This window comes from Trichoplusia ni, chromosome 15 (genome assembly GCF_003590095.1).
Source record: "Trichoplusia ni isolate ovarian cell line Hi5 chromosome 15, tn1, whole genome shotgun sequence".
NCBI lineage: Eukaryota > Metazoa > Arthropoda > Insecta > Lepidoptera > Noctuidae > Trichoplusia > Trichoplusia ni.
The window spans coordinates 1,599,578-1,732,205 of NC_039492.1; the positions used below are offsets into that span (position 1 = coordinate 1,599,578).

Sequence of the window (132,628 nt, forward strand, 5' to 3'; positions counted from 1 at the left end):
TGTTCCTAACGCACGGCGCACGGCGCGCGGCGCTCGGGGTTCAATACTCCGCCGTACATTAGCGGTAACCGCGCTAATACTATTTACTGACGGTGTATTGATTACCAACTAGTTATGTGATATGTTCGGAGATAAACGTACAGTGAACGATTTGTTGTTTGAAAAAAATATAGATATTTGCCGGAATAGTTGCCATAATCTAAAAAAATCAAAAGGTATTTTTATTCGACTCCCGCGCTATGTAATTTAGTATGTACATCAATTGCGGAGGATCTCACTAACATTGAAATGACATGCACGATGACACCCAGACTCAGACCCAGCATTTATGGATTACACAAATGTTCTAATCGGAGATCAAATCCGCCACACGTCCTGATCAGGGTTGGGCTACACCACTCGCCTCGCGGTCCTGTTAAAAATGATACATCGTTTATGTTTTTAACTCAACCATTTAAGTGGTAACTTTTAAATTAAGACTTCAATTATTCATGCTGTTAAGTCCTGTACAGTCAACGGAATTCATAATGATTGTATTATTTTATAAATAATCGGTTGAAATCAGCACCAAACCGCACAGCTATGTGCATTAATGTCAACGCATTTAGTGAGTTCCAAAAAGTCAGAGTTTAAATATTTAATACGATACGCATCCGTAAACAAATAACAAATTAACTATTCTGTTCGAACGCAGTCGTCTGTCACACGACATTATTTGATTCGCTATTATTGAGTGTGACAATTGAACAAAAATTATCGAAACCAATTGAGGGTTTTAATTGTGAGCCTAGCATGAGCATGTGGGTGGCGAATCGAACTACTGGCATTCTCACTCGTTAAAGGAGTTCTCACTTCTCTCTCAAGATAAAGGCGCTGCATCCGCAACTAAATGATTGATCCCAAATACATACGCGTGAGTAAACCATTAATAATTAAATAGTTGTGAATCCGCTTCATGAAGCTTTTAAATAATGTTAGAGAAAGTTGTATACTAACTACGAACGTAGAGACATGCTCGTACTAATTCCAAAATTTATTTTGCAAGCTATTTGCCAAACAATATAAGTCCCAGTACAATATAAGTCGGATATTTTTTAAATGTGTTCTTTATTACATTTGTACTCAAAAGCGGTAAGCCTACAAGTATTTTATTTATTAAAGTGAGCTTTAGCATAACTATCCTATTAGATATATTGCTAGTATTCGTTTAAACCGCTTACATAATACAAGGGAGAATGTTGAAGTTTCCACAAATTTGCCACTATTTCACTACTTGCAAATTGTGTGACGCCGAGAGTCTTTGTATCAGCTGATCGCTTCTCTGAGACTGTTCAACACGAGGTGATCCGAATGCGAGACACAAAGGAAACATGTTATCCTATTGTATACTGACGTAGAGAACCTGTGTAAGGGAAAGTGTGTCGTATTGTGACGAGAAAAAGTCCAGTTTTGTTTACTAAGGATTACTGTTTAAGAGTGTAGAAGAAGTTTGTTATTTGTGATATATATTTGCAATGCATCATAAAAATCATAATGACATTACAAAATTGTTAATTATAAATGGCAATATCGTCTCATAATATTTATCGAACCAATAAATTTACAATAACTATGTACTTACTCAATACTCTTACCAGGACACATGCCCAGCGACACATCATCAGCGCTACAAATCATCCACGACAGCCATAATCCTCTGTGAATTGTGCACACATTTAGACCAAATGACTTTGATGATCTCATTCCGGGAGGACAGCCGCTTGATTGATGATCCTCCTTCACTATTCAAGGCGCGATCATAAATTAAGTGCACTCTCATTTGGCGCACAATAAAACGCTCCCGGGTTCAATGGCAATTGTTCTGGAGGCGGCTTGAGGAGCCGGAGGCGGAGGCTGGAGGCGCGTCGAGGCTTTTTGTTTGCAAATTTAATAAACCTAGCCATTTGTTCGAGCTGTAGCGCGATTCAAAGTTTTAACGTTTTTCACGTGTTTTGTTTCGGTGAGTTTAGAGGGAATTATACAGCGTTTTGAATGCAAACATGGGTTTTTAATTAGGGGTTCGTATAGTTAGGTCTAGGTATATTAGTGGAGTAGTGTAGCTTTATAGACTAGTTAGTAAAGCGTCCTACTTCATAGGATGATGAAATGTATGAGTAACTTTATATCGTAAGTCTAATCACAGTCACAAAATTAGACTTAGAAATGCAAATGACATACTCATCACGCACTAACTATGGCAAAAAGAATGTTAGGTACGAAGGTGCTGCTTTGTATAATAAACTAGTTGTTGCCCGCGACTTCGTCCTCATGGGTAGAAGATATAACTTATGATTTATACCTGCCCTGTTTTAAAAAATAAAATAAAATATTAAAAAAACGATTAAAATTACATATCTTTTATAAAACGAGCGCACCTTAATACATGCCATTTCCAGTTGTTAGTACTCCATGTATGTTTCCGTTTTTCACTATAAAAGTATTTATACCCTACACTTTTGAATATTTCTTTTATATTTGTAATTTTTAAAACTGTTCCTGTACGTCATCAATAACGTTTGTAAGTTAGTTTTATTACTACTCATGTAAGTGAATTGTAATTCTTATGGGAAACAAAGATATCTCAAACCTTAAACCTCTAATATTGTATAATTTGTCATCAGATTTATATGCATGCATGTTCACTTAAACAGTGAAATCCAAAAATATTCTCTTAATTTTTAGGATTTACTTAAGGTGTGGTATCCGCCATTACTCATCCGTAAACTGCGTATCAAATCCTAAAAAAAATCAATTTTGGTCGTCAATCAAAACACGATTTAACATAAATCAAATTATCGAAACAAATGTAACGAAAGCTTTTTAAAATTCACGATAAGTAGAAAATAAATACACCGTGAATAAAACGAGACTCAAAAGAAAACGTGTTGAGGAAAAATTATTCAAAAGGTTCAAGGCTCTATAGATTAGGTAATTTAAAAAACGGAGGACTCGCAAACTTTATCTCTGGCGAGATACATATCTTTATTCTGAGCTTCTGAAAGTCCCGCGTCAGGCTGCCACTTGGCTAACTTTGACGCACAACTTGTATTTTCGTCGTCCGCAGATGATTGTTACTCTCCAACTCGTACTTCATTATTTTCCTTCGGATTTCTTTGCACTTTAATAACGAGTTCGCCATTTGCGTGATGCGAGTTTATTTTTCAATTGGACTTGAACTTTCCCCCGAGTCCGGCGAGTTATGTGCTTTATTGTTTTCAAGATTTGTTTCGTAACAATGAAAGGAGACCACAAAGGTCTCCTTTCATTGCAAATGGCGTCATGATTGGTCATTAAGGAGTAACGATTTTATTTACATACACTTGCGTAAAAACCAACAAAACATGTTGATCCTAAACCTTATAATCTCCATCGTAATAAAGTCTAGTTCACTTCGGCCCGCACAGCCAACATATTTCCTCAGCTTGAAATCCTAACATTAAAATTTCACAAGTTTCCCAACAAGCCTCGTAATTCTCGGCCGAATTTTATCGCAAAATGTTAGACGTTTTATCAAAATCTAAAGGATGTTTTATCCACGAAAACTTTGCGACCCGATAATAAAGCAGGGAAAAAGGTGGAGTGCCCTAAAAACACTGTACAATAAAGATCAACATAATTTTGTTGATGGCGGGGGTTCGAACCTGTTCGTGTCATTTTTTAAGTTGCTGCGAGGCATTAAAACTTTGCGGCTTCCCATGGTTTGTGCGCAGTCACCTCTGCGACGATGCCCTGATAACACTCCCCTTTGAAATTAATTAACTTTTGAATTATCGCGGCCATCTTCCGCGTGTAAAGGATTTTATTGTTTTAAATTGCTTTTCATAACATTTTAGCTTATCTTATATCTGTAATCTATTCTTTGTAATTAACTAGTAGCTCCAAAAAGTATTCAAAATAGTATCAATAAAGGCTGTATAAAATCTGAATAGCGGTAATCCAGTAAAATTTCTCGCTATTGCTTAATATGCCAAAGGAAACTCGAATAAATTTATAAAGAATATCTAAAGAAGGATAATTATTCATCAATGAAATTTGTTTTGAATTTTATCTGTATCCCACAATTTCTCTGTCCTCCAATATCCAAATTTCTAAGTAGTGTCCAGTAGATCCAGTAGATGTCAGAGTGAACTATCGCCTCTACTGGGAACTATTATCATTTGTCAGCGGCAGCTACTGAGCATTATGCTAATCTAAACAAGAAACCAGACACAATAGCAGTTAATGTAGAAACATTAACAAGGCTTGGTGCTATTGACTAAGAAGCTTTGACCTTATATTTGTGCCTACAAGTATTTATGTCACCATAAAATGTGAACGTATTTGCTCAGAGCAAGCAATTGGGTTTAAAAAGAAGAACAAGGTTTTCAGGAAAAAATGGTCTTTATTAAAACCTCTTTTCAAAGATGATGTCATCATCAGAGTTCACAGATATTCACGACAATCTAATATGTACATTGGTATATAATTAGAAACTATTAGTAGTTATATACAGAGTTACCCATACGGCTTAGCTTCCACAAATTGATTCCGAGATATATTATATATATTTCTATATACATACGTCATACATAAGTAACAAGTCTTTACAAAGAAATCTAAAAGTTCAGAGTTCACAACTCAACACCGCCTCCATTACACATCCACTATCACATAATATAGAAACAGTTCTTGATAACAGAGGACTAGACACTGAAGTAGACTATATAAATACAAGATAAACAATAACAGAGATAACACAAATACACGTTTCACTAACCGATTAAATTGGTCAGGAGGTAGATACAGGATAACGGAATACATAAACCTTATCGATAGCGTGGTACGCAGGGGTCGCAGGATCGCAAATCGATTGCGCGCTCTCGTCGAAATCAGATTGCAAGGAAACTGTTTATACCGGCAGTGTACCTCGGCATTAAAATGGGATCCTTTGAGTCGCGTACGTACAGCTGCAGCGGTGAGGCGTGGTAGGGGGGCGGCCGGCCACTGGAGCGCAGCACCCACTCAGCCGTCTCGCTCTCGCCCGGCTCGCTGGAGCAATCTTATTTCACAATAAACACTCGCTATCATAGACTTATGACTCGTTCACAGAAAGTCGATCACACTTTATTTATTTAATACATTTTGTGCGCAGCAAAGTTTGCTAGTCACTTTATATCGAAACATTTCACACTCTAAATAGGTTTGTCATTTTATCACATTTATTTCACACCGAGAGCAACTATCTGCCTCGTCTATTTGCTCATAAATATTTAAACTTTGCTGTAATCTTATCCACGCCACTGATTTATTTCTTTAATCAAAGTTTCATGTTTTTGTTCTTCGTTATCAATTCATAACGTCGTGTCTGCTACAGTAAAAGAGTTCTATCATCCTGTGACTTTATCAAGATTATCCCTGGTAACGGCTTCGGTAGTTTTTCACATAGCAACAGTTTAATTATTCGTGTTAATAACTCGGTGAAGGTCACTAGCTCAGAAGTTGTCTATACTGATATCTCTTGTATCTGGACGCGTTTTTTTGCGGGCGCGGCGCCGGCGGTGCTCGGCCTCTCTTTCAGCTCTGACTCGCTGCTGCGCTGTGGAAACCGAACGATATGTTAATTGACGCCTAACTACGACACTTCTACTCCGAACACATCTGAACAGTTTGATTTAGAACTCCAATTATTCTAGCAGTTTCCGTGTTCTACATACTCTAGAATTAGTAAGTTTCATGAATGTTTAATTTAGTCATCAAATTATCTCAGCATTACCATATTTACCAGGTACTCTAGTTTGCAATTATAATTTAACATAGCTGCTGAACAACAAGCCGTTAGCATCACGTAACCGACGTCCGTTATCCGGACATATTGTTGTTTTTGGTCTATCAGAGCAAATGTTTTCGTCTAAGTTTCTAGACCAACAATGAGCATTAACATTCTGAAATCGTAGGAAGGTCGGTAACAACTTGAGTTGCCTCAACTATTCCGATTTGCCGAGTAAAAACCAATTGGAGAAGAAACAAGTGAGGTTGCGTAATTAAATTAGATTGTACGCAATTGGGTTTCGATGTTCAAATGGGAACGTTTTCTATAAGTACGTACATATACAAGTACGGACTTCGGTACAAATAAAAGTAGAAAGTAGGACTTTTAGGAGATTGTGCTGATTAACCATATGCTGTCCATACTGACTCCAGTGCTACGGTAGGGAAGGGTTTCTTTATGTGATCTTAACGATGCTGTTACCTTGAGGGTGCTCTTCCGCGGCGAGGTGATGGAGGCGGGCTCGTTGCTGAGCGAGCCGCCGCCGCGGCTGCTGCTGCTACCTACGATACAAACTTGCTTGTTATTCTACGCATTTCGCTACTTTTATTATTTTATAACTACCTATATTTAACGTACGATAAATGAGTTAAAATAAAGTTCCATATGGTAACGTAAAATCATCTGAAAGGTTTTTAAACAAACAATACTGAACACAGCTCTACTGTAAAAATCCGAATAGCGCACGAGACAAAAGACAACATGAATAAACTATGAAAAGATATTTTTCTTTTCAAAATGCAGAATTTTAATATCAGGATTGCACAGAATGTTCGAATCTCCAGTGGCTTTTGAATCGGGAAGTGCATTCAAACGACACATGAATGTAGCCTCACATCGTGTGCTTCAAATAAATCGCTTCACTTGTCTATTATAAATGTTATAGCGTCGCCATCTCGACCGAGCACACATCTGCTAAGTAGGCTATATGTATAAGAATATGAAAAAAGTAAAGTATTGGTAAAATCATTCAAAAAATCTATGTATTTGAGTTAGGCGTGTACTCAGCGTAATCATTTGTTTTATTAAAACTATGTACTTAGATTGAATTACGACATTTAAATAGCCATGAATTAATAGCGTTATGTGAATGCGACAAAAACCATTTTGACATTTTCTAATGTAAATCTAGTGCTAGCTGAGCAGGACATTTCTTATCAGCAGCCTCCTGGCAACAGTTCAAATACCCAATGAGTTATCTCCGAAGCCCACCATGAATAACAAAGTCGTTCCCCTCACGCGAACATTACTCGTGATATTTATAAGGCGGCCCGCGGCTGGCAACTCTTGTGCTTTATAGTACGGTCCCGGCTCCAAGTGACCGTCCCTAATAATGGCTTTCAGATATGACATCTTTTTTCTACTGTTTGGGTATGGAAAATGTTGACTTTGCTCCCTTCGATGATTCAGGGTTTCAATATTACAAGTAAGTAAATAGGACGAGTATAAAGTATTACACATTTATTGGAAAAATCGTTTACAATGATCTCGGCAAGAGCCCGCTTCCTGCGGTTGACGTGTTTCATTGGGTTTGAAAGATAAGATGTTGACTCATCGTCATATCCTTTTTACGTTTCAAGAAAATTGTGGCTTCCCTGCCCGAAGTACGTTATGTTTTGAATCATGGACAAAAATGTATTTATTGGATTTTGAAAGACGTTCTTTCTGGGGATTTTCGCTGAAATTTAGCATTACGTATTTCTGTTACTATAAATATAGCACAGAAACTAATTCTTTAACTTACCTTCTCTTCTGGGACGGCGATGGGCTGTTCTTCTCCGACCTCTCTGGAGGTAGATTCCTGCGAAGACGAGTACGTTGAGCGCCAGGAGGAAGCAGCCGGCGCCCACCGTCACGCCCAGCGCCACCGTGTAACTACACGAACACAAATTGCCGTCTATACCATCACTTGAATTTACCATTACGTTAATGTTGAGTTAAGATACTTCAGAAATATAATTATTATTTGTTTTTTCCGCAAAAAAGGAAGCTAAAATATTGATAATTCGAAATTATCCTTAAGGATCTCAAGGGTGATGCATAAATTTGGTTACATCACCCTCAATGTCAACTTGGCCACAAAAATATGAATATCTTGCCGCATCTGTTTGAAATATTACTATCATTATTTCCGGAGCGACACCAAGTCCAGTTAATTCAGTCCGAAGTTCGGCGCCATCCATTACCATTATCAGCAGTATCCAGTAGTCTGGGGGAAAAAACGCTCCCCTTGAGAAATGGGTCGGCATTAAGACGTTATGTGCGAGACAAAAGGGACAGAACTCAGGAAGGTAAACAGGTAAGTAAACACATTAGCAAGATTACCAGTCCCGCTACAAACGCTCCGATCAATCTTGTTTAGAGTCTGCTCGAGAAGGTTCAGGTGTCACGCCGGCTTCCGGCTGCCGCCATCGGCTCGCCAATTTACATGTTATGAAAATTTAACAACATCGAGAAACACTTTGTGTATTTTTATCGTTATCCTGTTCGGTTTTGTTGCGCTCTGTTTATCAAATTGAGTGGAGCTTATCGACAACGTTACAGGTGATAAACAGTGTTCATGTATATAAGGAAATGTGGTTTTATGATGTTGATTTTTGATACATTTTACAAAAAAAGAGGTCGTCTATACTTGTACTGTTTTTAAAATAGTATTTTCGAAGTAAATCAAATCATTTTGCAAAATATGCAATTTTATGTACAGAACACTAATAAGTTCGGACAGTAGGGCAAACTTTTGAAAAACATCCGATGGAAATGGCCACTGTTTCCCAACTAACTTCTGCGTTGGTAAAACATGTACACGAAAAGCAAAACGTCTCTGAGAAACTTTTGGAAGTTTGAGTGTTGTTTGAAGTTTGGAGACTAAAAAACTCATGAGAGTAGAACTAGGGAAGAGGGCTTTAGTGATGGATCAACATCTTAATGACAGCGAGCACTCAAGCATCGACACTATCGCGCTGAGGAAGGACATTTGTGTGAATGTGGCCGTGGGGAGCGGCGCTGGTGTCGTGTCGCTCCCTCTGGGATCAACGCTCACGAATTCCTTTTTTCGTCACTTATTTATCTTATTATGGCAAACGTCGTTACGTACGTTTTTTTGTGCAGCTTTTAGAATTCCCTCAATGTCGTTGCTTTCATTTTTTCCATAAAAGCTTCACAGGAATACTGAATGTTGTCCCCTAATTGGACGCGAATTTTGCGTTCTGTTGCCATTATACCATTATGGCGATGCCCTGCGGCGTGCCGAGCTCAACTTGTTTCTAGCTTCAGAAATATCAGTAATTTTTCGATACAAGCTGCATTCATGATAGTTAAACTCGAAACTGGCTTTTATTCTTCAAATAAATACATGAAAAAATCAATATTAAAGCCATGATTTGATGGAGTGGTTTGTTTCCTTACCTATAGTACTGCGAGTCCAGGTTTGTGAGCGAGTCCTCCTTGGGCGAGGGCTGCGGCGCCGGCAGCGCGGAGAGCGCAGGGCGCGGGGAGGGGGAGGGCTCGCACTCCTCTGCCTCCGCTGCCTCCTCTTCCGCTTCCGTGCTGTCCTCTTCATCATCCAGTGACGCTGTCGTTGTGTAGAGCTCAGGAAATATTTCACCTGGTGGTAACAAACACTTTCACTAAAATTTTACCAAAAGAAACAGTTTCACCTCGCAATTATCATAATTGTGCGTTTTTTTGAATGTTAAAGTACCTACATAAAATTATTTTTTGAAGTCACAGTTCGCTACTAAATAAAGCTAATTAGCCAGTTCACAAACATTTTAAATAAGGTTAAATAATGAAATTATATGTGACAGTTTGAGAGCTGCGCCTCAGAAATTTAGATTCAATAAATATAGCATTAATTAAGCAAAGTACTCTTAGCGCTCAAACTTCGCGAGGAATTTTAATAAGCTCATATTGCTCAATAAGCCTTTAGACTCACTTCTGTTTCAAGAATGTTTCTCTGAACATTTTTGTTTTGGATTCCAAAATTGGGCTAGCTTTATTAAGTTTTAAGATTTACAGACTCTATCAATTATTTAAATTGAATTTAAGATGGGTGTTAAGTTTCTCTTGAGATTATCAAACGAATAACAGATATCAATATAATGTGTGTAACAATGGCTGCACACGAGACAATAGCTAATAGACGTGACAGACATCTACCCACATCGGTTGGATCTATTGAATGGGTTCTCAGTACAGTGCACGCGCTCAATGGCAGAGTAAACACCTCGGCTATACTACCCTCGGAAGATATCTCCGCAAGAAAGCGATCTGAAGTTATCAAAGGCTGGTAATGAATGGTCGCGGACACAAAGCCCAGGGCCGGGCTCGGGCGGCACAACTTGCGCCTACCCCACAAAGAGCGATTATTGACGCCGCTCGCCATTGTGCCGCCCAGCTACGAAGGAAGGTGTTGCCTAGGTAACAGTTTAGATTTCACTACTTTATGAGACTAAACTAACTGTTAACTGGCACTTAGCTGTTGTAGATAGTAGAATTCAGTTTCAGAGTGTTTCAATCTCGATTTAGTCGGTGAAAGGGAATGTAATACATTAAAAATTAAAAATACCCAATTATATTAAGAAAGCTGTTGCGGCCGTGGCTCGCGAGTCGAACTGCTTGATGCTTGGTGTTATTAACTTAATAATTTTCATAACATATTATTATTGTTTATCAAGAAAACATCGTTTTACAAGCTTCCGATTATGTCATTATATTTATTTATTTAATAAAAGACTTCCTTTAATTTGGTTTCGTTTTATTCGCCGCGACATCGTCGGAAAGCACCGGAAACAATTGTTATCACACTTCCAATGACTTAATTAATGTTTTATCAGTAAACTCGTGAAGCAGGTGTAATGGTTGTTCAACAGTTGTTTGCTGTTGTTCCTCTTTTTGATCTACGTTTAATTATTTCCTTCTCCAAAATAATTATTGACACTTACTCTTCGGGAAATCTTTTTCATTTCACCAATTATAAGTGTTTGCTGTCGAAACATTTTATGTTCATACTTCAGTAAGCTTTTCTATCGTATTTTATAAAAGTATTTTTTTTTAATAAAAATAACTTAATAACTTTATGTATTTCTTTCGCTGAATTCAATTTCCATTATCACTGTTTCTCTCGTTTCTTGTGATACTGTTCCCCCGCACAATGCATTTCTTCAATTTTATTTTCTTTTTATTATCCTTTCTACTCGTTCTTTGTATTTAAATAATGTTTGCATGAAACTAATTAATTATACTGCGTCTCTAAGTGACGTGGCTCGTTACAGTTTCTTATTCCATTACTATGAAATGAAATGTTTTTTTTTTCTATTTGCTGAGTTGCTACGCTTGCTGCTTAGTTATTATAACTTTTAATTGGACTGCTTTAACTAGAACGTGTGGTTTACCTAACCTAGTTAACTTTATTTAAACAGCGGTGCTTGTGTTGATGAATTTTAAAGGTCATTATCATAAATCATGGAAGCTCACGCTTAGAAATAACAAATAACAAAGAGACCGCAAAAAGTCTGACGGAGCCTTTGATGATGGTTAAGTTAAAGGGTGTTTTTGAATTTCACTTTAATTTCTTTAAAAAAAATCTAAAACAAAACACAAAGACGTTTATGTGTTGATAATAAAAAAATCACAACAGCTGAAAGCACAAAAGCTGAAGCGAAGTACATACAACAGCGACGTTTTAATGTTTTACATGAATAAGTTAAGAATACTAAAATCATTCGATTCGATCCAAAAACGTCTAAATGGCTTTCAAACTTAAAAAACACCCTGAAATCGGTAAAGCAAAATTGCAGCCTACGTTTACGTATTTCCACACAATAGTGGACGATCTCGGACGCGGCGGTAATTTGCGAGCGATTGCTTCAAAACAAAAGGTGATCGCTGGCGAGCCGCAATTACGGCGGTGAGCGGGCGGCGCGCGGGCGGCGCGCGGGCGGCGCGCGGGCGGCGCGCGGGCGGCGCGCGGGCGGTGAGCGGGCGGTGAGCGGGCGGTGAGCGGGCCGCAATACCCGCTCTATTAGCCCAGGCAGGCCCGGACACCACGCACCGCGGAAATTGTACTGAACAAAAATGTTAGCCATTGTGCGCTAATGATGGAGCATTACTTATAGCAATCGTCTTACATCCACAACAACAGCGGCAGCCTGAGATTTAATTTCTTAAGAAAGCAAAAGATTTTTGCATTAAGAACATTATTACGTCAGCGCAATTTCGACACTATTTTAGCTGTAAGTCAAATGGAGTAAAAACTAACATATTTATAGTACGGGCTTGTAGATGCGAGCTCATAAAATTGCGGAAATTCTGATGCCTTCTAGTAAAAACCCAAAAAATCCATAAATAGAGTTGTATAGGTATGATATGGTTGTACCAGTCATAAAGTTATACCGTACACAACGACGGCACATAAAAACTGTTTGAAAGACATAATATCTACGAAATGTGCGTGTTAAGATATCTCAGAGTAAACGTAAATAGGGCCCACACATGGGCTCATATAAAAATCTCTCAAGCCAAAGTGGTCGTAAATATCATTCAGAAAACAATTTGGGGCACGCTAACATTCAAGAGTACATCTCACACGCAACAATATACGGATCTCGTGATTGTATGCGTGTGAGCGCCGAGTGCGGGCGCGGGTCGCGGGCAGGCTCGCGGGCAGGCGGCAGGCAGTGAACTTGCCCGTGACAAAGGGCGCGCATTGTTCGCCGCCAGACCGCGCCATTCTTCCCATACCGCTCATTATGGAGGTATTCCAGCCATTCGCGGGACAATTAATAACAGCTCCGGCCTCCCGAAACAGTCCCTGATCGATTTATTTTCACTCCTGACACCTTTTGCCATTAATCACTTCGCCGCCCAATATTTTGGCGACAATTTTTATTTTATATAAAGTCTAGATTGGGGACCTCATCCAGCTAATGGTTCCTTCGGCTAAGCATCGATTATACTGATTAACTTTGGCAGAATGTGATACAAAAAAGACAGCGTGCCTCGCAGATAGTTGCGTGTGTCTCCACACTCGCTCCGCCAGACTCGAGCATAATTTCTCTTTGAGTTCGAGTCAGTTATTTAGTATTCAAAGCGTGCGGAGCTCCAAACTTGAATCCTTTCAGTGACGTATCCGTGCCAATTATTATAATCTCACGCGTGTTATTAAGTTCGGCTCGTCGTGGATGCCGCTCACGTGCGCTAGTGTTGCTGCGTTATAATGGCGCGAGGGGAAGCGGTTAATGAGGGCGTTCCGTTTACGCGCCGCGCCAGGAAATGGCACTAATGGCCCTGGATAATAAGGCATGCTCAATTTAAGCAGCGGTAGACGTTACCAATTTGCTTTCCATTAAAGCTGCGCCCACGTTGGACGGTGATTGGCCAAATTTAGCTATTCACTACGAATTAGAGAGAGATTTAAGTCAGCCAACGTTTGCCGCAAATTTGTAAAGCGTAGTAATATTAATTAAATTTTGTAACGTTCCGTTCAAAACTTGTCATTTAATAATTGTTTGAAAATTAATATCAGCAACAAAATCATTCGACAAATTTAAACCGATTTTAGTTAACAGTTTTCCGGACATGATTTATTCATAATAATATCGGTTTAGTTCACTATACCCAACATAACCTAGTTTACGTAACGCGGTCCACGACATGTATTTCCAACGACAAGCCGGTGCGAGTATGACAAGACACAGTGAACACAGAGCTGGAACTGAATAGGTAATAAGGATAATGGGAGGTCCGTGAGTTCAAGCCCCGCCCGTTACATTTGCATTTCACATATTTTTACGCTAACATATTGTCCGATTTACTTCCTCTTGACATATGACACATGACTTCTCTGACCATAGCAGTGAAATGCAAATTTATCCAAGAAGATTAACTACTGTTGACCTGAAAAAATAAAGGAAAAATACAGAGTAGAAGAGGGATTTGGAGTAGGGAATGAGGAGATTTATTTATCTTACATTTAAACCTGTGTACCTGTTAAGTTTGTTAATCGTCATCTGTACTGACCTGCAAACATGTCAGGGTGTATGGACCTGAACTGGTGGTGGCGCGGCGCGGCTCCCGGCCGGTGCAGCTGCGGGATCAGGTGGAGCCACAGCGCCATCTTGTGGCCGCGGTAGTGACTCTTCACGCGGAGCTTACTCCCTGCCAGGGTGATAGACGACATTAATAATCCGACAAAAAACCTACGCGTGATATTTGCATAACAAAGTTTTCATGTTATATAAATAATCATAAGATCAAACGTATTCGTGTGCCGAAAGTGAAACCATTTGCAAGCGATAAGAGAGCGAAAGCGCCATGCTAGCCTTATCCTACGTCCCGTTTATATTCACTTAGATCAAGTAACAAGAGTTATTTATATTACTCTTTGAGACAAGATATTTTCTTATTTCTTTTGCATACGTAACACAATATAAATGCTGCGCATAACTAGTCGTAACAATGTGAATACTAAAACTTTAGACGGCGGAGTTCTGTGAAAGTATTTCGTGTACTTCTCGCTAAGTTCTAAGCATTTTCAGCAGTTACTAAATTATTCAAGTTTCTTTCTATGTATATTATCTCCGAATCGTTTAAGAAGGACATCAAACTTGTGAATGTTCTATTCAGATAACAGATCTTCTAAACAAAGTGGTTTAAGAGCATTTTATTTGTTTGTGTTTCTTTTTCAGATTCCTCCGACACATGTTATGAATAGTTTAGTACATCTATTCAATTTCTCCCATTCTGTAACCTTTCCGAGACGTATTTCACAAATAATAGAAAAACCTCTTGACAAAGAGTGAGCCTCTCGTAAAAACATTTTATTTAATAACATACAAGAATGCTGAAACAATCCTCACGTCACAACCAAAACAACCGCACGGAGCGAAAGGATTAAAAAAAGTTGTAAACCCTCTCTGTAAGGAGCGGGCGGAGGAAAACACGCACATTCGTTGCCGGAGCTGATCGTAAAAATAACGAGTTTCGACACAATACGGCCGGCGAAACTTTGAATAGGGCTTTATCTGATTAACTTTGTCCCGTGCGAGATTTTACTTTCAGATCAATTTGGATGAAAAATTCCTCTGTTATTCTGCCCTGACTTGTTATGCCCACATGAGTTTGGGACTCATTTGATAAATTTGATTCACCTCTACGGCAAAGCTGTGTTTTCGTATGATAAACGGGTTCTACTCTCATATTTTTGTTATTTCGTAATTAAAATGTGTGAGGTGTGAAATCTGATTAATTTCGAAAACAATTTGCGCATCTGAACAAGTAAATAAACAATATTTGCTTTAAATAAACGACAAATCTCGATGACGCTTTATTGTTGTTACAGCTGTAAGTGGGAGGGGTCTCATAGTGTGTTCCGGTCACATAATCCTTACCTATACTTAGATACTGCTGTGTGTTCATCTCGTATCGCGGCCAGCTGGCGGCGCCGTCGTGCTGGCGCTCGTCGGCGCGCGGCGTGGGGTCGCCGGTCTTGGCGAAGGCGGCCAGCAGCGACACCGCCGTCTCGGCCACCGCCACGTCGCTGCGCGAGTAGTTCCGCGGCGAGTACTGCATGCCACCCACCAGCGGCAGACCCAGGAAGTACGGCAGAGTCTCGCTCGACACGCTGCCCAGTCGCTGGTACACAAACATCGACTCTTGTTAAGCCATTTCTGGATATTCTCTCCTATTTCTACCGTTTTTATTCATAATTAATGCCAACCAAGTCACTGACTAAACCTTGTACGTAATTATCATCACCCACGACAATTAATTGACCTTTGTGTAGACTCCACACAAAGTATGAACGACCAAGTTATTCATTTTACAAAGACTTTAGTCTTTGAATATTATCATAAAACAATTTGCCGAATTCATCGGGGGAAGTTTTGACAAATTTCTAAGTCATGTAGATTGCGATAAAATTAATGACCTCACGCCTCCCTCATTCATGCCACAGTTTATACACGGTATAATTAATATAATGCCGCGGGTTGATTATGTTTTTGTCACCTACACGTATATTATGACTTACAATTAAAATAATCTACGAAATATTTTATGATTACCATCTAGACGTTTAGATTGATGCTTTTCAGTCTTAGTCCACATAAATAAATCACACATTGACACATTCTCGAAGCTGGCAATCATGTGAAACTTGTGATATAATTCAACATAAGTAGTAAGTACAGTCTATTTATAGTTAAGTGAAAACCAATAAATCATATTCGGATTTCTCAACTTCACAAAATAATATAGAACCCCCACAAAATTCCAGGTCAATAAGTTCTGAAGTGATTCCGAGAATTAAGTCCACGTTACTTGATTGATTTTCTTTACACAAATCTAACTCACGTCTGGTAGCTGTTGAAAAGAAATCTTTCCAACAGAACATTTTACCTTTTTTAGGCAGTTTATTACATTATAGAACTTTTAAATATAAGAAATTGGAAAAAGTGGAGTCAACGACTATCGAGCAAAAAATGTATTTTCCAATCTAATTTGACGCGCGATAAGGCAATGTGGGCCAATTTACATTACATGCGAAAGTTTAAAAGAAGTTTTTTTCGATTTCTTACCTGAGGATAATCAGCGTCCTTGCTCTGATGGGCGAAGTGCGCGAAGTACGTGCGCGCCCCCCTCCGCGCGTGCAGCTGCGCCACCCGCAGCGCCGGCGCGGCCACGGCGGCGTCGCTCAGGGACTCCAGCGTGGCGTCGCGGATGTTGATGGGGTGCTGGATCGGCTTCTCCCAGTCCGTGTACTCGTTGCGAATGGCCGCGAAGATCTCGTTGCGATGGTATCGGTACACGTTGCGCACGTACGTGCGGAGGATGCGATTCCTGGTAGAAAAAGTAAGTAGACAGCCAAACATTTTAAGAAAAAATTGTAAATTGGAACTAGTTTTTTTTATAACTTACCTATGCTCTTCTTCAAATCCATGCCGTATGTCTTCTTCATTAAAAAACTGGTAGCTTTCAGTCGTAGCCACAACTACAGCAAGTGCGCAATCCAGGAATGCTTCGCTCGCGTGCAGCGCCCTAGTGGGGGCTTGGCCTTGGGAGGGCGCGTCACGGGAGACCGGTACTGACGGGGCCCAGCCCGCCAAGAAGCGGGCGCGGGGCGCTTCTACTGCCAGCAGGGCTGCCAGGGGACGGGCGCGAATACACTCCACGAACCTACGCACATACAAATATAATCATACCCCGATACAATAGCCTTTGAAGATTTTGAAAAGCTAAACCGACTTAATTTTAGCATTAAATAAAGCAGCTGTCAATAAGTACTTAAAAGCAACCAATTGAGTAATAAATGCCTTAGAATAATAAAACCATAAAAATTTACAACCTCGTTAAAATTTCCTACATTAAATGTATCCAATTGCTTTGAGTAGAACGATAAATAAAAAGACATTATTGTTGTCTTCAAGTTGTTTTATTTATTGTTTGTAATAATATTTAAAGGCTCGTTTTGTTTGATTGCCTTGGCGAAGGGAATGTTGAATTACAAAAGGCAGTGGTATGTTGTTACCAGTTTTCATCGTTGCTAGTCTCTGGCGTGCAGCGCAGGGCTTGCGCGGTGTGCTCCCGCGCGAGCGCCGCGTCCGGCACCAGCGCCGTGGGGCTGAGCGCTGAGCCGCTGAGCAGGAGGACGCGAGACACCAGACCTGATGGGAATAGAGACAGTTTTGATTTCTAGAATACCATTTGAATTTGAACTAAACCCTTCACTTCACAAAAACCCGAACACAAATTAAGCTATTTATTAATGAAAATATCTGAATATTTATAGTGGTTGTCACATACGTCGATCTTGAATACAACCGCCAGTAACGGTTACGTTTCTAGGTATACATGATGTAACCATAAAAGTATAAACTACATAAATAAAGCTTGTAAGTGAAACAAATTGACGTTACGCCAGTTCAACTGACAGTTTATTGTGACGTACTGAGACTTTTCTTCGCATTACGTAAATATATTTTCGGGAGTCTTCATTAGAGAGCGACTAAAAACCATGGAATTTGTATTTTGTTGACGGTAAGTTAAATTATTTTAATGTCAGGACGCAATAAAGTATCTACCTCTTTGAGTATAATTTAAACAAACATTGTTTTAAACATCGTACGTTACATAATGTTATGTTCAAGCTATCTGAGCGCTGTGGCCGCAGTACGGTACAGTAGTTCTTTTCTGGGAATAAACTTGTTGTTTCTTCCGTTATTTGTATCCAAGTAGCTGTCATACAAAATTCCGAACGTTCCGTGAAACACGACGGACAGACATTTTTAATGGTTCACTGCAGTTTTGTTGGAAAAGTATTTTCTGCTCTCCTGGACTAGACAGACAGTTTCATATTCCTAACGTAAATAATTAAGTATTATAAGAAGAACTATTCAAAATGGTTGCTCGTTATGAATTTTAAAGAACTTCATTAATAGTGGAACAAAAAATTATTAACTATAATCTAAATTGGAAATATGTTATTTTCTTTTCTTTATGTAGGTATATAACTTTATCTCTGACTACTCCATTTCCAGTACAGAAATCTTTTAACTCTCCTACTATCTCTAACCTTTCAATATCATTTCAATATTTTTTTTAAAGAGTCAGATCATCGTACTATTTTCGCCGGGATTGAATATTTTCTGTTGCTATTTAGGGGATGCATTGTTTTGGACCATCAATCGGGTTTTAGAGTCTAGTAAGTAGACCTGATATTTCGCCACAAGCCACCACGTCACTATATACCTTTACTGTCAGGCATCATGAGCATGGCGTTGACGAGCGCGGCGCCTGCGGCGTGGCCCGCCAGCGTGACGCGGCGCGGGTCCCCGCCGAACGCGGCCACGTTGCGGCGCACCCAGGCCAGCGCCGCTGCCACATCCAGCACGGCCGCGCCGCCCGCCGCCTGCACCGGGGCTGACCGCACGCCGGGGGTTAAATAACCTGGTTTTGTGGGAAATAAGATATTTTTTTGCTTTTACATACATTAAAAATTTTATTAATTGCGAAGAGGGGATTTACATGTTTTTTTTTCAAAATCTATATCTAGTAAGTAGTTTTAAAGAGGAAAGGAGTTAGATTTTAGTCAAAACCCAGATGGAACTAGAAACTTCGTGAGAAACACTTACTTAATTTAAAAAAATACACAAAAGTTTACCTAATAAACCTAGTCTATAGTTGATGGTGACGACGAGCAGGTGTGCTCGAGCCGCCAGCACGGCGCCGTCGAGTGCGTTCGCCGTGCCCCACGCGTGGGACGGCCCGCCGGCCCACACCACCACCGCGTACGGCGCTTCCACGCCGCGCGCACCTACGCACGAACACATACGAGGAAATGATAGCTTTATCTCCTAAGTAGCTAGAAAATTTTGCTTAGAGAAGTTGATGATGGAAGACAGAAGCTTACTATAGTAAGGACTCACCGCTACCGGGTACATAGATGTTGAGGTAGAGACAGTCTTCGCTCTGGTTGGCGAGCAGAGGGACCGTCGCCCTCAGCTCGTTGTACATGCCCAGGGGCATCTTCGTCAGGGCTGCACTCCTAAGATAAAAGAGGCTTGAGCTACTTTCAACGTAGGCTGCAATTTTCGCTTTTCTTGCTTTCGGGATTTTATCAGGTATGAATTATTGCAAAAAAACATTTTCTGTAAGGTGCTAGCAGGAGGAAGCTAAACGCTTCCAATTGCTTTTGGTCAGAAAATGGAAAACCTTTCGTCGTCTCATCTTTTAGTTTACCGAATTTTTATTTTTAACATCAACCCTAGGCTGAAAAAAATCAAGGTAATGAAAACATGAAAGTCCATACTTGTTGGATATGTCGGGGTAGCGCTGCGGGCAGACGGGCGCGAAGGCGTCTGCGAGGCGCGTGCCCGGCCAGTCGCGCGCGGGCGGCGGCGGCGCCAGGCGGGCCGGGGCGCCGGCGTACGGCACGCCCAGGAACACCTCCACCGGCTCCAGCCGCCGCGACGCCGGCTCTACTATGATGCCGCGGATTGCACCTAACAGACCAACACATGTGTTGAGGTCATACCATTGATAACCGCGATGAAGTAACATAATCTCTCAAACCTTCTGTTTTTAAACTTTCCGAAGCTCTTTCGTCGCTATTTATGTAAGTCATATTAAATTTAGTGGCGGAAAACTGTAGTTATTATTATAGACAGACTTAACAGAGCATTTCCTTATTATCTGTTGTGACAAACTCCGTATTATTATGTTGTTTCTATTCACCCTTCGTTTTCCTCGAATACTATTCCCTCTGGCGGCCTCATATCGTCTTACACACAATGTATTCGACCACCATTGTTATCTACCACAACTGTTCGACCCTTATTAATATTAACTATCATCGAATATTCATGTAATACACATTGGCAATATCAAATTTTGACGTGAATCAAACGAATCAATTTATAATGAATCAAATTGGTAGCTATCATTATTCTTTGGCGATATCAAAGGTACATGAATATTTAATAAACGTCTAATTCTGCAAAATCGTAAATCAATTCATGAGGTGCTAATTTAATTTAATTATTTTCAAAATTTCATAATTCAATAATTTTCTTCTAGTTTCTGTAACATTGTATTTTAGACGTTCAAAGTTCAAAGTTAAATAACGATGTAAGTTTCTAGATTTTCAATTAGTTTTCCCGTGGAAAGACTCGCTCAGTTTCATATAAGCTATATGCATTAGTATCTGACTGTTTTTATTTTGAAACCTTCTTTCATCACAAAAATGGCATCAAAGAGTTTGTGAAAGTTTAACAAGAAATACATATAAATCAAAGAAAGGAAATCTTCGCTTTGTTTTAACAAGAAAACATAAACTGTGTCTAACCCCAACACAGTCAGTTTCATAAATTATTTTAATTTTCTTTGTGAAATGTAATTAATTAAAAAACTTTATACTTTAAACTTTTCAATTTTGCGAAACTCGAGTTGAATGAAAAGTTTCAGCTTTCAGAAGTTCGCGCCTTTTAATATCGCACTAGTTTCTTAAATATTGCCTTTCACAGCAGCCCTGCTGATCTTACGAACAAATTAGCTCTTGTATATGCTAATAATATATTTTCTTTACACGAAGAACATTCTGCGCAATAACTAATATTCCTTTTTGATCTAAAAGCATATCTCTTTTTTGTTCTCCACATATATTTATCACTTGGTATTTAACACGCTATAAGACAGCTTAAAGTTCTTAAGTATGAGGAGAGCATATTTAATTTAAGTGAAAATAAAAGCAAGCCCTAAATTATAAGTAACTCCATATATGTATGTGCCTGGCAACAAAATTTGGGAGCTTAACTATTGAATCAGTCGCTCGTCAATGCCAAATACTCAGCTAATATACTCGTACATACAGCAGAATCGGAACGACATAATAAATAAATTGGTTGGATCAGCCGCTCTGCGTATCGGAAAACCCGCCATTTATCCCATTTGCTGGCACGCCCTCAATCGGCTTCAAACAATAATTAATTTGAGCCCGCATTCCTGCGTCGCTGTGCAGGCCGAGCCGCGCGCTGAGCCTAGCGCGGCCCCGACCCCGCGCCCACGGCGTGATTGAATCGTCCCGGATTCATAGAATTAAACCCAGGACTCGTCGCGCTCAGGTACCGGCCGGAGTCCCCAACACAGACCTTGGATTACTTCACGTAGTAATCTGGTATTTGTACTGTTTACGCATAGTATTGTGATTTCGTAATACTCGTATTATATTGAGTTTCCTCGGAATGTTTGTTTTGTTACACGAATGAGATTAGATTTCTAACTTTATTACACAAGTACGAAGGTTGGAAATTACTGTAACAAGTTTTCTGATTGTTTCTTAGTTAAACCTTCGGCGTTGTCTCGTGGTTCCACGTCGCTCTCCTCGGAATTAAGATGCCAGTTCTGGTATCCAAACGACTTAAAGTCTTAATCATTGTATTATTAGATTATAGCCTGAGGTTTCAGATGAATTACTCCACAACATTGGGAGGCGTTTCCTAATCCATTAACATTATGTAATTATAGCGATGGATTAGATTACTGGTAGGATCAACTAATAATACTTTTGCGGTAATGAGATGAGAAAGTTTAAGTACATTTAGTTTAACTTGGACCATGTAAATATAGCATCAAGTTGATGTTAGACCAGTAGTGTGTGTACGTACCTGCGTGTGTGTGCACGATGCGCGAGCTGTACCGCGGGCCGGCGGCGGCCAGCGTCGCGAGCAGCAGCGCCGCGCACCAGCACCACGCCGTCTGCAAGCACTCCATGCGCCATCACGCGACAGTTGGCTGCCGACAAACATCAACACATTAATATCGCACTTATTGTTCAAGAAACATGGTCTAAAACTAAACAACATTACGATCTATGCTTCGCCATAAGGTTGACTGGTGCAGGCCTCAGGTATTTAGACCACCCTTGTAAATTTTTCATGACTTAAAAGATTATTTTTTTCTACACTTAATCTCTGACTTTGATATACTTAATTATGTTAGATCCGGAATATTGTTTAAAAAACATTTTCACAAATGCATACCCTGAAAACAAACTCGGAAATATTTGTACTTTTCTCGTAATTCCCAGAATATGAAGTATTTCAGTGTTCGGTAAAGTTGGGATGAAACAGCGATAAACATCACGGGTCGGTCGTAGTTCAGTCGGGCGTCGTATTGTTACTTAATTAAGTATAGATGTTGACATTCACGGCGAGCGCCGCCGAGGCTCGGGGGCTCGGACCAAACGTAACGGAAGTAATGTTGTGTAAGCCAGGAGGGCGGAGCGCGCGGCCAGTTAGCGGGGACTACGACTAGCTGTGCGTAGGATTGCTGCCGCTGCTAACAAGGGTATAAAGTAAAGAATGATTCTTCATTTTTCGTTTTGTGATTAAGTAAGTTGTTCTATATTTGTTTTTCCTTAACTTTGCCACAAACATTTCTTGCCGAAAAATCAACGAAATGTGAAAATAAAACAAGATCCTATTTAATCCGAAATTACATTTCTTGTTCAGCGAGATCCTGAAACATTTACCGACGTAACAAATCTGAAAATATCCGCAAACTTAGTTTAATCTTAAATATGAGACAAAGAACCGTTCAGAAACAGGAAAACGCAACGGAATGATCAGAAGTCGCGATCCACTCCCGCGTTGATTAACTTTTCTTTGTAGCGACACGAATGGAAATTCTAAAGGGGCTTACATCAAAAGCCGATCACACAATAAGGAAGTGAGGAAACAATCATCGAACACAAACAACAATAACGCGACGCACGCACGTCACAGCTCCAAGTTACCCAATTAATTTGGTTCCGTATCTCGGCGGGGCCAGCCCTCGTCCAACTCTTTAGGAACGTTCACGTCTGCAAATGGTTACTTCTTCACAAAAGTTAAGTTTGGGGAAAAAGTGGTTTAGTTTTTGCCGGCGGCGTGCGGGCGCTCGCAAGACAAATAGTCTCGTGACGTCACCACCAGACGAGCCTGAGTGGGCTCGAGCGGGTCGCCCACAATATGCTCCGCGTCGTGTTATGTGGAAGCTTTTAGTGAAACATTATACGTAGCATTGTTCGCGATCTTTGACTCCGCTTCGCACGCACGTGATTTAGAATTCGATTAGAAGAATCCTTAAGAAATCGTTTATGATATTTTCGTTCATACAATTTCCCAATGTAATGTATCGTAGGCAGGATATTGAAAGCGCGCTCCTGTCGCTGCCCGGGCGGAGCCGCGCGGCCTGCATACTAAACGCGGAAAGGTTAAGAAGTTCGGTGACACGTGTCGTAAACGTATTGCTCGATACAACTAAACACTTTTACATTTGCATTCAGTTACCTTTGTAGTGTAAATGAAATACAAACGACACGATGACCGCCGAGTTTTGGGCGTCGTAATGTGACATTCAGCTAATCACCTCGTTTAAAACGGAAACTCTTCCGGTGTTATTTTACGTAATCGAACCAAAAACTACTTGTAAGTTATTCTGAGTAAGGAAGTAATAAAATGAGAATTGGTCTTAAGAATCTATATAATTAAACAAGCGGTTGGATCTCGGTAAACTTGGGCGACCGTTGGATCCTTTTATCTCAGTTTTAATCAACGAGTTCGGCATTCACTTGATGGAAGGTATCACCATCAAACTATTTAAAAGTTCTCCGGCCGCAGGACCGCCGCCGCCGACTCACAACTAACTCAGACATCTAGCTATGTAATTACGATCGTTTTTGTTCTTTGAGGGCTCACCCTTACAATAATATTAGCGAATTTCTTGGAGTTTTCTACCAAAAATGTTTGAATCGAAATTGAGTAATGAATACAAATGGCTAGTTACCGTCAAAGAAAATATCTATTCCCTTCAGTTCTTAGTAATAAGTTGTGCGAGACGTAGCATGAGAACATGTTATTGTTACACTGAAATCTGAGGGAACGAGAAAATATAACACTGGAACTGTTAGCAATGTCGGTTTGTTCTCATTAATCATTTACATCTCGAGAGCATCAAAAAAGGGCAAGAATCGTAAAACGGATCTACGACATACTGACGAAATAGTCCCGGAGTGCGAGTGCGAGCTGCGAAACGGATCCAAATCTAAAACGAACCTTGTTTACGAAACGTCTTCCATCCTTAGGTTTTATTCCGCGGGTTCACATATAACGGGAGTGTAGGCCGCATTCCGGGACATTTGCATTCCCCTGGAGGAGATATAGGCTTGGTATCGGGCCCCAGGTACATCGGGACCCGCATCATTAGGGGCGAGGGACCAGCGATACGTCGGCGGGCCCGCCCGTCATCTGCATACGAATGTTCCACTCGAAGAGTCTCGGCCGGAGTGAGACGTCCAGTATCAGCTCCGATAGGATCCACGTAACTAGAGGTCATGACATTAATGTTCACACTTTGTAAATGTTTTATTTGATACAGTTTCAAGGAATACATTCTCTCGGTGTTTTGTTTCGGGATTCGATTTACACTTTACGAATATTCATTTACACTAAAGAGATTCTCTCGCTTGTTTGTGGGAGAAACTAATTTTGATTCGGATTTTACGTTTAATATGTATGTGCTCGCGAATAAATCAGTGTCGCTGAATTATAAATGCGGATTGTCTAAACTTGTCTGCCAACACTCATATCTGTATTATAGAATTTGTTTTAATTACAACAAGATCATTATTTAGCCAGTTTTATGGTTTTCAATTTCGTAAACCTGAAATTTTATTAAATGGCGGTGGAATGGAGTTAATAAAATTGTTACAAAAAAGTCGAGTCCCCTGCGATGATTAAGGAAGACAACAGTACACGGAATGTGAAAAGGAGGCAATGCTAGACACTAGATACCGGTATCTCGTTTACACACTACATCAATTCTGGTCTAAGAACTATTATTAAGGGCACATTCGCTTAGCTCTGCATCAACCGTGCGATGAGAAGGAATTAGGCTCACACAAACAACAGCCTGCAAACTAGCGACGCTCACCGCGACGCGCGGTAACCTGCCTCGTATTATGAGAGGATCCAGTTTGGTGCACGTTGTTGTCTAATATGTTGTTGTGCGGCAACTAGTTAGGCTAAACTGTCTTAAGTCGGGGGCGCAGGGGGCCGGGGTGCGCGGCGGGGGGGGGGGGCTCAGGCGACTGCCGATGTAATTAGTGCGCGGGTGCTTACTTATTAATAGAACAAGTAATTACTTACCTGAAGCGGTTCAATGTGATACTGCTCAGTAAAATTAGATGTAAAACTGCACATTTTCTAAATAAAAAGTGAAATCTTATCATCGCGAAAACAAATAATATCATTTAAACTATAACCATTTTGAAACCAAAATTCCAAGTCTTTTCTTGCATTGAATACCGTAATAAACATTAAGGTATAAGGCGTCTACAGTAGGTACAGTAAAACAGTACAGTAGTGATGTTTACAGTTTAGCAGTCTAACACAAGGATAAAAACTAGTTACTGCTCCACAAAGTTTAACTCTAAAGTTATTTTTTAAAAACATTTCAGATACTCGTAAACCGTTTTAGCTTTTACCTCAGTAAGTAGCATTTGACTTTAGCGAAAAACTATAAAAAAGAAACCGTAAAGCCGGTGAGTGAACTAGGTCGGAAACTAGCCCAAAGGCATTAGCAGCGGGATTGGATGGAGAGCAATAAGATATCGGTTGATCGAAGGGCGCTCGGTGCGGACCTCACACAAATTGCTTTGAAATGAAACGCGTAAGCAACAGCCGCCGCCGTCATAACCTATTGACATTACTTTGTGATGACAGCTAAAAGTAATTGTTGATGCGTGCTTGTTTGTTGTTGGGGATCCGTTTGAGTCTAGAACATAGTTAAATATGTTAGTCCTATACTTAATATACAGTGTGGATCAGTCAGATTCCCAACATGAAATTTTAAAACGAAGGTTGTCCGTTGATCCACAGAACAAGCTTAAGCCTGTATTAAAGTTTCAAATAGTTACAATATACAAATAAATAAATAAATGCGGACGACATCACATACATTGTTCTGAACCTAAAGTAAATTGCTAAAGCACACACTTATGGAATTCAGATACAACGAAGTAGCCACAAACACCAAGACCCGAGACAATGTAGAAATGTGCATTTTTACATTAATCCGACCGGGGATCGAACCCGGGACCTCAGAGATAGCGACTCCTTGAAACCGGTGCGTACGCCACTCGAACACGGAGGTCGTTAAATATATAGTTTATGAAGTCTTGATAAATTAAAAACCTTAATGATAAGTCATAAAATAATTATATTTGACTTAGTAAAGCGAGGCAGCCAGATTATTTATAAACTTAGCTTTCACTAGTTTTTACTGGAGTTATTTAATATTCCATTTACTATGTTACCTCGTACCAAGAGGAGCTAACGCGGTAGATGGAATATTAAATAAGATAAAAATAGAAACTGCTGAGTTGAGTTCGCCTGCGGTTATGATATTTAAACACTCAACGTTTCTAATAACTTACTCTTAACTGTTCAAATTAGTTCTTGCTTTGATTTAGTGGAACGAAGTGCAGAAAAGGAGCAAAGCTGACTCGCTGGCCTTGTAGTTATGAAACCATATTTATTCATTATTTAAGTTTATATTAAAATATGCAAAAATAAAAAATATGCTAGTGACATTATATTTCCCAAAGGTCAAACAATAATGTATTTTTTTAAGTTATGTTAGACATACGTTTTCAACCTCTGTTAATTCTCGCTACGATCAGAATATTTTGTAACAGTCTTTCGTTTACCATCGATAGTGCCACAAATATGGCGCCGACACATAAACCTCACTCACATTATTTGGGATAACAAAGGGAATCCATTTATATAACTTTCACAATTCGCTTTTGATGTCAACTTGATATTCATAGCCGAATCAGCGAGCGTACACTTAAAATATGGAAATAATAGGGGCTTCTCAAATTTATTAAATATTCGGGTCCCTAAATAAAAATGCCAAGTGATGTGAGAGCTGCGCGCTCGAGCCTCCGCGGTGACTGCTTAGTATTACATCGGCACACAATATACGTGTATTACGTGTTCTATTTTATGCTTTTCTGAAAGTCAGTCTTATTAAAGGACTGCGTTTCTCAGGTGAAAAGGTAAGGGATGGTTGTTGATACGTGTAATATTCGGTATTTAACTGAAAACTATAAAATAAATAACTTAGGCAAAAGTTTTAATGTACTGTACTGTTTCCCTAAGCTGACACAGTAAGTGCATTCTAATATTCTATTCTAAATATTTCACTCCACAACAAGACATTAGACTCGACTGGCGCGGGATATGTTCACTTGGCAGCGTTTCCGGCAACATGTAAATTTAGGGTAATGTACTGGATAAATATAATGCACAATAAGGGTTCTATTTTCGCTAGTTCGGAACGGAACCCTAAAACAACATTTGATTGGACAGACGTGTCCTGGCGGCGCGAGTCCGGGGCCGGTCCGGGACTCCGGGCTCTGCTGTCCCCCGGTTATCATTAATTCAACAGCGTTACCTCCCTTTGTACCGAGGATTATAATAATTGCCCGCTCTGTGCCGGCTTTGTTCTCAGACTCAGTATTAGATACTAAAAATTATTTATTCATAGATTTTTATGAAAACAAAGCGAAAAAATGTTCGCCGATATCTTGTTCAGTATTCAGCAACATCGTTGTGTCGGAGCCGCTCGTGATCAACGGTAACACGCAAATTGGTCTTCTTTTGATAAGAAGTTAATTCATTTTCTGTTGTTTGCTAAGTTTTTAATGGTCTGTTTGTGTATAATTTCTTAATGGCGAAGATAATGAGTTTTATAAGTATGCTTCGAGAATACCTTTTTTATGATTTTCTTTACCTTCACTTTGGGGAACGAGGAAAAGTTTTGCGCAATCGGTGGCGAAAATCGTAAAAAGATTCTGATTATTTATTGAGGAGGAAACTTGGAAAAGAAAATGGTTCGAGCGAAAAATCGAAAAGACAAAAGCTATTTTGGGATTAACAATACGCTATTTAACTTAATCGAACATAATGTTGGAAATAAAACTTGCTAGTGAATGTAGCTTAAACGGTGAACACAAATGACGTAAGATATTCAGTCACGTCAGAAGTATTCATTTCCTAATGTTTCTGCATTTGTCCACTCTCTAAACCTTTCAAAGTTTCTTATATTAAAGGTGATCTTATTTCCAAGTGACATATAAACACAAAGAGTTTATTAGTACTCAACGCTCACCTTACTTTACTCAGCGCCGCTTTCATATTTCATTCTGAGACTGAAAATACACCTTAACAAAGTTAACTGAGAATAAAAAGGTAAACAATGTTATTGTCAGCAATATTTCCGCACAATATCGTGGTCTGCCAGACCGGGGCGCGGGGGCGCGGGGCGCGCTGTTATCTCGCCACCACTCGCCACTCAGACGCGCTTACTTCACTTGTCCAAACACGACGCTGAGCCAACGAGCCACTTCCAGAGCTCTTTTTATTTTTTAAATACTTTTTAACAACCTTCTATTACTGTGTTTTGGTTTATTTGTTTAACCCTCCAACAGATCGATCGTCCAGAGAAAGGGTTTGATAGAAATAAACGGTCGCTGTGACCCGGGTCTTGAGTCTCCGCTAAGTGGAACAATTGTTTGTTCATTTCATTGTGGGTTTATGTTTGTTGACTGCTCAGATTAAATACGTTTTCTGTAATATAAAATGCTTTCTGGTGTTTAACTGCGCGTGTATTTTAAGTGGAAAACTCTATGTTATTTCGTTTGTTATACTGTTGTGCTTGACTTTTTTAATAATTGTGATCTTTTTGTCATAAGCATATAGAATAATGAGAAAAAAATGATTATATTAACATATTTTAAACAACCACAATTTTTAACGTTATAATTGAATGATAATACTTACTACCGAAGTCGATATCATTATCAAACATATCCAATTAGCACAAGTAGTGCACACCCTGTACGCGGCCGGCGCGGGCGGGGCTATCCGATTGTATTATAATCGTTTGAACGCATCTCCTTTGATGTCGACTGTCCGACAATGACTAATAGCCCCGCACTGATTGCAATGCGATTGTTAAGTTAGACACAAACCACCTGTATCCGACGCTAGCAATAATATATCGATATCGATACATATCTGCCCCTTGCGGTTGTTTGGTATAAGCTACAAGATTATACGCAGTAAAGTGAAGTATTTTGCTGAAAGCAAAACCAAAGTAAGTGTGGCCTACAAATATAAAACATTATTTATATTTGTGTAACCATAAAGTATTACGTATATCATTATTTCAATGCCAGTTTCACCGTAACGCAGAACAATTAAAAGATTAAAAAGTAAGTAAGTACAAAAATCATTAAGCAACTGGCGCCGGGAACATTTTACATAACAACACAACAAAGAGGCCATTCCATCCTCTCAGCAAATATGCCTTCATGAATAATACTTAATTATTCTAAAGTAATTATATTTAGAGCGTGATGCCGCCGTTACACCACTCATTTAACAACCTTTATGGGATTTATAAACAAAGCGATGGGATGGCAGGGGACAGCCATCGGTCATGTCTGGCGGAGCGACAAATGGAATAAATGATGGCGCGGACGAGAGCCGGATCCTGCGAGCGAGAGCGGAGCGAGAGCGGAGCGGGAGCGGGGCGGGAGCGGAGCGTGAGCGGCGCGGGGGAAAAATGTGAGGCTGTGGAGCGAGTGATGTGAATATGCACACATCCCGAATATGAAATATTATTTACAGAGTAAATTTAACGTCAGGAAGGTTTTTGTTTAGGCGGACTTCAAATTGATAACATCATGTCGACACTTGAAGTGTTGAGTTGAATTTGATACCTTTTAATAAATCTATTGAGTAATACAAAGTTAGTCTCATGTTGTCAATTAAAGTAATCAATCTAAATCAAATGTAAAAAAAAACCAGAAAATTCTTCAAGAATTAAATTAAAAAGCTAAAAATGGTCTCCATTACTTTCAGTGACACAAAAAAAAGATCAATTAATTAAATTATAGAGTGAGTCCCTACTTAACATAAGTGAGTACGACGTACCTGCTCATTACGAATAATTACGAAGATTACATAACAATTTACTCAATTAATATCTTCGAATAATTAAACGTTCTGTAATATACTTATAATAATGTAAGAGTCATATCATTGATACCATACACTCTCTTCTCTATTTTTTTATAATTATATATTCAACCTGGTGTCAGAGTTAAAATCCCCTGCTCGCCTCCGACATCGACTTTTGATGTGATGATTTTGGCAAGTGATTATTAATTTGAAGATAATAAATTAATGACTGGCCTGTTGGTCTAGTGGTTAGTGGCCCTGACTGCTATACTAGAGGTCATGGGTTCGATTCCCACCTAGGACATTTTTTTTTATTATTTTCGTAAAAAAATCATATTACAAGCTTTGCTTAGTTTGAGACTAGACGGCGTTGTGTGAAAGTTGAGAATTATTAAAAAAAAGCAACACACATATAATTAATTCTGGGATACGAATGATGATTTTTGACTTTGCAGTCCAACAAACAAACAACTGTTTTGTCACTGCTATTAAAATGAAAATGAAAAGTAAAAAATAAATCGTTAATTATTTTAAGCGAAATATTTTCAGAACGAGTTCATTCGCTCGTTATTTCTGGAAGTTAATACATGTGACCTGAATTTCAATCCTAATTCATTCAGTCGTATTACATTGTTGTGCCGAACTTACTATTATGTCAAGCAAAACAAACCTAATTACTTTTTGATAAGATTTGCTATATATATTTTTTTATATGTGTATGAATACCAATCAAGTATTTTCTTGAGACAACCTAAACATCCCATTTTCCTGTTGTTTATTGAAAATATCAAGCTAATTGTGATTACTTCAACTGGATATTAATGTCATCCTTCGTTACCTACATAAGATCCATCTTACACGCGATAGATCTCGCAGCAGTATCATTGGTGTCGTGTCGCGTCTCCGGGGAAATTATCACTCATATCGCGAGAATTTGATCGCTTGTGGAGTGTGAGTGATAAATGTACGAGTGACGTCACGTCCGCTTCGGGCGAGCAGTATGCGGTGAGACTAGAGTATTGGATGATCTGAGGCATATGTTAGTATAGAGACTAAAAATTACTCATCTAATACCGTCATTTAGTTTGTAAAGGAAAATTTAATGAACATATAAAATAAAGTTTAAATTAATTATGATTCAAAACAATCTTCAATAATTAAATTTCATAATAATATTAATGATTTTCCATTTTCCATTACTGTAACGTGTACTATACAAACAACGGTTGACCGCAAATATTCGGCGCCCACATGATATGTTGCTATACGTGCAGTGTTCATAGCTCACCACAATCATGTGGTCGGCTAGTTCGGGCCATTTGTCTTGGGTCGCGGATGTGACCTACACGACATAGCGCCGGTCGCGGCCTCCCTAAAGGTAAACACTTTGGCCCACTGTAAAGAATGTTATTGTTGTCCGGGGGATTTGTATCGGCTGCGGCCTGGGACAGGGCTGAGCTTGTCCTATCTCTGTGTTTTGTAACAATCATAAAACGAATAGAAAAGGGGTAGATACACTTTGTTCTTTTTGTTATGTATAATGTAAGTTTCGCGGTGAACCTCGAAATTACTGCAATGTTTTTGAAACGTAGTCATTGGGTCCCATATCGGCAATGCAATAAGATAGTCGCAAACACTACTTAGAAGCTTAATAGTGGAGTACAAAATATCGTCTTCCAATCCACAACATAGTAAGTGTCTCTTTTCATAAGAGATTAAAAAATCGGTCAGGAACAAGCCGCTCTCGACAAAAGAAACATCATCTGTGAAAATTTTAACTGTCTAGCCATCACATTCGTGATATACAACCTGGTGACAGGCGGACGGATAGACGGACAAACAGCCAGACGGACAGCCTTAATAACACTAAACAGACGTAGAAGACAAACAAAACCTCAAGAATAAATGTTTTTCCATTGTAGAAAGCATGATATTCCCACAATGTGGCCCACTTCCCTTAGCGATGTTGTCCGGCAGTAAAGAGTTACAACCAGATATTACTTTTATTATACAAAATAACATGTTAAGTGTTACTGGGCAGTGCTTAATATAATAGTGACTCCATACATAACAGTTTTATGCCCCATAACTGTGAATGCTGTAAAGCTAGGCTTACTGTTTAATGACCAGTCCAATCTAACCCAGTTTTATGTTCGTTTTTAAAACCATTTTCCCCGTATGTTCGTGATTTAGATTGTGCACTCCAGTGCGTGAGTGTTTTCTATGCCTTTTCATTGTTTTCTATGCTTTTAGCAGTCTACTGTGATATCAACACTAGCGTTTACCTGACGACTTTGTATTATTATCATTCGTTTGTTAATACACATGCATACTAAAATGAGAAATCACCAAACTGTAAAACTATTTTATGACGATGCGGTATTTTATCTTTATTCAGTAATAGGATAAGTTACAATCCTTAGAACCTAACAGTTGTGTTAAACTTGTAACAACAATATAGTTTAACATATTTTCAAATTGCGATATGCGAACGCAATTCGGAAACTTGTGAAGTATTTGCGTATTGTACTGAGTCTGTATTCCCGAAAAATCTATGTTCTTTTATTTATACTCTACTCCCATATAGATTTATCCTTATTAAAACAAGAAAAAAAAGAACAAGCATTAAAAAAATAGTTTCAGGTTTTTGAAGCAAGCACGAGTATATTGAGTTTGAATAATTCATTGTTAAGATGTGAACAATACAATAATTTATTTTCTGGCGCTAATGTTTGTTCACAGACTCTCTCAGCTAGCAGCCAAGTAATTAGCCGCGGGGTACTTCCACAAATACTCATTATTTCTGGTAATTATAGACTGAAGGTTCAAGAGCTATAAAAAGAAATGTACGATAATGTAGAGTCAGCAACAGAAGTCGGTTAACATAAATACATTTTACAAACAACTATACATAAATAAATTATGTTGACTTTTCTTGAACGTTTATGAAGCTATGGAATATGCTTGGTATATAATTAGTTCCATTTATTAATTCATCAACAACTTAAATCTTCAATACATTAACATTATTTTTCGCTTGTTCCTGTATTTACGTAACGCTAAATACAAATGACACATCTACTTATAGCAGGTAAATAAGTTTTTTTGGCAGAAGTCGCAGTTAAATTAACGACTCAATTAATAAAGTTTATATGGGTAAAGTTTTAGTAATAACGAGTCACATTTAGTGTGTGTTGTCCGTATTTTATGTGTATCTGCGAGTAATACTCATTAACAACAAACTGAAATAGTTCAATGGAAGTTTTTTTGAATATTTTCATCATGACATCAAGACACAGATAAATCCGCAGCTCTCCAATGTGTACAGAGCCAGCTAAAAGGTAATTTTATATTCCAACATAAAAGAGTTATGGGCGTTATAATTGCGTGTCATAAAACTGATCGATGTTCTTGTGCCAGAGTAATGTGTACTTCTTGTGCCGCCACTAAAAGTGCCTCGTAAAGCAGGTCTGGTCGCCGGCCTTGTGCTGAACGTCGCAGGATTGATTCCCGGACGTGTGAGGTCGTAAACCCGGGGTCCGGCGCTCGTTGCTTTGTATCTGTCGCGAGAGTGAGCGTTATTGCTTGCTTCTGTCCAGAGTTAGTGGTCTCCGTGTCGGCGGTTTTATTTGAAACTTTGTCGGATTGATTGTGTCCATTTCCAATCAGATTAAACGTCAGATACGTGTTAAAGTTGTTAGTGGAGATAGCACATAGCAACTTGTGTACGTATAAACCGTCTTGATCTATTGCGGTGTAAGCGAGGCAGGCCTATGTTACGTGTGACTGTGTACAAGTACAGGCTGATGGATTAGACCCGATCCTCTGTTTGTTGTAGAATGTAGCCCCTAATACAGATTGGGAATTGAATGTGCTTACTAATAAACGACAAACATGTTGGTATATGTAATACAAGGTATATTGCATGAAGAAAATAAATAGGCGCTCTTAAAACATCGGTATAAATTTTAATAGGTTATTCATGATATAAATACGTCAGTGAGTATAAAAAGAGGCTGAAATTTTTATGAACGACGGTATTTTTGGGAGGGAGCTTCGTTTTACCAAATGGAGGCGGCGTAAAACAAAGTATCACATTTAAAATTCTACTTTCAAAGTTAAGGATATTTTACAAACAATAATAGACATTATGTTTTCTTTCTTGTAATCATTTCGGTATATTATTTTCTTTTGGGTTTATGTAATTACTATATTTCCAACTGTTTTAGTAGTATCTAGTTACCTATTACAGTATTTATATGAATAATACTTTTATCCTGTCAATACTGTGAGAAAAGAAAGGCCAAATATGCTACGCGCTACGCCGTAGGCGATCTTGTGGCTACGTTGACTTTGCTTACGCTGACGTAGTACAAGTCAGTTTGATAGCATACTTAACTATTTCTCTGTCTTGTGAGTCATATATAAACATTGCTTTTGCTTAACTACTGCGTCTAACGGAGTGATAACGAAGTTGTTGAATTCAAAATGCGAATAAATATCGTTAACTGGCCAAGTTTCATACGATTCATTCTTCACCTTTCCACAGTCTTCTATAAGAATGTTTGTTCAACATAATTTTACTCCATTACTTTTAAATAATGTGACGTTAACTATAGATTTATTTATTTACGAGTCTTAAAACCCACTTATACTTCAACCCTAAATAGTTACCCAAATTGAATACAGAACTCGAAGTAAACCCGCCATATCCCTCACGATACAGCTCCATAAGTTTCCGAGTTCCCAACGAAGTGGAAATGTATTCCAAACCCTATCGATAACGAATGTGTTTACAAAACTTTTTCACGCTGTTTTTATAAAAAAAACATTGTTGACAAGATTTCAGGCACCTAAAGTGATGATATGAATGTATTATATCGACACTCGCGCCGGAGTTGTGACTCTGAAGGGAAAGGGGTGAGCTGCGGAGCGCCCGAACTTTACCACTTCATGCATTATGAATCGGCAAACGTTTGTAGAGGTGCGGGACGGGAGGGGGGGGGGCTGCGGGGTACGGGCCTCACGGGGAGGGGGGGGTATGGAACACATACGGTGGAAGTTTAATGTCAATTTACACGCATGTCGGAGTTCAAGTGACTTGGGTTAAGTCTTCCGAGATTGTTATAATTTAATATCACGACAATACACTCGACGTTAATAATTTCCGAGGCGACGTTCATGATTCTCCCATTATGTAAATGTGAGGTCGTGGATAAAATGAAAAATCCCACATTACCATTCAGGTATATTCGGCGCTGCCTTAACTTTAACGTGTCGGAAATTAAATAACTATCTTCCATAGAGCGTGAGCACGGGCGAGAAATAAATTAGCGCCAACTTTGGGTGAGTTTGACACAAATTGGCCGCAGCCCCCGCTCCGGGCCGCGTTCACGGTGTGGGCCGCACCGCGCTGTGCTGCAGTCACGCTTGCCCGTTTTGTGAAAAACCTACTACGCTTGTAGAGCACCCTTTATCAAAGTTTGACAGGCATCGCGACTTCACGAGTTGTGAATAATGTGTAGTGCGGCGACGCGACCGATACGACCGACACAGGCTGCGGGCTCACCAGATCTTTTCAAAATGTTTATCATGAAACCAGATTTAATTACGGTCACTATCCGGGGCAGCAAATAAAAATATGATCAAGCTAAATAACAAGCACTAGGTATCGATTTTTTTTAAATTTAACTCTCCTTTTTTATTTTGTACACGAGTATTCGAGAGTGTACTATGATATTATGGTGCTCACAATAAATGCTATTTTATTCACAAGAGGAAATATTTTTGAATTGCCGTTACAAAAAGCGCTTCCCATTCCATTACATGTAAGTGTGGCAGTACGTCGTCAACATTTTAATTAACACTGGATCTTGTACCCTTTACATAATAACCGTATTTTTGTGAATGCAAATGTATGCTCATTATGAATACAATTTTGTCACAGTCCACAGATTGTAATTAACAACATTTTTAGTAAGCAGCCTTTAATATCCAAGGTTTTATCTAGTTCTACATGAAGCTAATTAGTGAATTTGAAACTGCTTTATGTGTGCTTGTGTATGTGCTGACGGTACTCCTTTGCCCACAAACGAGGCATCATGTTCTCAAAGTGAAGCCGCGCAGTAACGTGAGTTGCGCGCGTCGCCCTCACATCAGCGGAAATATGAAAAATAACCAGTTTTACGAACTCATTACACGATCCGATTTTGCGAGTTTACTGAAGATAATTGGTAAAAAGGTCCACAAATTTGTTACTACTCTAACTGCGGACAAGGTTCGAATGTAACCGTTACGTTTGTATCCTTTGAAGATATGGAAAAATGTTTTCTGATTTAGGAAGACACGATGTAACGATTTGAGTTGCAAAATATCCTGAACGTAGAATCAGGGCTCAACTCAGGAATAGTAAACGTTTTGTTTTGGTTACACGTAGTTTTGCTCACGTATATTAGAGTTTCTTTATAATGTGTATGTAGGTAGTATTCACATCCTCTTTTATTAGTCTCCTCTATTACCCGGTCCTCCCATTAAAATACCGCCACGCAAAACAGAAGAACCATTACAGAACGAGTGTAATTCATCTCATAAAACATCTGAAATTACGCCATTCAAATTCCGGAGTAGAAAGCAGTGCGGTGGTAACGCGGCCATTACAGGCGCTCGTCAAATGCGATTGGTCCATATTTCGCGGGAATTAACCGCGCTCATCTCGCACGGCTCGGGCTGTAGCGATACACACGGGGTTAATGCACAACTAGTGAATGTATATTGAATTGTAATTGTTTACGAAATTATATTTAAAACTGAACATCAACAATGATATTACCATTAATTTCTAAATACCTAATTAAGAGTAATTGAATTTCGATTCGAGTCTTAAGTGCCAAAAGTTTCTTTTTATTTAATATTCAGTATGGTGAGTGTAAAGCGAATTCTACTATAAAACAATTAACTGTAAGATACCATTTTCTGTCAAGCAGATACTCTGTGAACCTGCACGTGAAACACAAACGTGAACTCGAAACACAAAGAGTGAAGTTCAACCTCTTTAGAGACAGTAACAAAACTTTACTGAATAGCCGTAACTACTACATCTTACGTCTAATGCAAGCAAGTTAGTCGGCAAGCAGGAAGCTCCCCCCCACCTCCTACCTCGACCTCATCAAAATTAATTACAACGGCTGCAGGTTCCATAGGAAGAGTATTAGTTGATAAATAAGGGCGCGACAGTCAGGCTGCTGTCAGCGCGAGTTTGACAGGCGGCGCAGCGCGGGCGCGGCGCTGACAAGTGGCCGGCGTAATGGATGTCGAGGTGTCATTAGGGACGAGCAGCGCGAACAAGCTCAGTTTATATTTAACATCTATTAAAGTTGGATCTGTTACCTTCATTTATATCAGAGAACCGTTCCCTCGTGATACAATTCCAGTTCGTCAATAAGTCGCCGATATTTTTATTTAATTGGTGCTTGAACGCTCCATTGACACTTGTTAACTATAAAATTCAGATCAAAATCGAATCGGACACTAAATGAAAAACAGAATAAATGTTCATCTTTATTCTGTTTGTCGTTTTTTGTTTCAGTGCTATTCGATTACAATTGTTAAATAAAATACCTTATTGAGGAAATGTGGGCGTGGGGGGGGGCAGGGGCACTCCTCACTCCGACAGTCGAAGGAGAACATTTACGAAGCAACTCACAAGCAATCAAGGTCTTTCGTATTTTAACGATCCGCAGTTAATTGGGACGACATCGGCCGCGGACAAGACACCCTTAATAGCTACAAGGCGATATTCCCCGACACCGAAATATGGATCGACCATTACGCAAATTAAGGGCAACATTTAACAGAACAATTTGCGTGGAATCCGCCGCAGATTGCTAAATATGATTCCACTCGTCAATTAGAAGAGGTTGCGGTACAAATAAAAAGCTCGTTATAACTTTCCATTTGCGCCGGAATTAATTCGATCTCGAACAAGGGTCACGTCGACAATGTTTACTATGTTGTTATAATTTATGGTTTACCTACGTCATCAGAGGAATATTACATATTATTTGTAGGATGTTCTATGTTAGTCTAATCATATGATTAGACTAACATAGATTATGATGGTTTATTTCGTTTTGTGTTTCTGGAAGAAGAAGTACTATGAAAAGATAAATGATCCTTGGGTTACAAAAACTCTTGATTCCTGTCTAAGGATGGCGTGAATACTTCATTAACAAAAAATAATTTACACGAGCTAGGAATGATCTAAACTGCAAAACATAACAAAGCTGCGTTAATATAAAATTATACATCATCGTTGGCAAAATTATATCGCCTCGTGTAAATGAACTTTTAGTTCGCCAAGTTCAATTGTATTCCAAAATTAGCGCATAGTCCATACCTAGTCATCATAACTTTCCCTGTCTCCTGACAATTAAGAGGTTTACAACAAAGGTCACGCAGCCAGCACCAGACAGGCACATTATACGGGCGTTACACAAGTTAACATACGCGGCTAGTACTTATAATTAATTTCTTCGCCGACAGGAGCGCCTCGGGCTTAAATAATTACTTAATTGGAAACAAAGAGATGAGTTCGGTCAAAGGATACTCTGAATTGTAATAAATGTTTAGTGTGTAGACACATGGCGGGAAGTACAGTAGGACCACTTCGAGAAATTCGTATATTCACAGCAAACATGAACATTTTCTGTTTGAGGGATGACCCAAAGACTGAACAAAATTTTCGTGCTTTAAATGAGGTGACTTACACAGGCGGTACTTTAATTACGGTTATCTCGTAATCACATAATTATGTGATAAAGGCGACCCTTTTCTCAGAAAGTTAGTGTACTTTAATAATATTCGGAGGTTTACACCATTATGTCACAACACGTGTCAGAAATCGCGAATCATATTGTGTAGGTCTTCTGATTATTACGCCGTCACACTTTGTTAGGTGTTCGACGCCGCGGAACGTGGGTAGTTGTAAATAATGGGGCAACTGCGAATTATTCAGGCCTCGTTATGGCCTCTCGAACTTAATAATAGGCGAGAAACGATCACACGCACACACACTAACACACGGACTCTTACACACATCCATCAACTACGACATAATATAATACATCTTTATCACACATCTCTGTGAATGCGGTGACTTAAAAAGGGCTTTATAGGTCCATCAGAGAGCGGCCTAGGTACTCAACATAAGCTCTAACTTAGACCTAATCCTAGAAGTCGATTCCTTTGTGTGTCAGTGACGAGCTCCGACTATCTGACATCACCTAATGTACCGCGCTATTGTCCCGAGATTTTATAAGGTCTTCAAGACGAACGCCATCTCAGTCTGCCCGTGACCATGATACCTGCAAAGGTTTCGAAACGTCGGGAACTAAAATCTAAAATTAAACCGCGATAAAATCCGTAAAAGTAGTTTCATTTCAAGGTTTTATAACTTCAGAAAAGTTTTCACTATAAGTACTGGGTGTTTAAAACACTTTTTTCCCCAGTAATTATGCTGAGTTATCAGTGTAAGAGTAGCCAAATAGAACAATAGTTGTGGAGGTATCGTCGGAAACCTCATTACAGCTACAAGAGCACTCCTGATAAAAACGACGGTGTATTTGTTTTTCTTCCTTTGAAGTATAAATACATGTTCTTGTATTTGCGGAGACTTGCTTTAGCGGAGAAATTGTGTTTCTTATACAATGGTAACAACTGTTCAACAGAAATATGGTTTCTTTGAGGTAAGAGTAAAGTAGAGCTAACCGGTAAGTGCCCAAATAACAAGTTCGCGTCGTGTAGCGAATGTTTCTCAGAACTGTGTGCTAATGACATCATTATCTTAATTACATAAATTCAGACATGTTTTTGTGTCATGAACATGTCGTTTGTCCTTCGGCCATTTTGCTTCATAGATAACACTGCAGTTTAAAGAGCACGTTCTCCCATTTGCGGACAATACTAGCGCTCCAAAGTCCACATAGCCGTTGTTAATACAAATTGCAAAAGCCATCCAAAATGGAGTCGTTTAAAAGAAAATCTAATCACCGTGTAATGTCATAACGACAGGTAAATCACCAATTTGTGGATCAGTCCGACCGAAATAGCTCCGTTTGAAGATCGGATCAGATCATAAAACGGCCACTTAATAGATTAAAAGCTTCCACAATGTTCTAGAAGAGAACAAAGTGCTTTATTTTATCGCTAATGCTCCGGAGGGCGCCCTCTACCGCCTCACTTACTGCGACATACGATTGCATATAAGTGGCATTTCTTTGTTCACTTGATGTCGCTGCGGCTGTGTTTTCCGCCTATATAAAATATTTATTACACGCAAGTACTCAGATACGGAACAAACCTAAACATTGTGTGTACGAGTGAGTGAGTTATATATAGTTAATTGTATAATATGTCAGTATTATATTGTTTTTATTGTAATGTATGTTTTAGAATATTCAATGTTTAATTAAAAGTTATACAAGTCAATTTATATTGCACATGTCTTTGCTTCGTTAACTTGAGTTTCTAGGGTTGAAGCCTGTAATTGAATCCAATGTAATCTTGAGTTTCAGCAACACATTCTAATCAGAGAATACTTGCTATTCAAAAATTACTCTGTACTTACCCCATCGGGGAGCTTAAGCGTGATGCGGTGCATGTCTGCATTTATCTGTAACAGAGAAGAGTATGTTAATTTTTCATTTAAAACTAATAACAATAAATATAGATGTCTCTACTCAACATTAAAATAGTTTCATTCACACCAGGAAACAACAAAACAAGATGTGAAACTACGAATAAGTATCACTCCTCTGTTTTATAGAAGAGTGGAGTTTAATTAATAAACTTACTTATTATAATGTTGGGGAAACAAGAGGCACGTGTATCTTTTGTTTTCGTTCGATGTGAGCCGACGCTGCGGACGCAACCTCAACACACTCAGGAAATGTTCAGTCACAAACATAATAATTAAAAACGCGCTATATTGTCGGCTGGGTACCACGCGACTGCTAATTATATAATTTGAAAAGTTTTCATTACGACAATGTTGGTAAGAATGTTATTTGATGAATGTCTGAATGAATCACGTCTTTCTGGAAGAGAGATAAGTAGATTCATTATAATTCATTTGAAATGGGAAAATAATATCTCTTTAATTCTGGAATATTCGGACTTTATACAGTGTGAGGACACTTGCTTTGCGTTATTTATGAATTTAAGATGATTATACGTACTTCCAAATGCTTTTATCCGTCCGACATAAGACACCATTAACATCTATATTCGAAGCACATTAACACGACATCCAGCTCTTGCGTCCCCTTCACAAGTGTCAAAAGCCCTTAAAATGATAATTGAAGACGCGCACTGTATGAGAGGCATTGACGTCGTCAATAGGCCGGATGTAGTGGACCAGACCCTCGTCAATAGCTGACAGGCTGACAGCGACATGACTTGCAGAGCGCCTGCTTACAACTTGTCACCGGGCGGCGAACAGCGCGCGTGTGGCGCCGCACCACGCTGACGAGGGGCAGGTACGACCAGAACCTATCGTTTAAATAAAACGAGGAAGTTGAATAGTAAACAGTGTCCTACACGAACAATTTCCTATTGACGGTTAACTGTACATTTATGTGTAGTATATAATATATATACTAAAGGTTATTTAAATTGTGATACTTGATATTCGTTCGTTAGTTACAACAAGTTTCAGTGTATATTCATTAAGTACACACTATTGCTAACCCTAATCAATTGAAGGGTTTAACTCGGGAATCTAGTCCCACTTACAATATTAGTGTTTGCGTCCAACACAGACTACATGGAAATGAATCAACATTGAACAAGGCTATAATTAAATTCGAGGTTGTCGGGGTTGCCCGGGTAGCCTGGTTGTTCGGGTTGGCCCGGGAACCCCGACACGAGCGCTAATTGCTTCTCTGGAAGAAACGGAATCACAGCGATAGAATTCAGAGTAGGATCCAACTAGACCTAGACTGCGGTCTAAACTTAACAGGGTACATATCCGAAACGATTCATGAATAAATTATGATCTTTAATGAAATTTGTTGAAGTTTAGTGTACAGCAGCTTCTGTTCCTTCTTTTCTTTATTATTTCTTCTTTGTAGTAAAATAAGAAATATTACAAAGACACAAATACATCGTGCAATCAAATAGATCGCACAATCAACGTGATAGCATCGAGCGCAACACAATACATTACTCGTGCCGGCGACCGCTCTCTCTCTACTGTAGTAATCGCGAATAATATTACACATCCCATATTCTATGGTGAATGTATTTTTATTGCTCTTTTTGTAATGATACCGGTCCATAGACTGCTAGGAATGAGTTCCCGGCAACAATGAGTCCTGCGGCCGGCGGACACAATGCTCTCGCCGGGGCTTGTGCTCGAATAACTAAATAAATATTTCTATTTTATAAGGCAGATTACAATGGAACCTATAAATTACGATCCATAATAAATTTTGTTTTGTTTCGAAATCGTAATGAATTTTATATCAGAACTGACCGTCGAGTAATTTCCTACCACGAATTGAAAGTCACACAACAGTTAAAAATATTCCCCGGATTTAGGAAGCCTTTGATATATTCCTAACGATTTTCAAAAAGTTTTAAAAATGTCGAAACTAATTGCCCGTGGGAAGCAAACTCCAAGAGTCCTCTAGTTCTCTATAAATTGGTAATCCCTTCGGGATTTGCCCCACACAAGTGAAGTGAACGTGTTTGGTGATCCATTACCAATATCTGTGAAAACACGAGTCATATATCGTTTGTAGGAGCTCCGACTATTATGTATGTAGATTTGTTTTGTGCCAATAAAATGGTAGAGTGGCTGTGTGCCGCCGCGGCTACTGTAAAAACGTTTGATGGATGGACTGCGGCGATTAATGGCCGCTCGTGTGTTGCCACTGCTCAAATCCAATATTTCCGAATGCTTTTTGAATTATATCCATAGTCGATGCATAGCTATCGCTCTTTAATGTTCGTCGAGTTATTTGGTGTTGATTTTAGTGTACAACTATTTTAGTGGATAACGATTTCACTGGCACTAGAGTAATTTCATACTAACAATTAAATATTTAACAACACAGGAGCGCTTTTATCTAGCTATTGAAAAATCGCGGTTTTATTAAGACTTTTAGATCCATGTCCACAACTGAATCATGACAGTTATAAAATATCACCATAAGCATCTGTCGAATACGTGCTTGTATTAATTAGAGCTCTTTCTATAACTATATCTCGCATAAGTAGTACTATTAGTTATAGGTTTTCAAGCAAAACGCCTTTGCGCACCAACATTTTCCACATCATAATAAACATAGCAGTTTCCTACCATCTTCTATTTATATAATGCCCTTTGATAAAGCAAGCGTGGTGATCTCGTGTAAGTTTGTCGTAAGTTGTGAGTACGTGATGTTTGCACGGGACTGGGGACCTGCCGTCACCTCTTAAAGTGACATCGTAGTAATGGTGGGAGAGAGATGCCGCTCTATAAAGTGTAGTGCGCTATCACTCTTCCACAGCGGAGACAGGAACATGTAAGAGCTGGTGGTTGGTGTCATATAATCGTGTAGTGACTCGCCTCACCTCCCGCTAAATAATTAAACAGGATTTTTTGGATAAAAGCCTCCGCCATGTAAGCTATAACAAAAGACGTGATAAGGAGAATTAAAAACTCGAATTAGAGGCAACAGTGTTTCACATTTTTTTTATACATTATTAATTTACTAATAAGTGACGTAATTCTTCAGTCTAGATTTTCCTAGATGTTAATGAAGTTATAAAATAGAGAACTTGAACATCGAGTCACATCTGTAAGAACTTATTTTCATTGCTGAATCTAAATTAAGCCAATTATATATCGTTAATTTATACAAATACTCCGAGAAAACTAGTTTTAGACCATTCAAAATGCATTATTTTAACAATGGCATTCGTTGAAAACAGAAAGGGAATAAAACTTTTTCATAATGTAACTCCTGCAGGCAATATGCTAGAATTAGACTCGCAGAAGTCTAGACTAATCCGCCGAAGTCTAGACAAGAATTCGTGTTACTTACTTATTTAGACTGAGTCTGAAACAAGTGATTGTTAACCTGATAACAATATTAATGGGTTATAATATAACAACAATAATACAGACATTATTATCGAACATCAAACAAACATAGGATTATAAATGTTTTATGATCGAGATTAATTGTTGCAACTTTCCTTATGTTACGTTATATGTGACAGTCGATACAGGTAGTCAGAAGCTTGAAAGTCTGATAAACAGTTTCACTAAGGTATGTCGTATTGCCCGGGTAACTAGGTTGAGGAGGTCAGTCGCTCCTAAATCCGGTTACACTTCAAGCCGACCTAAACATAGTTGGGAAAAGGCTAGGCCGATGATGATTATTCGTTGCAAACATAATTTGAAATGAGAGCTGATTAATCAAGTCTCTAGTCCACCTTCCAAACTGCGACCAGAGGATGGCCTAATTTCTATAATGGCTGTATCAAATGCGCTACTTTAACGAGACATCAAAATATATTATAATAACTCATAACAAACAATGGTACTTGTATATTTGAACCATCACGCCAATGTTTATTGAATCCCGGAGTTAAAGTGGTGTTTTATTGACTCCATTATATTTTTATTTCGATTGGGAGGTGAATGATGTTTCGCATAAATTGGATAATACTCCTATAAAGTGCAGCACACGATATTTTATTACTATGCCGACAGTTATAGTGTAATATATGTCGGTATTAAAAATAACTTCAAAAGTGCTGCTTTTAAAGAAAATAAGAATTCTAACTAGAGTTCGTCAAAGTTGTATTGATATAATGTTAGGTTTTAAGTTCATAGAGTAAAATTCTGTTCAGATTCGGTTATCGTTGAACTCAATGCATTAATTAACTTGCCTTTCGTAGTATTGTAGCTTACAACGGATATACAATTCTATAGTGTGAATACAAACAAGGTAATATCATAAAGATGGCAGTGTGTGTAGGTATGTGGTGGCTGGCCTTACAAGATAATAATAATAACTCAACCGTAAAAATGGCTTCTTTACCTTTCTCAAAGTTAAATAAAAGCAATCGTGCCTCCCGGCCGCCGCGGCTCCATGTTTGCATAACTATCCGCCGAGGTAATCTCCGCTAATATTAGTTTGTCAAAATATTCCCCGACGTATCATTGAAAAGGGAAAGGGTCCGACAGGGCCGGAGCGGGCAGCACCCGGCGCGGGCGGCGGGCAGCCGGCGCGGCGGCAGGTACGCGCCCCGTGCGCCCGTGCGAGCCTCTCCAATACTTTACTATTCGATATGAGATCCGAGATTTTCCTTCACCGTCAGATACCTTTTTCCAAGAGATTAGAGCTTGATTAAGATTTGGGAATATTCTCGGCGCTGCGTTATTCAGGCGCGGCTCCCCAAACTATTATATTATGTTTGTCAGCCGAGCTCGGATTAAAATGTTGATTCAATGTTGACTTGGTTACGATATCTTTCGTACTTTTCTTTGGTATATTAATAGCTTTTGGGGTCGTGAGCTTATTCATTGAGTGATGGTTATACCTACAGACCTCTTTACAAACGTTGGGGTTTATTGGAACGATGTTTTTTGTGAGATTTGTATTTTTAAAATCTCATTTACCAAATGTAACTAAGTGAGTAGATAGATACAGATTTTTAATATTTTTATTTCTATAAACTTGAGACTTCCTAAAAATAATATCAGTGTGATACGTACATATCGCTTCACATGTTCTTATTAACTATCTCATATCTTACTCCATATTCACAGAAAAATCCGAAAATAGGTATGAAATTGTACCATTCATTTTAGTGAAATTCTTTTTGACAGAATATCTAATAATGTTGGATCGCAATTCAATATTTTACAATAGCTAGAGGGACAGGTTTATCGGAAAAATACGGTAATGTTTTTATAAGGGCGGCGTAATGATGTTATCTCATGATATATTAACATTAATATGCCTTTATGTAATATTCTTATGATCGCGCACTCTTATATGGTTTTTTGACACTTGTTGGTACCTGCTAAGGTAACAAACACTGTGATCGTTTTTTAAATATACGCTTACTACAAAATTATAGCATCTCAAGTTCAACAAAAACGCAAAATACGAGGTCTACACTAAAAACTGTTACCAAGCTTGTGAATCCGGCTTCACGCAAGTTCAATGAAAGCTATTTGAAACGGCGCTATCGATCAAGCCTAAAAAAGCGGTCGCCTTCATCCGGACAAATAGCAGCAACTTATCTCGGCGGCGCACGCGAGCCGCGCTCTCACTACACTAACAAATGAGACGCCGCCGCTCGTCAAGTGCCACCAATAAAGACAAACAGGACAAAAACGCCAATTTGTAGCGGCCACGTAACGAGGCTGGCATTAGGGATTCAGGCCGCAAGCCCAGGCCAGGCCGGACCCGGCGAGGCCAGGCGCGGTGCGGCCAGGCCAGGCTCAATGCGCGCTGATTGCGCTAACTCGATATTGATAATGTCTGTCACAATTATTGTGTCCGCGTGCAGTCGTGACGCCGGCCAGCGCGCAGCTCCGGGCGCCGCTCGCGGTGCATTATGTAATTACACTTGGTTTGCATATTATTTTGAAACGTGTCGAAAATTTGCACTGCTGATGTTTATTCTGTAATGTATTTTCAACTACGTGTTGTGTAATCAACGTGAAATGTGTTTGCTGAACTTTGTTCTAGTATTATTAACGAATGTTCAAATAGCGCTCGAGCAAGCAGAAGTAACAAACAGTATTCGCTGAAGTTATATGACATAGTAGTTCCATCGCTATTACTAATAAAAGTGGACGAGCTCATAAACCCGGCCTTATTTACGATGACAAGCATACAGAAACAATACGGTTATTAATATCGAGAGAATTAATCGCTGTCCCTTCACAAATCAACCAGCCACCACTCAACAACGACCACCAGAAGTTCCACTCTGTACTTGTATAATCTCTTACAAGAATAATGTAAGCCAAAGCTTTCCTCAAACAACAGCATGTATGATTCAGACCGTGAACTTGATTTATTCGTAAATCATTTCAATAATAACCTCCTTGTGCGACCCAGTTACGAATGCTTCCAGTGCGAGTCGCTCCCGAGACAAAAAGCGCATGTTTGAATGTAGAAGTAACGTATTAGTATAATGATATGATAATACAACGAGACGAGCGACGAGCGCGAGCCGCGCGCTACTTGTATTACGAATAATAAGTATTAAAATGTATAAGTATCTCGGTTATTAAAATTACCGTATCTTAGTATAACTAGTGGCAGCATTAGAAGGACAACAGAATGAAATCTCTAACAACTTCACTTTATATGATTTTTTTCGCTATTTTCTATTGTAGATAGACACAACAGAATGTTCGCTCCGAGTTAGAGTCTGGACGAATAAACCCGAGGAATAAGTTTAATTAATAGAATTAATTTCGGAAACATTGACATATTTGTACTTACCTTGCCGAAGTTCACAGAAGTGGCGCAAATATATATAGAAAACCATATTTTTAAGAAATGTTATGTTTTTACTATTTCATGTATATATTATTATGTTAATGTCTATTCTTTAGTTTATCTTGTAATTGCTCTTATATTAATATTATTTTATAACATCGCTTTGGTGTTAATGGTGTTATAATAAACAAATAAATAAAATAGAGTGGACCTTCTTATTAATCATCTAAGTGTCTCCATAAACAACGCTAGGCATGACATGTGTTTTCCCGTGGCTTCGCTCGACGAGTCGTGAAATTGTGATCAGTTTATCTCACAGACAAGAATGAGGATACGATGTATTAGGTTTGTGAGTGTTTTGCAAGAACGTGGGCTTCCTGACACGCAAAATTATACTATAAGTAAATTAGTACAAGATGCAATATTCAAAGGGCTCTTAATATTTACTTATTCCTTTTTTCCTTTGATTAGTATATCATACCTACCTACCCCGACCTACTTACTTCATCATACCATCCTGAAAAACGAATATTTTACAACATATAAGTTATATTACATCAGTTCATAAACTCCGAAATTTATTCAATTTGTACTTAAATAGCAGCCACTACCCAAAAGTTTTGACCCAAAAACACGCGCCGTACATCAGCAGGCAGTCGTGCTCGCGATCGAATCATAAGGGCTCGCATTAAATTAACACGCCTTCGTTACCCGACACACTCCGACGGCGATATGTTTACAATTAATTCCCCAAATAGTTCCTCTTTGTGGGCAAGGCTGGGTTACGAATAGATAGAGAACCAGCGATGGGCAACTTTTGCGTATAAGGTTTGGTTTTAACTTCCTAAAAATCTCAGTTGTTTGAAATACTGAATGAAGTATTAACAAAAATATTACTTCATGTATCTCCAATAGTCCTTCTCATCATCTAAATATAACTATATTCAACAGAATTATACAGGCTCATGTAAAGGGTACACATATCACGGGCACATAACAATATGATAATACTCTCCTTTGAGGCTCGCACTAGCTGCTCGTGTGTTAGAGATAATGTAACTGTCAGATTACACGTAATCACATTACGTCACATTCGGGTGGATATTAAGAAGTGTACATGACAAGTGGTCACATGTCCACGAGATATCCGCCGAGCTTGGGAGATACGAGTGGCGCCCTCTGGTGGGGCCGGCGGAGCGCGACGGCTTCGGCGGAAGGCAGAGGGGCCGCTATATATCATATATATCAAATTATTGTATCTCAAAGTTAAAGTACCCGCCTGAAAAGGCGCGTACGATTTTAATGAAATTTTATAAGTATTCAGTAAGTCTGAGAATCGGCAATATCTATTTTTCTCACTCTCATATTAGCTTCTAGACCTGAGGTTATTGTGTTGATGTTTTATTAAGCACACAACAAAAAAAAGATTTACAATTTTATCTCATTCACAGTTAAGTTCTTATTTCGTTGGAAGTTATAAATAAAACACTGAGGTCCTACAAAAATAAGTCTAAACATGTGTAACTAAACGATAAAATAAAACATTAAGTGTTTGCAACGCCCTCAGCACTCAAATCAGTCCTCGCTCCGCTAATGTCACATCTGGGACGGAAAACGTCACAAAACTCCGGCAACACGTTAAATATATTTATAAAACAAGTTTGAACGAATAAAACTACTTATTGAATTGATGCTAACTCGTAAACAGAGTCGCGAGGGACGGCGAGAGGTAACTTTAGCGGCTTGTGTGGGACGATACCTAACCTACCACCAACTATTAAACATATATTACTGCGGTCGTGAAAGAGAGAAAGCGCGTTAAACAGCGCAGAAGGGCCTCTCGCTCTTTTCGCGTGGCTTAGAAGTGAAGAACTCTCTAAGCCTCCCGATTATTTATTTAAACTTTTACGTACAAATGTGGTACATAAGGCGGACTTATCTAATTATCTACCAGTCATCCTTTGGATATAATAGAACATGTCATAATGCCGTCGTCTATGTTAATGTTCAAGTTAATTGTGCCGTTATAAGCTGTTTTGTTCATGTCAAGAGATTGTTTCAACTATAGTATAGCACATTATTGTGTCCATCAGAAGATATTGTTGCCCATTTGGTACTTTCTAAAAATATATTGAAACATCGTATTCAACACAACTTCAAAATATGAAACTTTATTAGAAATCAAAACAATCACTTACTTTTAAACAACCGTACGGTTTTTTAATGTAAATCCTGAACCAGAATCATTAAATCAGTTTTCAGCTGGTGACTATCTTCGTATAACATAACATTACCTAATTTCAAGGCTGGCTGCTCCACGCGGGCGCCTCACAACACGAGAAACGATTCCCAAATTATAACTTCTTATCAACATATATTTAACGTAAACAAACGCTTTAAAACTTCTGAAGTAAACTAAAAAGCCTTGCTCACATGACACAGTAGGAAGTGGTCTTGTATGGAGTGGTGAGGCTGGCGGCGCTCGATACAGAGATAAGGCGCGAGAGGCTGCTGAAGTGGCTCTCTGCGGAATCATATTATGAATTTCTTTCCTGAATTTTCACATGATGATCGGGCGACATTAGAGAAAATTAATTTGTGTTTAGTTGATAATTTTTACATTCATTCAATTTTATTTTCATTTTTCAATTTACATTAACGAAAAACATATTTTTTGATTATTTTCTATCCCAAAAACAAACTGAATAAAAAGAATATCCATAACATGATTGTGCAAAAGCACTTCTGTATATCCCTTCAACTGAAAAGCGCTGAGTTCTTCCTGATCACAGTAAAGTAGAGCGGAGTAAAATATTCCGAAGCTTTCTACTCAATTGAGGAGCTTCGGTCAGAACTTTACTAGTTTTGAGCGGACAAATAAATGTGAGGGCCGAGCCCGGACACGGCAGGAAATGTTTCTTTCACTTTCCATCAAGTATTTCATGTTTGAGTATTGATGGCTGCTATTACTTAGGTGTTTATTTATTTAAGCTTAGACTGTTTTGTTGTGTTATATTTATGTACGTATGTTTCCAACACAAACTATTGTCAGTTTACGAAAGCATTTACTTACAGACTATGAACAGAGTTGTGCTATAAAAACTGAACTCAGTAGAAATTCTATCTGTCATTATTAGCCTACGTGCTACGCGGTTACGCCGTAGACAACAAGCGTAGCATACAGAAATGCGCTACGCAGCGTAGTCAACGCTACGAGTCGCCGCAATACGAGTATTAGGGCCAATTACTATGCATTGTGGATGCAAAAGTAGCATTTTCCTTTAACGGTCGGTAAGATAGAGCTGGTAATTAATGGAGCTGCGGCTGGCTTCATTTGGCGTCGTGTAGCGCTACGATATTCCTCAAATGAATTCTTTTTAAACCCTTTGAACGTTGGAATTTAATTAATGGTCGCGACAACATGTCCGGCTGACGTGATGCGGAACATACTTAGTAAGTTTCAAGCCATTATTTATAATTATGTATATACAGTGAGTTAATTACTGTTGACATACCTGAAGAGGTAAGGATTTTTTTTGTATATTAAATATAAACACAATATGTGCTGTAAATATTAAATCCCAAAGTGATATATATTGTAAAACGAACATTTAGCGTAGTAATATCTACTCCTTTGTAATATAATATATTATTATTTGAGGTACTTAATGTTGATCTTAGACACCTACACCTCCTCTAGCTTGGGTTAGTTACAAACATACCTAAGGTTTCCACCCAGCCTAATAACTATTTAGCAGTAGAGCCTTCAAATAACAACGTGTAGCTTAATACGACTAATGTGGTAATGTGTCGAGACATTACTCATAGTTAGCCTCAAATTGAATCTGTAGGCTTTCACGGCAAACTTGCATAGAATATGAACACGTGATTACCGTACTATTATTATTATATGAACCCGCTTCAATGTTAACCATTTAGTGTAATAAAAAAATCTTACAAAGCTCGGGCAATCATAATATTGAAAACTCTTGTATTTAGTAGTATCTGGGAAAACTACTGGGAATTAAGCGGGCGAATTGTAATACGTTACGCTTTGCAAAGTGGCAATTTGGTTAGTATCACCAAATAAATAAAAACACCTGGTCTTCACAAAAAACAAGGCATTTACAAAGAGGCTTTAGGTTTAATATAGTTATTCTTTAAGCGTTGAGTTTATCTTCTACGATTTTCATGATTCCGAACACAAAGAAAACAATGTTTATGCGTGTCCATAAAATGTAATAATTATGTAAAAACTCTGTATTTCGGTTGTTTTTAAATCGCATTTCTGCGTCCCTGAAGGGCACTTTATCACAATAATTGTCACTTAGCCAGGCCGGCGACTTCCTCGTGTACATCCAGATATTCAAATTAAACTCACGCAAGCGGCAAACAAAGGCAGTGTAAAAATGTTTCCTTTGTTAATCCATTAAGTAAATTTTAACAAAAAAGAGAATGTTTCGAAACACAATGAATAGGAACGAAACTTGAACGCTCTGGATCGCTTTCAAATCCCTGCGAGTGAAACTTTGAGCGAGCGATAGATTAATATGCAAATAAGGCGAGTGCGGGTCGCGGCGACCGCGCGCCCATTAGCCCACATTTTATTAATTCCATTAAGAACGGATATCCCATTGACGAGAACTGCTCCCAGTTAAATATTTAAACCGGCTGCTGATGAATGCTGCACTGGTTCTGTTTATGTTATAACTAATGGCCGCTCAAACTTCAGCGGCTCCCTCATAATTACCGACTTCATGAATAATGGAGTGTTATTTAAAAGTTCACTTGTGTTTAAATGTGAACGTTTCTTAACTTTCAACTGTTAGTGTTTTGTTTAATTGAAATTTCGCCCGCGGCCATATTACTGTCGGCAGAAGGAACTCGGAAGACTTGTAAAGCCGCTTATCGCGCCGCGGGAGATTACACCAGGCGTCGATCCACTCCGATTGTTTTTAGTAACTTATTTAATACTTTGTACATTTTTTTTGTGAGTATTTTAAAACATCGTTTCCCAAAAGTCTAGATAAAATGAAAGTTTTGTAAGAATATTGTACCGAAAAATCACAAAGAAAGCCCCGCTTCCACAGTCAATTGCATGCATAATAATGAGGCCAGATTTAAATTTAAATTTGGCCTTACTTGTATCTGGAGTCTCCACTTATATCTACTCATACGATTTCCATTTCCACTACAATCCCGGCGCACCACACTTCGGTTCACAAGTAGTCCCCCCCCCCGCCGCTCCCCGCACGACTCTGCCCCTCCCCTTGCTCGCCCCGGAAGGCATACCCGGCTCGAACTCTGCCAAGCAATGAATAAGTGTTCTCGTAATCTCGCCCGAGACTGCGACTGGTTTTTGTTTACAATTCTCGTGTTCACTAATTTATGGTTTGTGGCCACCGTTCGGTAAATACCGGCCATATTGTAAAAGTTAAAAATGTAATGTACGAGGTCTGTCGGCGGCACGGGCAATATATTGGAGAGACTGTATTTTCGACGCTGGTGAGCAAACAAGAGTTACAGTTTATACAATACAGATGAATGTATAGCCTTAAACACAATATCTATTGTCATGTTGAGAATTTTTTGATAACTAAATCGAAGTCTCCCTACAAGGTATCAAAAATTCAACAAGACATAGTAACCTAGATGGTCACGTATATTATAATTACTATGTACTACTATGTGTATTAAGTGTATTGAAAACCACTTCACACACACATGTATAATATAATACATATATCGGCTTCGGCGGACAAACTGCCGCCGGCTATTAATTAAACCGAACACGGCCGGCATTCAATTAACTAATGAACTACTTTTACCATCTCAATAGATTTAGGATTACTAGCATTACAGGTCGATGTTTCAGATTTTATAATAAACTAGCTGTTGCCCGCGCCTTCGTCCATGTGATATTTAGGTGGGTAAGTTAGACTAAAATTCTGCAAGAAAATAATATATCTACTATCAATTGAACTGAAAGGTACCCTATCCAAAGGTATCTTTCAATTTGGATACAGCTATAGACGATGTGCAAATTTGATTGATATCGGGATAGTAGTTTAGGAGTCCATCGCGGAGAAACAACGTGTAACGTAGTACATATATAATAAATATTTTAAGATACATTTCTGACTTCCTATGCAATGCCATACGACACTACGACGGTGTATCAAACATTATTTATGGAACTTAACTTGATTATTTGTTTACAAAAATGCGTAACTAAAGAGATTACGAAGTGGACACATATAACCTATTCACTCGTAACTAACACAAAAATCTTGGAACACATCAAATTATTCAGGCGGCTGACGGCGCAAACCTTTGACACTGTCTATCAAAGGCTCGGAGGTAAATAATCAAAGCCCAATAGACATCTCTTTGATCATGAAAATGTTTCATTTCATCCATAAAGTACTAGCTATCTATTACGATCCGCCGTCAATAAGCGAGGCGGGAGGACGCCGAGAAAATTGTTCAATTGTATCTCGTCCGCAGCATCCAGGAGCTCTCCACGGTTACTGCTCTCTTCGCAATCCCGACGTTTCTCAGACTTTCAGTTCCAATCTCGGATACCTTTACTTTTATTTCTGTAATACCGTCTTTTCTGACATTTTATTAGAAACTTGCTGTGTGTCGTTCTTGTGGATAAAGGATTTTAAAATGTTAGCCGATGTGCTCGTTTAGCTATTTGTACGCTGGTAAATAGGTTTGTGTGACTTTGTGAAGATATAGGTAAGATGTATCATGAAGCTGAAAGTCAGAAACAAATTATGCTTGGTCCTCCCTTTTTCATTAACGTTGTAAGTTACAGAAATTGCAACTGGATGCACGCCCCACTCGTGTGTCTAATTGTGACGGCAAAACGTACAAAACATTGGCAGCCGACCGGATTGGATCTACATATCGGCCATATAAAAACCCAAATGCACTTTGCATTTGGGTTTTTTATGTGTGATAAATCTCAGGATATATCCGCAGTTGGAGCCGTGCCCGATAACTGTCGGTGGGTTCACAGCCTCTCACGAGAACCAATACTGTTGGTGAGAGGGGAACCTCTCACACCCATCTTATGGTGTACAGCTGTCAGTACTGGTTGGATGGAAATATAAAACGGTAAACATTGCGCTAAGTTTACGTAATAACGATGGTAAGTTGCCTGAACGAGAACTAGTTGAAAACGTGAGATAGCAAATTTCAAAATCGCTATCCTACGCTGACGGAGCTGACGGAGAGCAGCGTGTGGCGGTCTAATTTCCTTATTCAATAATTTTTCTACTATTTTAGGTCTTCTTTTAGATCGTCGACCCACAAACGACCCGCATGTCCGTTTGTTTGCTTATAATAGCAATATTATGCTCCATTCGAAACAAGAATGAAACTGAAACTTCAAAAGGACTACCATTTAAAGAAATTGAAAACAAATGATATTATTTTCTTGTATAAGTCTGAAAATTTGGAGCAATTACGTTAACGTTAACAAATTAAACATGATAAAAATTTCGGTCGAATCTTTAATAAAAATCCATAGAAAAAAATCTTTTGGTATGCAGGTAAACGTTCTCGCGATTGTTTTTCCGATACTGTATGACGCTGTGACTCCCGACACGCGCTCGACGCGACACAACATAATCTGGTGCGGCGCGCGCACTGAATGTAAATCACGCGGCGTCCTCGCGCCTCCGGAAAAAACCTCGGCGAGCCTCTCCCGCACATTTGTCATTCTGATATGCCGATTTTCAGAAACAGAAGTGAGTGCGATTAAAACTGAGCACTCTCTAAGTTAACGAGGCTTACTTTGATAGATGGTCACTCGGGGCGGCCCCACTCCACCCTTGAGTGCATATCCTAACGATCGTCCGGATTAAAGTGAAGCTGTACAGCTCGTTTGGCATTGTAGCCAATTCCAGCGTTAACAAGAGGACAGCGACAGATTTGTAGATAATTGGAAACTCCTTTGAGGATCCGCAATCCCGTATTGTCGGGAACAGTTTGTGCAGCGGCAGTTACTCATACTATAAACATTTTAAAAGGCACGTTAACAAGTGACGATGATAAATGGTCCGACGCATGGCTCTGAGATAAGGTCGCGGCAATCGATTTCGTCGAACATTGCAAACGACGTTGAGACGCACAATTTAACATACAAATCAAGCGTCCTGTGAATAAGCTGTTGAGGAGCCGGCGACAAGCGAGCGGCCTTTGATGTAAAAGGGAAACGTTTCTCTGTAAAATACGAATTATTATTGGCTGTAATCGTTTTGCTGCCTTTGAACTTTCCATCTTGTGTGTGACAGTTTTATTACATATTGCGTGGCGCGCGTCTGTCGCGGGAACAGCGGACGACGGCTGCAAATGTTAAATCAACTGTTTATTTTGAAAATTTACACTTCCGACATTTTGTGTATGCTGCTGTTTATAGCGATATATGATATTAGTTTATGTCATAGTTTTCTTTGTTTTCAAGTTTTCGATAAGATTGCGGACAAAACCTTTTGTTACCGCGCCGTATAAATAAGCCTGGTGAGGTGTAGTTACACCGCGAGCAGTATTATCTTGCAGATGACCTTGCTGGATACAGGTCGACTGAGATGCAGGTACCCCTTTGAGCTGTAAATTGTAAAGAATTAAAGCACCCGACCACCCTGTACTGCAATCAGGAGTTTACGTCGCAACAAAATATAAGAAATGTCGTATTCGCGTTGATATCATCTCTCACGACTTTACCCCAGGTTCGCCCTAAAATGAAATAACAATAGAAAATTTAGCGTGACGTCTGTACCATTAGAGGTTGTAGCAATTACTCCATTTGGCTAGAAAACGTAACGGTCAAAGTGAGTGTGGTGGAGTCCCGCGAATAAACATAAATGTCTGCCCTCCATTACATGTAATTCATTGGACCAAATTGGGTTCAAAAAGAAAACCTTCGCAAAAATACTAATGGTCCTTTCAAATCTCGGACAGTCGTGAGCCTCTATTATTGCAAACTTTAATCCAAATCTCGTCGACCGTCTTTCCTTCTGCTCGTCTGCTCACCGAAAGTCTGTTTATTTTGGCTTTGGATTTGACCAATATCGGGTAGCTTTATCTTGCCAAGTTTAACGACTGTGTCTGCTCGTTTCCGAACAATATCATACGTTACTTCCTCTCCATAAAAACAATGTCGTCTAATGATAAGGCTCGCTATTATGATATTTTCGTATTTCGGTTTGGGAGGGAAACCGACTTTGGATGCTAGCAATTTCTTCTTATATACTTTCTTGTAATAAAATAGGAAAACAAAGTCGATATGAAAACAATGTTGTTGGGTGTTCCGCGAGAAAAGCTATCGAGGTTTATTGTACGGTTACTCTCCGAAGACGTTACGGTTCATTTGGCGCCGAGTCCGCCAGTGTCGGAGTGTCGGAGTGTCGGCGAGTGTCGGCGGCGCGGCATCTCGCGATCATCCATCATCCGCGGTCGGTGCTGGATTTTATCCACCATTGCCGGAACATGAATTTATTTTTAGCTGTAATCATTTGCGTGTTGTTCACCATGACGGCTTTGAATGGATGAATTCGCAGTATGATAAATAGCCTCAGATAACATTCAATTTATTTGAATTTGAAATAAAGTAAAAATCAGTTTGAGGTATATAGGTATACCGGGACGTCTATAAACAGGACGATTTTCATAATAAGTTTGAGGCGGGGGACGAAATAAAAGCCTATCACGATGGAAGTATTGAAGAAGCGTCAGCGGATTCGGCGAGCCATAAAACAGTCCCTCTCGTAAAACGAATTTAATTCTTCGTTTCCACATTAAGGGCCGGAAGGGACTGATGATGATTTAGGAAAATGATGACGTCACATTCACCCTGCTAACGCTCGTTTTATGTATTGCAATATACGCTTAGAGTTCACGCTCTTGTCTAATGAGCAGCCAGAGGTCGAGACTCGGCCTGACAAGAAACAGATAACAGGAAAACAGAGCGACAGCTTATTTATTATAATCGTTTGCTTTGATGGCAATTTCCAACAATAAGGATCCCATTTTGTTATTTAAATAATAATTCGCCGTCCTGATTTTCTATATTAAAATTGTTCATTCAAATTGACATGATCAGTCAATCAGTCAAGGGTATTATAAAATACAGACATTGAAATTCCTCTCTTGGAAAGTTTAACAAGTGTTAAAATTAAATAATCCTCCAAAGATAATTGGTAGGACATAATGAAATCCTCAACTTCTGAGAACTCTGACAAGTTGGACGTTTGACAGACAACGACTCGTTATTGTATCAAGATATCGTATTCGTAAATGTCAAAGTAAAGACGACTCATAAAAACTGAGCCCTCATTTCCATAAAGGATTTTAATACACCCCAAACAGTTCCGCAGAAATTACCTTTCTTTGTGAATGGGATTTGTGACAGAAAATCAGAGGATGCCATCAAAGGGACTCGGGAACATTGCCGTGTTTTTGATAAACGATGACGAAAAATATTTGGAACTGCGCCCCCCCCCTCGCACCCCACGTCCCGCACCTCCCGCTACGATATTGGTTTTTGATAACGTCACTTTCCTTCTTTAAAACGTGATGTTGAGATAAATTCCCATCAGTTTTAATACAAAGCAACAAACGTAATCTAGGGCGCGCCATTCACTTGATACCCGCTCGGATCCAATGAGATCTGATAAAAAAATACCGTTTAGGAAATCAAACCGTAGGGAATGTTGGCAAATATTAATAATTATTGTTTACCTTTGCTCTTTCCGTTCCAGATGTACTCGTACTTACCTACTTGTACTCGTGAACTGACATTTACCGCTCTCCTACCAGCTCAGTGACATTTGTTCGTAAAAACCAGCATATTAAGTTTAGTGGCTTTTTCTGATCGAACTCATACCTATTGATATGAAATTTCTTAAATCAATAAAATGGTAATTTACCTGTCGAGGATCAGAAATGATTGCGTTTCATTTCTTAATCGATTTTGCGAAAGTATCCGCAGACTAAGAAAAGAATTTGGATTTCAAATTTATTAATGAACTTCAAAAAACATTAATAGGTTATTTCCATACTGTTTCGGAAATGAATACCTTGAAAGTATTCGATGGTGTATTATTTGTGGAGCATTAAAAGTTATCGCGAAATTTGAATTCGTTGAAATGCATGTTCGTGTTTATGAGTGTAGACTGGACTTATTCGTGCACTATTGCAACCTGACACGTCATGTTACACAGGTTTCTGAACAAAAGCCATGCATATCTAATACCGGGCTCCGTTTACATGGCAAACAAATGACCCGACACACACACACACACATACACACACGCGCGCAGCTCGCGCGTCGTTGGCCACAATTTCCGAGGTAACATATTTACCTACATGTTCAATACAAAGCTTCGCTCACGTCACTCATGTTCAATCATTCCGTTTGTTTCGCAGGGAATCTATATTAAATTTCATGGCTGTGTGAATTTATTTGATTCGCATTACGTGCCCCTTACGCGGCGGAATTCCTTTTAATATCATTCGTCGGGTGTCATTCTTCTCTTAGCGTCATCAATCATTCTCAGTAACTTTCTGTGGATTTTTCATCTTTATTTGAACTCTTTTTCATTCGGATGTTCATCATCAGGGCTCGGTTTACTTTTGGATGATTAATTAATTCTTTTGAAGGTTGTTCTCAAATATTCACCTTCGTGGAACCATTTCGCACGAAGCTTTAAGATATGTTATTGTGCTGATCCTGCCTGGGTGTGAATGCCTGTTGCTACTTGCTAACATTACAATAACATTAAATCTGGCGGAGTGCGCCGGCGAGTGTCGGTCGGGATCTGTTTCCTCACGACTCTCTTATTGCTGCACATTAAACTCCGGGAACTTTGCCCGCTGCTCTCTGTACACACTCTACCCTGCACTGTGACTCGGCAAGATTCTATTAAATTGCTTCATTTTGTGTTGCTTAAGGAACATAATTGTTGTTCTCCCACTGGTATTACTTTGTTCCAACTTGGTAATAAAGCGACACTTTGTGTTATGCACCACAATATATTTGAAACAAGAACCCGGATTAAAACAACCTCATATTTATACTTTTGTGTTGTTAAAATATTTCATTTAAGCCCTTATTCGACGGACAAATCAGATATCTGTATAAATAATACTTAAGTGAATGAATTGTTTTTTTTTACATATTCAAAGCTGGATTGACCGTGGGTTATTCAGATCCAAACTTTACATACCCTCTACTGTTACTGCAGCAATTAATGCATGTACGGTGCAACCGTACATTGCGATTATTGCACTCTCATCAGAATTGTAATGTATTAATTTCCAGTCAATTTTATGTTATAATTCAGTTCACTTTCGGATCGCGTCATAGCAACACCTATCATTTATCATCCATTAGTTAAGAAGTGGACTCAATATACGTATCAAGTGAATAATCTATAGTTTCATTCAATATCAGTCATTATCTATCAATCATTATCTATCAATCAGTAAAAGACGTACGGAATACACTGTACATCTTTTTGGTCCTTCGAGCCGGATCTGCAATCAGTGACTATTTGGTGAAAATCAGTGACTATCAATAACATTATCAGTGACTATCAGTGACTATATTTGACTCTAAACTGTGCAGTGCTACTAGCAAGAAAGGAGCACTAACCAGGGAGTTGCAGTATATACAAGTAAGATCGTTTTAATTTATCGCTAAGTAAAAAACTTACTTCATCATGGAAGATATTCACGCAAACCAGGCTGAAATTTTCGAGGCTATGACCAAGCTATCCGCCAACATCAAGAAGGATAGCTTTAGTCGTAAGGTTGGCGATTATTTTAAACGGCGTTTAGAAACTTTAGAATCTTATTGGGCTGAATTTCAATATAATCATGATCGTCTTTGTACGGAGGAAAGCAGGTCTCACCCGTATTTTTTGAACAACGAATATGAGCGGGCAGCAGAGTTGTACAGGTCTGTTAAAGCGTTAATCAATCAGCAGCAAGGATTGACAAAAGCAGGGCAATCTGTTGTCTCGGATCAGGAGGAGAAGCTTCAACAGCGAGAAGGTCAACCATCAGGTACGTCTTTAACAAGTATGCGAGATGAACAAGCATCAAGACGTTCGTCTCCAGAACGGTCATCAAGAGGATCATCTAGCAAGACGGATGATATGCTCAAAAAGCAATCTAGCAACATCAAAGCATTTCAGCGAACCGTAGCAAGTTTTAATTTGGACGAAATTTCCGAGAAATGGGAAATGGAAGATGCTCTGAAGACTCTACAATCAAGATGGTCTGTAATTGATACTTTGCACTGGGAATTGGACGGAGAATTGGAAGAAATGGATGAACAGTATGAACAAGCATACGCTAAGCAAGAAAAAATATATAACGACTTAAAAAAGGCCATAAATAGCAAGTTATGGTCTGTTGCCCATAAAGTACGTTCAACCCCAAAATTGGACATACCTATTTTTAACGGATCTTATCAGCAATGGACGTCTTTTAAGGACTTATTTACAGAAACAATCCACAATAACTATTCTCTGTCAAACGCTCAGAAAATGCAGCACCTCAAGAGCAAGTTGAGAGGCGAACCTGAAAAACTAATTCAGCATCTACCTATATCGTCTGACAATTATAACGTTAGTTGGGATATTCTAAATCATCGTTATAATAATCTCAAATTAATTTGTAGTTCTCATTTAGACACGTTATTAAACATCACGGCTGTGCAACATGCTACTATCAATCATATCAAGCGTCTGCATGACACCACAGTCGAGAGTTTGAATGCTATCAAGAACTTGGGAGTGGACATTAGTTCCTGGGACCCTTTACTTGTACATATTTTGTCTCCAAAATTAGATTCTGAGACTTATGACGACTACGCTGCATCTATAAAGGATCCTAGGGCCTTACCTAAACTACAAGATTTTTTATCATTTTTAGAAGGTAAATTCACTACCATGGAGTCATCACGCAGGAAGCAAGAAAATCATTCAAACAAATTAAATAACGCAGGAAACTTCAAGCAATCATCGTTTGGGACAAAACATTCAAGAAAAAATTTTAATTTGCAACAATCATTTACTGCACATGGTGAAGTTATTTCGCAACCGACAAACAACAAAAATGCCAATTCGAAGAAATATTATATGTGCCCTATTTGCAAGACAAATGAACACGGCATTTATTATTGTCAACAATTTCTAGAAATGTCACCACAAATTAGACGCAAAACTTTGTCGAAATTAGATTTATGCCAAAACTGCCTTTATTGTCATTATGGTAATGCTTGCATTTCAAGTAAACGATGTCGTGAATGTAATGGAAATCACAACACATTAATACATGCAGCATTTACGCAATCAAGCCACACTTCCGTTGCAAGCACAGCAAAAGCGACCGAAAACACGACACACGCTACGAAAACCGAAACGCCGCAGCTAGCGCGTGGAAACTCGCACGTGTCATTGCAACAAAATATGCCAGACGTACTTTTACCTACTGCAATGATCAAGGTCCAAACAGAGGATGGATCGTTCCAGATCTTGCGAGCACTTTTAGACCAAGGCTCACAAACGTCCCTCATAAGTGAAAACGCAGCTCAGCTTCTGGGCATACCACGGAAGAAATGCCCGGGTGTTATCTGGGGAGTAGGTGAAAAGGAAACCAACTGCAAGGGAGTCATGAGTATCAAGTGTGCGTCAATTAACAACAACTTTGAGTTTGAAGTCGATGTCTACATCATGAATAAATTAGTCAAGAACTTGCCGAATCGTACATTCCAAAGACCAACATGGTCGTACTTGGATAATATTACATTAGCAGATCCCGATTTTAACATCAGTCGTTCAGTTGACTTACTTCTTGGTAGCAGAGTATACTCAAAATTATTATTGGAAGGAGTTTGTAGAGAGACTGAGGATTCTGCATCAGCACAAAACACACGATTAGGCTGGATATTAAGCGGAGATATCATACAGTCGTTTCAATGTAACATCATTTTGCATAACCTAGACGAAATTCAACAATTCTGGGAAATAGAAGACATCACTGACCAAACTTCATTATCATCAGGAGATCAGCAGGCTATAGATTATTACCAGAAAACCACGATACGTCAAGAGGATGGTCGATATCAAGTAAGATTGCCTCTAAAGCCTAATTTTACAGACATGTTAGGATCTTCTAAACCAAAAGCTATAGCGCAGTTCAAATCGTTAGAGCGGAAGTTTAAGCAACATCCCAACATTCAAGAAGAGTATCAGAAATTTATGACTGAATATCAAGAATTAGGTCATATGAAACTCGCGAGCAACAGTTTAAAACCTGATTGTTTCTTAACCCATCATAGCGTACTGCGTCCCGACTCAACCACTACCAAATTTAGGGTTGTGTTCAATGCGTCTGCTAAAACATCAACAGGCAACAGCCTAAATGACGTCATGGAGGCTGGACCAAATTTACAGCAAGATCTCCAGTCCTTGATTATCAAATGGAGACAGTACAAATTTGCTTACACAGCAGATATCGAAAAAATGTTTCGCCAAATTTGGGTACATGAAGACGATCAGCGTTATCAGAAGATTGTTTGGCGAAACTCATTATCAGACCCAAATCATCATAACAACCCTATACAGGAGTATCAGTTAACTACTGTCACCTACGGCACCAAAGCTGCGCCTTTCCTGTCCTTGATGACATTAAAACAGCTAGCACAAGATGAAAGAGTCAACTATACAAACAGCTTAGCAACAGATGTCCTTGAGAACTCGTTTTATGTCGACGATCTTTTACATGGATCCCACTCACCTGAATCAGCAAAATTACTAACAAGAGACTTAATTAATCTTCTAAAATCGGGAGGTTTTAATCTCAGAAAATGGAAATCAAATGTCCCTGAGTTATTAAAACACATACAAACCGATAACAACACTCAAGATACTTTTAATTTTAAGCAATTAGAACAAACGAAGACACTAGGCCTCATCTGGGATCCCAAGGAAGATACTTTCCGGTTCGAATTAAAAATCGAGCTAACAAAAACTCCGGTGACAAAACGATCTTTATTATCAGATATCTCGAAATTATTTGACCCCTTGGGATGGCTATCACCTCTGTCCACAAGGCTAAAAATAATTTTTCAAAACGTATGGTTACGTAATATCAAGTGGGATGATCCCTTGCCCGAAGATATTCGGACCGAGTGGGTAAGCGTCAAAAACAACATTCATCGTGTAAATCAATTACAAGTGCCGCGCTGGATAGGCACAAGGGAACGCGACAGTATAGAATTACACGGGTTTTGCGATGCGTCACAGAAGGCGTACGCCTGCGTGATATACTGTCGAATCAAAGGGAATGAGCAGTCAACACCAGTACTACTAGTTGGAAAAACAAGACTTGTACCGACCAGCAAATCAGTTTCATTACCAAGATTGGAGTTATCAGGAGCTCTTTTACTTTCAAAACTGATGTTAAAAGTTCAGCAGTGTCTTTCAAATTACGACCTGAACATTTACGGCTGGGTTGACTCTATGGTTGTGTTAGGGTGGCTAAATGGTGACCCAACAAGGTGGAAATCATTTGTGGCCAATCGTGTACGCCAGATAACTACAATCATGCCTGTCGATTGCTGGCGCTACGTTAAATCATCAGAAAACCCAGCTGATTGTGCCAGTAGAGGCTTGAATGCGGGTCAACTTGAGGCTCACTCTCTGTGGTGGAAGGGTCCTTCATGGCTGTCTACTTATGATGCAGAGAAGGAATCGAAATTATTAACCTTCACAACAGATGAAGAAATCAAAAATAATAACAAATTACAAGTAAATGTAACTCAGCAAAATAACGACTGCAGCGTAATAAGTTACCTGGTATCAAAGTACAGTTCATTCACACGACTTATAAACGTTTATGCAATGATTTTACGATATTTTAAACGATTACGACTAAAGCAAAAGGCACAGAGCAGACATCTGACACTACAAGAAATAAGACACGCAAAATCAAAGCTAATTAAATACGTACAAGAAACAGACTTTTTAGAGGAAATACATAACTTACAGCAAGGCAAACCTATATCAAGCAAGAGTAAATTATTGAACCTAAATCCGTTTCTTGATCAAGACGGCATTCTTCGAGTCGGCGGAAGGCTCAAACACGCCAACATCGATCCTCAAATGAAACATCCAATTATTCTATCAAAAAATAGTCGTTTAACGGAACTTATCATCGACCAATCTCACATTCTTACGTATCATGGTGGACCTCAGCTAACATCAGCATTCATACGCCAAAAATATTGGATTGTCGGCGGAATCAGGGCCGTCAAATTCCAGTTGCGACGTTGCGTTAAATGCCGTCGTCATAACCCTAGCAATCAGCATCAAATTATGGGAGACTTACCACCAGAAAGGACGAACCCATCACGCCCCTTTCAAAATGTTGGTGTCGACTATACTGGTCATGTCTTTATCAAGGCCAACAAGGGTCGTGGGATAAAGACAACCAAGGGTTATGTTGCCGTATTTATCTGCATGGCAACTAAAGCAGTTCACTTGGAGTTAGTTTCGGATTTGACGGCATCGTCATTCATAGCGGCTCTTCGCAGAATGATAGCCCGGAGAGGACTCCCAAGCAATATATATAGTGATCAGGGAACTAACTTCATTGGAGCAAACAAGGTTTTACAGGAAGAGTATAAAGAAATTCTAAGCACATTCGATCAAGAGTTCCAGACAGAGATATTAACAATGGGAATTGAATGGCACTTTAACGCACCTTCATGGCCTTCTGCAGGCGGGCTATGGGAGGCAGCCGTTAAAAGCCTTAAATATCACTTAAAAAGAGTAGTTGGTGAACAAAAACTGACGTTTGAAGAATTTAGCACACTACTCTATCAGTTGGAGGCTTGTATGAATTCGAGACCATTATGTCCGTTAACCGAAGATTCAGCTGATCTGAACTATCTTACACCTGCTCATTTTCTATCAAGTGGACCGAATTTAACACTTTATGAAACGGAAACAGATTTACGAACGAGATGGAACCTATCACAAAGAATTTATCAAGATATATGGAAGCGCTGGCGTGGTGAATACCTGACGCAGTTAAACACTAGGAGTAAATGGAGACGCCCTCAAGAGAACATCAAAGTTGGTGACTTGGTGTTAATACATGACGCCAATCTACCACCAGGAAAGTGGGCAATGGGAAGGGTGACACAAGTGCACCCCGGCAGTGATGGATATGTCAGAGTAGTCACACTCAAAACAAAAAACGGATTTATGCAACGACCCATCGTCAAGCTTACCCCATTGCTAGAGTGCTCAAACGAAGAGGACAAACAAGTGTCTCCTTCAGACCAACAGGATACCATAACATCACCACAACTCAACCAAACCCGGAGGGGTAAAAGACTTAGTTACAGTTACACCACTCTAATGTCTTTACTACTGCTTGTATTATCTTTGGTATGCAACGTGCAAGGTGCATACAACATAACACAATTACAAGGCACTCAAGCAATTTATTTCGATAAAATTTCAGAGATGAATTTGATCCAAGATCAATGGAAAATAGTAGTCTATTACGATATGCAGCCGTATTGGCGCGGGTCAAATATATTCAACGTCTATATGAAACACCTTGAAAACCTGTGCACACAAACAGAAAGGAGATCCCATTGTGACGTTATCATGTTGCAGCTACGTCACAGATTCATGGAACTGGAGTACTACGACCGTATGTTGCTCAATCAGCACTTTGAAGCGCATACGCGCACGCGACGAGGTCTTATCAACGGGATCGGTTACGTTGCAAACAGTCTCTTCGGCGTGCTTGACGAACATTTTGCCGAACAATACCAAAGAGACATTACCTTAGTTAGGCAAAATCAGAAACATTTAGCGTCACTATGGCGAAATCAAACATCTATCATTGAAGCCGAAAACAATCTGCTTAAACGAGTGGAAAGTACGATGGAAAAACAACATAAAATATTTAATCAGCACTTGATAAATTTAGACCAAGCTGTCACCAAATTAAAAAATGAGGTGGAGAAAGTAGCAGTCACAGAAGATTTTATACTATCAACATTAATCGCGAACAACATCCTAAGCAGTTTAAAGAACATTCAAGATTCTTTGTTGGATACTATCACCAACGTTCAACATTTCAATGTTCATCTTATAACACCGGCTCAACTTCAAGATGAATTAAATATCATTTCTAATCAGCTGCCCAAAGAACTATCGTTACCTATCAATAGCATTGTAACAGATCTGTACAAAATATATCAAATTATGCAAGTAAGAGCTCGTATGACACGAGAGTATTTCATTTTTGAAATACAAATTCCTTTGGTAAACCGAGAGAGTTATGACATTTATCATATGATTCCGATTCAACATCAAGTAAAAGATGGTATGGTTAACGTAGTTCTAATATCAGAGTATATAGCTATCAACATCAGAAAGGATACATACTTACCTATTTCCGGATATGAGCTCCAAAAATGCATTCGATTAAATGCCAATACAAACCTTTGTCAGCTGCAGAAACCAATTTATCAACGAGATTCAGACCAAAATTTTTGCATCAGAAATCAAGAAGGAAATACCTGTACAACTGTCACTACGACATGCAAAACAACATGGACAGAGCTTAACGTAATAAACACATTCATAATCACATGTTGCGGCCATTGCACTCTAAGGATCATATGTGGGGATCAAGTTACTACTGAACAGGTGACCGGAGTAAATATAATCGCGCTAGGAAACAACTGTGTCATCAAGGGTGAGACCTTTATAATTACGTCACATAAACAACAAACGATCGACATGAAAGTTAAGCCCGATGTTATTGCCGTAGAAATCGCTCCCGTCAATAACATAATCAATTTATCACTACCCATCAACGAGTACAAGCAAGAAAGTTACCAAACCTCTTTACAAAATATCTCCAAACAAATAGAGCTGATGAAAGCAGCCTCAGAACAAGTGAATGTCGACGAGGGTGTATCATATCATGATGTCCACCATTACGTGGCTATTTACTTCGTGGGGGCGGCAGGGCTAGCCTTCGCTGCGTTTGCGTACGTACGCTCGCGCCGGCGCCGCACCGTCCAGCTAGCGCTCACACCCGCGCAACCTAGTGTACACTACCGTGCCAGTGCCAGTGATCTGAGTGCGCGTGGTATGCCAAATCAAAGTGATCAGTGCGCGAGTGAAGTTTTTCGTAGTGATCAGTGCGCGAGTGTAACAAACATTTCAAGTGCATGTGTAACTGACAAAGCTACTTCGCCTATTATTAGAAAATGTAGTTTTAAAACATCATCTAACAACTTAGCCATTTAAGTATCATTGTTTTATCACCTTGTATCATCAGATCATATTAACACCACCATCTCTCAGCATCAGTCCTCTCGCGCCCGGGAGTATGTACGGTGCAACCGTACATTGCGATTATTGCACTCTCATCAGAATTGTAATGTATTAATTTCCAGTCAATTTTATGTTATAATTCAGTTCACTTTCGGATCGCGTCATAGCAACACCTATCATTTATCATCCATTAGTTAAGAAGTGGACTCAATATACGTATCAAGTGAATAATCTATAGTTTCATTCAATATCAGTCATTATCTATCAATCATTATCTATCAATCAGTAAAAGACGTACGGAATACACTGTACAATGCATTATATAAAACATACCTCTATGAATTTCATATATTTTAAGGTCATAAACCTTATTTTAAGTAATGGGCAACAAAACAAAACAGTCCCAAACATTGTGTTTTTAACTCTTTATCAAAGAGACTGCATCCTAGTAGAAGCAAAATCTATGGGGAAATCACATAAACCACAATGACACGTTACCGACATCAAGAATTGTTCGTCGACTTATCACACAGAAAACCCATCGCACGATGTATTCCCAGCTGACTCCACTATCTTGGTGCGCATTCTGTTTTTCTTCCATTTCCACCGCAATACCTACACATTTGGAGCGACATTGAAACGCGATATTATTTGGCGGGATTTATATATTCCCCGGAGGCTTGATCACTGGGTGACAAGTGAGAAAGCAATTTCTATTCGAGTCGACCGGGGGCCGGAGCGCCTTGCCGGGTGGCGGAGAGATTTGTCCGCGTCAGGGTGGCGGGCTCCTGCCGTCACATGATGATGATGAACTGACGCCATATCCCCAGAATGAAGCTCTCCCACTTTTGTAACAATGAAGAGTTATTGGGCGACGTCAATTTGTTAGAGCAAGGTTCGCGAAATCTCTTTTGTGAGGGGCAGTCCCCGAGAATATGCTGAATTTTAAATGGCAATGTAGAGAAAACCATAAATTTAATGTTATTAGAAAATAGCACCGATGCCAAACATAAAGAGGTTTTCGAATAAATTTTCTACATACAAGGGACGGACATTTGTTGATATTAGATGACCGAGATACTATAAGCACCTCTTACTTGCCACACAATAGAAACCGGTAACTGCCGCTCAAGACGTCGCCCGACCCGGATCGCCCGGCTCGGACGGCCCGGACGGCCCGGACAGACCGTGCGACGGCTAACCGCTGCTATTCGCAACAATAAGACAGTTTGAAATGTATGCACTTTACACCGCAACTTGGAAGCTTACTAAGACAATAACTTTCAAAGTCTTTGTTGGTTTATTTATAGTGCGGTCGCTCCCGCTTACACTTGCATTAAGACGCAATGTAGCGACGTCTTATACTCTCTTGTTTATTCTAGGTGAAGGTAAATTACATTGAAAACTTGGATACAATAAGAAGCATCAAATGAATTCTGGGACAAAATATAATGTAAATTCATTTATATTGTGTGCTAAATTCTACAAGTTTCTTTTTGGTCCAAGATTATTTTTCTTCTCTTTTGACAAAAACGTTTAATTTTAAATTTTACCTCATTACATTCTAATCCTACAGTTATCTTCTGATATGACAATACATAATTCATGTTGTTAGTTATCAGAGCGCAGCATTCGTCATGTTTTTGTTCTCGGTGCGGAGGCTTCGATGGCTTTTGTTTGCAGGTCAGACGTCATCAATCACGGCGTGGGCTCCTCGACAAGCGATAACCGGTGTTCGCGGGGAACTAGCGCCAACCGAACTATCCGGCGTACTTCGAATTCCGGAACAAGTGTTGGTAACTTTGAGATATGGCTTTTGGATAATGTGTAACTCTATACTTCATTTTTTTTTAATATGCAACAACCAGTAAAGGATGTTCCCGGTCTGTCATGAAACAAAAATCATCGTAACTAACAAATCTAAGTTCTCTGAATAAATAACTTAACATGACAGCGTCGAAGGATTGAGATTGGTTTTTCAGATTTCAAACCACTTAAAAAAGGAAGAGGTTCTCAATTCGTATGTATTTTGTTTTTTTTTACCTCAGAACTTGAGACTGGATGAACCGATTGTGTTGATTATTTTGACATTTAACTTGGCTCCGTTACTAGTAGGTACGAAACCAAACTAAATTTAATTTAGTTTTTTATTTGAAGTCGTTAGTATGGTTTTGTTGCTAAAGTAGTTATAAACTGCCAACTATACATTTGACTGAGTTTCCTTATGGCCCTTCATCATAAAATAGCAGGCCGAATGCGCGCTGCACTTTATCGATTTACATAGGAGTTTAAATCCGGTAACTGATTGGTTAACAAATAATATATCTTTGTTTTAGATCCCGGTCTAAAAACAAAGAGCTCTAACGGTCTATTCGGATACATGAGTCTGTATTTGCGACTTGAACAATCGTTTCTGGGTCGATAACAAACAATAGACTAGGTACAAACTAGAAGCGGCACATACACACGACGCGCACGTACTCAGCCGTAGCGCACGTTCAAATAAAACCTCTTTTGTCGGCTCGCAGTGCGTTCAGCCGCGATTTATTTTGTATTTATTCAAAAGTTAGAAATCTATCACATTTTTTAAACGACGGATCAAGTTACTTCGGTACTATTTTATGTATCGATTTAAGTCAATAACAATAAAATTAAGCATTTTTCTAAAATAATACTCTTTTTCATACTAAAAACCTAACTAAGTGAATGCTACATGCAGTGTGCGCGGCCACTCATACTCGTACATATTACTCTGACCCACAAGACGTGTACGTCGCGGGAGCGGTCATTTGAAATAATTGATCACCCGCCGCGCGCCTGCGAGAACCCACTTGTGTTTTATTTGAGACGAAAATGTAAACCTACCGCACATTGTGTTTGTATGATACAGACAACAAAATTTCATTTCGTTAATATTTCGCTGAAATAGAAATATCGAATTTTTGTTTATTTTTCTTTGATGGAACAAAGCGAGAGTTTTTGTCGATCAAATAACGAGTAGTACAGGGATACTGTATGGACTTTATTGACTAGAAAAACCTTTTATTTTGGCAAAGCTTTGTACCACTGTCTACATGTCTCTCCTGTCACTGGTGAATTTACAAAGCGTCACATTGAATAATGTACCCAAGTTCGTAGTATCTTACATTACACAAATATTTTGCGTTCTTGCCCGAATAACTGGCCGACCTTAGAATTTACGACGTCATTGAGTATTTACATGATAACAAGAGCTCAGACTGTAGGTGAGGAAATAGTTGTATGAGCAGAGTAAGTGGTGCGGGGTGAGGAGCGCGGCGCGGGCGGCGGGCAGGCAGCGGGCAGTGAGTGATCACTGCTCACCTCCGCCGGGAATAATCACTGCTACCTTGTTTACGAACGGGAAAACCTTGCTTTACCTAATTATTTGAGCAACACTCGCAGAGTTGTGTTTCAGTATAAACATACGTTGTAAACAAAATTTCATTTTACACCTGCAAACGTGGAGTTAGCAGTGATGTTAATGGTAGTTTTGAATTGGTAACCAAATAGTGCGCTGACGTGTGAAGTTTCCATTGTAAAACAATTTGCAATATTCATATTTGTTACCCTGCGTTGACGTCATACAGTTTATTTGATGAAATATTCAGTAAGATACAGGTCGCACAGTAAAAAAAAAAACAGAAATTTAGAAACTCGTAGAAAAATAGATTATGTTTTTACTTGTATAGACTTAAATCGATTCTGCGTAGTGCGACTGAGCAAACTTTAACAAAACATAAACGAATTCGACGAGAGCCGGTAACGACTACCGAGAATCTGTTAATGTTAAGAAAAATCAAATCATGTTTCCTTACAAATCACATTACACCATTCTCCGAACACCCATAGGTACTGGGGAACCTTGTATTGAATCATCACTTATTACAACTCAATTAGAGAGCAAATTGTTTTTTCTGTCTGGTCGGTAGGTGCGTCGGCAGCTATAAGTATACATATGGAGCCAGCCTCTACATAATGTCCGCATATGATAATTTATAGTGTCTAGACTGTCACAGCATGTGCGACAAATTCGCTAGCTGTGGGGGGTCATAAGTCCTCATACTAAGCCCTCACAGTGACCTCGTAAAACTTTCCTCCCAACTCTTGTTCGTGGTATTCGGGAACAGTCTAGCCTCAAAATGCCGTAAACCGATACTTTAATCGGCTTCTCCGGGGGAATCAGATATTTTCAGTTTCCTAACCCTATTAAAGGGTTTGTGTTTGAAGCAATAATATCTTGTTTCCGCAGGTTCCCACTGGAAACATAAGGTTTCCCTGAAACCTGATATTTTGACTTTGAAGTCCGAACGATTAACGTTTGTAATCAAGGCTTAGAATTGATAAATAGGTAGTATCTATAAATATTCTGATCGAAAATACTACGGCGTAGCAAATTGCTATGAAACATAATGTAATGCAGGTTTTATTATAGGTAAACTAATACTGAACGAAATTAGGAAAGTTTATTATAAAAGATATACATAGCTTTTATGCGGCAGTAAACTCAGTTTAGATTCCCCGACTTATATACGACTCTGAACAGTTATTAAACTACAAGGCTCGGGATAATAAAGGGCCTTCCGATATAAGTATATTTAAAAAGAGGATGAGATCTCTTTGAGGCGAGTGCAGATCCCCGGGGCATTATCCGCGCAGACCATCCCAAAGCCATATACTTGATGTATTAGCTCCGCGAGGTAAGAATACTAATCGGAGCAGGATGAGCCATAACTTACTCTTGTGAAGTCTGCGGAAGACGCGAGTCTCAGAGTGCGCGGCACTGGTGTGAGTGTGTGGCGAGCTCGGCGCAGGCCTTACTGCCCACTATACACGAGACGGAGGCGCGTGTCGAAGCGCGGCCTCCCGTGACGACAAGCCGCGCGGGTCGCGGGATTTACTCACAGATCGCGACATATTTGATACATTTGCACTTTTTATGAAATTCGTGTTTCATATAAATTTATATTTAGTAATTTATACGGATACAATTTTTCTGTGAAAGGTTATTAATTGTGAAAGCTTAAGAAAAATAATAATGTTAATAAACCTTGGCATCATTATTAGCTCTTGAATCAACTCTTCATCGACTCTATTTTCTGATTGGTATAACAATAGTATTTACCCTCCTCAGCCCCTTTACTAGCTAATCTTCCTTTATGAATATCTGTACAAGTAAGTGCGTACAGCCGGGACAGACCCTGGACCCGGGCACTCCGTATTGTTCGCACAAAGCCGATCCCGCTGTTTACCGAACATTCATCCCTGGAATGTTTGCTGGTACTTAAATACAGTTCCCAGTTTGTAATTGACTTGTTCAGTGTATTGATGTTACAAATTAATATCGTTACAACACAAACACAGTTGTACGAATTTGTTACGATGTTTGGACTTTGAGAGACGCGATATATATGTATATAAATTCCGAAATCTGTCAGTAATCTGTCTGTTTGAGTATTCTTGTGTTGTTGTTGACATTAACAATAGATTTGCTTTGTTTTGAAGTATAGAATGTGAAAAATCCGGACTCTTTATGGAGTGTTATGATGTTAGCTCCAGAGCCTTGGTGTGGTGTGCGGTGACTCAGGGGCGGCGTGTTCGGGCTGCACTCGGGGCGCTCATGCGGCGCGTGCAGTTGGCCGCCTGCCCGCAGCGCTAGGAAACTACATGACAATAACATTAAACATTATTTTAAATAACAGTATGTCAGCGGAATGGCTCAGTGGATAATTGCGAGGCTTCCGCAGATACATTCCCGGCGCTGCACGTTCGTGTATCCGAGTGCTGCACTGCAGATGTGATTAGTTCGTTGTTTTATTAGTTACTTATAGTAATTTGCACTACGATTTTCTCATTTAAAACAAATAAGTATTTTAACGGAAAACAGTTGATGTTGTAAAATATAATTACAGGCCATCAAAAATTACGCATACGGCAGGTTGGAGCGGTCTGCAAAAAATAGTGGCTTACCATTAAATATAATTGCCCAATATTATGGAAATTCGAAATTTCCACATAGCGTCGCGTAATTAAATATAACATTTAATTCTATGAGCTTTAGCCCTCCTTTGACGTTCACTTAACGGTGTAAATATTTTATCGGGATTTTGTTCATTTTCCAACCGACGAGCTTGTTGAGAGGATTCTATTTTAATTACTTATTATTTATAATTGCGAGTTTTCCGAAACATTCTTGTGTATTTTAATAAAGCTGGCCAAATATAGTTTTTCATTTAACCTTTAATACTTCGGGAATCAGTTTAATGTTATGAGAGGTTTATTAATATATCACAACACGTTGCCGACTTTTGCGTTTGTATATTTCAGGTATTAATTAATAAACAACGAGACATCGATCAGTTTTTTGCATAAACACGTCCATTATGCTCATATCGAGGAGAGCCGCAGCCTCAACAAGGAACATAAATCGCGAACTTGTGAGAGCGGACCTCCTCCAGAGAGCGGCCGCCATGTTGTGTCCCGGCCCCGGCCCGCTAGCCCCGGCCACGCAGAGGTAACAACTACCCTGAGAAAATGAAAATTTACATCGCATCTTGAAAAATTAAGTCTCCTAGTTTTATTTTAATAAAAACGAGGCGATTTAAATACTGTTGCGGTGCAGCTTCACTATATTTATGTAACAACAAGAGAGAAATATTAATTAAATGCTGCTGGGCTTAACAAACTTATTATGAAATGTGTTACACTTGGGGCTACTTGCGGCGATAATTGTATTAAGCTAAACTAAAATTTATTTTTTCCCTTAGTAGATGTTAAGATTTATTCCATATTCTAAATTACATAAAACGTACGAAACAGTTATTACTATAATAATAATAAATGAATGATTGAGAGCGCCGGAACACAAACCACTATCGCAGAGCCTACAATGAACTGTTTCCACAACAGAGCTTATCGGAAATTAATTCTCTGGTTTAGCAATAAAGGCTGAAGACTCTAGAATAATGAACAGATGAATAATGAACAGTGCCCCCCCCCCCCGCCCCGCCGCAGCTCGCTGCCGAGTACCGCTCACCACTCGTAATTGGTTGACAGATCAATTTGCAACCAATTTGGTTGGTCGCTCTTAAGGGATTAACAATTCTTGGTGGTCACCCACCATTGTCGAGGGACCGCCGTAAGAGGCTTTGCAATTTACATTAATATTAATTTGTAGGCTGTACCGGCACAGCGCACTGTGGAGGCTCTTATCGCTTTACGTAACGCGGACTCTGGCAGTAGGCCAGCACTATGCGCCTCCTATATATAAGACTTAAAAGAAAATCATAATTCAAACATTACTGAAATGCCTCACATCTACAACTATAAAACGTGGACAGGAAAAGGGCAGAAACAATTTACATTCATAGTTTCTTGTAACAGTGTCGTCAAATCATTTGTTAATATCGAAGTTCTACAAAGCAACGCTGTATCGTACCAAGAAAAGCAGCCGTAACGTTGTAGATCAATAAGGAAACAGGGGACACTTCCCGAATGACCGGAAATTAAAGGAAGACACAAAAACACGCCATCACCAAACATGGTAGCTGCTCTGTTGGCTTATTGGTTACGAGTAAGACTGTCAAACCAGAGGTTGGGGGTTGGTTCCCCGTCGAACACAAACATTTATATAATAAGGATAGGTGTCACTTAATTATAGCCAGTTTGTTTTTATGGTTGTAGACCCAGAGGGTAAAAATGGCACAATTTTTCCCTCTGTTCCTCAGTTCATCGCTAGGTTGTATCTCATGAACTGTGATAGCTAAATATTTGACAGCTGACGATGTAATTATGTTTGGTAAAGCTACCGTTTTCAGGGTTGTAAATTAGCTGGCATATGGCAAATAAATGAAAGGGTGATTTGTCACGAAACCTATTTGTAAGGTACGGTGAAAATTTATTATCATACTTTATATATATTATTGATGACGACCGATAGGAAGGTATGGAAGAAGATGACATGTTGCGCCGACCCCAAATAAAATAATTGGGATAAGGGCAGGCGAATGATGATGACTTTATATATATTATTATCAAACTTTACATATATTATTATCATACTTTGTAGTAAAACACGATTCCTTTTCGATTGACTTCGCCATTGTATGAATTATAACGAAGTTAATATTCAATTAATGTTTAATCCCCCAGGAGGTCGCCGCGGCCATCTTGTAAGACCCGGATTACAACAGACGAACAATCATTTTGATTGATTATATTCTGTTATTATTACTTTTTACTTGAATTGCAAGTATATAACAGGAATTAATGTTGATTCATTTAAATAAAATAATTTTGAGTTGGAATAATTCCTTTTTTAATTATTTCCAGTGTGTACCTATATAATGCAATTAAACTTAATTTGAAAAACAATGTCAATATCATAACTTATCAATAAAAATATTCTTTTTCTGCAAGACTTTTACAATTTCTTTAAATATTTTACAATAGCTTACAGTTTACCAATGCGGTAGAGCTAGCTTTACTAGAGTAGATAACCAAATTATACACTATTGATTCCGGTAAGTAGCAGATTGTACCGTCAGACGAGCCGGCCCCGGCACCGGCCCGGCACGGACCCGGCACGTTAACTCGGACAGAGCAAACACTGGCTAATAGGTGCGCAAACATCATCAGACACCCGGCACGCCACGCAGGAAACACTAGTAATCTGTATTATAGACATACAATTAGCTAAATGATTGTTCATCATACTAGTAAATACTTCACTGCTGGGAAATTGGAAATGCTTTATTTAATATTATAGAATTTCATAACACATTTCATAAAACATTTTTGTTTCATTAAATCATCGCCTTCAGTAGTAATGGATATTTAATAATCATTAATGAAGTCAGAATAGCAGCCATTCAAAATAAACGTCTCTCATTTGTATGAAGGAAGATTTTACCAAACTCCTAAAGAAACAAAATACGCTTTGATACACTTCATTGTAAGTCTAATATTAAAATGCAAATAGTTGGATTTCCGCAAAAATACGCACGGAGCAGCGAGAGCCCCTCAAAAGACGCTCCGGCCCTTGTTTAAATTTAAAAGAGTGCTTCCTGCGCGGAATCTACATTGCAAACACCAGCTTGTAACTTGCTTCAATAAAAATATCTTCAATCTCGATTGTTAGTAATCTTTTTGGGCTCGTATTTGCCGTCTGCCTATCTCAGGAGGGGAAATTAATATTGACTTTCGAAGTTGATTCATTTACTGAAGATAGCGTGTTAAGGTGTACGGCGAATGGTTGAAAAAAAGATTAACTGTTTGAAGGGGACGAAAGGGCATTTTTTTATTTACAAACCCTATTTTACTTGCATGTGATATTATAGAGAAGTTCGATATCTCTTTCAACCGGTATCATCAATGCATGTGTACTATTTGGTGATAAAGATAAAAGAGGAGTCTGCTTCTAGATGAATCTTTACCAAAAAAAAAATCATTTGTGAAAATTTAAGAAACTGTATTTGGAATTGAAATCCTTAAATAATGTTGAACACAATTACAACGAAGGATTAACCGATTCGGGGCCTGTTACATACAATCTAAGATCAACAGTGGATGGGATTAGCGACAGGCGGCGCGGCGCGGCGCGTGTATTGTGAGGCGCGAGTTATCGTGGTGTGAACAGTGTCGCGGCGCGGCTTATCGCGGCCAGATATCGCGCGGACGACGCTACCTGCTGGAAAAACTTAAACAAACAATAGCACCAGGAAATAGTTAAGACTCTCAGCGTTAATTAAGACAAGAGGCAAGTCGGCGGGGCCGCGCTTAATTTTCAACTTTTCTTTATTTCCCTTCATTAAAAGTTGAAGCGTTTTCAATTAAAATTGAAAAAATCTCCTCCGAGTGCGGCTGGACGCTGGACGGGACTCGCGCCGAGATTAAATCTGTTTCTCTGTTTTCTGATACTTCCTTAAACAGTTGTTTGAGTTACATTTACTTGTTTAAGTCAACGCCGGAATATTTAACGAGGAACTTTATTCGAACGGGACAGCTGCTAGTGACAGACGAGAAACAAAATATAAGAAAACGGGAACATTTCCAAAAGTGCTAGATGTTAACTTGGAAGGAAATGCACACTTTAGATGATGTACCTCCCCCTCCCCCGCCGCGCGGCCATTACACCCCCCTCTCTCTCCCAGTCCCCGACGATATGAGCGTCCTTAACACCAAGAGGACTCAGAATTACTTTTTTTACAGATAGGAAATGTAAGAACTTTCGTCCAAAATAAAGTATTTTAGCTAAATCAACACGATTTTTTTCCCGTAAGTACTTATAGACAACGTCGTCAGACAAGTCTCTTGAGACAAATATTGAAACGTAGACACTTGATAAATATAAGTGAGACAACATTTGCTTACCGATAACATAATCGTTTTACGCGAACATAGTAAAGCTTTCAAAGTAACTTGAAGATCGATTTGCCGGAGCTCCCCCCTCTCGGGGTGGGGGGGGGGGGCAGCGCTTAAACTTTTATTGTCCCGTCGTAACTCCGGCGATGATTTGATGCGAGATGAGTTATGGCGGCGGGTTAATGTGCTGCGCGCTCTTAACCCTGTACTCGCCGATGTAAGAACATTATCTCAGTACTTACATCTTTATATTATTTCTCCAAAACCAGTATTCGGGAACCACTTGGTTTTAGCAAGAAAGTTCACGTTCAACGTTTTTGTTACTTTCGTTCATTACATTAAATTCTACGCTCACATTACTTATTTACTGTTTTTTGTTATATTCCTTTCTGGAAACATTCTAAAAGGAAAATTGATTATTTTCTTCAAGACACGCAACGTTAGAACTTTTAACATTATTCATTTTCATGTGGATATGAACTATCCCAATCGGCATTAGTACGGGAGTTAGCGAAATTAGAATAATCTCCGTATTCATGGCGTGTTTGCTTTCAGTAATACACGTGTTCTCAGGGCATCAGTTATTTACGCTTGTTATGTAGTTCCTCATCGGTAACACTCGCTATGATCCTCGTTTCTTAAATAATTCACTAGTTGCGTCTCTGAATTACTAATTTGTAATGAGGTGTGATACGTGTGACATGACACAAGGTCGCCGGGGGTGGCGAGGGGGAGATGGGGTAAGCGGGGTAATCTGTGGTGACACATCAAAGTGTAATCTGTGGAACTCGGCCTGTTCGGCCCCGTTCGGCTCGTGCTCGGTTCGTGCTCGGCTCGCGCTCGGCTCGGGTTCGGCTCGGGCCCGGCTGTCGCTAACGTGATTACCGAGCCTACATTGGCACCGACACGCATCTTATTAGCAGGGATCAAACACCAAACCCATTTGGTTACGTGTGTTTAAAAGCGTTCGACCAATGTTTGGGCAGTGACTTATCAACTACGATTACTGAAACGTAGTGTGTTCACATATGTCCTCTAAGAGCTAATGTTCAGTATTGGTTTGGACAAATTCAATAGCCACAAGTCTAAATTATGTTATTGTTTACTTATACAAAAAAGTCTTGACTGCTGTTGGTGTAATTACTGCAAATGCTAATTGGAAGTTTAAATCTAGGATTTGCCTTAAATATGTGCCATGATTTTGGTTTCGGAAGACAAATAAGACATCTTCACGTGTACAATACAGTATTAAACTTAAATCCGATAAAACTAGAATCAAACTACTCCAACAATCTAGAAAAGGTTCACCATATTAAAGTTGAGTATGCTCGGTATTACTCTCTGACCGACACCCAGTCTCACAAATACTTTCTCTCAACCCGCCTCACCGGCAACATTCCGAGACACTGATATCTGCTTTGAGTTCCTCCTAAGTCTATCAAAGCACCTTACAAGCTCGCGAAACGAAAATTGGAACATTCTTTGAAAACTGAAAAGAGTTGTCAACAATAGGCACCCGCTTAAACCTCTCCTACTGAAAACCTACAAAACTGAATTAGAAACATCAAAGGCATCTGCGTGGCGCGAACTTTGTTTAGCTTTGATAAATTCCGATTCAGGAAGTTTATGTGAATGCGAAAATATTAAAGTTCCCGACAAACACTAGCTTAGAACTGTTTTCTGGAAACTAGTTCCTGTTTGACGATCGACGAATACGGAAAAATGCTCTGCAATTAGATTGCTTATAAAAGCATTCCGTTATTTTTCTATTGATCCCTTATTATGCGCTCTGTTAATTATTAATTGTCACTGCTCAGTTAGTACTCATTCGAATAGAAGATGTATTCACTGTGACCCTGATATGTAATATCAAATCTGAAGTTATTTCATCACAGGCTCTGGTGCTGAACCCCGTAACGACTGGCAACTATTCACAGCCTCTGGAAACTAGGAGTAGCTTGAATGCTGCCGCATAGCATGCAAAAGTTACGATATCAGCTGACGACATGATGTTCATTATAGCATCATTAATTACTCGTAGTTATAACGCACTAACGTGAAGCCAATCTGAAGGTGATCGCGACGTGTTAAATAGGTTATTGTATCGATTAACAAATTTCTTGTTATAATGTATTATATCTGCCCCCTCGTCAAGTGACATTTTGACAATCGTAAGCGAAAGGAAGGGACACTTATTTAGAAGAACTGGTACTTTACAAATTGCCAACGTAAATACTAGAGCTGAATATAACTCTCTCCAGCGTGGCTCCAGTACAAACGATATTGTTTTACCTCAATACAGTATATTACCTTAAACTGTTTTATGCCACTTGTATTCTGTTGGAAGTGGTCACCAGAGATACAGTCGTGTAATCAGAAAGCCTCCGCCATCTCAGATTGTCTGGCACAAACAAACTCGTAAACTGTTTCACCAATATTACTGAAAATTTACCGTCCCCTATGTGTGTGTGTGTGTGTACCATTTATTGTATTTTGTTTACTTCCCCATGTTTTATTGCCAATAGGAAGGTAAATAAACAGGTTTCGTTTATTCCCAATATGTTAACTTGTTTAGTTTTACGTTTGTTTTATTTCCAAACGAAGTTAAACAAAATCCTCGTTCACAAACACATCCCAACTGAATACTGAAGTTGGTAAACTCGGGAAACTAATATCCAAATAAAGCATAAAACAAGTACAGAGAAGTATTGAGGAGTCCCGCAGGACGCGCCCTCCGCCTTTATAGCTCGCATAAAGCAGGTTTACAGCGGCGCTGGCAGCGGCATCTCTCGGAGCCGCTCCGCGCCGGCTCCTCAACCCTCGCGGCTCGACGAGTCTGTCATATTTGCCGCGTGATGCGAATAATTTATCGCTTAAGGTGTCGTTTCGCTGCAGCCGACAGCCAATTGCGATAAAATGTCGCCGAATTATATTTGAATTTTGTTTTTGTCTCCAGTTCGCTGCTTGCAAATATTGTATTGCCTTTATTGTACTGTTGCAAGGGGAAAGCAATATTGTACAGGTTTTATTAAGGTAGTGGCATTACAGGAAATTTACGTGTGAAGTTAGCACATAACAAAACTTGAACTTGGTCGTAGGCATTCAAAAATCACTGAAAGCCGGCGACCCTCGCGATGTTGGTTTAATTTAAAATGAGCATTGAGATGTTTTCTGGAATCGGCCGAGTTAAACACCAGACGCTTCCTTAAGAAGATTTTCACTTAATTAAATAGGACTATTAGTTAAAAGTTGTGCTTACTTAGGAATTAATTGCTTTTCCTTTATAATTTAAACGTTTTGAAGGTTTCCTGTTTTCAATCAAATAATTAATTCTTACTATTAATTTCAAAGAATTAAATTTAAGTAATGACTTATATCCACTAAACGTATCTCCAATTAAATGTTATTCTTTATCAAAAGTGATGAGGATTTTAAATATTTTCTGAGCAGTCACTTTATTCGACTACTATTATATAGTTAGTCAGACAGGACCTGCTCCCGTCGACAGCTAGCTTTGTAATTAAGTGTTCTTGACTTTTTCTAATTCGCCCTCTTTGCAAGTTCCCTCCAGTAACACAGTTACCGGCGCTGCGAGTTACTTCAGCTCGTTCTTCTGCTCTCATTACCATCAGTTGTCTGCTTGTATTGTTCCTGACTGACTTTTTAATATAGTCTTGTTATTGTTTATGGAATATTGCGTATTCATATTATACTAAGGTATTCAAGATTGATTATTTAATGTTGCAAATATGTTATTTAAATGTTTACTGTTATGTTCGTCGTGTGTCACCTACCGCACTATAACACTTAACGTCCACACTCCATCCATTACTCTGGTTTCGCTTCTTAATTGAGCAGTTATCTCCGCCAGCCTTTATCGTGGTCTATTTATTTTAGCACTTGGCGTCGAATAAATCTTTAGTGCAATTTCCTTACGCGGCCACTACCCCCCCCCCCCATTTATCGGGGGGTAATTCAAAGTTTTCACATAAAATCCCTCGTAAATCTCTAAATCGTTCATTTTAGGTACTTTCTAAAAGCTTATAAATCGAATTGAAATATGTTGCAGACTAGCCCGTGTTGGCTGGGAGATGTTATCGCAGAACTTCTAACCATCACTACAACATTCAGAGGAATACGAAGAATGAACATATTATTATTGTAAGCGACTTAAGTTAAATAATGTGCGTTTTAAATCCTTCGCATAGTTCGCATGTATTCGAGGCGGGTTCGACGCGAGTCAATCACAGTTGTGACGAATGTGGAATGTTGTGCACGCGGGCGCAGCTCGGGCACAGGACCGCCGCTAATTAAGTTAGCACTCCTCTGCAAATTTCCTCCACCACTATTGGTTGCGTTTCTTTGTTATGTTTACATTAACACTAGTTTTGCTATTTTCTACTACAGTTAAAGATAAGAATTAAAGTGAGGAATTTAATTTAAGGCTGCGTCCCTTTCTTGTTGACCCCTTTGTAACACAATTACGAACCATTGAGATCCCCAGCTTTGGGCACACTGTTCTTTTGCTCCTTTAAGAAATTATAACTTCAGTACTTTTCATTATAAGAGGCTAGTGCCGGAGATATTTAGATTGATAAGAGGAATGATAGTTATAAACTAAAAGTTACCAAGATCAGTTATTCAGCCACTTCATTCATTATTCACACACTCAAGCAAACACAATTCTCTAACATCACACAGTAAGATAAGTTTATATTTCACTTGAATTTGTTTTATGGCCTCAATAAATTATTTTATAAAAGCCCATTTATATGATAGAGCTACGTAATGTTCGTTTGATTCAATTTATTTATACGATCGTTCTCTTTTGGCGGGAATAATCTCGTTTCCAATAAAATAGCGGAAAGTTCGCGACCACAGAGCGAGGCGAGCCTCACAAGCGAGCCGGGCGAGACGATCCCAATACTCTGCTTATACACGTGTTGCAAGAAACGTTTGGAGATCCTACTAATTCGATGGATACATGTGTATCACATTTGTATCTAACGGTAGGTGTTCCGCAGTCGGAGAAAAGTGCCTTTTCAGACTTTTCGGCACTCAGTTACTACCCAGCAATACCTTGAGAAAAGACCGATGTCATCCGACCACTATCTCTTCGGCTAGCCTCTAAAATCAGAAGTGTCAATTTAGCAAAATTATTCCTTTAGTTTTCGGATTGGTTTAAGAGTCGTGAAAACAAGCAGCGTTATTTCAAAAATAATAATGTGAATGGCACGAATTCTACTGCGGGAACTGTCGAGGATAATTAAAGTTTTATTGGCGTTCATAAATTTCATATTCATGACCCAAAAATATAATGAAGAATGTCAATGAACTATTAAAGTCCTAGGTAGTTTTAACTTGTTTCACAACACATTCTTGTTGCTTTTATATTGAATTAAAAACAAATTAATGAAGTGAGGCGATTGACAAAAGCAGGTGAGTGGCGCCGCGCGGCGGAGCGAGTGCGGTGTGAATACAGCTTTTTCATTTGAAATACGTTTTAATATCGCGGAGCCGAGCCGCGTCCAATTAATCGTTTTACGTCGCTGTAAATACAGCTTAATAACATGAGCAGGTAACTCAATTTATTGCCACCTTTCTATACACGAATATATATGTTTAATTACGAAAATACCTGTGTTACTGTTAAATATCGTTGATTATACGCCGGTATAAAAAGCTTTTCCGCGATAAATTTTACGTTAAAGCAAAGTAGTGTAATTACTTCCAAAAAACATTCGTATTTTAATGCAAAGTGATAAAATGAATACAGTCAATGAAATTCTGAAAACCACACTTATATAACGTGGAATTTAAAAATATAAGCGTGAGCGTTTACAGCTTCAGGCTTAAGTGAAATCACTGAAGATGATGATGAAGGCTTACACAAAGTAAGGCTATAGAGGCGCACGTGACGTGTAATTACGTGATAATGTTATGCCGGCACGCACGCGCGGCATTACCCCCGGACTAGTTTATCATACGCAAACAGCCGAGCCGGGCCCGACACCACACACAGCGCACAAGCCACAGCTTACAACTACTCTTTTATAGCTTAATTATAATACAAACTTCACTCAACGCTTCAATGAACTTTATTAGAAAGTAAATATTCAAAATATCCGATGAAATCTAGAAAATAAAACTTTTTGTTGTTTTAAAGCATCAAATCGTGTCCATTCCGTTATAGCTATGAAGCGCCTAATACAGGTCAGCTCGTGACTTGTGACTCGAGTCCTGATCTCCTTTTTTGGTAACATTCACAGCGGCAGAGTTTAAAGTTTAAAAACTGTGCGAGTGCAGGCGGCGCCGAAGCCGTCACGTTTGTGGCAATCTTTAAATCCGAAGCGAGATTGGTGTACGTGACGCCTGCGAGCCTGACACACAGCCAGACATATATGTAAAGAGAATGGTGTTATCGATTGTCCGACACACACCGCGAATTCTATTAATGATTTAGAGCTTTAAATTTTTTCTGGCAACCCATGTGTCTAAGAGCTTTTTTTTCTCAGTAGGATATGTATATTTCTAACTTATTCCTAACTTTATTTTTTTTTGCCACAACCTAGTTAAATGTAACCACGCACAAACCCCTGTTTAGTCCGCACACTATCCGAGAGGATGTTTTTCTGAAAATTCCGCAAATCGTTATGCTAATGTAAAGGTCCGTTTGTAGAGACCCACACACCATGGCTCTGGCCAAACACGGTAGATAACTTAAATGAATGGAATAGTCACATGGTATAATGTAACATTGTTGAACTGTCTTGTACTGATCGAGCACAGCCCGCTCATTACTTGAACGGCTACAATATTGTAGAGAAGTGAGATACATGTGTGGCGCGCGGCGTCGCCTCAGTGAGCGGGCTGCAGTTTTATTGCCGACATAAAGCAGCTTTATAGCCGCTTATCGCACTTGCCATCGAACCCTCGCCTCCGCGCTCGCAGGACACGTATAGCTGTGCGATGAGCTCTTCTCAGATCTAACAAACTGTCTCTGATTTCACCTTTTAGAAGTTAATCAAGGAATAACAAACGTCGAGGTCCGACATACGTTTGAACGAAGTCAAGCTTACTGAAGCCCTAAAGAATATTTTTAAACATTGAAGACGAAACAAATGTTCGCAAGTCTCATCTCGATATCCATTTGCTTTTGTTTTATTTCGCTCTAAATGTATTGTATTTTCCTCTAAAGTTCAGAGATTAAGTCTAGATCTCCGGAGCTCACTAATTGAAGCTGGATTTTCTGAAACACCCAGCCTCGGCCTTAATGAGTGCTTAAACGGGTCGTTGATTTCGTCGCAATTAGTTTGCATCTGTAAGAAGAATATACTTCATTTCTTTTTAATTAAAGCAGATTGTGTGTCAGCCGTGTTATGTCTCACAGCTCGTCTCGCGGAAGGCCGGCCGTACCGCCTCACAACAAGCTATTGCGCGGAATCAACAATCCAATGCGACAATAATTAATAACAATTAATATGGTCTTGGCATTAATTACACGCGCCGATTCCCCGCCATTAATCCCGGTGTTAATTAGGAGCAGGGTAAGCAGAGACTATTGTCAGTGTATTGTGTAATTGGCGAGTGGATTACTGACTACTTTCCTCGACTGAGTCCGTTATATTAAATGAGACGTATCCTTTACTGCCGTTTACGTAAGACGTGGAAAATTCTCATCTAATGCTGAGTTAGCAAAAATACAACTACTGTTGTCCTGGGCACTCGCCAAATATTTGCAAGATTTTGTGTCAAGCAAATAACAAAGTGAATTATAAACAATCAGGGATAAAACAGCGACTATTTACGACGACGCTTTTTTTTTAAGGGGTTTGATTTTCTAACATCACACATTTACACATGAAAACTTCCTTGTGAACCCAACAATCACTGGGGCAATTTTAAAGAACTTAGTTTCATTAAAAGAAAGTTAAAAAAGTCAGTACTCAACTCTCATTAAAATCGCAATATCTCATTTTATCACTGAGTGAGCGGAAATTATGGGTCTTGAAAGTTTATTTAAAAAAATTAAAATCAGTGAAAAATGTAGAAAAACGTGGAAAAAGATATTTCTTAATTTAGTTCGAAAGAGGTCCCAACTATACAACGATTACAAGTAGAGCCAACTGTTTGGAGTCTGCAGTAGACGTGAGGGACGTATAGCCGGGCGCTTATCTGTCGCGGACGACACGCATCGCTGCGCCCGGACTCGCCGGACACTAGCCGGCCGCCCGGCTTCGTCCGCTGATAACTTATCACATGAAACATTAACGTTGCCCGTCGCTCCTGTCTTATTAATTCGCTGAACGGCGACAGCAGAGCGATCTCCTAAATAATACATGCAACCCACCTCGAGCGGTGCCGGCTCTCCGAGGTAGCCTCGATCTATTATTCACACGACACTAGCATACCGAAACTTTTCACCATAACACTTTCACGTCACAGGTGCGGAGTAGCGGGCGTGCGAGTCGGAGAGCGCGGCGGCGCAGCGACGACGTGCGGACTGTGCGGCGGGCGCCGCGCGACTGCCGCGACCGCCGCCCGCGCGGCCCGCACTGCCCGTGCCGCCGCGCGACGCCGACGACTCGTGCGACCGATTTTTCTCCAGAACACGGCTGCGAGTTAACGTATTTAGCATTCGTCAAGGATTAACTCGCGATGTACAACGGAATACATTTGCATATGAAATGTTCCCGGCTCTCCCTCAACTCTTTTATACGGCTCCGTGTAATCAGTGAGCGTGATTGACCCAAACCGAACGGAAATGCAAATATTCTTATGTATTTAACCTATATACATAGGTTTCGTGTCTGACAAATTTATTTATTTGTACTTTACATAGAATTATGCATTATTCATTTGGTACGGTTTCATTGCCGTAAGAGCTATTTAGTTAATATTATAAAGGTCCTATTTGATGAGTGCTTTTATTCGGTATCTGTTATATCTGGATTCATTCTGCAAAAAGTATACTGGTGAAGGCGGCTAAGACCACCGTAATGGACACAGGAAACTCGTTAGCTGGAAAAACTTTTACCTTTAAAGTGTTTTATTATTGTTTAGTACCTAACTGATGTGACACACCTCGTGTCGGTCGTGTCTGTCGCGTCGGTCGTACACTGCTGAATTACGCGGCTTCAATAGCTCTTCACCGGCAATTCCATTGAGTTGAAATTACTCTTTTTGTAAGAAGAACCTCTTTGAATCGTAAAGGATAAGTTCGTGAGCTCCACCTTTAGATGTTCCGGCGATCTTGTTACCGGCTTTGTCCGAGCGACAAGTAGGAATGCAGCTCCTGCATCCGAGCTATGTGTTCTACAATAATTTTCTATTATGCAAATTTTCCATCTCGCACAGAAGAGGCTTTTATCGCTGACATCTGGCAGGGCTGGCACGCGCTGGTGGATGTTCGCAATAAATTATAAAACAACAGGCGGGCGGCGGCGGCGCCAGCGCGCGGGCTAGCCCTAATTGTGTCCCACACACACGCGCCCCGGCGGGCGACGGTTTAATTGTGAACCTCCGCGTACATGTAATGCGAAGTCTTTTGTCCAACTCTGTGTTTGCTTATAATTTGAGAGGCACGGAGCTCTTTCTGAGTTATGTTCTTTGACCCGGCATTATCTGGATTACTCAGAGCCACTTAGGATATACGCAGCGCTATGTAATTTTTGTTACATTGGGGTCATCACTTTTAAAATCGGTGAAAACTGCATACAATTTAATTTATAAAATATCGTTATGAATAAGGGTTGTGTACTTAAGATAAAGCCTTACGTGGAAGCGTATTTGTAGTGTGGCGGCGCGCGGCCACTTCCAGCGCGGAGAGCGCTCTCATAAAGTGGCGCACGCAATGGATGTGTTTAGGTCCGGGCGGCCGGCGGCGTCAGGTGCGGCACAAACACGCCTAAATCAACAGTGTCCACTGAGATAGTGGGCATCGTTGACCATTGCCCACGCCCACTACGAGCCCTCACCTGTGTATTTACGATAATTAGTGCTTACTCAGTGTTGACACTCGAAGATGTACGAACTCCGGGAATTATGTTACGAGTCCGAGAGCGCGTGGCTGAGGGTCGGGATAAAGGTCACTTAATGTATATCAGGTTTACACTCGGTCGAAGCACTTAGCTTGGTTATTTTAAAGTCTGTGAATAAACAAATATTTGAGAAACGTCGGATTAATGCTCTGATTAGTACACGGTCGTCATAATATTTATTTCGTTTTTAATGATTAATTTGTGCACACCCACACAAGTATGTGGCATATCGTAGGTGAGACAATAAAATGTTCGCTACGGTGTCGGAAGCCGCCTATGAATAGCTTTCTTACCGTCTGTGAGGCCCACACCGGGCCGAACAGGCTGCATGGTGAAGCTGATGCAAACTATAGGATAGCTTATGTTTTTGCTTTTGCTTATATTTTTCATACAGAGAAGTACTCCACAGTCATCATGCTTCATGTTAATATCTAGTATAGTTAATATCATTAACTGGAAGAGTAATTCAATTATCGGCACCAAATCTACAACGATTCGCTAAATCTACTCCTGGAATGGAAACTAAAACAATATACTTGAGTGGGTTCACTTTGAAGCAAAAACCGAGGTTTGTAACCGAGAGGCAGTGCCTCAGTTATCCGAATATGATTAATATTAGCTGTCAGGCGGCGGTTATCGCCCGTAAATTAATATCAGCTAAACGACACGTAGCGCTCACTGCTACGCCAGGGTCTACGACACACAGTTCTACGCAAAACGTAGCGACCATTGCTACGCGGACACAGAGCCGTTTTCATTTTGGTAATTCCATATAAATTTTAATTTTGACACATAGCAAATTAAAAATAAACATTAGATTGCACTACTCTATTTCGGTTGTAAAATTGATTCAAATAAATCAAGAATGAACACCAATTTCTACATGTATGTTATTTTAACTGTAGGTAGTGCTTACAAGGTTGGCTAGACAAGGCATTAACTTCCCGTCTGCTCATACTCTATCAAATGATAGATTTGATGTCGTATCGGTAATCACCGCAGATCAGACTACCGTAACATCGCCACGCACCGCAGCGCCCTCTCTAATTATCGAGCACCTCACTGTGCTGCGCCGAGTGAACACTTCCTTCCTTCAAATGAATATTTTCGACGCATAATTGCATATAAATACTGATCGTTGCCAAAAGACCAATTAAGACTTAAGAAAACTCAATGACTCTATAAATTAAATTAGTACTTATTAGTTTTATTCAATTTCAGCAAATAGGTTCATACCGCTTGGAGGAGAACCCGTTAAACAATCCATTTTCGTAAATTTTTCACAGGGAAAAATGGTTTGCTAACTTAGTTTTCTAGCTGAATGGATTTGACTACTATCTCTCCACCATAATGGATAAAAGGACTGGTCCTTTGATCCAGATGATTAGATTCATTGGGCCTTTAGCGGACTCAGAAAATAGGCAGGAAAAAATGATAAAAAAGATTACATTGTCATTATAATAATATCGCCTTACTAGCTCTACCCTTACACACTCGAGCGGAACAATGAGATGTGTGACGTCACACAGCTGTGCTCCTCAAACGTATTTAGTTAAGAATAATTCTGTGACATCAGACTAAAATGAAAGCCGTGTACAGATCGGCGCGTGATGCCGTTTGTTTAAACATTCTGTACTCAATCCCATCAATCTTAGTCAAAGGAAACTGTGCGCTCTACAAAACAAAATTTATTTGATATTTTTATATTGTTCTCGAATTTACAATGAAATATTCGATTTGCTTTGAAGTGAAATTTAAAAAATATTTTAGTTTACGTTTGTACGATACAAATTAGTTTTGGATCTATTTTATATTTTTACGCCACATGAGATGGAACTTATTATTATTGATTTTGCTAAAGCATTGCTGGAACATTTATTAAAGTTATAGTTTATTAAATTTCAATTCTTACTTGCTTGCCTCTCTTGTTATAATAATTTTCTTAGTTGGCAGAGAATTACAGTTCGTTTCGTTCACTTCGAAGGTGTCTTCTCAGATCAATTACTAGCAGACTTGGATACCAAACTCCTGCACGAAACCGCAAGAACATGTACCTAAACATCTGTACAGTGTACCTTAATATGTCTCGGTACAATTTATTTAGAACATGCACGTAGTCCACAAGACTGTTTTGAATGCGCTTATGAATTATATAATGCCGTAATAGTCATGTCATAGTTAACAAATCAACAATTCTGATATTGACTATTAATAGTTACAAGCTGGTCGAAGGGACTCTACTTATGTCCCTCCAGAGCTCGCAGTCTAAACGCCAGCATCACAGCGGCTCGGCGACGCTCCCGATCGGTAATCACAGTATTATTGGCTCACGAGGAAATGCGTCTCCGACATAATCCCGGCAATTGCGCGGCTTACCTGTGTGATACAGACTACACGACACTAGACACTACGTTGTGTAAGAAACAAACTACGTAGCTCATTGAAGTGCTCCAACACTGTGACTATGGATTCTAGACTGGCATCTCGGTGTCTATTTAAAATATTATTTTAATAATTCATATAATTACGAAAAATGCCAACAGCCACATTATTAAAGACCAAATTAAAAGATATTTAATTAGTAAACATTCAATCGCAGAACCATTCAACCGAGTCACAAGATCTCATTAAAAGTCTTCTTGCAACTTTTTGCGCTACATTTCTACAGGAAAGAGTTTAATAATGGGTAGAAAAAGTAAAATGCAGTGAGTGGTCGGTGGGCGGCATTCCTCGGCGCGGTCGCCGCTGCCGGAGATTTGCATAAAGTAATAGACGCGGCCAGTCCGCAGCGACGCGCCCACGGAACTGGAGAACTGAAATGTGGTGATGGGGCTGCGAGCGACTGCCGTTATTACAATGACCATCATATTTACTACGTAGAAATGGCGATGAGATGTTAGTTACATGTCTGTCTCTACCACGGCTTGTTCATATCTAGAGCGACCAAATAGAATATATGATTTTAATTTTACGTATTTATTATCATTATTATATTTATTTATTAAAAAAATAGAAAATAGGAAATTACATAAAAAATCGCCAAACTGCAAAGCAGTTTGTTGGCGATAATAGCGCTCTTCATTATACATTTTTCTTTATTGTGTTTTTATAGTTTACAATGAGTGTAGTTGCATTTATTATTCTTATATATAAACAATAATCACATTATATATACTTTATCTTATAACTATTACAATATAAAAATTAAATTTATTTTCTAGGAACATCAACCTGTTTATATCTACCATTATTTATTACAACTAATTCTTATTGAAATTTCTATTTGGTTAACAATTGTAATGAGATCTGTTCTTACTCCTATGTTTATTTATAATATTAATACTTCTTTTAGTCTTTTCTTAATAGTTACTTTGCTTACTTCTTTGGACATATTTCTTATAAAGTCTAGTTTATTAAATATTACAGGAGTTATATATTTCCTTGTTCTTTTACCATAATAATTTCTTACAGATGGTATTACATATTTACCCTGTTCAACCCGCCTAGTGCGATAATTATGTGCTATTGGATTTTTGTACATATTTAGCTTATATTGTTCTAATGCTATAAGGTAATCTACTTTTGCATGCACTGGTAGTATTTTACATATTTTAAATAATTCGTCGTAGTTTTGTTTGCACTTTAGTTTAACTTTTTTCCTAACTAAATATTTAATTATTCTTATTTGTAACTGTTTAATGCAATCTAATTTGATAGGGAAAAAGCGAAAAATTAAGGAAAATAGTTCTAGGGCTACGGCAGTATAGTACCTGCTATAGAGCGAGGGCAGCGCCGCCAGCGACTTGTCGTCGCACCAATATATTCTAATGCGCATTGCTTACTGAGTATTAACTAGTATAAACAGCGGGTTCGCAGTTTCCTTACAGCTATACAGGCGTAATAGGTAGTATTGCTCATAAGGTTCGCGGTAACGGGCTTCATAATACTGAGCCGAGGCTATTATTCCTAAGGTTTTTGTTGTTGCTATGGGTGAAGCTCTTACTTATGTTAATGTTATATTGTTTATACAGAACCTGCGAATAATGTTAAAAACTCATTACTACTTACACCCGTCGCGAAGGTAATGAATATGTAACTAAGATACACAAAAGGTGCATCATTATAGTAGGTGTAATCAAGTCGCAAGACAGGTCTCGTCCCGCGCTGCTCGAGCCGTCGGGCAACAGTCGCGTAAATTTATGATGGCCGCACTTTGGAGCGGAAATAAAATTGTCCACTGTGGCCGTAGGTGCGGTCACACGGCGGCAAGTGAGAGATGTAGCGCCGGCTTTAGGGGAGGACTGATCGGTCGCGCGAGGGAAATGGATGCGCCTGTCATTGCCGGCCGACGATAATAACTGGTTCTTGTACGGTATCGGTCTTTTACTTGTTTGAGTGTAATTGGATATATCATTGGTTGTTAATGTTTCTGAAATAGTCGTTACTATACGACTATTAGGGCAGCAGGGACTAGATGATTTTAACGTTAGAATTATTAAAGCCTCGTGCTTTTGGTAAAATATTTTTGTACACTCAATCGTTTGAGTTTGAATAAATTTATTGGCGTGAATAAATATTGTAGTGTGGACGCGAGCGAGCCGCGCGCGTCACGCACCTCATCGTTACTGTCACATAACTAAATTATTTAGTTCTGACCTAGTTCGCAACTATTTTAAAATATGCTCTATTAAACTTATAAATAAACTTCATATATTTTAAAACTTCGTTAATTAATTCTGCTAACATCATTCTGTTGCCCCTCGGCATTTTCGAAAACTATACACAAAAAAAGGAAAGCCTGGAGTGTAGCAACGAAAGTGACAATAATTCACAGGGTTTTACAAATTAGGCGCGGGTTACTGAAAGTATATTGAAGTAACAGACAACTCTGCACCATATAATATGACATCGTAATATAACATGCGCGTGTTAGGTTACAAGCCGGCACTGTCTATAAATTCAAACAAACTAATGATTAATTTAAATCCTGCTCCCGTTTAGGAATTTAAATAAAGTAAGTAAAAACCTCGTTTTACATTTCATAGGCATATAACACACTTGTTTAAATACCATTTTTAAAGTGTTATTATACTTTGTTCTTACTGTGTATATGTATGTTCCCCGGTCGACGCGCTCGCAGCACGCCGAGTTCCGCGCTTCATTTACTGTGAAAACAACTGCTGGCGACCGCGAAATTGTGTGAAAACCGACGCAACGTTACAACCAGAACACGGTTATTATAATGATATGTTGATTGGCAAACCCAATCATTCGAAGTGTTTAATTGCTTTTATCAATGTAATATCAGTGGAGTCGGCTGCGCTCGTGTGGATGTGCGACCTGCTCTATGTACTCTATGTATCGATGCTGATCGAGCCGAGATAATGAAACGTCGCTCGGATAACAAAAAGCATTATACAGTGCCGAGGATGTAATGTTATAATTTAATTGGTCTAATTATTTTGTTATCATCAACTGCATCATTAGTGGTTGAATCTATCACTCTGTTACAGCGACTTTATATCAGGACGAGAAGTGAGAGCAGCTCGGTTATAGCTACTCTGAAGCAACGCTATAGTGAGGTGCGGACGATCCCGGGGATCCTGTACCCGGACTTATCCGGGCTCCGGGATATGCAACATTATAATATTCTCTTCGCATTTTAGTTACTGTTTTACATTTTTGTATAAATTAAACGGTGTTAGTGAAAATATACAGTTACCCAAGAGTTTGCTCTCAAGTTATTCTAAAAGGAGAGCGCTCAGCTAGATATTCCAATTATGCACTCTACAGAATGAACTCTTTAAATAAACTAACTACAATACTGTTACGCGGAGTACTGCTCGCTCTGCTTCGTAGTTTCCTTTAAAAGTGCAGAAACTTGGATACAAAACAAACATTTATAGATCAAAGTGAGCTTTGCTATGATATCGCGCAAACAATCTCGATGAGGAGCGGCTAATCTGCACCAATTCATGTAGGTAGAGCGCGGTCGGTGCGGTGTGGGCATAGTCATAGCTACATCTGCGTTACCATTAAATTACCCACGAAAATCGAGCCGTGCATGTAACAGATAAACAGCTTGTTTTCTGAACAAATTGCGTAACATTATGACGTGACGCCAGCGAGACGATAAAGTTACATGTGTCATGCGAAAACATTTGTATAATTTATTATGCGTATTATAACTCACACGGCGTATCCGTTTACCTCCCCCAGGGCGAGGGGAGCCGACATAACGTGTGAAATAAAAACAAAACGCAATAATAAGAGACGATTTAGGAAAACACAATTTACAGGTGCTCAGGGTTAGTAGATATTACAAACCGTCGTCACATAATTGGATTATACCAACTTACATACGTTACTTACGTTAGTAAACACTAATGACATAAAGTGAGTGATAAAATAAAGTCTAGATCAAAAAGCCTTGTTTTCCTTTTCCCGCCATATTTATTCACCTAATTGCGTGCTTCGTTGTGATTGTGCTTCCTTTGAGCGCGCGCTCGCCACTCGCCGCGCACTTGCCTAGCGAGCGGCTCTTGCGTGCGCCCTCCTTTGCAGCATAGAGCTGAGCGTTGTTTGTGTGTGTAAGGACCAGTCAAGTGACTGACATTGTGTTGGACGAAACGCATATTCAAGAAACTGGAAAACCTTCTGGCAAATTTTTCACTGATATTACATACTCCAATTTTAACTGCCTTTTCATCTGCAGCACAAGCATTACTTATGATCCAGCTGAGCTTCTTTTTCTGAAGTAACCTGCCAAATAAACTTTAAATCATTATTAAGTGAATAACTGTTATTATAAAACCTAAAACCAGTTTTGCCAAAAGATACCCCGAAACAATTCAACAGCTACTTAATAGGTTATTCAACACGAAGGTAATGTGAGTGCATTGTTGGTGGGCTGCACTTAGCGCTTCACACAATGTCTTACAAGCCGGCCAGCGCGGCGCAACTTGTGCCGTATATTAGCGGCTGCGGTCGTATGACTAATGCGCGTTGTTTGCCACACCGCCACCGCCCGCCCGCCCCGGCCTGCACAATAACTCCAGAATAATGCACAACTTTACGGCCATTAAAACCTAGCCGTAAAACTGACCGGTGCGCCTGAATGCGCCAAATACAATAGAGCTATTACAATTTATCCTACCAAGTTTCGCAGTATTTTTGAAGATCGATGTATTATTTCACTTTGGCTTTAATATAGCATACAAACTGCCTTTTATAAACAAATATTGTGAAGAAAAGAATAAGTTAGTTACGTGGCAATGTCTCCCTGCAGGCTGCGTACTATTGGAATTGCTAAGAGCCGCGTTCCTTCGGACGGAAAAACGAAGCTTATACAAAATACATGCAAAGAAAACACTCGGAGTGAAGCACACGGCGTGCGGAGTACCGCGGCGCGAGTGAGCTAATATCTCGATATCTTCGAAGACTCAAAGAAAGTGCTCGCAAAGGAAAGCCAATAGGTGTGCCGCTGTTAATGATATACCTCAGTGGGACCTTCTGTCGTAAGCTTTTATTTATAGAATACTCAGATTATATACGAGTGTGCAACGTTAAGCTCGTTTCTATTAAGGTTTCCGAATATGTCAAATATAAAATTTTCTCGTCACAGTGTACAAAATTGAACTCGTCCGAAACGGCTGGAATGATTCTTATGAAATTTTGTGTTCATGCTCGGTGGTTCTGAGTATCGGACAACATCTATTTTTCGTATATCTCCAAGATCTTTGTTCTCATTAGTGTATAATGTATTTTTTCCACTATTGCAAAACAACGTTTTTTGGGACAGCTAGTAATTTAATATTATGATTAAATGTCTATCGCGCTTCTTGTTTCTCATTACATGAGGATACACTTTAAAGCGAATTCTTAACAATTATTCTATACAAAGAAACTCGGTACATATTCGGAAGTGGTACCCAAAGTGATCCCTGTTTCTTCGGCCACTCGTTGTTTGGATAACGTATTTTAAAATAATGAAATTTCCTCAAACAATTTGAATAGTAAAAGAGCGCATCGATTGACCTTCGCAGCGCTGCAGGGCTGGAGACCGCGCGTGTGAGGTTAGACGAGTGTGTGAGGCGAGCGCTGCAGACGAGTGCTGCAGGCGCTGAGCAAGCACTCGCGGGATGAGATGGACCGACTTCGAGTGCTTTGTACATTGTCCGCGCCGCCGACGTGCAGCGATCAGATACCAGAATGAACTTATTTTTGTGCAGGACTCGGGCAGAGCGACGCTGTTTGCTTCTATTTTAAATACTAGGCATGAAGATTGTCTAACATAAAATGTAAAAAAAATCCTTAAAGCGAGCGTCCTTTGCATAAAACTTATTAAAAGTACTAAAGAACAAAAATGAATAGTATAAGAGGACTTGTCTCATCTATTAAGCAGTCATTCCGTGAGGGCGGCGGTGAGCTAGAACCAACCAGCGCGGACATTTAGACGGTCCCGTAATTTAAACATTTGCTGATGATTTCATTATTCTATTAGTTCCGGATGAACGGCATCGGTCCGGCGTCACACCGGCTCCGGCGCGGAGACGGCGCGGGTACGAGAATTAGTCAGAACTAACAACTCAGCGTACAGCCGCTGTTTGACTTGAGTAGCCATTCATTGAGACGACTCGCGACCTTTTGCCAAGCGACGAACACAAACACGAAATAGAGTTTTAATTAAATAGGCTTCTTAACAACAGACACTCTTAATATAATCACAAGTGAAATGGTCTCATTGGATAATATAACTCTAAAAATAATCTCATGTTGTATCCGTCCGGCTGCTTCTAGATGGCGCTACTAGTTGCGTTGCTGACACTCACTTAGACAGACTGAAAATTATGACATTAAATTAATGAAGATTTGTATTAACTCTACTTATTAGTTCCGGAGCAAAAAATTGAGATATTGTTTGTACCTAACAAGGATTACAAACATTATATATCTCACATTAGTACATTATATACCATTTCTGACTACATAAACGTGTGGCACATCGGGCAGTAATATTTACGTGATCAATGTTTTTGTTGAGTTCATACACACTCGTGGTATTGTGTCGGTAATGTGAGGATGGCGTGATCCACGTCGTGCACACACTATAGATAGCTCCCATACAACCTTCTGATATCGGTCGGGAATAAGGATTTGTTCTTTTAGGAGAATCACTTCTCAAAATCACCACACTAACACACACGTGTTTAACTTAACAAATGTGTGTAAATGTAATAGGGTTACGCTGATTAAAAAGTAGACCACCTAACAAAGGAAGTCGACGTGAGATTAATAATCGTGCAAAAAATTGGTCTGCATATTTAAAGGTGACACCACGTATTATTACAAAAAATTACCATTATTTGTCTTGGAATTTAGTAAACTAATACTTCAATAAATAGTCTAAAAATGATTATTCCTAAACATAGAAAATAATGGGTCTGTAATTCGTTTTGAAATAGGCTAAAATAAGAGTTCTTGGGATATTTATTCAGCAAATACTTTTTTTGCATAGACAGACTAGTTTTGATGATTTCAAACGTTTCCAAATAAACAAATATAATATTTTTTTATTATGTTTGACAATAATAAACCAGAATTTAATCTTATCGTCCAAAAATCATTTCTAATTAGAATAATTCTCCCTGATGGCCAGTAACTGCTTATTATTAAAACACATGAATCACAACACTTGTATTTGTTTACACAAGTTAACATAATTTCATTTAAAACACAATTCATCCCATTTTGTATCAACACAAAATAATTAAAGTGTCAAATTGAATCACCACATCGGTGGTTAATGAGGGCCACAGTTTAATTTCTGACAACTGTTTTAATTTGCTACTGTTGACGTTCATCACGCATACTGTTGGAATACTTACATACTTCAATACTAATTATCTTTGAGATATCTAACTTCTTTTAGTTAAGTATTTATTTTGTAATCCTTGAATTTCCAACTGACATCGAAAATAAGTCGTTATCATATTAAAAAGCAACCACCGTTAATGTGATATGACAGGAGCGTTTCATCTGATTGGTCGGTAATTATACAGAATAACAGAAGTCGGGACCAGTGCATACTGACGGTGACGTCATCACAAGCCACCGACAGTCACTGGAGTCGATATTCATAGCCCTGTAAGCGCTGTATGGGCAGTTGTTTGTTGTTGTTCTATAGTCAGACGACTCACTAATAAGTAGTAATACGAATTGAAGAGTAATCTATACTAATATATAAAGCTGAAGAGTTTGTTTGTTTGAATGCGCTAATCTCAGAAACTACTGGTCCAAATTGAAAAAAATTGTTTGTGTTGAATAGACCATTCATCAAGGAAGGCTTTAGGCTATAAACCATCAATCTGCGACCAATTGGAGCGAAGATACAATGTGAAAAAAAACAGGGCACATATAAATCATAACTTATATCTTCTAACCACAGGGACGAAGTCGCGGGCAACAGCTAGTGATAAAATATAAGAAATATTACACTTAGCCTATTGTGGTCATTTACAACTTTCAATTGTGGGACAACATCAATTACTTAAAGCAACAGTCGACAATAATACAGAAGGAACTACAAAGACCGCAATATCCTATAATATTTGTGAGTTACAGTATGATGCAATGATTTAAATAATGTAATGAAGTTCTTAAACGTCTATGCGTCTGTACCCCGCTCTACCTAAAGATGATCGTACCATAGTGACGGTTGATAGTAAGGTGTTGAGTGTTGCGATCTTATCAATACACATTTTTTAGATGTAAGATAATACAGATAGTAAAAGATTAAGATTCGCAGAACAAAATTCTCAAAGAATAACAAAGTCACGAGGGTTACAGCTGCGGAAGTTATCCTTCGCTATCTCATGTTTCCACCTGCCGAGTGCCTATTATAATAGGTCCTCTATATTACCATTCCATTGCCATACATTCTCAGCAAGCAGCTAATTGACTTCTGGAACTGTTTAAACGTTACTCGACTAACTGCGCTGTTAAACACCGACGCGGCAGTTATTTTACTACGACGTAGCATTATCTAGTCTTATCGGAGTGATATCTAACTAAAGTAATGTCTTATATTAGTATTAGTATTAAGTGTGTGGAAATTCATACTTTGCCAAGATTAGTTAATTATTTTGTTGGCAGAAATAAACATTTTGGAGGTTACTTGATAAACGTTTAAAGTTTGATATTCGTAGCAACATTGTTATTCGTAGCAAACTTTACTTTCGTAGCTCTCATTTTATTCGTAGCAAACTTGGTATTTGTAGCCCGTTGTAGACTCGTCGCACAGTTGTCTTTTAAAGCTGAGTTAAAACGTAGGTAATTCTCATGATATCAGTAGCACACTTGACACTTGACACTAGCTCACTATGTATTCATAACAAAACTTAATATTCTTAGTACATTCAATACTTTTAGCACTCTATACATATATGTACAATATTTGGTTTTCAATCTTGATATTCTTAACTTTCGTAGCTCACTTGTTATTCGTAGAATACTTAGGACTTGTACCACAATCGACTTTCGAAGTCATATTGAGATTTGTAATCTCCTTCGCATTCGTAGCACGCTTTCTATCCGTAGCAGACTGTTGATATTTGAATAACACACTTGACGTTGTTGAACCTTTAAATTTAAATAATTCTATGATTAAAAAAAATTGTTTATACGACATGTTAACAAACTAGCTTAAAAGGTAACAACAACGGATCTAGTCCAGTACCCAGCACGTGTAGCTGCGGGATGCATATTTCATTGAGTAACACTCAACTAATAGGTTTGCCAATACATCGGCTATCTATTAGCCGCCACCCGCGGCACCTCATAAACTACGCGAGTTCCCTTCAGAGAATTATGTGTATTAGCCATCCATTTGTTTCGTGACGCACTGTTGCACCCCCCCCCCCTACCGTAACCTCGCTCTCGCGCCGCTGTCACACCGCTCGCTCGCACTCCGCGCCCGCATCATCACTGAGAGATGTCTCGCTAATACATTACTGCGCACTGTTCTTATCTCAATGGGAATAGTGGATATTCGACTTTCATTTTGATGACCCTATGTTTCGACGACCATTATTCATTTTTTTAATGATAATTTCGCATCATCCGTTATACCGGCTGTTATTCCAACATCGTTGACAGTCGTTACAGGTAGTCAGAAGCTTGAAAAGTCTGACAACCAGTCTAACCAAGGGGTATCGTGCTGCCCAGGTAACTGGGTTGAGGAGGTCAAATAGGCAGTCGCTCCTTGTAAAACACTAGTACTTAGCTGAAACCGGTTAAACTGGACGCCGACCCCAACATAGTTGGGAAAAGGCTAGGCCAATGATGAACTTCGTATCATCCATACTAGCTGTTGCTTTAGCCTTCCGCTCGTAACACGTCAGTTAGACGAAAATCAGAAACGAAAAATCTTAAAATATTACAAAGCACCATTCCAAAACTACAATGTAAACTTTATGCTCGCCTGGTACTGTTTAATAAAAGTGCAGTAAGCCGGAACAACAACAACTCGGCCGAACTAACTCCGGCGAAGACGCAGCGCGCGCTCGCCCGAGGCGACTTTGTTTTTACTTCCCTGTCTCCAGACTAATCATTAAATGTGCAATCAGCTGCAGCTAAGCACTCGTCTAACTGGTGCAAGTTTTACGTCACACTGTAAGGTAGAAACTTTGCTTGTTCGATAGATAAAAAAGTCCTTGTAAATACGGGAGCGGATCTCTTAAGAGTTGCAGTGTCTTTGTACGTCTGGTCTCCGGCGGCCGGTCCCGCGTGGCCCGCAGCCCGGGCACCGGACGGAACACATAATTAATGGACACGAGACAAAGCCGAGAGGACACTGCGTGTGACCACACTCAGCAGACGAGGTCAGAAGATCTACTACAATGTGCGATATTATTGGAATCGATATACTAAACTATGCAAATAATCATCGTATAGGATTTTAGTTTAAATGTAGAAAAGATAATCTTTTATCATTTAATGAAATCTTTTTTCTTACAGTGATTGTATTGGCGAACTTTCCAAAAACAAAATGTTAGGCATTTTTTGTATACAGTATATTATTATTCTTTCAACATCCAAATTCAATTATTCAGGATGAGTCAGTTTTAAATGATTATGAGTCCCTATACTTGAGGCTCCGCGGCGCGGCGCACTCAAGACGAAATAGTGTGTTTAATGATAACTTTAAATTGCATGTCTGCTGATAATTAAGATAGTTTATATAAAGCAGAAAGTTTTTAACGTAAACGTTTTAATTTAGATTATCTGTTCAAGTGCTGGCCGGTGTCGGCGCAGTGCTACACAGCGCGGGGCTCTTCATTATGCTGATAACATCGCACAATTTACTGAATAACGATGATTATACTGCAATTATTATCATATTTACACTTTCTAATCGAAATACGTTACTTATGTTTACGTGTTAGTAATGTTTAGTCCAATTAAACACAGCCCCAAGTACGGCGGTATAATTTCAACAAAACTAACCTAAGCTAAGCTTATCCATATAATTTGTTATTTGATCGCTATCAACCAGTATTAAACCATATTTCACGTTTTCAATATAAACATACAGAATTTATAAATCATATTTATCAGCAAACTTGTAAATACATGAAGGAATAAAAAACGTATCAATAGCATGTCTTAAGGGCGGCGTTACAGAGCGCCCCCGCGGGGAATCTGTTGTGTAACGTAATGCGGTGTTATACTGGCGGGTGATGGATGCGTGCCATGCGAGCCGGGGATCATGCATGCGCGCATTGTTCCACATCACGATGGAGACGCTCTCACGAGTTACGACCGATGGACGATCCCTAATGTAATGCGGTGTTATGGCAGCTTTATCGCTGGGAATTTATACATAATTTGTTACATAAATGTTCTTCAGTCTTTTGTTATTTTTGGTACAAGAAAATATGCAATTAAACGGTTGTTTGTAATAAGGGAAGGTGATCATAAATCAGTGCGGCCGAATAAGCTCCTGCCAGAGCTCGGCTGAGCCGCGGCCGCCTTATCGCCGGCCGCTTGGGTTCGGTACTATATAAATGATATTAATGATGACACCTGCACAATAAAATATCTACAAGCATTAAAGGTAAAATGTTTAACCATACACTGCTTTTTTTAAACTGCGAAGCTAAGAAAACAGTAAAGATTAGACAACATCTTATTATATGCCATTTTTTAGTCAAACACATACTGACTACAGCGAATCAGCTAACATACAATACTTAAACGATTTGAATAGAGTTCTTTAGCTCAATAAAAACGTGTCAATCAAACTAACTGAAAGGAATTATATAAAAGTTATGAAAACCTGAATACCGTCTGCGATGTTATTATGATAATACCTTCTGTATCAGGCTGTAGGCTTGAAGTCGTCGGCGGGGTCTGCGACGCTGGTGGGGGCAGCAATTGTGATGGCCCACGAGTCAACTGAGGTGGTTTGCGGCGTGATTGACACGTGACACTGCAACTCTTCAACTTTCACCTAATCTGTTAAGCACTGGAGGTTTTGGTATGAATTTTGTGCTATTCAAACAGGTTAATTTGCCTACTCTGAATTTAAGTTATAATATTAAGAATGTACAAAGGACATAGTTTCGAAAACAATGTAGATATGTAAAAACCTAATGATAATCAACTTAAACATTCGCTAATCTAAACTTGCCAACAAGCGTAAATCACAAAATTGTTTGTTAGTATTTCACGGTAGATTTAACAATGATTAAAATTGAACAGTCTTTTAGGAACCGGGTGTCACTGGTCCCAGGGCGCGGTGTGCGGGGCTACGCGGGGCAGGGGGGGCGCTGGGGGTGTTGTGACGTCACGGGCTCGCGGCTGATTGCTCACGATTATCGCTCGCGATGATTTCATTATCGCGGCTCTCGCTTTGTTACTCTCTGCTTAGGATCGCGTGACACGGAATGTTATTGTTTACACCGACGTTCTTACATTATGTTCACACCGAATTATACGCTTACACCTTACCTTGTAAAGTTGCTATTGTGAGTCAGCAATATTAATGTTTTACACTAAAAGCTTGACCGTTGTGAATGATTGCCAGCCTACCGCGCTATCAAGCTACCACGTTGGCTAATAAACTATCGTTGCTATATTTTGATAAGATTTGACTGCAAATAAGAAGGCTCTTGGTGACGGCGACACAGGTCTTATATGCCTTGTTCGACAGATTGTTATTCTGGCCGCTGAAAGAGTCCATATAGTGAACATCATGAAAAGAACATCACATGATAACACAAAATTACACTGGTGTCTCTGAATCAAGCGTAAGTACAGCGTTAAGCGCGGCACTTATGATGATGACTCGTAAGCACAGGATTACGCTTACATGTGACGTCACCTCACACCTCATCACCGGAGACGATCGGCGATCACACGCGTCATTGTCTCTAACAGCAGTCATTACGTGCTCCGCGCTCGCCTCACCGACCTGCCCTCAGCCGACGAGTGACGCCCGAACAGTGCCCTTAAAGTAATCACTAGTGTTATCTGTCAGCCATTTCACGTTATAATGCTTATTCCTTGCGGCATCCGATGCCGGACGTACGACGCAGTTTACATTAATATTAATACGAGTTATAATTGTGTTCCCGAAAGGGTTGGTCGTCGTACTCCATGCTGAAAAAATAATCCTAACAATTGTAGAAACAAATATTTAATACAAAAAAACATCACTTATAATTCACATCAGAGTCATTATCTGTAACAATACTCGCAGGGGAAACACGGAACATAAAATACTACAATTTACTTCTACAAAATGTCTGCCAGCTAATCGTTCAAGGTGCTAACTTTTTTCAACGCTACATGAATGTCACCATCGCCTGGCTGGCATTTTCCGTAGGAAAGCATCATATAGAAAACGTTTCTAAAATAAATAACGCACGAAATTTCCATGGAGTGCTGTCAACCCTAGACCGGCCTATTTTATTGCGCACTGAATGCAACACAATACGAGATAATGACAGGGCGACACTCGACGCGCACGCAAATATTTGTTCAGTGATTATCCAATACCGGCCGGCATCGGCGCGGCGTGGCGTGCGTATCGCAGTGTTAACTGCTGATTGCGCCATTCACACTGCTAGCCTTGTTACACGCCGTGCGAAACAAGTAATGTATACGTTGTGACATTCATAATAGAGGCGGGTAACATGTTTGATCAGTAGTTGCCTTGACGGTTTCGTTAATCCGCTGTTGTGTGCTTTATATGCGCGGATTATAATAATTTTAATAATAAAGGAAAATTACAATAGTGCTTACTGACGGTATTGACTGTAAACACCAATCACCGCTGAATTACTCGGATGCGGATATATCAGTTATATAGACACCTCAGTTAAAAGAATCTCTGTTAGTTACAGAAATTCTTTTTTGTACCAAAATACTACGGAACTAAATTCTGAGCAAGTTGTACTGTTGCTGCGGTCGCAACACATGTACCTGCGGACCACACTCCCCTCCCCTCCACCCCCCACATCTAACAAGTTTTATAAACTAGTTGTATGGTTTTTAGTGTCCTCGTGTTTGTTGTAAACCCTCGCGGAAACTTTCGTTCTGACGTTAGCTTTATACTAGCCTCACGAGTACGTAGAAACCTGCCGAGGATGGGGCTTCAGTGCGAGCGGCTACTGTAACATGATCCTATTACAAGTTGTTGGGGTAGAAAAATATAAGATTTCAAAAAAATATAAAGGAAATTGAACAGTCGCATTATATCGTATATAGACACCGCCACATCTACATAATCTCATTTTACAAACATTTCAAAATAGGAATGCAAAACTAATAAAGATCTTTTCTATCCATTCAAACATATTTTCCAAACCTTTGTGTGCGTAGGCCTAAACACACACGACTGAAGAGAGTTCTCTGTAAAGTACTATCAAATAAGTATTAATCTCAGTCAATCTCAGTTCACGGTCGGCGTGACACGAGAGCCGGACAGCACTTGATAAGTAGGTAATAGCTGATATCATGAAACACGAGTGTTCCGTCATCACGGCTCACTTGCGGCGCGAGGACGACCGGCCCTTGATTACGTACAGCGCCACCTGTCGCCGCGTGTCGGAGTCACATGTAGCGTATAGTGGAGGTAAAGGATCTACTTGTTGACTGCAAAGCCCTTAACACGGTTGTTTAGTAGTAATGTAATATTTCATACTATACTATAACATGTGGTCTGGAATTTTCGCATTATACCTTACTCTAAATTGGGATTTATTATCAAACATATAGGGTCCGTATCCAAAGGCTAAAAACCGAGCATGCCGATCATGGCTATAAATTTGATGGGAAACTATTTTTTTGGAAATTCATTCCTCTTTTGCCTATTTACTTCAGTTCGACCCTCACTTCACTAGTTTTATTCCAGCCGCAGCGTGTTGGGAGCTCAGATATTCAGATACTGTTTTGATTACGTTTACGCTACATCCATCTCGTTACATTATAATCTCGGCGCTTGTAATTTGTCGCTCTAACACGTTGGCAAACAGCGCCCTCTCCCGGGAATGCTCCACATCACTCTACTTCACGTCATACGTTATTTCCGCGCCTTGTTGCTTATTTATAATAAAGACGTAGCTGGCTCCTGAATGCATGTCCTAAGGGTTGAATCAATTTCTTTCCAACCCACTTGGAACGGATTTTAATTTCCAAAGCCTAATTTTCCTAATTTAGCAATATATTTATAACTAATGGCTGCTCCATGCGCCAATTTAATCTTAGACAGTATGTGCAAAAACACATCATGCATAAACCATTTATAAACGTGGTAACAAGAGGTACTGACACGTAGAACCAAAGTCTGTTCATAGTACACAAAGTGAATTAAACCTTGTGATTACGTTCTACGATACCGACATAAATATTGCCCGGGCTACAGATACTCGTATAACCCGACTATTTGCTTATTTTTCGTCTCAAAGCATCCCCGGGGCGCCTTTTTCTTACCGCCTCTTACTTCAACTTATTCAGCAGAATATTTTTTCTTACTTTTCTTTAATAAAACATTTATTCAGTAAGATACGTTTCAGCACTTTTAAAAACAAAAATAATATATCCTTATCATATTTATTTCGGGTTATATGTTCCTCACATCGACAAGATAATAATTCAGTAAAATCACATTTTAGTTAAGAGAATTTTTACCTCTACCAATGTGACTATTTGTTTTAGAACCTAAGTGCTAATAAGTACGAGCTACACTGACCTTTACAAAGCTTTGACGGATTGATGTAATAGGTGATAATATGGATCAATCGATTCAACAATCAGGAGGATTCCATTATTTCTATGGTTAAAAAAATGTATAAGTACTGTTTGTTTTCGTCATGATCTAAAATGAAACTGATTTTCGTTCCAATTACTGAAATAAATATATTACTATTCCACTGTTCGAGAGAAGGCATTATTATTCGCAGTGAGTTAAACTGACCAAAAACCTCACACTGATTTCCCTTTTAATATCTCAATTAAAAGTCCAACATAAAAGGTTTTTACAAAACACGTAATCCGGTTTGTTTTAATTAAGCATACCTATGTTGCTAAGGTTCCCCCAGGGTACATATAAATAAATAGAGCGGTCTTTACAGACAAATTTACAGCCACCGACACAAACGTAGAAAGGATTAAATTAACTTCAATGTAAACAGTTTGTATGACTGTATTATTTAGCTTACAGTATGATTTGCCTCATCTCCCGGCTGTTACAGGAACTCTTCGTAAGCAAAGCGAACTTAACGTAAACCCGTTGTAAGTATGCGGCCGATCGCGGATGTATCTCTGATATGAAGCCATAAAATTGTAGCGTCCCTTGTTTGCCGGCGGTCCACATCAAATGAAAATATGCAGAAGGTTAAAGTGTTTTGTGGTAAAGTGGCAAAGGATACTTATAAAGGTCAAGAATGTTCAAAGGAGATTAATTGTAACTGTATATCTATAAATTTAGGGAATAGTCTGCATAATACAGCGAGGATCTTTATAGTACGTAGAGTTCTCTGATATGATGACATTTTGCTCAGATTTGTCATTTTGCCTCCCCTGTGTTGTGGTGAAGGGACACATAGTTGTCGCCATTACTGCTGGAGTTAGTCGCCGGGACCGACGCCGCGCTCAGCGAGTCCTCGGCCCGTTGCGTGCCGCACTTTATTATTCCAATAAAACGTACATTTGGTCTTCATCTGTTGTTCAATTGTTGTACACAAATTAAACGGAGGCCAGTTTTTAACAAGCTCATTCAAAACTGTTTCATTGCAAGTACAAGCATAATTTGTATGAAAATTGATTACCTGAAATTGTGTAACCCTGACTAACACAACTCCACCAGAGAATGAAAGTTACTCTGTAATGTAAGTTCTTTTAGCTTCAAGTTTGCTTCACTCCGCTATACGGCAGACACATGCGCTATTTTACACAGTTAAGGAACACGGCGTGAGTGACGTCATTAGCACACCGTTTCGGAGGAGATTCGATTCCCGCGTGAAACTATTAACTTTGAAAGGGCGTAGCGGAAAACTGTAGCGCTCGCCTGGAAACTGTAAAGTAATTTTGATGAGTTCATTTGTTGTGGGAATTTAGGAATAATTGCGGCCAGAAAACTATTATTATACAAAAATTTGTGGTGATTAGGGTTGTATATATCATAAGCGGTGACTACAGTCACAAGTATTGCTCATGTTGTGCGTCAGGAGCCGCGGAGGACGGCTGTGCGCGTTCCTCCTCCTCGCGCTCGCGGCCGCAACAGTTGAGCGCGAGTGCATAACTCTAAATATTCATGCGCTATCACTTAGCGCCAGATTATGCGCAATGAATATGCGAGCGCGCGCGTGCCGCCGCCGAAACGCGCGCTCTGAACCCGCCTTTATAAATACCACATTATTATTTATGAGCGACTAAATTTAGTGACTCTTATTTTTCAAGTGGACAAAAGATGGTTCTTGTTTATTCAGACCTTAGGAACAGAATTTTAATGAGAGCCGAGCTAAGTAAGTGTATTTAAATGTAATGCAACTTGCAAACTCTTAATGTTATAATTATGTGCAAACTTTGTTATCTACTTTGACTACTTTGTTAATTCGACTACATGGAAAGCGTATTTAGCTGAAGATATAACTTTTAATCCAGAGTCGTCTGTGTAATGATTACGTTGTACACTTGCATTATATCTGGAGCTCATGACGAAGTTGATACTTTAGCGAACATTCTTAAAAGATTATAAACAATTATTGTTTAAGGGATATTGAAATAAAACATGCCTCACAGATTAATGATTCAAAACTAGAGCACTCGACGAGTACTCGAGGGTCGATGTTGCTGTAGTAAGCTCGTGGCCAGGGTAAAAACTGGGATATTTTGGAACAACTTAGAGTGACAAGAAAATCGTTGAAACCAAAGCAATTTTTCAGGTTGGAGAATGCAAATGTGAACAGCGGGGACGCGGCGTGGGCGCAGCTCGGCGGCTCGCGGAGCTCCCGCTGAGCTCCTGCAGCTGCCTGGCGCGGCGCCTCCTTACCGGGGATGGCGAGTATTTATCACGTTACAGGAGGGGGGAGGCGGTAAACTTTAATTAATTGCTGCATCGTTACAGCGTGGATCACAGGATTGCATGCCAAGATACCTCACATCAACAATATAGCTGCAGAACAGGTAATCGAGTTTTATGACCCTACCCTACATACATAGTGTACTATATGAACACATAATCATATACGTACTTGTATAGTCACACATAAAAAGCTCAAAGGCTTACTTATTTTGTTTTTTTTTTATTCATTGTCACAACAATAAAATGTCCCATCCAGATCGGAACGGGACTTTAAATTAATATAGTTAAATACCGCGAGTATTCCTGCGAGATTTCATTACAAAACGGCGATCATGCTGCCCTGTACTGTCATCACTGGACGTCTCTACAATCGTCGTATCGAGGCGAGTCGTCTAGAGCCTCAGTGTTGCCGGCTGGCTCTGCGACTTACACTTGCTTTGTCCGCGGTCCGCGCTGACCGGCGCGCATTATCTTTCATCTGATGTAACTTGGATAGCGCGAGGTTTAGCCACTTTTATGATCCCGCAAAGTGATCTTAAGCGTTTTTATTAGCATCTAGCGCTATTGAATTACCAGGTTTCTCTTTGGAGCTTATTTCTATACAATTTCATTTATTAGATCCTTATATAAAATCACTTTAAACCTTTCACTCTTTTTAATTAAAACGAGGACTATTTGAGGAGCCTACTAACCAGTTTCAGTAATTATTGAAATACCTTCTTCTACAATTGTTAATTAATTTTCTTTCGGTGTCTTAAACCATCTGGAACATCTGCTCTGAGGCTATATTTTACGTTGAAAGCTTCATGGAACCTGTTTAACCGATTCCAATCTGTTGGAGACTTAGTAATAATTAATTGGCTCGTTGTCTCCGGCGCTGCCGGGCTGGTGGCTACAAGGCTGCCAACTAAGCGCACACCTCGCGGGGCTAACGTTCTGTACATCACGACTACATTACAATATGCAACCGATTACAAAAAGGTGGAGGTTCAATAAAAACTCGATATTAAAACAAATAAATATCGATAAATTTTCACCCCTTTAATCAAAGAGCTTGTTAAAAGATTACAAAATTGTCAGAAAGTTAGACTTTTTTTGATCAGCGTACACTGAGAAACTTCATTTTATCATCAACATTTCTAACTTATAATGTTACAGTCATTATGTCAAATGACATTTAGGTGCACAAACTTAAACGAACAAATGCATATGTAGATGTTAGTTGATAGAGTGCGAGTGTTCAGCAAGATGAGTAATAAAGTGAGTGTGTAATGCCGCCCTGTGACGTCACTCGTCTCGGCGCCGCGCTAATCGCTGGCAGCGAGTGCGCGCCGCAACAGTTGGGAGCGTCGCGGGTGCTGCAGCAGTCAGCAGTCGCATCAAATATTAAGCTAATATGCGAAGTCTATTCTGCTGAGAATATTACTTAGACTCCAGGAATAATGTATTATTCACTGCTACTCTGCTGTAGTAGTCGAATAATACTTATAATTATTTGCTGACCAGGTAAGACTGTGATTCAAGAATTATGTCATATACAAAATGCCGTCGTAAACAGGATCACCATCAACTTTTATAATGAAACGGACGCAATAAAATAAAGCAATGGAAAACGTGATTAACATCAATCTACACGAAGTGTAATCGGTTAAGTGTAATTAGTATTTGCAATTAAAATTAATATCATCAAAAACATCGGCGGCGCTCGTAAAGTTACCGCAGCGTTCCCCGCGGACTGAGCGCCGAGCTGTGCGGGTGCTGGGGTCGGTGAACTCGCTTACTGTCATCGAGATTGCTGTCACCACATCATCGGAAAGAATCGAATTTTAATACGCAATTTGAAGGGTAAACAATTAATTTTAACTCGTACTAAACTAAATAGTACAAAGGGTTCTGTTTTTCCAGCACACTGCTGACATCCGATGTCTTACGAATTCAAGTGAAAGCGTATACAATAAATTATATTGTGACTAGTTAACATTAGTGCAGTCCAGACATTAAGCGGACGTCATAACAGCGAGTCGGCAACAAGTGATCATTGTCTCGCAGTAAGATTGCTGACTTCGCAACACATACCAAACTGTTGCTCTCCATTTAACGATATTTGACATATAAAATATAAATCAAGAAATGTTTTCTTTTCCCGAATACAGCATTATTAAATGAAATATCCCGTTAAGGACATGAAACAAGAACATGTGTTAGTAGACGAGTGTACCGCACTGCCTCAGCCGTAACACTTGTGCACGCGAGTCACGCGGCGCGCGGGCCCCGCGGGAGATTCCTGCTGCGAGCGAACACCACGGCAGTATGGAGGACAAAATAACCGACTCTGAAAAAGACACCAAAAGGATATTTCAATAGATGACTTACGAATGTTAAATTAAAGCTTTCCACCAGTTAAGGTTTAAAATACACGTAAAGTTAAGTATAAACATATTTAAAGTCACTGAAACTCTCATCAACAACATTGTGAAGATCAATGTGGTAGTGTGTGAGTGTGTGAGATAACCTTCTGTAAGTCGAGTGATCCAGTAGCAACACAGATGAAGGCCGCACCAAATCATTGCATGACAAATTACTCACACTATGAGTATTAGGAGCTCGTCCGGCTATTACATCTAATATATCGGCTGTCATTTTAGGTAACTACATACTACTGTATGTACTGCGGCTTCAAGCTACACACACAACAAACAGTCATATAAAAAGATAAATAATCTATTGAAATACATGTAACGACTGTAAATACGCGCAGATATTAATGTGATCTACTAGTGTGTGTCACAAAGTACACAATTACATTTTCATAAAAAAAGTCATAAACTTGGATTTACTGTTGTTCGCGTCATTTATTTGATTGTAACAGGAATACTGGGAAGGACCGCTCTTCACACCTATGCAGGCGGAGGGGGGTGCTGGTGTCGAGCTCGGCAGGGGGAGGGGGGTCAGGCCGCCGGCTCAGGGAGAGGACAACAATTAGGCGACATTCCGGCGCCTGCAATCTAAGTGGAATGCCTTTAGGTGAGCGAGCGATTTATCGGCCGCAAGCGCAAATTTGTAGGCAAACCGCGCGCCCGGCTTTACACGACGCGCCGCCTGCAGCGCCCCCTCGTGCCCGCTCCCGCTCGGAGACGACTTTTTGTGGAAAGCTAATAGAACTCTTGCCGTGACACTTAGAGACGTAGTGCTCCGGATAAATTGCGAGCTCTTTCTAATTATGTGTGTCGCATGCGCTTTGAAGACGGGCCCGGGGGCAATCGATAGTGCCTCAGCCACCAGCAAATAGGTGACTGTGCATTACACACGTAAATAGTCTGATGCCATTCCTTTTCAGGTCATCCAAAAATCGAATGGAAAACACAGTGAACAGGACACGATATGTGAGCAGATTTTAAGAACATCAAATCCTGTAATCTATGTCTTGTGGCACGCGTCTCTCAGGTACAGTCGCGTCCAGCACGGCTCCTGCTGCTCGCATCATATTTTATGCCCAAAGTTTGGTTTTGTTTCTCGCCGCTAAACTGAGTGGTCACTCCCTTTATCCCTGTTACTTAATTATTAATTCATCGCCTTTTACTAAACCCCAGCAAATCCATTACTTATTGTATGTTTACGTAATAATTTAACTCGAATACAAATGTAAAGTATTCATTTTCAAAAGAAATTATGGAACTAAAATCTACTACGCAAGGGTTCGCAGCGTTCGTTTTATTTCAAAGTACTGTCTGTTTGTAGCGCAGTTCCGGTAACAGATGCACGAGGTATGAGTGTTGTCCTGCTCCCCTGTACTCCATGTGTTGGCTGGTGTGTGCCCGCAGCACGGCGCTGGCGCGGTGTCGGAGCCGCGAGCCTCCTTTAGTTTATGTACACCGGAACGGACACCACGCCTCCAACTACAGAAATAAAATAGCCCTAAAATATCTATTATGGGAGCATGTTTTCATTAGAGCGAGGGCAAAGGGTCACGATTGTTAAATATTCATGCGAGCCCTAAGCTGGTTTATATTAAACTAACGCTGTCCATCCCGGCTCCCGGCTCCCGGCTCAGGGCTCCCCGCACACTTAAATTACCGACGTTATTTCGCTTTTAATCCGTTTGCGATCACATTTATCCATTGTGACGCACTGGAAGTGACGTCACGCGCGCACCATGCGTCCCTTCGTAGCGCGATGTAGTCTGATTACATAAATTTGCTGACACGGACTTCATCATTCGAAGAGCAACATGGTCAAATATTGATTCAGTGACTTTAGTTCATTGGTCAGGTCCATTTTATGCCTGTGAAGTCCAGACTGTATAAACCAAGATTTCGTAATTAGCCTTCCCAAGGGTCATGTTTCACTTGAAAAGCATTATCACGACGAGACACTGCGCTAATTTGACATACTTACTGGTTTTGTCATATTTACACCCTATCAGCCAGTAGTAGCGACTAGCGAGAGGAGTTTGTGCTGTGTAGATGGGCACAAGTATTACACGTCGATGTGTATCTTCGTCATCTTGTCCACAGATCCTGTAGACCTGTACTCCGTATCGCGGTACCACTTACAATCATTTATCAATTATTGAAATATTTACGTTTCCTAGCAAGTATTTAAAACCTTTTTTGTATTTATCAGTCGGATTGTGCAGTAATCCCGTAGTAGGTATTGCACACTTTGGGCGAGTATGACAACTTTATGAGTCTGTGAGGGATGCAGGATGTTTCAATTCAATCTGTTGTGTGAGGGGCTGCGGGCCGTCCCAACTAGCGCCGACCCAATTAGCACGGAGACCCGGCGCCCGGCCCGGCCCGGACCGGCCTGTCCGGTGGACTAACGCCTAATTTACTAAAACTAACGTTTGAGCCGCAATTGTAATGCCTCGACCTTACTGGGACGCCGTTTACATAGCCTTGCTAGGACGTTTAATCATAGTATTAGACAAAGGATCATAGGATTCACACACGTAATTTGTAATGAAATTTTTTCAGGTATAGAATACTGACAGTTACTGATGCAATAATATAGGCAAAGCTAAAATATCCCGTGGGGTACCACGGCAGTGACTGGAGATGTTAGCACAATGAGTTTCATGAAAGGTTTTTGTAACGAATTTATAGAGGTGTGTCGGTTACGTGCGGCCCGAGAGAGAGGTGAGCTGCTACTAATTGAGCTATAACTCAGGAGTGACGGCGGAGGCGCCCTCTAGCGCACATCTGGGGAACACCACCATATTCATGCGTAGATCTTAAACTCAAAACACTCATAAGTCTTATAAGAAGACTTCATAACAGCACTGTTGTCGGAGGTAATCTCTACGGCTCTTGTAGTTAACTGAAACCGTTACGAGCTAATACATTACATAGTTAATTAATTTCACTATTGTAACATCGCTGATCAAACGCAGGCGGAGCCTGGGGCGAGCAATAGTTAATGAGTCACAGCAACAACTCGATATTAATTACAAGGTAACGCGTGTAATCGCACCGGTGTTTAACGAATGCTGCTAATTAGTTGTGTTCCGATGATAACTGCGTGAACAATGCCGGGGGGGGGGAGTTCTCTCACTGACTTCATTAAACTGAATAGTCGTAAGCTAACTGAAAAATCTACAAACAAGTCATGTGGAATATTACAGTAAATAATTCAAAAATCTCCAAAGGGGTTCATTCTAATGGGAAAGTTTTAAGTTTAGATAAACGAACAAGAGTTATCTGTTTCCGATCTTGTCGGGAAAATAAAAATAGTTAAAAATATTTCTTGTCTCTCAGACGAAGTACAAAGTGTAGAAAGTCCACGTACTATGCGGTGTTAGGGATATCTTACATTTCGATATCTTAAGCTTCATATCATATCGTCATAATCAAACCTCTATCGATTGGGCTTATGCGTGTCTCTCCTTCTTTTTATCGTAAAATAATGAGACGTCACATAAGTGGGTTCATAATATATATTTGCGGAGCTGTCGCGGCAGGACAATGTATCAGGGTATCGGAGCGGCTAAGGGCTGCCAATATCCACGATATGGAAATTTTACGACGGCATTAAGCTTTTTATATGTGACGTATTGGCGGGCCGGCCGCTCTCACATATATTACACAAGTAAATCACTGGTCGCTCTTAAGGGGATGCATTCCGTTTACTTCAATACTATTTTAATTAACTAACATTGCTTAAGTAAGGACACACACTAGTTGACAGTGACACCTAGTGTGTGTTGGTATTGGAGCGTTTTACCAGTGTTGAATGAGGTTAGGTTCAATAAAGACTACGTATAACAACATATGTTCCTAGATTTGACGATATTTTCTAGACACATGTATTTGCTACTACAGCTAGTATTTTTATTTGTAAGATTACTGTATATTCAATATTCTATATCTACATAGATATCCGACGATTATATGAAAGAAACTAATACTGAGTTGCAGACAACACTGTCGATCATCTTATAACTTTACCTTAAATAATAAATACAGAGGCATAATGAGCAGTGAGGGGGTATCGGTATGACGCGGGTATCGGAGCGTGCAGCGGCCGCCGCCGAGAGCCGCCGCGCGCCGCGCCTGCTGATAGCGCGCAGAGCGGTGCCTTCAGCCTGCTCGGCGAGGACGTAGTCAGATACAGACAATAAATTTGGTCAAGTATTTCAGCTGATTGCTTTATGTGCCATATTTATAGTGCCTTCGCACATATAGATCAAAATGTCCACATTCTTTTCGACATTGAACTGAACATGAAAGCAAAAGTTTTGGAACCTTAACAAATAAAAACACAACATGTGCCGACATAGCAACTGAGAGCTAACTTGTTTCCCCAGGGACATGTTTTTATAACGCAAGTCTTACATAGTCGGCGTTAAGCATAACAAGATCAAACAAGTGGAACTCCGCGAGGACAACTTGTAACTTGTTTACTTCCCAATTTAACTAGTAAAATAGCCGCGACTCCCGCTTAGCGAGTGCGGCGCGGGAACTTGTTGCGATATGACGACTTCATAATGTGCATATCTCATTATTATATGATGAGTATCAAAATGTCGCAGTTAGTAAACTTTCCTAGAGAAAACCCATGAAGGCTTTTAAGACCAAACGTCAGTTGGGGTTATCATAAGTTTAAGAAGCCATAAACGTGATCTTTTTATTCCAGGTTTGGGTCCGAAGGAAGACAGACACAATATCTAAAGCTTTCCCTTCATTGAATATATCATAACACAACTCCTAGTTATACGTAAAACGGCTAATCTCAACATTACGACAAATGATTAACAAAAGATTTTCTCGTAGATGGCAATATAGAATTCCAATGTTTTGTTAGAGATATCTCAGTCCCGGGTGCAAGGACTACGGTACGACTATGTGATATCAGTTCTGATAATTGTAAGTCGGCTCCGCGCCGGTCCGGCCCGGGCCCCGCAGTATCCGACGCTGACAGTTCGCGTGCTCGACACAGATTAAACAATTCATTAGTTCGAAGCGAATCAATTTTGTGTTTTACAAATTTATTTAACTTCGAGTAATCAAATTTGTGCTTTGATAACATTCGTATTGAACTCTCAACTGTTATTGCACATTTACTATATTATTTGCTTTTATATGACATTAACACGCAATGAATAGGTATATGTATTTACCAATTATTATTGCCATCATTGGAATAAAATATATGTGTGTTTATTTGTCAGAATTATGTTATAATATGTAGATACTAGGTATTACGATCACAATATTTTCGCGCCTCCAGCGAGCATATGTTTATATAATATTATGCGTCATTATCATATTAAATTATAATTAAGTAATATTATTTTTGTACGACCATCAGAAAGTTTCAAATAATTTTTAAAAATTCACCTGAGGTCGATATTTCACATTAATATTTTAATTATTACATCTATCTGTCAAAGCAATTAATTTGGATACTGTACAGAGGACAGCGACCGTGATTATGTAGGGATACCTACAACTCACCAACCTCGCAGGTAGAGACAGGCAGGTAGGTAGACGGGTAGGTAGGTTGGTATCGTCGCTACATAATATTATTTTCCGCGGCATCCGCCAAATAATTCTCAGGGGGAAATTTAATCGAGGTGCCCGCGATGAAATATTAAACGTAAATTTATTGGGTTCCGGCACATCATGCGCACTATATAATGCATAATTTATGGGAAATTAGTTGCGGCCGCTTTCAAAGTGAACTCTTTACCGCCGTGTAGCTGGAGCTTGTGATCCGTGATGAGCGTACTACGAGTGTACTATGCATATTATTAAATCAATTTTAGTTCACTCTAAGCGTGAGTTGGTATGACTATCGTAGAGAAAAAGCGATTTTCGAGTCCATGGTTTGTAAAAGTTACAAAAGGAATCTCCCAGCTACACCTGACCTAACGCAGTTTGACCCAAGTGGATTTGCATGGGAAAGGTGTCAGTTAATCAAATAAACCGTTGTGTTTACAGGAGCACGTGTGTCACATAGTATGTGTGGAAACAGCGCTACTGCCCGCCCGCGCGGGCTTTATTGCGCGACGTAAAACCTATTTTGTGCGACGTGATAAAACAATACACAGGGGTTGTTTAAACTACAGATATTTGTGAACACCATGATTCTGCTACAGAAGACAATCAAACATAGCTAACATTTTCTTTGCACACACGCACTTACATAATATTTAGCGACAGATATTTATTCTGAGCGACAACTATAAAAAGTTTGATCACACGTTTCTTAACAATAGCTATGTACGCCAGACGTAGCAACAGTAAAACATAATAGCCTGTACTCGTATATCAGAGGTACGAATCATGTTCTAGGCTTATGAAGGATACAACTTCGGGAGTGTTACCTACAGTCACAGACTTTACGATTCCAGTTCGGATGATAAAGACGGTTTCATCGAGTGTTAACATACACGTAGGAAGCGTTTATGTGCGTCATAGACAAAGCAAGGATTATGACACAATTGGAAAGTTGAGGACCTGTCGCCACGACTAAGAGTTCATCTTGCAGCTGTGCGAGAGGGATGATTTTGCACTAGTTTTATATATACTTTGTTTTGTAAAGCATGATTTTTTTTTATTTAATTATTTAATATGTCACACACAATGTAAGATCATAAAGTTATTTTTAATTTAAAGATTCCTCTCATAAAGTATCTCCAACATTGTAAGTAACCATGGCAATACGATTGTCTTCAACAGATAAAAGTACAGTCTTCGAGGAAACGAAATGAAAACTCCAACCAAGCTGAAAACTACCTTTACTATGTTGCGCGGTAAACTTACATATTGTGAATGTACTTGTAGAGTAACATGTGTGGTAACAGATAGTGAGGGCTAAGGTTATGCTATTTTATTTAAAATATGTTTATGTTCTGGCAAGTTCGTCAGCTTTATCATGTTCATCAGAACACCAAAACCTCATTATTACCCTAAGAATACCATTATGTAGCCTGACATTACCAAGAAATAACCGATGATCGAATTAATGTAAACATGTGAACAAAGCCAGGATCGAAGGGCGCACACTGAAGTCTTTATGTTGTGGACGCTGTTAATATCATTAGGATCGAGCAGTCCGTATCAAGACGTGGATAACCAGGACCACAAGAAAGTCGTTAACTGTACTACATCCCAACCACGAGACCACTCCAGCTATGTTCGACAGGTGAGCCACAGTTTTTTTCAGAGATGAGAGATCACCCCGACCGACAGGACCATTCGTTTTAATAGCCAGATTAAAATGTCCATTGTGATGTAAAACAGGAGATCAGCGGGGGCAGGGAGGGGCAGGGGGGGGGGAGGAAGATTGAAAAAACGCGGGTAATCAAAGAATTAATTGATTCGCGGCCAGAGAACGATACCTTTGTACCTCGACGGCAGGACGCTCTTAAAACAGGGAAATACGTTTGTTCATGGTTTTTTTTAAGAAATTAATTGTTCTATAATTGTAGCGGAGAAGAGCTATTTGTATACCTGCGTTTGATTGGAAGAGGAGCGGCCGATAGGGGGAGGGGGCAGGGGCTGAGGGGGGGGGCGTGACGCTTTGCCTTTTGCGTGTCGATACAAAGATATTTGGTATTGTAATTGTTTCGTTTGTGATGTTACCTTGCGCTAGAATTGTTCCTGAAGTGAATTATAGCGCGAGCTGGATTGTTACTTAATACCTGAAACGATTTTTGTGTTATGGTAAATTGTGTCATAAACATATTAATTGATTTTTAGTAATAGCAACGTATAATAAGATGGGAAACTATTTTTGCCCAGAAATGACAAATTACAAGCGAGAAATACAAAGGCAACATACAATACCGTACAGTCGCTCGCTGTACGCGTTGTATGTTAGTACTTTGTGAGGTGTCCTGGAGATTCGTGATTCCCTCACCTCGTGTTGGCAAGCCACAGCCCATGAATTCATAGTGTTACCCAGAATACAAACGAACGAAACACATTTTTTGACAATTTCAGTGTCAAATGTGTTTGTGTGTCAAATAACAGCTACAAGGTTGACAACTTAGCAATGTGCCTTTTTTACAAGTCAACTTTTCTTAATTATTTATTGAAAAATAATATTTCTTTACAAACACCGTGACCAAAGTAACCCGAGTTTCCTTACCATCGACAGAACAGCAGCATGCACAGAGCACTGGCGCTGCTCCGCGGCTGCGCCCGCACGGCCTGTATTATTTAGTACGTGCGAGTAGGTGCGGCATTAAGCGAACAAAGCATTTGCCAACGCGAATAATTCACTCGGCGAACTAGCAGCGTTTAAGTGCCCTCCAGCCGAGATCTAAGCTTTGTTTTCATACTTTTCTTCACATCTCACAACACACTCAATCTATTTTCAACTTTATGCTGCAAGCAGTTGGATTTAAATTTGTTCGTTGACTGTTATGTTTTAGTCCATTTATTGTCGTCAAGGGAATTTCTTTCGAATGTCTTCTATATATCTCGGGCGCGTATAATCCGCTGTATTCGCGGGAAAAATCTCTATTGCACCAAGTACAGATGCATTTCCAGTGATTTTCCACTTGGCTCGCCCCACCCCCCTCGACCTCCCGCTTCCCCGCTCGCCTCCCCTCGCCTGCCGTTAGCTCCTCACGCGGCGCCTCTTATTTTATTAACCAACGCCGGTAGGTGAGTGTTTTGCACATTGTTTTGCAACTTCACAGTTCACATTAGGCGGGTGGAGTGGAGTGAATATGGCGTACTGCAATATATAACTACTTTCGTACTTTATTTTTTACTTACTTATTGGATCTAATCTTAGAGCAGTAGTACTAATACTGTGTTTCCCAAGAATCGCGCATCCCGCAAGTGGGAACAGCCCGCATGTTCCTGTGACAGTCACAGTGTTATCCTTCTCTCCGGGACTCCGGCTTAGCTTGCTTCCATCTGTTTCTGACTCCCTATCACAGTACAGTTAAACGCGTTTTTATTGCATCACCAGCGAGTGATTAATTACTGCCCCCGGGCCCCGAGGCACCCGGGCCCCGCTATCGGGACATCTTGACATTTGCAGACCTCCGGGTCTTAGGTCCTTTGAGTAAGGGTTTTTCAACAATAGACGTATTTAAGAAGGTTTGTCTTGATTGAAAGGTTCAGTAATCAAAGGGTAAAAAGGGGTATTAATGAGGCTCCGTCGTCTGTTCGTCCGCCCGTCACCAGGCTGTATCTCATGAACTGTAAGAGATGGATAGTTGAAATTCATAGTAATTATTTGTCGCCACTTTGCCTATTTTTAAAGTACCTTCAGCCTTGCGATCGGTTATTTTTACATCTACATTGTAAATTATTTTACCGTATCAAACATAATTTCAAAGTAAAACACTATGTATTTAAATGAGTTAAATGAGAAGAAACTCAACTTAGAAGTAGTATTTCAAGATCTCGACAAACTGAAGTCATTAGAATACCGCGAACGAAACAATAGCGTCCTCAAGTCTTGTCGACTCCACTGTGAGCAAGTTTGTTGCTTGGTTGCTAGGCAACGCGCACGTGATGCTTACTTCAACGGTAACTTCTGGCAGATTGTTGTTTGTAACTCAATCGGTAGGGCTTCACGCTCTCTAACTATATGTTTTATAAAGAGAATATTGTAGCACAAACGTTACAATTTTTAATTAAATTGAAACTAAAATGCATTGAGTAGAATGTTTTGTGTGAATTTGTACTTTTTGCTTCACCATATACATGTGTACATTTATGTTCCTTATTATACAGTATGTATGTAAAGTGTATAAGTGTCACTGTGTGTAACACTCTAGGGCCTCCTAAGTAACAATAGCTGCAGAGTGAAGTGGTCCCCGCAGAGACCCGGCGCGGCCCTCCCCGGCGCGGCGATACGCTCCCCGCAGCTTGTTGTGGGTAACCGCGGACGAATGTTAAAGAATCGGCGACGCGTCTTAACGACCCATTTGGGTTTACAAATTCGGTCGTTATGGGCTCAAGCTCTGCCGCTAGTGGCTAGCTGTGGTCTGTGGGAGCTCGTGCGATATTAAATGGTTATCAGGCAAGTGATTTGATTCTTATGATACTCACTTATGTGCAACATACTTTTAAGGATAACTTATTCAAGCATTTATTACTAATGCCTTGGTACGTTTGTCTTGCAACGTACCAATTAGCAATTACGTGCAACCGTTAGATCTTCGACAAATGGTATCTGAATGATAGCTGAACTATTCGCAATACTTAGCAGTGAGTCGAGTGCATGTCTCTGGGCGGCAGTCGCGGCGCGCATTACTCTTCGTCACCCACTAAGCTGCCGCACGGCGCCGCCAACAGAACACGAGTCGCGGGCTAACTAAATTGTCGAATATGAACCAAACTCTATCGATTATTAAATTTTAATCGTTTCTTTTAACAGAATGTTTTTTTTTAAGTACAAATTTATTAATGTGGGATTAGATAATTAGAACCGTTCTTAAGTATGTCGCCAGTGTGTCGTTCCCTGCTCACCACGGAGACAGCTCCTCCTCAAGCTGCACCGCTCGAGGCAGCACGACCGATCAATATTCAGGTCCCTCACAAAGAGCTCGCAGTAAGCCGGCGCTGCAGAGTGCACGGACCGGTCGGGGCCCGCGGCGCGCAGCACTCACAATATCTTCATGTTTTCGACTTAGCCTTATTGACAGTAAAACTTTTATTGAAATGCAAATGGAATTGTCCTGTTAGTCTCGAGTTCAATTCTCAAATTCGTATAACCGTCATATTCACTGAAACATATTTAATGGACTCGATTTAGAATCAGAAAGTATTAAAGTTGTAAAATCAAAATGTTTACCGAAAGTCAAGTACTTAAGTACTTCTGCATACTCGTACGTATTGAATGTTATGGCGATAGCCTTTCACAATTGGTTTGATATTATATATATTAGCGCTAACAGTATTCAAGTATAGATTTTGAATAACGTATTGAAATAATCAAAAAAGGTGATTTACTAAATAATTTTAATATATATAAGTCTCGTGTCACAATGTTTGTCCTCAATGGACTCCTAAACCACTTAACCGATTATAATAAAATTCGCACACCATGTGCAGTTCGATCCAACTTGGGAGATAGGATAGTTTAAATCTCAAGTTATAGTCGCAATTTCTCCTAACCACGCGGACGAAGTCGCGGGCAACAGCTAGTTATTATTATAATTAGAGACCACACATCTGTGAGTACACCATGCTCTCGTCACACGAGTGTGGTCACCACGACGGCGAGCCGTCACGGTGACCACACGTCTCGCTGAAAACATCATCAATGTGACCACGTGACGCACTACAACAACCGCAAGTTAATAAATAATACTAACTCCCCATAAGACGATATAACATCACGCTGCGTATCATAAATGCTCAGCAGCACTCAAGGTAACATGGTGAGAGTGACAAATGTCGATAATACATCTCGTGTGATGGAGTGTATTGCCACTTACAGAACAATTCGGCAGTTGCTGATAAACGAGGCAGTAGCGCCGCGCCATTACCTTCCGGCCGGAGCATCGAACCCGCTCTCGTTACGGCTGCGGTATTAATCAAGGGTGCCGTAAAACATGCGAATAACTGCAAGCCAGGGATACCGTAATATCAAAGGTAATTTTAAACTATGATATGCACAGATGTTGTGTTGCCAGCTAACTTGCAGAATCGCTAGTCACCACCAAGCCTCATTAGTCTGAAGCTAACGTACGCGGCCTGTTCAGATTACTGCGGCCAGGGCAATGTATGCAGGGTCGTTAATATTTAACTGTGTTCGAATTTGTGCCATTCTTACTATTCGCAGCCATCCAGTAGGTAGGTAGGTAGTCGTGGCAGTGCGGCTCTTTTTACCCTCGGACTTTAGCGAAACACTGATACGATCCTAAAAACACAGACAAACTTTAGTTCATGTATTTATTACATGAAACAACACGCTCATGAGATTGATATGGAGTGGCATCGAGGTACTTACTCAAAGTGCAGAGCACTACAGCTGGAGTAACAACGTACTCACATGCAAGTTTCCTGCAGTAATCGGGGAACATTATTGTTATGATCTACGGCGTAGCAAAGTGCTACGAGCGCTACGGCATAAGTCACGCTTGCGATCTGCAAACGATCGATTTTGGCAATTTGATCTTGTCTACGGCGTAGCTTTTGAATTGCTGTGAATTTATGCAGTAATAGTGTAGTCGTTTACTTTCATATCTTAAACACTAGTCAAATAAAATATGAGACAGAGATAGGTAGATAAGACAGAATCATTAGACGAAACGAACTAGTTACAAAAAATGTCGGTTGAAAAGTAATTGTTCTTAGTAATACTATATTAAAACACAGTCACAATTAGTTGCAATAGTTAACACTAGAAACCCCCTAGTGTTTGCTACGTCGTAGCGTCGCTACATATTACATCGTAGCACATCGCTTCGTTCTCTCCACGGGACGAACGGCGTCTTGGGAAATCGCCACTTTGTTATAAGATGGTTTGTTTAACTTTAACAAACAGCTGGATGATACAAGTTAACCAAATATTATAAAACAAGACACACAGCCTGTCTTGAGAAGACAATGAAGTCATGTGTATCATGCTCCTGTTCCTTTCTAATAATTCAAAAAAACATATTCTAAGCTTTTTATGAACCGACTGCAAAACGAAGGATGATTTCAATTGGTCTGTATTTCTAAGTCTGTTACATTAATCAATTATTTAAAAAAAACAGACTGGCTATCATTTAACGTGGAAAAGCAATAAGCATAATAAATATTTCATCAAGTTTGGCTAGGTTATTTCAAGTTGGTTGTACGTTGTGCTGCACTCTAGAAAAAACGTCTTATTTCTCTTAAGTAGAAGTAGGATATAAAAAAATTGTTAAGGATTTAGGTTCTTGCGAAACTGGTGAAGAACGCTTCAACTAAATAACTTGATTAAAGCCGGCCACCAGAACTAATTGGAAAATGTTAAATTTGTCATTTCAAAGCTGTTTCAAAACAGTAGGACAAGCTGCGTGGAGTATCGTGCACACACGCACACATGCACACGCCCGGATAAAACTCTACAGGAGCCGCGCGTGCGCCGTCGTCGCGGACCCCAATCAGTCAGTCGGTTCACAGCGTGGAACTAATGCCAAAGGAATTTTGAAGGTTGTTGTGATTGTCTGCCAAGAACGCAGCTAATATCCAGACATAAAAAAACATGAGTTTGAATGGCAATTATGAAAATATTAATCCCAGAAAACGCATGACATTATCCTCATGAGCGCATATGTAAGTGTATTTTGTGGACACTTGGTGTGTTGCCAAACGCGGGGAAACTGACAATGAGTTGTAACAACTGTCTAAACAATATAAAGCGAATTACGTGTAGCGCATTATGAAGAGCGTCCGAGCCCCCAGGCCGCAGCCCCCAGCCCCCGACCCCCGGCCTGCTCAGCCCCCAGCCAGCAGCCGGCAGATAGTTCGGAAGCGATTTAACAAGTTGCGGGACAGCGGCTTTGCATGTTATTATCGTCGGCTTATAGTGCGGCTCGCGCAGTCAGACGTATTGCGAAAAGCGCATGGCAAAGTCACCGAAGATGACAATTTCGAATTAAATCAGTTTTTGTTATTATTCTTACAAATTTACTGAACTGTTATATTACACAACAAAATTACAAAAACACTTTTGGGAATTTCCAAATTACATACGGTTTATATCATATCCCAGATATAAATTTTAAGAAACGCATCATAATGTGTTGTGTTTTGTAAGAAAAGTGTCGGAGGAAATCCACTTCGGTGTAGCTTTCTACGACATTTATATGTGTTCAAAAATGCTGGTGCCATAGTATTTCACATAATTATACCAATAGCCGAAATTCTTTTTATCTTAACAATTTACTATAGTTTTGAGATTTAAGCATAAATGTGTTTGTTGTATTAATATTTAGTGATAAAATTATCTATTACTGCTGAAGAATATGTTAGCGTGCAACGTCAACCTGTGCCTGTGTATTATGTGCAGACTTCTCTGACTAAACATGAATGGTGGCTAGACGCCGCCGTCCTGATGTTATTTACATTACTGTAATGTTCACAACTACGAACTGCGCGAGATTTTTCCTCGGCAACTTGACTACTTTTAATTAGCGAATCCAGCATAGCAACCCGCTTCTGCAGAGCACTAACGTTATACCAAGGCATAGTTTTATGCAATGTGCTCCGAACGCAAATATAAAATCATCAAGGGTGTTATTTCCTGTTTGAGGAGGCAGATCACTTGAAGGAATCAATATATAAGTAAACTTAGTTTGAAACTCTGCCCTAAATACAGTTAAAAAAATCTAAAATTTTTAAGTCAAACTTTAATGGAATAGAGACATCATTCATTTGCATGAATAGTTGAGAAGTAAACTGCACCTGCCGAGCGATGGAGCTAGAACAAATACCAATAGATGGGCGTGCGGGTGCGAGCGAGACAAAAACAACTTGTTTGGAAGTGGTGACAGTAATATAACTGTGACAACTAACTGACGGACGCTGCAAGCTGGCTTTATTGCGCTGCGGCAGCGCGCGGCCCGAGCCAGATGTTACTCCGTCAAACAAACACATCAAATTCGAAAATACAACCCTCAGTCTGATTTACAACATGCGCATAACATGATCCCCCCGATCATTCAGGGTTCAGCCGTCAAAGGTAAGACAAACGCGGTGCATTAACAAGCTTTATTAATAGCGTACAAGGTGCCATGCGACGCCGACGATGCAGCCATTTCTCAAAGGCGAGGTGATAGCGTATCTGATGTGACATCTGTCTTGCGTCGCGCTCACCGCGGTTGTTCCGTATTTATGTAGTCGCTACGATAATATTGTAATATCCGGGGGCTGTCCGAAGCGATGCCTGCTTTAATCTGTACCTCCCACTGCACCTGCTGAGTGTTTCACCTAAATCTTACGTCACATTATCATATTTAAAAGTAACACCACTAAATGTTTACAAAGCGATATGACTCTAGATATAAATTTAAGAAATTACGATAAATAAGTTACTTTACCCCTGTCACTGTTCTACTCTGTTAGGATATCACTTGGACTTCTGTGTGGTAGACTTCGCTTAATCTATGAAAAGTTAACGAGTATGTACAGCTTGTAGTCACCTATGAAGAGGTTTTTATCTGTATTCGCATAGTACTATGTAATCTTAGCTGTAAGAAATGAGCTCTGTCGCCGGGCTGTCTCATAGACGCATATTATATCTAGTCCCGCAGAAATAACACTGGTGTGTTCGTCTGTACATACTCATTAATTATCCGGATTAGGATTATGTTGAGAGGAAAACAAACAGACAGCGACCAGCCTCACATGTTACGTCATGTTTGTACAAACTCGCGGCCTCTTGTGTGACACCAACTACCGCCAATGTTTGATATAAAATTTGTGGAACAAAACATGTCACTGATACGTCCAAAACTTTCCCGATATACTAGTACGCTAATTACGTAACGGTGGGGAATAATTCGTGTAATATGATTTACCAAATATACCTGTATGGATAGCCTCGTAGTATAGGTCACCACGCTAATCCAGTTTTATCTCCGCAGGACAAGTATGTGTAAGTAAATAGCATGTGTCACTTGAATGTTTGTGAAACCTCCTGCGGCGAAAATAATCAATAACGCGAAAGCCGTTTTAAAAAATATGCTGCTAGTTGCTGGACAAAATGTTGGCCCATACATCACAAGGTCATCACGGGTGTTCCAACATTTGTGCAATGTTTGTGCTCGCACTTTGTGAGTGTTTGCACAGCTCTATCGTAGCCAATTGCCTTTGATAAGGAGGCTTTACTTTGTATTTATGTGAATAAGGAAGAGTATCAGCGTTTGATTAACTGCCGCTCATATTAAATAGAGCGTGACTTGTCGATCTTGTACAGCGATACTGTTGAGAGTAGTTGTTGAGGCTTCGTGACTTAATATTGAATATGTTTTTTGTTCAGAAGCTACGCTGGTTGGTCTAAGGTCTCGATGCAGAGTCTCACATGCAGAGTATTACTCTCTCAGTATGACATGACCATAATCTTCCCGAAACATTAAGTGAATGCGTCACCGCTGCTCGTCAAGGCTGCCTTTCTGTTTGTGTAGGTTGATTGACATTGACATTGATGAACGAAAAAGAAAGAGTAAAGTTTAAAAAAATACGATTTACATATAGAGATAATATATAATACTGTTCAGTTTAGCTTCAATTAACTATATCGTCACCGTTTATGGAGTCCTGAAACTCACTCAACACTATCACATACCAGCTGGCTGACATGAGCCGATGAAGGCAAACATTGACCGACCTGTATATTACAAGACTATTAGTGACAATAGTGAACACGTCACACGCTACACAATCACAGCACTATCAGCGCGGACGTCGACCTCGGAGCGATATCGTGACACTTAGTACTTCGCACAACATCTGTGGGACTCTATCGTCTTCCCAATAACGTTAAGCGGATTTATTTTGAACAAAACATATTTATTTGCGGCCTCCAATTTAGATTACCTTTGTAGTTGATACAGAGTTGCGTGACGAGCGCCTCTGAGCTTCTCGGAACATTCAATGCTATCGAATAAAACGTAATCCGAATGTTTTGGAGTGCTCACTAAACGATAGTTAATTTGTTATTCAAATTCAATGTTTTTGTAGAGTCGTGATATAGAAAGGAACCAACTCAGGGTTCTGCAACATTCAGGGGAGTGTATGTTTGAACCTTTCGTCGTGGTAGCCTTGTTTGCCAAAAGCATTCAACGCGGCGGTACAACGAACAATCCCAATGAGTCAGAGTGTCTAGCGGGCGATTTTTGTAGTATTATGATTGTAGCTAAATTGTATTATTACTTAAAAACTACGTTTATGCTTAGGAATATTCTCGTAGCAGAATCATGACAGACGTAATAAATAAAGCTGGTCCGCCGCCGTCCCCGGCCGCCGCCGCTCGCCGGCTGTGCCGAGACTGCGGGAGCGCGATTAGCGCTGCTAATTAACGTTATTCAATATTTGTTTCAAACGAAAAGGTTCATTACAACACCCTCTGGGGGGGGGGGGCTCCCACCTCGTCACTCCCCTTACCCCGCTGTCGCCCATCGCGTCTCCTCGGCGTCGTCCTTTACAAATAAAGGAATTACGCGAATGTTAGTCAAACAAACAAACACACAGAAACGATACAGATGGGATTTCTTTCCATTTGACAGCAACCCTGTCTGTGTGTGAGTGACCGTCTGCGTATATTTGTGAATGAGTCTAATTAACCACTGCTTGTGAGTGCAGTCCAACCACTTCGTCACTGACTGTTATTCTTTTGACCGTCACTTAATTTGAAAAAAAATCTTAGCTTTAAAAACCGTAATATAAAAATAATGTCTGTCATAAAAACAATTTTCGAAAAAAAGTAACACGTAGCTAACCTAAAAGTTAACAAATACACCTCATGTGTTGGCTACCATGCATCAAACTCGTTAGCCGGTACACTCGACAGGAAAATAATATAACCGTGAACACAAAAGCGTTGTAATTTCTCCAACTTTAGTTTCGAAACGTCACGAAATACTCTAGAGTACCCCACTGTACCGGACTGTACCTGCTGGTGCTGTCGTGTCTGTACACTGCTGACAGGCTGGATTTATGTGATGTCCACAACAACTGTACTTACTGCAGACAGGGTACCGTATCCAAGGGTTAGGTTAGGTTAGTCCGTAGAAGCTTGACATTCAAAATGTTATAGAAATTGTAAAGACACTCTTTATACACACATACGTGGTGGAAAACAATATTTTTTCCATTTCCTTTTTTCAGCCCATTTGTACTAAAATATCAGTGTCGCGAGTCAGTCTCACACTTGATATTTTTTTATAAATTTCCGCATGTCATGCAGTGTGGGAACTGTGGCCACTTTGTACTCTGTTTTGTCAGCTCTATGCACTTATTATCTTTTCTTTTGACACTAAAAACAACATATTCTATTCAAGTGTTAAATAAAGCATTCAAACTAAGTCAATTAAAAGCCCTGTTGCCGACCTTAACCTACAAAATAAAGCCAGTGCCTCTTTCACATTTTGCATTGCAAATCGTGGCTCAAAATGGATAAAATACCATGAATCTTGAATTATACTGTCAATCTGAATTCAGCATGCATCGTAACTTACATCAGCTAACAGAAACACGGAGCCTTCACTACAAAACAAAACAAGTGAGTCGCGACTGCTCTACACGCCGGGAGAGGTCCATCGGTGCTCATATAGCGCGAGGACAGCTCGGAGTTATACATAAACATGTACATTAAAGCAGATAGCTATTATTCTGATGCTTCAACCTGCTAGTAACCAGGACCTGATTTGCATTATACAAGGCAATACATTCGTTTGTAACTCAATATTCGTCGCCGCCCCCTCACGATGAACTTCACACGTCCTGTTCACTGACAGCACACACGCATAGTGACTGCTCGGTGCGTCTGTGTGAGTGCGCACAATTACAGGCCACTCGTAATAGCTCGACGCGAAAGGTAAAATGTTTTCTGCTGACTGCACGATACAATATATTGAACTGAAATACGATATTGTAATAGGTGACGCGTGACATCGAATCTCTTCTCTTTGTACGTTCGCAGAAGTCACTACAGCAAATTGCTGTCTGCCTAGATTAGAAAACTATAAAACAATTTCATGATACCTTCATAAAAAGATGGCGTTGTAAGCGTTTGCGTTCAAGAATTTGAATATGAATTTGAGCTAATGAAGTAAAAAGTTACGTATTATTCAAACAATAACATTGTAACTTCAGTTTTGGTGACTACCCCGCCAGCTCCAGCCGCTATCCCTACATGGCTACTACGAGTTTCAAGTGACGGAGCTACTCGACTACCACCGCGTCGCCGCATCGCCGCTACATTCTACTAGTCCGTGACGTCTATCTTAATCGTGAGCGGCATCAACTCCAAATAATTATCCGGAGGTCTGCGCTGGGCCGCTTTGTGTCGCTTTAATTGCAGCCGCGCCCCGAGGCAGCCGGGCTCGCCTCAGCGCCGGCCACTCAGGAAGCTCCTCGTTAATCTGCTCCTCGAGGCCAGCCCGCGCCGAATTCTCTTTAATGAACAAAATCATTAAGCTCACTGAGGTGTACACTTCATTAAACAAAAATATTGTTTCAATGTTGCTCGCTTCTGTTATGGGACTGCTTGAATAGCGACCACACTAACCGAGGGAATACAAAACCTGTGATGTGCTAAACTTGTGATATTTCTTTCTTGTGGAGCAAACTTTACTAATATTGGATCATCATTTTTTATTCTAGTAAAAACTGAAGGATAAGCAAAGCTACAAGTCACACGCTGCGAGCGATTACGAGGTAGGCGTAATATTTTCTTAATTATTCTAAGCAGCCTCAGACAAACGGGCAAAGGAAAACGGCTCGAGGGAACGTAGATTCCAAATATTGGAATCTGAATTCGCCAATCCGCTGAGAGCTAGCGTGGCGATCAATCCCCAACTCTTCACTATACGAGAAGAGGCCTGTGCTCACACACGTACAGATACACACAACATAGGCTGATAGTATTATGTTCACACATTTTTAATGTGTAATTAACGTGTCCGTTCGCAGCGCGGCTCGCGTACAGGAGTAACAAAAAAAAACCAACAAAAACTTGCGACAACCAAAAAAATATCCAACCTTACATGAATATCTGGCATCATGGTGAAATGACAAACTCCTGTTTTTATTATGTATTTCAGGAAAGGCGTCGATTCAAAAAGAATTAATAAAACAATTTAGCCGAGGCCAATAATTTAGTAAGACATGATTCTCCTGCTCAGTACTATACAAATAATAAGGACCTTTTAAGAATGCTGGGAGATCCGCGGCACAGTTTTAACTGTGTGAATATCAATCTTGAAGTACTATCTCGTAGTAAATATAAAATATGGATGACGTTTTTGTCATCCCTTGCCTTATTAATAAAATGCTTACTACGAGTATAATTGTGAAGATACGCATATGTTCGTATGTGATGCCGGCAGTGGTGTTGTTAATAAAACGCACGGATGCGATCAACATCAGTGACTTATTGTCGTAATACGCTTCGAATAATAAAATAATGTCGGTGTGCCGCTCACGTGTGGCCGCCACTTGCGGTAATCGACGACTGACATCAATAATATTAATTAGAGAGTATACCACTGGCTGCGAGATCACGCGCAACACATAAAGCTCCCGGCGATATCAATGTGACGTCACCACTCCCCACGAGCATACGTGCATCTCATAAGAACATTTCGACACATCGCTGGTGTCATGTTACAGTTCGTACTAATACAATCGGAAGATCGACTGTTTCTTGTCGTAACTTGTTATTTTGTTGTGAACACATATTACGCGTATCGATCATTTCCACGACCTCTTCCACAAGACTGCGCCCTAATCGAGAGTAGTCGTTGTGTTTTGTTACTTTTCGCGTTCCATTCTCTTTGTAATGTTAACGAAGTCGTGCCGGAACGTTGCGGTGCCTGCCGGGCCGGCTCGGGATAGTCCAGGTTTATGAAAACAAAACCCGTTTGGGATTGCAGAGTGAAAATACAATAAACACTGTGAACAACAGATGAGGAGTTAGACTGTATTCGGCATTGCTCGCCTCGCGCGGCACAAACGCCGCGCCTACGTCGGTAGTACCATTCGTACTAAAACCAGTCAGAGTCGTTGTTATCTGGGCAACTGAAATATCTTAAAGTCCTTACATCATTATTGTGCTAAACATTCAATATTTAACACTGTCAGTAAGAGTAAAATTCGGAATGGAACTTCAAATTCAGGTCGCTGT

At 39.7% G+C, this 132,628-nt stretch overlaps 1 protein-coding gene across 1 annotated transcript; it reads right to left on the reverse strand.

Moving 5' to 3' along the window:
* Positions 1–4,406: 4,406 nt before the first annotated feature.
* LOC113501151 (neuroligin-1-like) lies at positions 4,407–87,213 on the reverse strand. The gene is made up of 16 exons (XM_026882190.1): positions 87,054–87,213; positions 41,039–41,083; positions 22,006–22,132; positions 19,653–19,845; positions 19,270–19,388; positions 19,005–19,157; positions 18,593–18,790; positions 17,373–17,508; positions 16,763–17,020; positions 16,423–16,684; positions 15,235–15,478; positions 13,865–14,002; positions 9,251–9,449; positions 7,590–7,720; positions 6,269–6,348; positions 4,407–5,614 (listed from the first exon to the last, which is right to left on the reverse strand). Exons 3-16 carry the CDS (start codon positions 22,109–22,111, stop codon positions 5,522–5,524), a joined length of 2,310 nt encoding a protein of 769 aa, XP_026737991.1. The 5' UTR covers positions 22,112–22,132; positions 41,039–41,083; positions 87,054–87,213; the 3' UTR covers positions 4,407–5,521.
* Between the last annotated feature and the right edge of the window lie 45,415 nt (positions 87,214–132,628).

What these genes read in the sequence shown, in the direction of transcription:
- LOC113501151 (XM_026882190.1), bottom strand. Translation starts at nt 22,111, where the DNA reads ATGGAGTGCTTGCAGACGGCGTGGTGCTGGTGCGCGGCGCTGCTGCTC. An exon ending in TACCCCGACATATCCAACAA is followed by an intron (nt 19,389 to 19,652) that starts GTATGGACTTTC and finishes CTTTTATCTTAG; the next exon opens with GAGTGCAGCCCTGACGAAGA. An exon ending in TCGCCGTCCCAGAAGAGAAG is followed by an intron (nt 6,349 to 7,589) that starts GTAAGTTAAAGA and finishes TTTGTATCGTAG; the next exon opens with GTAGCAGCAGCAGCCGCGGC.